The sequence below is a fragment of the Sciurus carolinensis genome, chromosome 5 (assembly GCF_902686445.1).
Source record: "Sciurus carolinensis chromosome 5, mSciCar1.2, whole genome shotgun sequence".
Taxonomy (NCBI): Eukaryota; Metazoa; Chordata; class Mammalia; order Rodentia; family Sciuridae; genus Sciurus; species Sciurus carolinensis.
This window is the reverse complement of record NC_062217.1, coordinates 24,177,296-24,321,474: the sequence shown is the minus strand read 5'-3', so window position 1 is coordinate 24,321,474 and position 144,179 is coordinate 24,177,296. Positions and strand designations below refer to the sequence as shown.

General features: G+C 43.0%; 2 protein-coding genes, 1 long non-coding RNA gene, 1 other non-coding gene and 1 pseudogene across 4 annotated transcripts; 1 reads left to right on the top strand and 4 right to left on the bottom strand.

The window, feature by feature from the left end:
- Nucleotides 1-29,468: 29,468 nt before the first annotated feature.
- Nucleotides 29,469-46,042, bottom strand: LOC124984721 (uncharacterized). The gene is made up of 3 exons (XR_007108743.1): nt 45,559-46,042; nt 36,391-36,522; nt 29,469-33,972 (listed from the first exon to the last, which is right to left on the bottom strand). It is a non-coding gene; the product is annotated as an uncharacterized LOC124984721 (long non-coding RNA).
- Nucleotides 37,717-37,792, bottom strand: Trnav-uac (transfer RNA valine (anticodon UAC)). The gene has a single exon. It is a non-coding gene; the product is annotated as a tRNA-Val (tRNA).
- Nucleotides 46,043-46,379: 337 nt separating the features above from the next.
- Nucleotides 46,380-64,439, top strand: Mtif3 (mitochondrial translational initiation factor 3). The gene is made up of 5 exons (XM_047552691.1): nt 46,380-46,453; nt 55,369-55,829; nt 57,620-57,777; nt 58,650-59,409; nt 62,807-64,439. Exons 2-4 carry the CDS (start codon nt 55,370-55,372, stop codon nt 58,866-58,868), a joined length of 837 nt encoding a protein of 278 aa, XP_047408647.1. The 5' UTR covers nt 46,380-46,453; nt 55,369; the 3' UTR covers nt 58,869-59,409; nt 62,807-64,439.
- On the bottom strand, nt 58,853-89,693 carry Gtf3a (general transcription factor IIIA). Its single transcript, XM_047554277.1, has 10 exons — nt 89,652-89,693; nt 70,734-71,093; nt 68,492-68,592; nt 64,239-64,335; nt 63,747-63,835; nt 62,621-62,694; nt 61,323-61,403; nt 60,332-60,561; nt 59,277-59,336; nt 58,853-59,110 (listed from the first exon to the last, which is right to left on the bottom strand). The coding sequence occupies exons 1-10, from the start codon at nt 89,691-89,693 to the stop codon at nt 58,946-58,948; spliced, it is 1,299 nt and encodes a 432-aa protein (XP_047410233.1). The 3' UTR covers nt 58,853-58,945.
- Nucleotides 89,694-143,279: 53,586 nt separating this feature from the next.
- Nucleotides 143,280-144,179, bottom strand: part of LOC124985534 (ATM interactor-like) — a 1,463-nt pseudogene continuing 563 nt past the window's right edge.

Genomic DNA, 144,179 nt, shown 5'->3' with positions numbered 1-144,179 from the left:
AACACCGTCAGTACCATGATCCCTAAGTCACCCCACATTGGCCTTTGAGTACCAAGATGCCTCCGGGGGACATTCTTCCCCCATAATTTCCCACTTGGCACTAACTTTCAGCCCCAGCCCAAGTTTCCCGGATGGATCTCTAGCCGTGGAAATGGTGGTTTCTAATGGAAATCCTGCAGCCCTTCACTTAGAGCTGCCCTGGTGGGCACCACTCTAATTATTCAATTGCCTAATTCCATTTATCTTTCATGATCCATTATGCACCCCTGACAGGCTGCATCTTCCTTAGCAGATACATAACCTAGCCTAATGGACTCTGGGTGAAGCCAACTACATAGACTAAGGGATTTTGCTGGTACCTAATTCTCCTAAACTATTATTTTATAAATGAACAAGGCAGACAGACACATTTTCTGCTTTAAGATAAATATTTTATGAATTGCCCCTCTGATACATTACCTTATTAGTACATTATCCTTATCCCTCCCTGGGCTTTGAAGAGCCTGGGCATACACTCAGGAGTACATTTGGGTGATTTTATTGAGCCAGCTGCTTTTAAAATCTGTTTGTATGGGGTGGGGGAAGAAATAATTTTGTCTCACGAACAGGAAAAGTTCTTTAAATGTTGATTTACTACTTTAGCATAAAAATCTTTATCCAAGGACTTTTTGTTTAACCAAAACATAGAGGATCTACTTAAAAAAATAGTAATTTTTCCTTCCTGAGCACTCAGGACCATCCAATAGCAAGAAGAGTTTACACAATTCCAGGAGAGAGACTCTTGCTTACTTTGAGAACAAAGCATCATAAGAAAGTCAATCTTTCTTTTTGAATTTCACTTTTTAAAAAATGCAGTTTAATATATAAAAGCTTATTTATTTCACACCACATAGGCCTGATTTCCACTCTTTCCCCCAGGGACATTTTAAGCTGTGGTGGGAGTGGGGCTGGGGCTGGGGCTGGTGGTGACATTCATCTAAGAGTTAGCATCTCCAAACACTGATGTCTCCAAACACGTCACTGTCCAAGTGAAAAGAAACTGGCTTTAACCCGCCATGATCATTCTCTCGTCCAGGATAAATATTGTGCACATTTCCTCATGTGTGTGAACTGAAAAATGTACATTATTAAAATGATTAAAAGCCCTGACCAGTTTTTTATTCTTTAGCAGGCTTCATTCCTGGGACGTGTGCTCAATGCCGGAAGACTGAGGTCACTGATCCTGTGACCCCACCCCACCCTCCGTACAATAAAGACAAAGGTCGGTGACCAAAAGCAAATACGCTAAATTCTAAGGTTTAGAACCCATGAGAAGTAGCTCTCGAGTTTGTTCCAGATATTGTGTCAACATATCTGCTTCCAGAAATGAAATTAATCATGACATTTTTAGGGATTAATTAGAATCAAATTGATAGAGAACATGGAATAATAACCTTTGATAAAATGCTGCATGACATTGAAATGGGAGCTGTTTGAACAGGGAGGGACAACGTTCCTGGCGCATTCGCACATTCTTAGATTCTCCCTTGAGGATGTTTTACCTTTGCCATAAATGAAAACATTTAAATTTCTTTAAAATTACATTTAACTTAATTATACCCAGGCCCTGATACTGGTAAGCCCCCCATTTTGCCTGCTTTTCTGTCAGATAGAAGCAACCGGGCTCATCATTCCATAAAGACTTGTTTTTCTACAGGATGTTCGCTATGTGCAGAATGTTAATAGCTGGCGGAATATGAATAGGCTCTGTGGCTCCACTTGAAATATAGAAAAATGGCCCAGACATTAAAAAAGATAAAAGGGAAAAGGGCAGTAATGAATTTAGAGGAAAATGAACATTAATGGTACTAGCATTACTCATGTTCCACATAACAAATTATTGGAAATCTGTCAAGCACACCAAATTATCTACTCATCGGCTGCAGCGGGGCCCTCTGCAGCCATCCCAAACCAGCAAAAGCAAGACAATTTAAGCTAATTTTACTATTTATAACAATAGAACAGGCCATTAAGATAAATTAATGTCATTATCAAGTTTCTATGAAAATGACAAATACCACTATTTCGAGCGGCTTAGAGGCTGTTGACTATAATGAAATCCGCTGCACAGGTACTAAAGAGAAACACTCCAAGTAATTATTTTCTAGTAGCCTGTTTGTTTCCTGACCATTCATTTGCTTTCACCACAATTAGTTCTGTACACAATATGGTGGTAACTAAACAGTCAACACCACGCAGCATTAGGACTAATTGGGCCATTAGGACGCAGTTTCTAGCCTTTTCCTTCCTAAAGAGAGCTGGGAGTAAACAGAGCAGAGCAACAATGCCAGCACCATGCGGGCGGGGATTGTCTTGATTTAAAGGAGATCCAAACAGGACAATAAACTAGACAGGTGGAAGGCTCTGCATGGAACACCCTCCAGTCAGCTGGATGGTCACAGACTAAACAGTGCCGGAGTGTGTCCCCATGCCTGGGGCCACCACACTCAGGGAGACCCAGAAGCAGCAACCCTGGGCTTGGGGCCATGCCATCCAGAGGGGCCAGGAATTCCTGACTGGTTCCAACCTGGAAACTTCTTTCCCTGCTGGAGGTCATGACAAGTCATTCAAAGCCTGGCCGTGGAAAACCCCATCTCCCTAATGGGGCTGTGCTGTCAATGGCTTCTGTGTCATCATCTTGGGACCAAATTACTCATCAACTGTCCGCAGAGATATCAGCTTTTCCTAAGTCAGACATCAAGGGGAAAGAATGGTCCCTGACACCCCTGTGCATGATGGAAACAAAAAGAAATAGTCACAGGATCATAGTCTCTTGGGGTCCTCACTGCAGGAAGTAGGTTGTAAATCTTGCACCAGGCAGCAACTGCCCCAGAGCTGTTATATGCTCGGTTAATAAGGGCTGGGATTCCTTAGGCCTCTCAGGTGGCTCTCGGTGCTGCCAGGGCCACACTGCCCTCGGTTACGGAGTATGTGAGCAACAGCTCTGCGTTACCATCTGAAGCTGCCTGTTGGCCAGTCTCACCCATCTTTCCCCTCTTCCAGCTGAGCCCAGGGTGTGGATGATGGGTCCTGTGTGGGGGGAACCCAAGAATTCTCAGAAGATATGAAACTCAAGCACCCATGTTAGATCTTCACAGACATGGAGTGCACAGGGAGACCAAACAGCACTGAATACCAAGAAGAGGCAAAAACAAAAATGACAAGAAATCCAAAGGCCCAAAAGGGAACAGGTACCATAGTGTATGGGAGATGCCTTGGCAAGCCGTTAGGCAAGACCTCAGAGTGGCACCCACTTTATAATGTGATGTCAGCCAAGGTGCAGAAAATGCAGTCGGCTGAGCGGGCTTCAAAGATGAATGCTTCAGGAGGATGAGAAAGAACAGAGGATCAAAGAGCAGCCACTGCTGCTTTGACTCGCTCACCTGACTCCCCCCACAGCGTGCGTGCGTGTGTGCGCGTACACCCCCAGCTCTCTCCCCAGGAGGCTCTCTTGCCCTTCACATTCGACACCTGCAGACCAGTGTCCTGCAGAGACCTATGCACAGCTGGGACAGCAAAATCAGGCTCCTCCTGGAAAAGTCATTTTTCCTGCCTCCTAGAGCCACTGAGTCCCTGAAAGAGAGACGAAGTGACCCTCAGTATCCCCTCAAATCCACGCCACAGCCCTGTCCCCAAGTCCCTTCCAATTCCCATCCCCCACCTCACCCGTGACGACAGCCATCATGCACTCTATGGAAGACAGGGGGCAGGTCTACCTTCCTTCTTATGGTCCACAGTACCTAGAACAGAGTTAGGGTTCTATAGACAAATGCTCCTTCGCAGAGCAGGGTGTAGGCTTTCTGACAGTAGTGGGAAGAAGTAAAACACAGGCCGCCTTAATCCAGGGAGGGGACGATGGGCTTCCAGAGAACACTGATCGCCCTGCACTTCTCAGCTTAGGAGGACCTATTTGAGAAGTGATCCATCTTTAATTCTGCAGCCTCTGTCCCTGTGTTATCTGTTGATTCAGAAGCTAAGGATTCTCAAGGAGACATGTTCGTCCCCACTACACTTGGGATACTCAGAGATTCTGGGTGCAGGGTCAACCTGCCTCTATCCCAGGAGCATCCTGGGATGACTTCAGAAGTCTGCTGGCCATGTGCCCACCCAGATGGGCCATCCAATTAGAAAAATTACTACTAATGGTTTTTAAAGACAGGGTTTCTGGGCAAAATATATGGTTCAGTAATTATATCTACCATCTAATGATGATGATCACCATGATAAACCTTAACCCCACAGAGTTCAAAGCACTCTAAATAATTACATTAATTATTCTCAAACTTTCCCCCAGGGGTGGACTATTTCATTATGTCTGCTTCCAGATGAGGAAGCCGAGTGATCCAATGGCCAAAGTCCAGGGAATTGGCCGGAAGTTGCCGCTCACAAGTAACTCAGGAGGATTTCTGCTGAGGACACGTCTGCTCTTTCATGCACCCCTGCCAAAGGGCCTGGTTGAGCCCTGGTGGCCTCCCTGAGCTGAGGATGCAGCAGACTTGCCACCCTTAAGCCTTGCAGTGGCCTGGACTTAGGCTGAGTGGGCAGTGGAGAGAATTGCATGGCACCTGACTTTTTGCGCTCTTATTTAGGCCGAGGTTAAGAGCAGTGGTGCATTTTCTATTCTGAGCTTCCTCACGGTGAAGCAGGCTTCCTTATGTAAAAAAAAAAAAATGAGGTTCACACAATTCAAAAACCATGCCCCAGATCACAGCAGGACTGGTGGATGAAGAGGTGGGTTTGGAATTAGGGTCATCTACTTTCGGGGTTCTGTGCTGTGCTCCCGGGAGTCTTAAGGGTCCTCCTTCAGCAAGTGTAAGTTTATAGCATCCTGGCCCCACCACCTCCCACCTTTTGACCTTGGAGCAGCTTCATAAACCTGCTAGGCCTCAGCTTTCCAATCCATGGAATGGGGTCTAGCATAACCCTATCTGATCATTGCAAATATTAAGATAAATTAGTTCCCATTCCATAACCAGCACAGAGCCTCTTTGACCCGGTCTGGTTGATTTCAAAGCTTCCAGTGCTGCGCTAGCCGATTACTGGCTGTAACAACCTCATTCTGCAAAAATCACACTGGCTTTTACAGGTCTTTACGGGAAGGAAATAGGCTAATGCACTGTTTTCCCATGTATGTCAGTAGCCCAATCTCTCTCTAATGGGCTCAAATTGCAGTTTTAAAACCTAAACCATGAACTTAAACTCTCTCACAGACATGTGCAGAAGAGGCATCCTTACTTCTTATGCTTCCAATGAAAATCAAGGCAGAGAAAAACATGTCTTCCTCTGAACGGCAGACTGAAAAACAGGGGTGGCCTCAATAGAACTTGTCCTGCTGAAAGGTGAGTTGAGAGGGAAATCTGGGAACCTTCTGATGTCAGTGTGTAAGAGCTTTGAAAACTGTCCATCTGCTCTTGACATTCTTTGCAAGCCCCCATTCTACTACAAACCCAATTGTGCTGCCTCAAGAAATTTAGACCAAGGTTCAGGGGTTCCGACTCCGTTGACTGCAGACCATTGACCTGCACTACCTTCCTGTCTGATCCAGGCTCACTTTTAGAACACTGCTACCACATTTCCACAGCAGACTCCCAGGCCCTCTGAGCTGCTTGGATTGGTGTTATTGTTAATGAAGGATATTGCCTTCAATCAACAATTTCAGGAAATTGGTACATCTTTCAGAACAGTACATGGGCATCATTTAATTGGAGATCCATAGCAGTTCTATGAGGAAGACATTATGCCCAATTCTATAAATGAGGAAGTAGACTTTGACATGGTCAGTTACTTGCCCAAAGTCACACAATTGGTGAGTGGCAAGGACAAGACAATAGCCAGGGCATTTTGACTTCAGAAGTCACACTCTTAATCTCTCTACTGTCCACAGCCTTCGTCCTAGCTGGGTTCTGATCCTGCCCTCTGATAGACTGACCTACCCCATTAGCATGCAATGCCCATTATGAAAAAGCACAGGGGTATTGACTAGTCAAGGCAAGAGGAACCCATGTCACCTAATCCACTGTAGAGATTATCATTTTACTTGCTCTCCATAAGACAAAATAAACCTTTCCTCTTAATGTTGATTATCTAAGGTATTTTGTTACAGAAACAGAACCTACTCTCTGCTAATGGACTACATGCCCCATGAGGACAAGAACAGCATCCACTTTCCTTATTATTTTATCCTCAGCACAATTGCCTAGTACAAGATGTGATCAGTTAAAGGTCTGTGGAATGAATGAATGAGTTACTGAAGAGATGAAAAAAACACTGGTTGGGAACACAGGGTTTCCACATTTCCCCTGGTATTTTTGAACATTACGCAGGATCCTGATCAGTACATGGCCTCCCTCCCTCTCAATCTTCAGGTGGCCAGTGGACTTTCCAGAACAAACTACATAGCACATGATAAAAATCATCGGTGGTCCTTGCTTTCTCCTAACAATGAAAAAGGAGGCACACCTGGTTCCTGTTGGAATCTCTAAACGGGGTCCAGCTGAAATGAGAATGGGTGGATATGCCCCCATCTTTTTCATTCTATTTCTTCTAAATCTTTGCAAAAATTTTCTAAGCACTTCAAAAATTTTGTCTGACTTCTGAGTTATCTTTCCAGTGCTGTAACAAAATACCTGAGGTAATCAATTTGTAAAGAGGAAAACTTGATTTTAGCTCACAGTTTTGGAGGCTTCAGTCCATCGTCAGTGTCCCCATTTAGGCCTGTGGTGAAGCAGCATATCATGGTGGGAGGATCTATAGGAACAAAGCCAGGTAGTGAAAAAGAGGGAGAGAGAAGAAGAAGAAGGGGCTGGTATTCCAATTCCCTTGACAGGCATACACCCAATGACTGGAAGACCTCTCACTAGGCTCTACCTCTTAAAGATTCTACCACTTCCCAATCATGCCACCAGCAGAGGACTAAGCCTTTAACATATGGGCTCTTGGGAGACCCTTACCCAAAACATAACAACTCCCAATAGTCAGTTTCAGGGAATGGAATGAGGTATGCATCCTCTCGGTTCATTTCTAAAATGAGATGTGGTTTCTTTCCCAAGACCCACAGATTAGAAGGGAGCCTCCAGCAGACACATCAGTTGCATGTGGTAAAGCTGTCATGTGTTCTGATGTGGTGATCTGAGTCTTTTCTGCCTGTTTATTCCAAAGACTAATGCCATGGTTTAGATGTGATTTGTCCCCACCAAAACTCATGTCGAAGTCTGATACCCAATGCAATGGTGCTGAGAAATGGTGGGGCCTAGTGGCTGGTGTTCAGGTCATGGGGGTGGAGCCCTCATGATTGGCTTCATGCCCTTCTCATGTGAGTTCCTGCTGGATTGGTTACCCAAGAGTACCGTGTTGTCAAGTGAGGTTGCCTCTTGTGTTTCTTCTCTTCTGCAGGCATCTATGTGCCCTTCCATTTTTTTCCATGATGTTGGAAGCAGCACAGGGTTCTCACCAGAAGCTGAGTGGATGATGGTGCCATGCTCTTGGACTTGGAATCCCAGCCTTCAGAATCATGAGGAAAAATAACCTTTTTTCCTTTATAAGTCACCCAGTCTCAAGTGTTCTATTATAGCAATGGAAAGACAGGGTAAGACAACTAGAATCCAACCAAATCTGAAGCAATGATAGCTGGGTATTAATGCCCAGGTCCCAGAAGCAAGGACATTGGGAGACTGGCAAGGAAAAAACAAGCAGAAGAATCAGTACTCCTTCTTGGACCACAGTGATCCTGTGCTTTCTTTTGCAGGTTGAAAACTTCATTCTGCTGTATCTACTGATTTTGAGCAAGTCCCCCAAACCTTCTTGGTCTGGGTTTTCTTATCTGGATGATGAATGCTTGATAATCCCAAATTCCATTCCAGCTCTTAAAAAATAAAAAAAATCTGTGATTTCACAGATTGCTTGTACTGGATTTTTGCACTGGATTCACAATCTATTTATCAAAAGGTAACATTTGATTACCTTAGTTTCTAAGCACTATGGGTTGGGCAGAAAAAATGATTTACCTCCCTCCTGAGCTGTTGCACAAAGACAAGCAGAGTGGGATCTGTTCTGAGGATCATACAGAGCTCATCTCCCACCTCTTTTCCTGAGCAAAGCAATAATCATGGAACACTTTTCCAATCTGATTCTTACAACACAGAGTTATAGGCCAAGGCATTTCCATTTAACTGGATTTTCCAATTAGTTTGGGTCCAGCTAATCGATTTGTTAAATTGAGACTTTATTGTCAAGATACTAATTGCTATGAATTTTGACCTATTGAAATTTTTAAAGCTTATCGATCCAGAGCAGTTGAATTTTATTGCAGTTATGAGTTCCCAGTAGATGGACACAAGAAGGTGCTTCATAAGTGCCAAGGAGAAAACCAGTTTGGAAGGCCTGGGAATGTGTTTTGAAATTGGAGACCAGGTTCTTACTTTGGCCTCTGTTCACCTGTCTAGGAAGTAGGAAGATCAACCTGACCCAGAGAGGAATTCACCTGCTTCCTTAGGTCCCTGCCATTAGAGGTGTTTAAAAGTGTCTGTAACCAACTACCAGCAAATTCTACCTTAAAGAAACGATGAATTTGAGGTATTCCACTTTCTAGGAGACATTTTCTTTAAAATGGTGACCATGTTCTAGCACTTTCTGGCTGCTCAGAGAGATCTGAAATGGAGAAAGTCAGTCCACAAAAGGGGGGAGACCCCCCATCCTGCTGGAGGGAGGGGTCCTCCCATTTCGGGACAATGGAGGAAACAAAGAGCCTCTGGACGCTCTGGAGGCAGAGAAGGAGAGATGAATAATACATTGGAAAGCAAACATAAGCATTATTTCTCTTCTAATCAGGATCATGAGGCATTTTACAAATTAACCACTTTCCTCCAACACTTACCATATTGAGTGGCTCTAGGTACAGCCATCAGGGCGGACTCTGCCATCTGCATTTAGAAAATTGCCTATACATTTATTAAAGTGAAATTCACCCATTAATTAATGCTGTTCTCCCTGAAGACTCTCATTAGCACATTGAGCTAATTACTGAAACCACAGGCCCAAGGGGTTGTTTTTTTTTTTTTTTTTTCCCCCTCTATTGCAGTAAAATTTGCTCCAGCCTTACCTTTATAGGATTTGAAAAGGGAAACAACAGAGGCAGAACAACCTTAGGAAGCAGGAATGGAATAAACTTGCAGACCACTCCTCAGGCTGGTCATCTTCCTTCTCTGTGGGAGGTGTGGGCAGCTGCTCTTTCAGCAAGAGACCTTTCTGGGCTGAGAGCAGCCCTGTCTAGTCAGCGCTGCAATGTGCTGACAGCTCAGCAGCTGGGCCCGGATGCATTAGGAAGCAAATTTGGAAGAAGACACAAGTTGTATGGGTTTAGTGTGTCCTGTCAGACATTTTACTACCTCTTCTCCCCGTGTCTCTGTCCGTGTGGTTTCCACATGTCCTTTTCATCCAGCAGAACCAGGGGATCCCAACCGGTAAAAATGGTTGGATGTTATTTCTAAGGCTTTCATTTCAAACCATCTTAAACTGTCCAGGAGCGAGCCAGCAGGAGAAAGGGGCTCAGGACCTAGGACAGGGGGAAGAATCGTGGGACAGATCCTGCCCCGGAGGCACAACCCAGCCCCATGCACTCCTTAATGGGTCTCTGGTGTTTTAAAGAAGCCTCTTACATGAGAGTCCTTTGCAATAAAGAATAATTTAAAATAAATTCTCAAAGTTATGAATTGTTTAAAATGTGTATGCTGTTACCTGAAAATGGCAGGAAAAAATTGGATTAGTCCTATCACAGCAATTAAATAAAATTATACCTATGTTTAGCTAAGGTAAAAACAGGAAAATCAAAGAGGTGGATTTGGGCTGAAGGTGTTACTTAGTGGTGGAGCGAGCCCTACTGTGGGAGGCACTGGGTGCGATCCCTATCACCATTCAAAAAAAAAAAAAAGGAAGTGGTTGATCCATTCAAGCAGTGTTAGGATGAGTTTTTTCTCTTACACATTCACAAATAATGTGTTTTTGTTGTTGTTTGTTTTGTTTTGCTTTGTTTTGTTTTTTATTCTTTACTTTTTGGGTAATTGGGATTGAACTCAGGGGCACTCAACCACTGAGCCATATCCCCAGACCTGTTTTGTGTTTTATTTAGAGACAGAATCTCAGAGTTGTTTAGCACCTCGTGGTTGCTGAGGCTGGCTTTGATCTCCTGTCTCAGACTCCTGAGCCACTGGGATTACAGGCGTGCACCACCGTGTCCAACACAAACACCATTTTAAAGTTTATATTTCTACATGCTTTGTTGACCTGACATGTTGGCTCTCTGGAAAAGCCCAGCAGATCTTGCAGAGATACTGAGGGTGGTTGGCTGAAAACAGTCCCCCAGGATGTCCACATTCCAATCCCCAGAACTACCAGCGTGCTTCATGTCAGGACTTCACAATGTGACTAAGGATTTGAGATGGGAAGATGTCCTGATTTCTCCAGGTGTGCCCTGATAATCACAGTGTCTTTTACAGAGGAGGCACAGATTAGAGCACAGAAGTGGGTGTAGTGATAGAAGTAAGAGTTTACACAGATGTGAGGCAGGGGTCCCAAGCTGAGGAATTCAGGTGGACTCTGGAAGCTGGAAAAGGTAAAGAAATGGAATTTCCCCTGGAGTCACCAAAAAAAAAAAAAAAAAAAATTCCCAGCCCCCAGACACCTGGATTTTAGCTGAGCAAAACTGATGTTGAACTTCTAGCCTCCTGAACCGTGAGAAAATAAATGTGTGTTGCCTTGGGCCATTCGGTTTGTGTTCGTTTGTTACAGAAACAATACAAAACTAACATGCTGACACCTTGAGTGGATGAGGAGGGAGCCGAGTTGGCCTCAGCACACCTGCCAAATCCGGAGGATGCTCTCAGACTGACTTTCTTGCCAGTGCAGACTGACTGGCTGGAGCATGGAGACTTTTGGCATCCACAGTATTAGTAGCCAAGTAACCGTAGCCAAGATGGGAGATGGGAGTGATTCCAGTTGCCTGAATAGGGCTGACAGCTTTGACCCTGGGGATTAAATGTCTTAAGTTAAAGATTTCTATTAGCTCTGACCAGCAGCATCGCACTCCAGGTCGGTTTCTCCCTGGTTGACATAGTGATTCTTACATAATTCCCATGGGGTGGTCTGTGAGGGTATCCTGAGATAATGTACACCAAGCCTCAAGCACACAGTGCACAGAGACTGTTCAGGATGCAAGCTGTTCTACTTCTGTCTCCTTAACATCCACACAGCCTCCTCCAATGCACTTGCGCGAGATCCAGCCCAGATTCATGCTAGGGTCTAGAAGCCCCTGCAGACTCCACAAGCACACCATGCTCACTTAGCTGCACACCAGCATTCAACAACAGCTGCAGAGTGCTGACCAGGTGCTGGCTAGGTTCTTGGCCAGACAAAACGACATAAAACTCATCCTTGCTAGGTAGGTATTTTACTGGGGAAAATGGGTGTTTTCAAAAGTAATAACAACAGCTGTGTATGAGACATGGACTGCACCCAGGAGTGCCTTAGGGGTGTCTGAGCAACTCCAAATATACAGTGTGGGTTGAAGTTCCCGTGTTAGAAATGCTTGGGACCGATTTCATCTCACCCCAATTAGAATGGTGATTATCAAGAACACAAGCAACAATAGGTGTTGGCGAGGATGTGGGGATAAAGGTACACTCATACATTGCTGGTGGGGTTGCAAATTAGTGCAGCCACTCTGGAAAGCAGTATGGAGATTCCTCAGAAAGCTTGGATTGGAACCACCATTTGACCCAGCTATCCCACTCCTTGGCCTATACCCAAAGGACTTAAAATCTCTATACAGCCACATCAATGTTCATAGCTGCTCAATTCACAATAGCTAGATTGTGGAACCAACCTAGATGCCCTTCAGTTGATGAATGGATAAAGAAACTGTGGCATATATATACAATGGAATATTACTCCGCAATGAAGAATGATAAAATTATGGCATTTGCAGGCAAATGGATGAAACTGGAGAATATCATGCTAAGTGAGATAAGTCAATCTCAAAAAACTAAAGGACGAATGATCTCGCTGATAAGCGGATGAGGACATATAATGGGGGGTGAGAGGGGTTAGCATTAGGGTTAGGGTTAGGTTTAGGGTTAGGGAAAAGGAGGGTGGTAAGAATGGAGGAAAGAAGGGCTGTATAGAGGGAAAAGAGGGGTGGGAGGGGTGGGGGGAAGGGAAAAAATAATGAATCAAACATCATTACCCTATGTAAACGTATGATTACACAAATGGTATGTCTTGACTCCATGTACAAATAGAGAAACAACATGTATCCCATTTGTATACAATAATAAAAAAAAAAAAAAGAAATGCTTGGGACCAGAGAGTTTCAGAGTTTGTATTTTGGAATATTTGCATATATATAATGAGATGTCTTAGAGATAAACCCCAAATCTAAACACAGAATTCATTTATGTTTTATGGACAATTTATACACATAGCCAGAAGATAGTTTTATACAATATTTTTAGTGTGCCTGTCTTTTGACTGTGACCTGTCAAACACTAAGTGACTCATTTCTGACCAAAGGTCCCAGGTGCTATTGGTTGCTTACCCAATAATTAACCCTTTCTACTTTCCTTACTCTTAGAATCCTGATTCAGTCTGGTCAATATTGTGATCAGTTGCGGGAGCTGACATGACTGGTCTTGTCAGTCTCTTCCTAACCGTTGTTTAATTTGATGTTAGGCTGTGGACCAGTCGTGGTAGTGAGACAAATAAGGATATCCAGCGGGGGCTTCTTTTCTAAAAGAGGGAGATGGAGAAAGAGACAGCTTTGAAGCCCATCCCCTTCCTTCATGTGCTGGGCATCTTGATGGGAAGCTGATACTTGTCTATGAAAAGAAAACACATGAGCCATTGAAGATGGCAGACATCTCGTCCTTGATGGTATTTTTGAGCTGTCAAATCAACCTCTAGGCTACCCACTTCCCATACTTCTTGTTAATTAAACATAAATGTCTTAGTTCATTTTCTGTTGCTATAACCAAACACTGGAGACTGGGTGATTTATAAAGAAAAAAGTTTATTTTGACTTCTGGTTCTAGAGGCTGGGAAGTTCAAGAGTATGGTGCTGGCATCAGCTTAGCTTCTAGTAAGGACCTCATGCTACTTCAATTCATGGTGAAAAATAGAAGGCAAACAGGTAAGTGTGAAAGAGAGAGAAGGGATTTGAATTCCTGAGAGAAAGTCATTGATCTGTTCACAAGGGCTCCATCTCCATGACCTAGAAACCTCCCACTCAGCTCCTCCTCCCAACACAGCTGGTTGAGGTATGGAGTTTCCAGCACATGAACTTATGGGAGACACAATCAAACCATTGCATGGCACATAACCTACTTAAGGACCATGTGGCAACAATTTCTGTTCTTTTCAGCCAGAGGCAAATGTGGTGTAAAGAATGGGGGAGCGTGTCTGGAAAAACTTCAGTTATGGCAAAGGCAGTTCTGGGGTCATCTGCTCCTCACACCAAGCTGTGTCTCAACCACAAAGACTAAACCAGCAGACGTAGAGTGTGGGACTTGAGTATTAGAGAATGGGGGAACCCAGCGGGCCCAGGGAAAACCAAGGCTGGGCCTGAGCAAAGATTGCTTTTAAGGTTTGGAGTTATTTTTAAAATATCCACATTGATCCAAAAATATGGAGCTTGGTGGTTTTGGCCAGTGCTGGATGTCTAGTCACCAGTCACAGCTGTTCACAGGATGCAAAAAGAAGCCCTGTTCTTGGTGGAGAAGCTAAAACCTCAAGTGTCAACGCCCACTTCCTGGTAAGCACGAGCATCAGAGTGTAACGCGGTGCTGAAAGACACTTTAAGATCGTCTATTTTCCCCAGCACTGCAAAAAAAAAAAAAAAAAAAAAAAAAAAAAAAAAAGATTGTCTACTGATGACGGCTTTTGCAATGAAAGTTTGAAAGAGGTATTGGGTTAAAACCAGGTCTTCTCTGTGGCTGGGAGTTTTCACTGCACAAGCCCCTGATGTGTGCTGGTGGCAGCCACCTGCTCTGTCCTGCAGCCTTCTTCCCTCTGTGGCCAGGGAACAGGCTTGCCAATCTTTGTTTGCAAATTGGTTCCAGGTGTGACTGAGACACTGAACCCATCTTCCCTTGAGGCACCCAGATGGGACTTAGTCCAGCCGTTGCCTCTGGGCCAGTTGGTCTGATCTTTGGTAGCATCAACCATGTAGCCCTATATGCTACCAAAATGTTAATTATTTTCTTTTTCTTTTTTGGTACCACAGGTTGAAACAGGAGCACTTTACCACACTGACCCCCTTTTTAAAAATTTTGAGATAGGGGCTTGCTAAGTTGCCTTGGGCCTCACGAATTTGCTGAGTCTGGCCTTGAACTTGCCATCGTTCTGCCTCAGCCTCCCAAGTCACTGGGATCACAGGCATGTACCACCACGTCCAGCTATTGTTTGTCATTTTCCACATGTAAGATGGCACTCGAATATTTGGAATGCCTGCTAATTGACGTTCAGTCTTCCAACTGCCTTTGCGGCTTGGGATGGTCATAGGGCACCGCTCTGGCCAAGGAGTCTCAAGGTGATGTCACCCAGCACTGACTCCAGCTTGAATACACAGGGACTGGCAAACTGGCCTGTAGATCACATTCCACTTACCGCCTGTTTTTATACATAGGTTGTTTTGCGACACGGCTATGCCCCTGTGTGTATGTATGTCTGTGGCGGCTTTTGTGCTATAATAGCAGAGTTGAGTAGCTGCAACTAAGAACTGTGGCCTATGTGCCACCGCCTGACCCCTTCAGAAAACATTTGCTGACCGCTGATGTGGAAGATGCAGCTTTTGGTGACGAGCACAGAAGCATGGAGTCCTTCATGACACTACTGTGTCCATCCCGGATTGACCTAATCAAGACTGCCTGGAGCATACAGCAAAAGAATACTTTTTTAAAAAATGGAAAATATCTTTATTTTGCTGAGATATTAAAAATTGTATTTTCCAGAGAGTATGCATTACTTTTATTATTAACAACTCAATAAGTCTTTAGAAGAATTTTTTGGGGGGTCCTGGGGATTTAACCCAGGGGTGCTTAACCACTGAGACACATCCCCAATCCTTTTTATTTTTATTTTGAGACAGGGTCTCACTGAGTTGTTTACAGGCTTACTAAGTTGCCGAGACTGGTCTTGAATTTGTAATCCTCCTGTCTCAGCCTCCCGAGTCACTGGGATTACAGGCATGTGCCCCATACCCATCTATAAGAATCTTAAGAGGAAAAAAAAAAAAAAAACTATTGTTTCAGAAATAATACAGTTCATTTTAGATAATTATTTAGGCTGACTTTGAACTTGAGATCCTCCTGCCTCAGCCTCCCAAGCTGCTGAGATTACAGGCATGCAATGCCACGCTCAGCGATATAAATAATTATTTAAATATGGTAAAATCTGTATTCTTTCTCTTAGTTCTTAGAAGGGTTTTTGTCTTGTTTCTATTTTAATGAATATATTTGAAAATGTAATTTTCATCAAAGTCAAGAATTACATAATATGCATAACTTCCCCAACTTCGAATAAAGGTGTGATATTTAGCATAGTTTTACTTCTTCTCTGCCTCCTTCCCCTGAGTATTTCGACCTCTGTTGAAATCATCTAAATATTTGGACTTGTGTTGCTACTAATTTTTACATTATGACTCTTCTACTTTAAGAATACTTTTAAAATATGCCAAACTTAACCATGCTGTTGATAGTTACTTGAACTTAACTTTAGGATTTATTGTTTATTTCTGTTTCTTGTCTCCTTTTCTGATTTATTTATTTTGGGGCATTTTTAAATTACTCCCTTGAGGTTTTCATCATTCTGTTTTTAGCAGAGGAAAGATGTGGGTGGGAAGTGGTGGACCCTTTCCTTGACCCTCACACGCAGCAAGTCAGTTGAGTAGATATGACAGCCCTCTCCTAAATCCCTGGGGACTGTGTTTCACAATCTTCTAGTTTTTGATGTTGTAAGTCATAAGTGTGATTCTCTTTTCTCTGAAGATATATTTCTTTTCTGCCTTGAAATTTTGTAAATTTTTCTTGGAATTGAGAGTTGTCCTCGCTCTATGCCTAGATAATTTTTTGAAATTCCTACTTGGCATGCTATCGTTCCTTTATCTCCACTCAGAAAACTACTACATATTTGCAATGATTTTTTCCTTCTCTTCCTCTATTCTTTCCTCATCGAGTTCTAATTGTGCATGTGTTGGTTACTCTAGGTTTTTGTTTCATCATTTCTCATGGTTTCCGTCCATTCCTTCCCCCGTCTAATATTTTGATCGAGTTTTCAGCTGAATTCCAAATCCATGTTCATTAGGATGCTTTGTTGTTATTTATAAAAGGGGAGTCAGTTCATGTTGGTCTTTGTATCCTTTTAAAATTACTGTATAATATACAAATTTATGGGGTGCAGTGGCCTTCACCTGTAATCCCAGGTACTCAGGGGGCTGGGGCAGGAGGATCACAAGCTTGAGGTCAGCCTCAGCAATTTAGCAAGATCCAGTCTCAAAATTTTATATAAGGATTGGGGATGTAGTTCAGAGGTGAAGTGAATTTGAGTTCTATCTCTAAAACCAAAAAAAAAAAAAAAAAAAATTCACATATTTCAAACATATAGTTCAATGGGAACAGTGCATACATACAATCACATAAGCCACCTGATTGAGAGAGAAAATATTTCCACCATCTCAGAAAATTCTGACCTTTTCCTGTCAATTCACGATGCTTCCCCAGGAATGACTAATGATTTATGTCACCACAGAATAAGTTTATCTATTTAGAGTTTCATATAAATAAAACCATGAAGCATGTACTCTTTTGTGTCTGGATTCCTTAGCTCAACAGAAGTTTTTTTATTTTTACTTTTATTTTTATATTTTATTTTTGAAGACAGAATTGAATGTAAAGGTACTTAATCACTGAGCCATGTCCCCAGCTTTTTAAAATATTTTATTTAGAGGCAGGGTCTTGCTGAGTTGCTGAGGGCCTTGCTAAATTGCTGAGGCTGGCTTTGAAGTCACAATTCTCCTGCCTTGTCTTTTGGAGCTGCTGGGATTACAGGTGTGTGCCACCAGGCCTCGCTCAACATAATACTTTTAAGATACAACCTTGTTGGGGCATGTGTCGGGAACTTTTTCCTTTCTATTGTTTGGTGGTATTTCATCATTTGCTTCCATTTGAATGTTCTGAATTTCTAAAATTTATATCTAATTACTCTCTTCAAATAAGATAGCTCTTACTTTATTAAAGGAGTATCTGCTTGAATATTTCTGAGACTACTAATTATGATTTTTAGGCTTTCTTTCTTATTTCCTGAATTAGCTCTGTTATATTTAAAGGAGGGGTGCACTTGTCTTGATTGCTTAGAATGCTTCCCTTCTTTGGGGGGGTGCTGATTCGCCACAAACACCAAGCAATGGACTGTTATTTTTATGGTCTGTTTACATCTGTCACAAACCCTGCTATACGAGTATGATCAACTGCGTCTGTTTCCCCAGAGGGCATCTCCCCCCAAACTAGTATCACGAGTGACTGTCGGTGACAGAGATCAGTTTTTGCCCTAATATATTATTTCTCCTTTTCTTTTACACTCCGCTCAGTGCTGGGGATAGAACCAAGGCCTCACCCGTGCTAGGCAAGTGTGGAGGGCGAGACCCGTTTACCATTGGCTGTATGATAATTGGTTCAGCCCCTAACGGGTGGACAGATATATCTTACATGTATGCTTGAGCTCGGGATCGCTTGACCTTTAATAGGATTGGATGGACATATCTGGTTATAATTGCTTATGCATGAGACTGCTTATATATTGAGGGTGTTATCCCAATAAAGCGGAAGCTGCTTCATGAACTGAAGAGTACGTGTCGTTTGTCCCGCTGGTCGGCAGCAAGCGGCAGGCAAGTGCTCTACCACTGAGCTACGCCCCAACCCCTGGTACATAGTCTTGGAAGTTTCCTCTTTGTAAGCCTGAACCCCCTCCACCTATCATCAAAATAATAATCTTCCCTCTGTTTTGCAAAAGAAAATTAAACTAACAAATTATAACTAACAAATATACTCTAGTAAGGCTATGTTCTGTCTTTTTTAAACTCAGATGGCACAAGGGATGCTCACTGAGTTCCTATTCAAAAATGTCACCAACCAGTTGCGTGATGCTGTTACGAAAGAACAGAAAGAGATCTGCCCTTTTAACCCTCCCCAACTGGCCACCAAACCTGTGACTGAACCACTGCCAGTGATTTATGCCCCGGGGTAAGTTATAAAAAGGATAAAACACCTCTTCCACTGTGAGACAGTCACTTGGCTGGAAGCAATTCCTTTGGTCCACCCCCAAAACAGGTGATCAGATCAGGATCTGCTGTTGAAGGACGCTCTCTCAAGCAGCGGGCACCATGGCTGACTGTTGAAAATAGCTTTGGATTGAAAAAAAGAGGCAGGTAAACCTAATCCCTGTTCGTAGAATCGTGAAATGCTCACCTCATGGCTCTTCCAGAAAGGAAAAAGGGCTCAGGTCGGGGAAAAGGAGTTCTTCCTGATTTGGGGAAATAAATTTGTGTGGCATTAGATCCAGGCATCTGCTGGGGGGTGGAACTGGCTGGAGGAGCCCCTCACAAGAGAGGAGGGGCAACACGCTGCCAGGCACTTCCCAACCAGCGCGTTCATAAGCCCCTGGACCTGCTCGTGTCAAGACTGACTAGATGGGGAAGGGGCTGTCTCCTCTTCTCTCCTGTGGAGCCTGGGGAGGATCTGGGGAGGTTAAGCACCCCGGGGCTTCGGATGGGCAGCCACTGCTTCCCACATCTTACCTCTGGGTGCCTCACTTGGAGAGGAGTCCCTGGAAGTGGCCCTTCAGTCCCTCCCCCCACACTCACAATATCCTGTGACCAGCCTAAGCTTGTGTCCACTGGGGAAATGCACCCACCCATCTCCCAGGAGAGTCCTCCGCTTGTTTTCCCCTGTGAAAGAGAAGGCTGAGTGCTATACAGCTACTGTATAGCTTCCACTTCTGCTATGGTTTGGATCTGGCTTGTTCCCCAAGGGTTCATATGTTTGAAAGCTTTGTCCCCTTAAGAGGTAGAGCCTCGTGGAGGCTGTTAGGTCATTGGGAGTGTTGCCTTCAAAAGGGATTAAAGTTGTCCTTATGGGACTCTGCTTAGTTCTCTGAAGGGGATTGCTATTAAAAAAAAGATTGGCCTCTCTCTACTCCCTGTCTTGCTATATGATTTCTCCCTCTTCCTGCACTTCTGTCATGAAGCTATGTATCATGATGTAATATAGGCTAAGGGACCCTCACAAGAGTGGCACCATGATTTTTGGACTTTCCACCCCCAAATTTGTAAGCTAAATAAAACTCTTTTCATTATATATTACCTAGCCTCAGGTACTTTGCTATAGCAACAGAAAACAGACTAATACAACCTACTCATCTCACAGGATTGCCTTGCATATTAAATGACATGATGCATGCCAAGACATTGCTCAATGTGCATAGTAAATCCATGTAGCTATTGTTATTATGTCAGTATGTCTTTTATGTCAGTGGTGTGTTTTCCAAATATCTATCTCTGGCTTAGATTCTCCCCATCTGGTCTCTGCGATACTTGATCCTTCCTCAGTCCCAAGAGAACAGATATCAAGATAATGAAACTGGAGTTTCGGCTCTCTCCTATTGTTGACATACCTTTATTGTTTACTTTAAAATTTTATTTTAGTGGAGATGTTGGGAAGGAGTGGAGATAAACACACAGCAATATGTCAGTTTTAAGCCAGAAGTCAGCATTATTTATTATAGTTTTCAAAACATGAAAACATCATGTAGTCCAGCAACAGGACAATAATTAGGCCATGGGGTACTTGAAAGATGAGATTTTTATTTAGAAAGGAATTTTAGAATAAGTACAGATAATCATAATGAAGTAGATCTTCTTCAGTCTGCAAGGATGACATAAAGCATGTCATTTTTCTAAATAATTTAGCAAAATCTTACACACTTAATTTGTAGGGTTGCTGGCTGGAAATGAAATAGACTGATCTGCCTAAGAAGTCCAGGATTCTCTAAATGAATTAATGGCCCAACCACTGTTTCTTTAAATTTAAATTTAGAAACCTTATCAGGTATAAAGGTGAGGGTGGGGGTGCTTAAATATAGCTGCAGGTAAGGGAATGAGATATTGAAATAAAGTTATTCTAAGAAAAGAGAAGTCTCAAGTCCCAAGTTCATGAGAGGGGGTTTAAGAATTGGGGGTGAAATTGGTTTCAGAGCAGAATAGGGCTGATCTTGGAAGCACCTCAAACCCTGAGCCTTGCCCAGCGACTGTGGCTTAGAGAAAAATAGCTGTGAATGAAACTATAAAGTACAAAGACCAGACCATAAAGAAACCCCTGGGAAGGACATCCCAGGTTGGGTGGTGATTGCTGTTGGGAGGGTACAGGACTACTCTTCAACAGTGACACCATGTGGCAACCAGGAGGAACTGCAGGGATGGAGCTCAGGCAGGGCAGTTTTATTAACTGGTTATAGGGAGTCCTCTTGGGACTGAGGAGAGATCAAATGTTCTCGAACAAACTGGCAGAAGGGTTGGCAGGAAGGGAATCTTGACAGGGAAAAAAATGAACTTTCTGCTCAAAGGGAATGGGCTGTTCCATCAGTTGATTTTTAAAAAAGAACATGGAAGATGTGTGACCGTGTTTTTTACACTGTGCTTGTGAAACAAGCCTAATGATTCATGTCTAGATTTTTAAACAATCATTAGAGGAACTGCTATAAGCCTATTAATATAGTGTTTTAGATCAACGATTAAAGTTTTAAACTATTTAAAATATAACATCAATTTTGAAAAGCAGAATATAAAAACCATATGTATGGATGACATTTTATTATATTTATCTGTCAAAAATAGGACCATGTGAGGAACTGGAAATACATGTAAACAAGAGGCTAGCCAGAGATGATCCCTCAGTGGCAGGCTGTGTGGCTTATGTTCTACACCACTAGCAGCAGTGGCTTTCTTTTCACCCATGACTTCAACTTCAATGCTGAGGCAGCCCCTAAGAACCCAAGTGTGGAGAGGGTGTGGGTCTGGGAGAAGACATCCCTCTTTCTTTTATTTAATTGTTATCTTGATTCATAACAAAGGTCCTTTTACCTACATTTTTATCACATAGGGGAATATCATAAAGAGAACTGCAGATACTGCATCCTCTTTTCATAAGAAAAGAATGGAAATTGGATTGGCAAGGCCATCCAGCTATTGGACCCCAACAGCAGAGGGTAAGGTCTTTGTGTCGCAAATGCAACAGGAGGCCCCAATACAACACCGGGCCTCAGCGTCATCTCTTGCTCCTTAGGTCTGTTTGCCCTCAGGGAAGCATCCCTCCCTCTTGGTCTCCTGACCCCTCACCCTGAGCCCTGAGTTAGAGCATGCCCTTCTTCTGCTCTACCTGCTGCTAAGCAGAAACCTTTCCTTTGGAACCTTAGGAAAGAAAAGGGAAAGCCCCTAACTTGTCCAAGGGTACATTCATTTTGAAACCAGTTTTGTTGCTTTGAAACTGACCGTCTGCTCCTGTCTGACTTGAAGCTATTCTTAGTTGGTAGAACTTGGAAGCCTGGGCCCTGAGTGGCTGGCAACCTGGAAATGCAGTGCCCTCATTTTTAAAAGGCATCTAGGAGGTCCTTTTAAAGTAAAGTCCCATTTTCATCTGTGCACCTTGGCAGCTTGTGTAGATGAGGAAAAAATTACCTGACTTTATCCGAGTACATCCAGCTAACCGGCGGGGACGTGGGAAAGGGAGGGAAGGGGTGAGCTCACAGCACGTAGTCCCTTTGACCCAAGGACAGAGGGCATCCAGCCTGCAGTTCATCTGCCCTCTGAGCCTATGCTCCTCCCCTCTCTGCTCCGCTCAGCGTCACGGTCACTGCAGGCTTCAGGGTTCACTGCTGCCAGCCAGGTTTGGCATGGGAGGCACTGGTGCAGGTGCAGAGGGAGGAAGAGAGAAGCCAGGAGTTCCTTCCGTCCTCCAAGGTCTCTGTCCACAGGAAGGCCTGCGGGGCTTCTGCTTCTTCAGAGTCACAAGCCATCCGCTCCCTTGGTCCCTGCAGCCTAGAGACTGTGGTCTCCTCCTGTTTGCTTATTTCTCAGTGGCTTCATGGTGCCCTGTTGGTCTACCGGCTCTTTCTTCCACTCTGAAGCTGATGTCTTCCATTTATTTCTCCCTTCTTTAAATACATGGAGGCATTTCCATTTTCTTGATTGGACTTTGATTATATCTGCTTTGTTTTGAATGTGTCCCCCAAATTCATATGTTGGAAATTCAGTCTCCAAGGCGACTGTGTTGGAAAGGCAGGATTTGGGGGCAGGTGTTTGGAGAATGGATTTATGCCATTATGAAAGGGCTCCATGGAGGGAGTTTGGCCCTTTCTGCCCTTCATGTGAGGATGTGGTAAGGCCTTCACCAGATGTCAGCACCTTGATGTTAAACTTCCCATCCTCCAGAACAGTGAGGGATAAGCTGGGTTTTTTTTGTTTTGTTTTTTGTGGGGTTTTTGTTTGTTTGTTTGTTTGGTACCAGGGATTGAACTCAGGGGCACTTAACCACTGAGCCACACCCCAGCTCTTTTCTGTATTTTAGAGACAGGGTCTTACTGAGTTGCTTAGGTCCTCACTAAATTGCTGAGGCTGACTTTGAACTCATGTTCCTCCTGTGTCAGCCTCCCAACTGCATCAGCTGATTTTTTACAAATAAGTTTCCCATTCTCAGGTATTCTATTATAGCCACACAAAATGAATTAAGACAGTGCCATTGTCACCTTAAAGCCCAGTGTGGAGGTCCTCCAACTGCAGGATTGAGGGCTGCCGAGAGTTCCTCCTGTCGTAGGATATGTGGAGATGGAGGCTGGGTAGACATGTGAGACCCAGAAAAGCATCACTAAGAAGGTCATGAGGTTGGTGATTTCACCCTGGTGACCATGGCCCCTGTCACTTCCCTGTCACTGCTCTTGTCTCTTCTCCAACCTCAGGTATTAATTGGCATGTTTTATGTCTCCATTACCTTGCACTAAGCTGGTTGTTAATTAAGTCCTCTGAAAATGTTGCCAGATGACTACTTAAGAAGTAACCAGTTTCAAGGGTATTTTTGAAAAGGAAATAAAATGTTTATTTCTTTTTGGATTAAAAGTAATATAGGTTTCTATAGACACTTTGAATAAAATATAAAAAAGAAACTAAAAACCAATTATAATCTCAACCACCTAGAGATAACCTCTTTTAACATAATTAATTTTTAAAAGCGTGTGTGTGTGGGTGCGCGTGCGCACGTGCACATACTAGGCTTGGGGAGTTATTCATAACTGAGCTTATATCTTATATATAGTTCTGTTCTCTCACTTTTATTATTTAAGAATCAAAACTTTATCAAAGCCAGGGGTCATATTAGCACAAAGAAGGGATAAATTTAGAGACAGGCTGACAAGTACTCCACACAGAATATAAAAGAGTGGCCCTCAGTGAGCTTAGTGTGCAAACAAGTCAAGTGGCAAACTGTGACAATGTGGCATTCAAGGTAAGTGGGCAGGAGCAGAATAGGTGTGAAAGTGTTCCCCCTTCATCTCCAGGTACCCCAAGGAGAAATAAAACATGATTTTTATTCCAAAAGAGGAAGTGATGGAAACCTCTCCTCTAGCATTTCCTGCACACATAAATTCTCCACTGCAAGGGGATGTGTCCTCAGTAAGGCGTCTTTGCAATGAGAACATCCTCTGCACAATTGACATGCATGTTCTACCTCGCATCTGGCCCATCTCCTAGATACAAGCATGGCATTGTGCGGGGGTGTGCAAATAGGTCAAATTCCAAACCCCTGTGTGATTCTGGGGCTTCTGAATCCAGGAATAGTTAATCTCAGCTTTATTTTATTCTTCATTAAAAAAAAAAAAATAGAGCATTTTGGATTTGGATGATGCAGCCAATCACATGGACCAGGCAGAGGAGATGGGAATAAAAACCTACCTCCTTAACAAAGATGAGATCTCTCCCCTTCTCCTTGCTGAGCTCTTCTGGTTTGTGCAATGTTCTGACCAGGATGATGACCCAGGAGATATCCTGTTAATGAAAATCAGAATAAATGCTGGAAATGATTTGCATAGGAGGAGCCTGCCCCCGCTGATATTTGAAGAGGAAGTCCCAGGGGAGGTGCCCCACATAATGGGCCTTCTTTTGTCACCGTGGATCTGAAAGAAGCAAACCTAGAAAAACGAGTTGCCAGTTTCTCTTTCAACCAGAGAGCACTGGCAAGACTCCCTACTGTTTCCAGCTGGAAAACCCATTCTGCAAATCATTCCACAACTGCGTGTGAATTTGTACTCCTTTTTGCTCTGGGAATGTCCACTAACACCCCCAGGGCCTGCCCCAGGGGGACCAGGAATGGGGCCTGCTGCCAGATGTGCAGATGCTGGACTCTGAGCTCAGCCGGCCCAGGACAGGGAAGGGGAAATGAAAACACTGTCCTGAGCCACTGGTGATTTTACATGACCATGTTGAGCCCTCCTCCTGGACAAAGGAGATGTTTGGGTCTTGCAAGACGTCTCTAAACTTTTCAAGGTGCCTGGGGTTCCAGAACCTTCCATCATCCTCTCTCTAAGAGAAATTCCACCTTACCTATGAGCCAGTACAATTTGGGAATGATTATAGAACCAAGTGTGTTCTGATTCATATTTTACTTCAGCCTGGATTGGGGGTCAGAAGAAGAAGGACAGTGACATTGCTGGGTACCTACTATGTGTCAGGCACTGTGCTAGTGCTTTGTTCTCTAAATTCTTCCAACAAATTTATGAGATGGGTAGGATTATCCCTAATGCAGATGAAGACACTGGAGCCCAGAAAAGCTAGGAGCCTCACTTAAGACCATCAGAGCCAAAGTCCAAATCTGAGTCAGCCTGGCTCAGCCTGAGAGCTCTCTGACATTCATTCTTCCATTTCTTTCCTCTTGGTTGAGTGCTACTGTCGCTACTGTCTGTTAGGCATTCTGTTCAGCGCAGGACTACGGTGGGGAGTTACACACTGGGCTTGGGGGAAGATCTCACAGAGAGAACCAGATGTATAATCACGGTCTGTGCCACGCTGTGAGGAGACACCAAGGTGCCTGAGACACTTCTGACCAGGATGAGACCTCAGATCTGGGTTGGGCCTGCAGGGTGAGTTAATCAGGTAGAGACAGGTGAGAAAACTGTGGCTCCGAGGGATTCAGAGACACCAGGGAGTTTGGAGGGCAGTGTCCCGGGGATGGAGGGAGAATGATGAGGTCATTCTGCACAGGGGGAACAGATAGCTGAGCAAAGATTTCTGCCACCTGCAGGGGTATAATTGGATTACAACTTAACATTCTAAAACGATCCCAGTGTCCATCAACAGATGGATGGTTAAACAAAATATGGAATGGTATTCAGCCTTAAAAAGGAAGGAAATCCTGTCACATGCTGCAGTTGGATGAGCCCCAAGGACATGTGCTAAATGAATATGACCGTCATATAACAACAAATGCTGTATGATTCCACTTATGGGAGGTAGTCAAACTCACAGGGACACAGAGTAGAATGGCAACTGCCAGGAGGGAGGGGAGAATAGGAATCTGTTGTTTAATGGGGACAGAGTTTTCATCTGTCAAGATGAGGAGTTCTGAAGATGGCTGGTGATGGTGGTTGCACAACTTCGTGCCTATACTTAATATCACCAAACTGTACACCAAGAAATGGGTAAGATGGCAAATCTTCTGTGTATTTTACCACCACAGCAAACAAGCAAGACCCCTCCTAGCTGCCAGGTGGAGAACAAGTTGGAAGGAAGATGAGATAGGGAAAAGTAGAATCAGACAGGATGCTTTTCAGGAGACCAGGTGAGAGGTGGTACTACATTCATCTCCTTAATGGAAATATCTCCACTTAAATTACCCCGGGGGTAGGGGGGTGGATTTCTTTTCTTTTCCAGAATGTCTTGTTGGTGTTCATCCAAATGAAGACTGTATCTTTTAAGAATGAACTCCTATAAAACCGACAGAGGGTTACCTGTGGCATGAAGCCCTGGAGACAGTGCAATTTGATCTTTCAGCTGCAGGCAGCAGGCTGTCTTGACATGACAGGTAGGGTGGGTCTGGGCCTGGCCCTGTCTGTCATCGTAGACCTTTGAGGATGAAAGCTAAAGATTTCAGCTAGCATTCCCAGTGAATCACCTGGCACAAGCATCTCCTACAGTTTCCAGACTTTGCTTATTTAAATATAAAAAGGACTGAGTGATGCCAATTGTGGGCAGGTACCCAACACACAGTGGGGGATTTGGCTTGCCTGAGTCTACTGGACTTCTTGGGTCTCCATTCCAGGATGCAAGGGTGCTCTCCAGGCAACATCCCTTTCCCTCTTTGGGATTTCCTGGCCAAGGCTGCAGGGTGACCTGGTGCTGCCCTCTCCCTGGTGAACTGGCCAAGGTGTCCAAGGCTGACCTCCTATGGTGAGGCAGCGCCCAAGTAGGAAGAAATACTGGTCATAAAATACTATACAATAGTTCCCCCATTTGCAGCATTAATTTCCACAGTTTCAGCTTCAGTTATCCCCAGTCAACTGAGGAATGAAAATATCTAGTGGAAAATTCCGGAAATAATTCATTAATTAAAAAAGAAACTCTGGCACAATTACTCTATTTTGTTATTAATGTTGTTAATTACTCTTACTGTGCCTAACTTACCAAAAAACTTTATCATAGTTAGGCATGCTTGTGAAAAAACACTTTTTTTTTGTGTGTGTGTGTGTGTGTGTGTGTGTGTGTGTGTGTGGGTGGGTGGGTGTGTGTCTTTGATTCCATGCTATCCATGGTTCCAGACACCTACTAGGCATCTTGGAACTTGTCCCCGCTGGTTAAGGTGGGGCCTGGCATCCTAGGCCTGTTCTCATGGACAGATCAAGTTCTGACTCATTGCGTGCGTGCTTCTAGGTCTTGCTAATTCCTTTTAACCCTGCCTTCCTCCCCCATTCCAACAGGCTGTCTGTGTTCAGGGATGGAGGAAGCAGCAGGGAGGCAGAGGCCTAAGGCACCTGTGCCTGCCTCTCCAATCCAGTAGTCAGAGCTTTTGTGCATCAAATGTCCCACTTTGTGAAGAACTCTGGCCTTAGACATCACACTTAGGAGAAAAGGAAGCATTCAGATCCAATTTTCCATGCTCTAGAAGATAAAAGGATTTATTTTGCTGAAAGGAGAAGAGAGGCTGATCATTTGAGTCTACAAACAACTAGTTCTGTGACCATGGGCAAGTCACGTTGTCTTTCTGGTTCAGTTTCTTCATCTGCTCAAAAATCAAGGGGGTTACACGCCATTCCTCCAATTCAGGAGGTCACACGCCACCCTCAAATCCAGAGAATCATGCATCACTCCCCAGATCCAACAGGTCACACACTAGCCACTCAAATGAGCTGACTATCCATGGATCCTGACATTGAAAAACCCTCAATGCAATCATTTCTTCCAGCTGTAACATTCGAGTCCATCTCCAAAATGACTTCACTCCCTGCACATTTTGAGCCAGTTCTTTTCTCTGAACAGATGCTGCTTCTGCCACAGGACAGTGTGGTTTAGGGGATGAATGTGGCCTGGGAGTCAGACAGAGGTGGGTTTAGAAATCTGCACCAAATTCTTGTTAGTTGTGCAACGTCAGGCAAGCTATTAACTTCTCTGAGCCCTGATTCCGCATTTGGAAAACGAGGTTAAAACAACATCTTTCAGGGTCATCATAAGGATGAGAAAAACATGGCCACCACCCATATAGTCAGTGATAGCATAATAGCATAAAGGTCAAAAGCTCAGAGTCTTGGGTTTGGCTTCTGGCTGGGAAGTAATTGGCAAACACTAAATAAGATGCTATTACTATTAGTTATTTTGGGGGGGAGTTTCTAGCAATGTGTATAGGTTAGAAGAACTTCTCGATTCCATGTAGATTTTCAGGACCTCAGCCACAAATCACATGCATGACGGTGCTTTGAGTTGCAAAAACTAGAGCACAGGAAACTTGATCTAAAGAAGAGGTCATCTCCAGTAGTAGCATATTATTCAGACAAGCCTGCTTCCAATAAACTCAAAAGTTCCTTCCAGCCAAATAATCTCAGTGTCTTCTTTATTTTTAATTCTTTAAAATTTTATCTTATTTTTATTTGTTCTTTTCATTTGTATATAACTGTAGGATGTATTTTGACATATCATATATACTTGAAGTATAACTTCCCATTCTTGTGGAGTTACACTGGTGGTGTATTCATTTTATGTCTCAGTGTCTTCTTCAGGGTAGGGATTATTTCAGCTCTTGGGTTCTTGCCCACAAAACCACTTGAGAAGAAGTATATTGTTTTTGATAAGGAAGTCAGTGTTGAAATATGGGACCTTTGCCATCTGTGGTGGGGGTGGGCTGCCACAGGGGCACCCAGTGGTCAGTACCCTTGGTCACTGTGGGCTATGTGGATAGGTGCTCCAGGTACACAGCATGGAGAGACGTGGGCTCCAGCCCTTGCCCACAGGCCTTTGCTTTGCTCCCGAGGACCAACAGTATGTAGGTCTGGCCCAACCTCAGCAGAAGTGGATCATTAGCAAATCTTCCCCTTTAATGCACTTTCTGACTCTGGCTTTGTGGTGGAGCCTTTCCAGCTCCCAGGTAAGGTCGACAGGCCCAGAGGCTGCTCTTCCCTGAGACTGCCTCAGGCAAGACCAAGGCAAACTAGGCAGAGGGGAAGCTGAGGAATTGCCTCTGCTGTTCTCAGAGAGGATGGAGTCTGTCTATCAGCATTGGCACAAGGACCTGCTTTACTGAAAGGTGAAAAAGCAATCCCAATGGAGTTAAGGGAATGGATGGGTTTTGAAGGATAAAACAAAGTTGTTTTATAGGAAGTTCTCTCTGACCCATTCGATTATTTAAAAAGAAAGAAAGGAAGGAAGGAAGGAAGGAAGGCAAGCAAGCAGAATCCCATCCATTTCTGGTCTTTTTTGTTATTTCTCTTGGGAGGAAAAACTGAAAGATAAGAATCCTGGCTTACTTTTCAAGTTCTTCTGTGTCCTTCCATCACGTGGGATGACGATGAACTCTGTATCCAGACTGACCACTGTTCGTTCCTTCTTGGTAGCAGAGGTGGGTGCCTAACTGAGCTCAGATCCAGGTGAGTCCACAGAGCTTGGTTGTTTTCCTTCTAGACCCTCTGTCTTATTTGCTTTTCTTAAATGTTGACTTTTATTGATTAATTATTCTGGGGACTTCCAAATGTAATATATAAGCAAATATAAATAATAAACTCAGAAAACTCCAACCAATTATTAAAATAGATTAAAGAAGTTAATTATAATTGAACTTCACAGTTTTTTTTTTTAATGACTGTCATTATATTTAAGAACAGTTTTAGGTTCACAGCAAAATTGAGCAGAAGGGACAGAGTTCCCATGGATTCCCTTTGTCCCCACACATGACCAGTGTCCCCCATTGTCAAGATCATCAGCAGAGGGGGGCATTTGCCACCATCTGTGAACCTACACAGATACATTGTGATCACCCAGAGTGCACACTTACCATTAGGGTTCACTCTTGCTGCTACACATTTGGTGGGTTTGGACAACATGCGTCCACCCTCAGAGTATCACACAGAATAATTCAACTCTCATAAAAAAAAAATAATCTTCTGTGTTCCACCTACTCATCCTCTTCTCCCCCAAGCCCTGACAACCACTAATCCTTTTGCTACCTCCATAATTTTGCCTTTCCAGAATCATGTGTGGTTAGAATCAACTCTGCTCTATTTGCTAACTCACTCACTAATAAAAGTCAGAAATCAAGATTAAAAGGCAAGTTCAAGCTCACCCTCTCCATGCTTCAGTTTCTTTGTCCACAAAATGAGAGGAGTGCACAGCTAAACCCTGACACCGTCTCAGTGTTCAAGGGTGGTATGAGTCCTCTGAAGGCGGGCTTGTGACATTCTACACTGTGTGCCCAGCTGCTACAACAATGCCTGGTACTCGTGAACTGAGTGCCGAATAAATTTTACTTATATTATTTGGTTTAATGGTCGTCAATTATCCAAACGTTAAAGGAAGTGATATTAAAACATAATAACTTTCCAAGCCAAACTGTGAAATTTCATCCTGACTCTTTTCTTCTCAGCTAATTTAGACTCTACTAATTTCTCTTCTCTATCAAAAAGGGTAAAATGATCAAAAATTTACAAGCGTATCACAAGAATCATTCCCAGGATGAATACTTCACAGGACTGGATGTCAGAAAAGAGTTATAAATTTTGTTTAGAGGCTACTGAATGGTTGCCATTTTACAAATACAGAAGACTGGGAGAAACTCAAGCTGGTCCCTTGGACTGCAGACATAGTTATAAAAAGAAATTTCACAGCACTCATGCTTCATCCAACAAAGATTGACTAAGAAGTACTTTCTACCCCTTCATGTTTTACTTTTATAAGTTTCTAACAGGCTTGCTGGGCAAAGTCTTTCCTTGGTCCTGCCTAAACATCTCTATGTCTTCAACCATGAAGTGAGTTTAACAGAGATGAGGGGTGGACCTTGGGCTTGAACGTGTGTTTGCGTGGCAACAATAACAGTCCTCACTTGGTGGTGATTGGAACTGTTTTTGTTTTGCTTTGTTTTGTACCAGGAATTGAACTCAGGGGTACTTTCCCACTGAGCTACATCCCCAGCCCTTTTTATTTTTTTATTTGAGACAGGGTCTTACTAGGTTACTAAGAGGCCTTGTTAAATTGCTGAGACTGGCCTGGAACTTGAGATCCTCCTGCCTCAGCCTCCTGAGTTGCTGGGATGACAGGTGTGCCCCTCCCAATCCTGCTGGAACTGTTTTTTTGAGATCATCGTCACAGTCTTTGCATCTGGACATTTCATATTCCTTTCTGCCTTCATCACAGTTCTGCATTCAGTGTTTCTTCGTTTAACATTAAAACATGATGCTACTGTATCGTAGTAGTATTCATGTTTAGAACAGAACACCTTTTACTGCCCTCCCCTTGACCACCCATACATGGCACCCACAGGTCTCCTTGGCCTTGACTGAGTGCTCAGCTTGATGACCCAGAGTCAGGGACATTCTGAGTACTGGAGACTGCTCTGGGCACACCTGCACACTTCTGCTCTCACCTATTGGATTGTCCTCTGATTAAAAGTCTGTGTTTTCCCCCAAATTCTGTTCTTGTCAGCATACTCAATATTATAATCACATGATTTAATTATATACAGTCGTGCACTGAAAATAATGTCTCAGGCATTGGCAGACTGCATACATAGGGCTCCTGTAAGAACACAAAGTAGCCTAGGTAGTAGGCCATACCATTGAGGTTTGTGTGAGTGTACCCTAGCATGATTGAACAATGACCAAATTACCTAATGACCCATTTCTCAGAACAGTCTCTCTGTGGTTAAGTGATACATGACAGTATTATATAAATCATTTAATTGTGAGTGTAGAAAGAATCATAAAAACTAAGTTGCAAACTTCAATAGAAATGAGTCGCTAAAAAATAAAGGTTACTGACATAGATGTAGAAAACTAAAAACCTTGGGAGAGGGAGATCTATACCATTTTGCATTCAAATAGCTTCTCAAATGTTTTCAAATTTTATACACAGCAGTGTGTAGATATGATTATGCAAAAGATAGTGTAGAACTCCCAGGCAGCAAAAACAGCTTTGGCTCTGCATCAGAAGGCAGGCATATAAGTGTAATTCTATATTCTTTAAGTAAAAAGGAATATTTAAATAAGGATTCATTTTTTATCATTGGTTTCAGTTGAGTTCACAAGAGGAATTCTATTGTATCATTTTTAAAAAACAGAAATTTACCATCCCTATGCATTGATGTATCACAATTTAGTAAACCTACAATTAATTTTTGCTCCATTAGATTAATTGTAAGTTTTAAAAATAATAATGCCAAAATGAACACTATTCATGTTTCTGTTTCTGTTTGTTTGTTTTGGCTTGTTGAATTAATTTTTAGGATTCTATTAAAAGACTAGCATATAAATACCTTTCTGGAATTTGGTAAGTCCTACCTTTTTGATTTCCCAAAAAGTAATAATGTGCTTAATATTAGTCTAGTGGATTATGTTTTATCTGTTACTAGTAATATGGTGGCTTAGACCAACCACCGTCTCATTATTTCTCATAGTTCTTACAGGTTGCCTTTAGGATCAAACATTTCAATCTACATTTTTTTCCCTTGCCAACCTCCAGCCCCTGCCCCAGTTCTGCGGGAAGGACGGAGGCTTGAACAATACAGTGCAAAAGTCAGAATGTGGCCCTGAGAAGCCAATGTGGATGGATTTCAAGGGCGAATCCTTAATTTATTTCAAGAACTCGTTTTAGCTTGACACGATGAGGATTCCAGATTCCCCCTGAAGCAGTGGGAGTCCAAGGCTTATGGGGAAGCTTTTGTTCCGCGTTCACTCTGATCCCCGCATCTGGGTGTACAGTTCATAATTACTACTTTCTTTTTTAAACACTACTTCAGCAAAGCTGGAGCGCCACCAATATAGGAGGCAACTCTAAAAGCGAGACCAAGATGTATAACAGCCCCTCTCAAAGCACAATAAAAGCTGGGCTGTGACCTTCACAGTGGAATCAATATTTCAAATGAGGCTGTGCACTTCTGGGAACATAATTCCATGTAAACACCCCAGTCCCATCTTCCCTTCTGCACCTCCTCCTCACCAGCATCCTTCCCACTTTCCACCTCCAAACCACAGTGCCAAAAAGGTCAGCTGTCCTTGAATAAGGTCTCCAGGAGCATCGCCAGGACGTGACTCTCAGTGGACAACTCTGGAAGGAGTGCGGATCTTGGCAGAGGGCGGCGGCATCCACCCTACCTGCACTGGTTAGAAGAGTTTGCAAACTGTCAACCCATGGAATAAACGGTCTCCCCCTAATGCTGACCTGAAATCCCCCACTGAGTGTAGAGTGCAGAGAGACACTGGAGGGCTATGGTCAGCGGCAGCGTCCAGATCTGGGAGAGGAAAGAGAGCTCTTTGCGGGGAGATGATTTCAGGGATCATCAGAAATGAACTTCCCCTGCCTCTCGCTCGGCCTTGCTCGTCCGGCTTCAGCTGTGTTCCTACTAAAGCTGTTCTTACTGGTCAGGTGCAGAAATGGTTCTTTTGTAGTGTTCCCAGCTCCAAAACTAGGCTTCCTTCAGGCAGTACTCCAAAGGGCTGTTGTTTACCTCAGTTTCCTCCTTCTGTGGCCAGGATTTTGAATGGCAGTCATCAGAGAAGAGATGTCTATTTCAGTTATTAATTATTACCAATACCAAGCAGAGGTCCTTAACCCTCCCCCTTATTAAAATAAGGAAAGGGACATGATTACATCTGCACTATAGATTGCGAACTTTATACCACTTCCCCTATAGTTTATTGTACCATAAACTACAGTGATAAGAATTGTTATATTCATTGTCATTTCTCTTTGTAAAGTTGAGTTGAAACCCTCTGCTACCTGGACTCAGAGAATGGCCCCTCTTTTGAGTTCCTTTCGCTTTCCTTCTTCATCCAAGTGTGGGGGTCCTGCTTTCCCTGACCCTGCCTATCTGTTGCTGTGGGTTTCTTTGGAGCCTGCCCCTTCTCTGGTGAAGCAGTGGCCACCACTCCCAACACAGGAAGCTGAAGTCGTAGTTGTCTTTCTCTCCGTTGGATTTAGAGTTGCCTAAGGGCAAGGAGGGGGTCTTGTTCACAGCATCTGAGATGCTCTACACAGAGTTGATGGGAAACAAATATTTACTGGGTTTAGCATTTGCAGATCGTTTCTATAGCAAGAATAGTCTCTTTGACCCAAAAGACAAAATTCATCCCGTTTGCAACTCAACAGATGAACAGAGCTGATGCCTGACAAAGGAGAGAGAGAGAGAGAGAGAGAGAGAGAGAAATTTCAGCACATCACCACATTCTAAGAGTTCCTGCCCACCTTGCCTCCCTTGTTCCCATTCACTCTCTCTTTCTTCTTTCTTCTTCATTCTTGTCTTTCATCAGTGCACATTCAGGAGCCCTGACTACCTAAAGTATTGAGCCCTGAAGATACAGAAACCAATAAATAAATAAATAAATAAATAAATAAATAAATAAAATAATAAATTTTACCATCCAACCTGAGAGGTGAGTAACAGAGGCACCAACAAAATGCTGAGAGGTGACCTCCCATGTGGAGGGTGGGGAAGGTCTTCAACTGAGTTGTCTTGAAGGATGCCTAGGGGAGATGGAGGAAGGCTTGCTGGCAGAGAGGTCAACGGGCACAAAAGCATGATGGCCAGAGAGAACGTTTTGGGAGAGTAATTTGGAATGACTGGACACGGCTGGGCTTGAGAGCAGAACTGCAAATGTAGGTAGGCACTAGTGTCCTGCTGCAGGAGTGTGGACCACAGTCTGGTCCACTGTGGCAGTGGTGTGCCTGAGTCGGCATTGGAACAGAATCTTGACGGGTGAGAAGGAGTTCATTAAGAATATACTGTCACTGAGGATAGCAACTGAGTCTTGTCTTCCTAACAGTGACTGGCACTTTGGAGATAGTCCCTAAGTATTTACTGAATGAGTGGATAAACGTTCCACCTTGGCACTTCTCAAATTTTAGCACACATCCAAATCACCCTCCATGCTCATAGTTTTGGAATCAGTATGTCTGAGAAGGGGCCATGAAGTTGCATTTCTAACAAGCTTCCCAATAGTGCTGGTACAGCTATTCTGTAGGTTGCACTTTGAGTAGCACTGGTTTGCACAGTACCTCTCCCCTTTAGTCTACATAGAGAAGTTTAAAAAAACTCAGAATGAGTATTGTAAGAAGCTTTTGTATTTTGCTTTACAGTTTTCAAAGTATTTTCTCTTTTTTGATCCTTGCATTTCTGAGTCACTATTGTCTCATGTTACAGAAGAAGCAGGGCTCCAGACAGTCAAAATTACTTGTGCAAGGACCCACCACAGGTAAAATACGGAGCTTGGTAATAAATCCAGGTTCTCCAATTTGCACTATAAAGTCTTTCTCTCCATACTGAACACAAACAAATTTGAGAATAAAGAAAATACCAATATCATATTCCTTCATAGTAGGCAATTTTCAGTATTACCCACCTAACAGTATTTTTGAGAAGTTAAGGAAGTTCTAGAACTCTAACTTTAAGAGAGACCTAGGTATATATTCGGTTTAATAATAATACTATGTTATTATTATGATTACACAAATAGCATAGACCAGTAGTAGTTGTGCCATCATTGGTCATATAGTAGCAAAGAGTGTGGGCTCTGGAGACAGATTTCTTAGCTTCTAATCCCATCTCTGCCATCTAGTAGTTGAATGAACTTAGACAAGGACAACTTTTCTTGCCTCAGTTTCCTTACCTATGAAAATGAAAACAATAACAGTACTTATTCATAGGGTTTTTAAACGAGAACTAAATAAGTCAATTTATGTGAAGTGCTTGCAAGAGTGCCTGACACATAAATGGCTATGTACATATATGTATGTATGTGAAAATAAAAAAAGTCATATGTGATTATTTTAACATTGTGCCCTGAAGTCATTTTGCCTCCAATTTGGGGCCAGGGATCTCTAGGAGGCCAGAATCTGTAGAGCACCAGGACTCTTGGGTGTTGAGGCTTTTTTCTGATCCAGAGTTTCCTTTCTCAGAAACAAGGTAGAATTTCTCCATCCTAAACGACAGAGGCAGCATCCCTGAAAGGTATTTCTGGGAAGAATGCACACAGCGTGTCTGCCTAGCCCTTGTTGTGGAGGCAGGAAAAGCCCAGAGGCTCCGGGGAGGCAGATCTGGGGCAGCCAGCCGGCACAGGATGGGCAGTGCCAGGCAGTGCTTGCTGGCTGAGGACCACAATCTGCCGCCACTTATTCCTCCCCGCCCCCCATCGCCCGCCTTTATACGTGCACATTGCTGGGTCATCGGAGGTCTGTGGCCAAGTTACAGTATCATTTCCAAAAAGGCACTGAAGCAGAAAATTAGACAGCTGGAGAGGGCAGCACCGTGCATCCTATGCTACCACCTAGAGTGTCCCTGGGGCCAGCCAGGGTGTGCACCAACAGGAGGCTGCTGGGCTTGGAGAGCTGCTCCCTGCGTTTATTTAACTCCTCATGTCCTGTGTGCTGGGGGCTTTTCTAACTGGGCGTGCCTCCCTCACTGACCTCTCTGTTGGCAATCCCTATCCTGCACATATTTCCATTAGTTTTCCTTTGGCTGTGTGTGCTGCCCGCCTCAGGAAACCCATGTGTCATTCGTTTGTTGTGGTATTAGGGACAAAACTCACCAAATGATTTAGTATTTGTCCTCAGAATCCTGATTCTCCTTCAGGACAACATCTGTGGGACATGCAGGAGGAGTCCACAGCAGGACTATGGAAACCCTTCAACTTGTGAGTCTGGACTTTTTTCTAGAAAGCCTGAAGAAAGAACAGAAAACCTAGTGGAATCTATAGGACTCATACCCAAACCAGAGCACTGTAGACACCCAAACCCTTTGCAGAGGAGGCATTTGAATATAGTGTCAGCTCTGGTCCAGCCCCTCTTGTGAGAATATTTTACACAATTATTGGTAAAAACAAGAAATCTGCCTTTTCCGGAGATCACATGCTTTCCCATTTACAAAGAGTTTATATGTTAACCATTTGTATGTGTTAATTTAGAAATGAAATTCCATCTATGCACAGGCTGAATTTATAAAATCTCTCCCATGAAACTGATTTCTATACCACCAAATGCAAAATACAGTTGTGTTTAAATTTTCATTTTATATAACATTTTATCACCATTAATCAAATGAAAGTTATGACATCTTTGAAACAAACATCATGAATATTCTGCTGTAACTTTTTATTTAATTGCTAAGGCCACAGTGTAAAATCTAAGCAGCCTCCACCCCCACGGGGTGTGGACTCACTGGGGAAAGCATGCATCTGTCAAGCCAGTGACACCTGGACCCAAGTCACCCGGGCACCAGGTCTGCAGCCCTGGGCAGTATTGCAGCCAGCAGGCTGACATGCTACTCTTTAGACCTTTCTGTTTTCTGTCCTTAGAATGCTCTGTTTTCCTCAAGTTTGTTACATAACAGCAGCGTGTGTCTCAGCCAGTTTTTGTTCCTTGACCCACAGCATTGTCATTTTGCGTGAAAGCCGAGGAGCAGGCAGTGGCCTTGCCTAACCTGGTGCTGGGTAAGATGGTGCTCCTGTGAGGTCAGGTGAAACCAAGTTTTCCTTCCCATTCAAGGAGCAAGTGAGCTACTGGCCAGGTGTCAACAGAAGACCTTCACATCATTCTAGTTTATTTAAAAACCAAACCGGCAAAATCAGTGGCAACTTCTATGACAGACTATTATTTACATCCATGATTCACATACCCTATTGTGTCAGAGGTGATGACTGAATACGAAAAGGGAATCAATAATCTGCCAATGGTTGATCAATTATAGCCCAACTACAGAACATTAGCATGTGAGGCAAATGTACACTTTTTCAATAGCCCACATAATTCAGTTGAATGCTCTCTTGGTAATAATTTAAAGTTGCACTTATAATTACACATGGATTCATTTTACAATGTCTATTGTTGACTGTGAGCATTAAATTTTTTTTTTTTTTTGGCCGTGCTGGGGATTGAACCCAGGGCCTGTGCTTGTAAGGCAAGCACTCTACCAACTGAGCTACCTCCCCAGCCCTAACTGTGAGCATTAATATCCAAACATTTGTCCAAGCAGTCATAAAATTTGTCAATTATATACAGAAAATGAAAGAGGTGGTTGCACTGGCTTTTAAACCACGTTGTGAACTAGATCTAATCTTCTTGACTTGGGTACAACAAACATCAACCCAATGTTACTTTTATGTGACCATTTAATAATCTGTTTGTCAATTGGAAGTATACTGAATGTAGGTTGCAGATAATAGAATTCATAATGTAGTAGTAATTAATGCAAGGAAATCTAGAGACCTTATTGGTACTCCTTTCTGAGACATGGGCTTTCTCTGTGACTTTTTCATACGTTGTTTAGACTTTCTGTGCTTCTACTTGTGGTCAATGTCTATGACTATAGAGTCATAAATATGAAAGTTTGTTTCGACAAAAGATCCCTATCTTGGCAGAGCTTCCCATAGTAATTGTGTTAGTCAGTTTTTTGTCACTGTGACAAAATATCTAAGAAAATTACCTTAGAGGAGAAAAGATTTATTTTGGTTTATGGTTTCAGAGGTTTCAGTTCAAGGTCAACAGGCTCCATTGTTTTGGGCCTAAGATGAAACAGAACATCATGGTGGTGGGGAGAGTATGGTGGGGCAAAGCTGCTCACCTCATGGTGGCCAGGAAGCAGTGAAAGAGGTAGCAGGGAGGAAAGGATCAGGGGGACTGGATAAAGTGCCTGAAGGCACAGTGCCAAGGACTCACTCCTTTCAGAGGTCCCACCTCCTATGTTTCCACCACCTCCCTTCAGCAATGAACCAGAGCCCTCATGATCCAATCACTGTCCAAAGCTCCACCTCTGAACACTGCTACTTTGGGGACCGAGCTTCCAACATAGGGACCTTTGGGGGACACTCCAGATTTAATCTAGAATAGTGACCTAGAAAGTTTCCTTCTAAAACTGCCATGAAATACCTCATGGTTTCTTATTAAGCACCTACAACTCAAAGCCAGGAAAGGAAGGGGAACCCTCCAACTGACACAAAGGCTTGCAGCAAAGCACATATACGTTACTCAGAGAGAGCCTGCTCTTAGTTCAGGGACCATTTGGAAAGGCTTTGTTGTGTCCACGCTGTTCGTCACATACTTAACTCTACGCTGATGATACATAGACCAATAGGCTGGGTGGTTTAGATGACATGAAATTTATGAAAGTACAATCCTTGCCTTGGAGGAGCTAACAATGCAAAGGGCAGGATGTTAGGACGTTCAACGATGTTAGGAGATGGGGAAAATGTCACAGGATGGGCCTATGCAAAATGACAGGAGTGCAAAGAAGGTAGAAATCCACTCAGTTGGGCTAAGGGAAGGTTTCACGGAGAGGTGATCCTGGGCAGGGCTGAAAGAGTCATGTTCCAGGCAGAGGAGAGAGCACAAACAACACAGAGGCAGGAAAGTGTAAAGCACGGTTAGGGAACAGCAAGTTGTCCCTTGACTGTTGGGTAAAGAGTGAAAGCTCTAACTGTATTTGCTCACAATGAACAGGAAGTCATCTACCTAGAGACAGAGCAGGAAAGACAGAGGAGCCCACTGGGACTGGAATTTGAAAGGTAGAAATAAAGGCCCTTCCTCCTTTTTCTCAAGGAGTCTGAGTCTCAGGTCTCCTGTTTTCATTCTCTCTGTAGAGTAACTCCCCTGCTTGAAGGTCTTCAGCATGCACATGGCATTGACTTGTACAGTGAAAGAAACACTTTTCAAGGTGTCTTAGTTCAAGTACTGCATTGCTTAGAAGTAGGTTTGACAGCAATATAAAAGCATATTTCTCTCTTATATTCAAGAAACCTGAAGGTCCTAACCCTCAGGCTGGCATGATGTGCTCTGGTGTGAGAACCCACTCCTCCTAAATCATTACTCTGTTATGCATGATTTCCATTCTATGATTCCCTCATATCCTAAAGTGACACTGAAGCTCAACAGTTATGTCCACCTTCCAGCCAGCAGGACGGAAGAAAGGGAGAAAGAGGAGGGCTCTCTCCTTTTCAGAGAACTATCTGAAAGCTGCACATTCCATATCTGCTGCCTTAGGCTTATCATATAATATGCTATCTAAACTTGAATCCTTGTGAAAGAGAAATTGATTTGATTAATGATTATACCAGAACAAAAAGGATAGGCTAGGATACCAGGACTTAACGATTATCCCACTTTATATATTCCATTGTCCAGATGTAGGTATATGAACACAACTTTCTGTACAGAATTATTCTGGGCAGCCTGTGCCTGCTAAAGCCTGGGAAAGAGGACAGATATCCAGTTAGTACTTCTATCACAAGTACCCTCTGACACCCAACTAATCTCCCAGTTCAAACTGGCAAGCCTTCACTGTCTATGGACTGCTTTCCTATAGGTCCTGCTCCAGTTGGCTATGACAGGACATTGGGTATCAAGCAGCCCTTTTAGTGGCAGGAGCAAAGACTCTGAGAAAGAGGCCTGGGCAGAGTAGGCAAATGGACTGACTCCTTCACCACAAAAGGCTATAGATACGTTGCAGAGGGTGATAAATGCCAGAGTGGAAAATCATCATTCAGTTAAGCAGGGAGGCATGGAAAACCACCTAAAGTGTTTTGAATTTTGTTTATGTTGGTTTTGTTATTGTTTCATTTTGCAAAGAAATGTTATAAATGAAGCTTTACTATGACAAGCATACTCTGGCAATGGTGCATGGGCTGATTTGGAATAAGATGAGATGAAGAGCTAGAAGATCCCTTAAGTGATGCCTGCATGAGGCCAGATGAGACTGATTTGACATCAGTAGAACTTCAGAAGGGGAGGACTATTAAGGCTAGCTAGGCAAGTACAGCAGCAAGAAGAGGTAACTTCCAGTATAATGGCAAGAGAGGAGTAGGAAAATCTGTAAGAAGTAGAATTACAAACTCAAAACCCATGACAGCTTGGGCCATGCAGTGTATTGGCATGTAACACAAATCTGACTGCATTATATACCACCATATAATAAGGCACAACAGTAATGATATCAGTTCCTTGAAAAGCCCTTCTACCATATTTCAGAAAGTGAGAAAATTCATAATTTATTACATAAAATACTTTTCAAACTGATAAGAATAAAAAAGTTTTGTATTCATTCAAGAAATAAGCTTGGATGCCTAGACATTCTTTTATATAAGAGAGCTAATTTCCCAAGTAATAATTAAATGAGTCTCACCTGACCTGAAACAAAGATGTTTTCAAACACCTATTATAATTTGGCATTTAGATGTGTGTATATATTTACCTTGTTGAACATCAGGTAGACAGTATGTCTTGAAACCCCAAGTTCAGCATGCTAAAACCTAAGCTAAATGAACATATATAACTCATTTTAAAGGTCAAACCTCTTGTTTATGAGAGAAATACATCTAAATGACACACAAGGCCTCAGTGTGAGGAAGAACACTCAACCTGAGTCCTTGGTAAGCACACATTTCCAACTCAAAGGCTCAAGTGTACATGACTCTCTTTTGAGAGACCTATTTCCATAACAGATCAGTCCTTGAACAGAAAATGTTGAGTAGCGGAATTATAGAGGGAGCATATATACAGAAATCTATGGCTATCATTTTTGCTACATAGAAATATAATAAACAAGTTGTTCTGCCCAGAATAATGCTCCAAATTTAGAGACCTACACCCAGGGAAACTAGGGGAAGGCCTCTTTGGTAATTTTGAACAACTGGGAAAACTATGCTAGGACAGCTGAGAGAAAAATACAAAGAATTTTCTAGAACTTTGAGCCTCTCCATCTGATTGCTGAAGTGTTCCTCCATTTCTAATGGGGAATTTTTTCAACATCCCTCACAGATTATTTTTGACTTAGCCAAGCAGGGAGCCTATTTTAAAGCTCCCAATTTGAAAATCATGGAAGCTTTATAAAGCCCTCCACCTGCATCTCTTTTAGGAACACAGTTCTTTATTCTTTAAAGGATGAAAACCTCCAGCATGTAAAAACTTTGTTAAGCTGTCACATCAATAGGGTTAAAAAAAAATAACAGTGGACAAAGAAGAAACAAATTGCATCTTCGAATAAGTTTTCTTGAAGCTCTTGTTAAAAGCTATAACCTCTGATGTTAACTAAATTTAACCCATCATGACCCTAGTGGTGACCTTCACCTCTCCTTTCTTCTGCTTCCTGAGGCTGCTGGAGAAAACTGGCCTTGTCATTGGAAAAGCGTTCTCTGTAGCACACAAAGACCCAGCCTTCCTGCTACCCTGTCAGGAGGCCCTGCATCGACCGAGGGGTCAGCACCTGTGCTGAGAAGCAGGTGACAGTGGCCTGCCTGCATCCTTCTAGAGCAAGTTGTTAGAGTGTCTACCCTTCAAATATCACACTGCAGTTTCAGGCATTCAAGCCACTGAAGTTCAGGTTTCCTTTGTGAATGCAGACTTTACACAAATTAATCCATTGCTGTTCAACTGACTGTAAAATTAGTAGATTTACTGTTGCAAAAGGAAAAAAAAAAGAGAGGACAGAAAGAAAGAAGAAAATCTGAGAGCTTTCACGTCCACTTTGATAAGGTCACGGATGCGTCCTAGCCTGCCTGGCAACAAAGCATCCTTTAAAATCTTTGCAGCAGAACCGAGCAACTTTCAGGGGAAAAGCAGCAAAACAATGACTCCCAAAGACAGTGGAAAGTCTTCCCCGTACAGTAAACATCTAAAACTCCACACTGGAGGAACCGTCCAAAATGGAATTATTTGCCTTTAATTTTGTTTGCCTCCAAGGTGGGAAAGAGTGAGAGCACAAATTTGTTCTATCACCAACAATGTATTTGCTGTCAGTTCTGCCTTCTTTAAGTCACTAGAAACTAGAAGATCTCAGTGGGCCTTTTAAAAATAGTATTCAGTTCTATTTTAAATGTAAAATGCTATTGAATAACTTGATTCTGTTTTGCTTTGATTTCCACAGTAGTTAACACTGAACATCTTGCGAGGTTTCATATACTAGCTCTTCAGTTCTACATGACATCCTACAAAAGTAATGGGAATTATTTTCATTAAATATTTCAAAAATGACCAAAGGTAACAGAATCACCCCAAAACTCTATATCTTTGAAACAGAAATACATGCCTCTGTTGTTTTTCTTCTTCATTCACTTGCACAGAAGATAAATGAAACTTCCACATATAAACATTTCTTTTTACTTAACAGATATGAAAGATTTTTTTAAAAATTCATTATAATGTCACTCATTTTAGACATATTCCTTTTGCTCATTCATAACCGCTACTGTTTTTTTCAATAATTTGTTTCATCATTTTTCACAAGAGAAGTGATTAATCTGGTATGTAATGTTATGGAAAATCTTGCACATGATGAAGAAATTTATCCTGAATCTAATAATAGTTTGGGAGCACATAAAGGGTTATAACACAGATGTGGACACCAGATGCTCGCCAGCTCTACTGGGAAACCAGCCTAAGTAGGAATGAAATGAATTTAGGTTACACACAGGAAAAGATTCCTGAATCTTATAAACATTTGAAACAATAAGCTAAAGTACCCTTGCCTGGAGGTTTTCTGGGATATATTTGTTGTTGTTGCTGCTGCTGCTGTTGTTCTTGTTTTAAGTATACGGACGTTTACATGTCTTAAGTGAATTAACCACAGTTCTGCAGAGGGTAAATGGTAGGGATTCCTTAAGAGGGTTTCCAGGCTTACTATTTTATGATGATAAACACATGGTATCAGGCTGAGAATATCTTCAGGAAATTCTCATTTAGTTTTCTAATATTCAGTTAAAGCCCCTGACCCACTTCTTGCTTTCTATGTCCTGATGAGTTGGTAAACAAAATCTATGGAAGCATGAATCCTCTCAGCTATTAAACTGGCACTGTAATGGCATAGTTGCTACCATTTAAAACAATGAATTTCAGCTACATTTAGTTGACACTGCACAGGATGTCACACAATAGACTTCAATTTCCCTATTCAACAAAACTGCACTGATAAGAGCTTATAACCTTATGGAAGGAGTATATAAAGTAACTGTAGTCCATGAACAACTACTTTTTGATGAACACACTGAATATATAAAACCACGCAAGCTTGGCAGCATCTATATAACTTAAAAAAAAACTCAGGATTTTTGTTAGTATAAGGTTTGCTTTTAAAATTGTTACAGTCATTGTAGCATCATGGATATTTGGCCTAGTGTTAATAACTTTTTAAAGAAGCCACCACAGAATAATTTCTCTGTGGGACAGATATATCTCAAGGACCTTGGGATAACAACTGAGTCTTACACATCGCCTGGTGTCAGTGGAAAGAGAAAGGATTGTGAAAGCTAATAAACCAGGAGAGGGACAGAATATTTTCATAAATCCTTTGCCAGAGCAAAACAGTAATATAACCATTGAGAAAACCCATGGACTTGCCATGGGAATTACTATTGGTAGAAAATGTAGTTTTAGTTGCCAGGATGAGTCTTATTGAGTTACACAGGATTTTGTTTTGTTTGTAAATTAGGGATAGAAATATGACAACTGGGAAAGCTCTGTGCACGTCCCAGTCTTCTTTAATGCACATAATGGATCAGTTTACAGATTTGTGGCATAGTAATTACTTCCCAACCCAGAAAGTGCGCCTTAGCAAGTAGAGATCATAAATGTAGGGAGGGGCTTGGAGAAGCCAGTGATTGGTTTATGCACTCTTTATTCAAAGGTCTTCAAAATGTGCCACCACAAAACTGGAGTTCAAGGCTCTCAACGAGAGTATGTCTGTAACATCCACCTCTTTTCTGCTTGTGTCCTCCCAAGAGCACTAAACCACCATCTTGTAGGTGTTGGATACACCTGATTGTGGCAGACAGAAAATCACCTTCTCTGGACAGATGACCCTTCAAAGAGGGGCTGGCAGGTATCTTCAGTTATCAGCAATTTGTCTTAATTTCTTCAAATCAGAAGCTTATCAAATCATATGTCCTTATTTTGGACAGTAAGTGCTTCAATTTCTTTTTCACATTTGACTTCCTTTAATACTTTCTGGACTTCTAAGTCCACTACTCTAATCACTACTTCAGTGTAGCAACATAAGGAATATTTAGGGTTAAGAGCACCTACCTGCCTGAGTTTTTTCTTTTTTTAACTTTTTTTTTAACCTTTATTTATTTTTATGCAGTGCTGAGGATTCAACCCAGTGCCTCACACATGCTAGGCAAGCGTGCTACCACTGAGCCACAATCAGGGCCCCACTGAGTTTTTTTCTTTTTAAAAAATGTTTGCTTCTACTACTGATTGTGTGAACTTGAGCAAATTAATTTCTTCATGTTTCAGTTGTCTCATCTGTGAAATGGTTCATAATAGTAATTATTTGCTCATGAGGTTGTCCTCAGGATTAAATTAACTTGACATAACATCAAGTGCTTAGAGCAATGTCTGGCTGGTAAGGAAATGTTATCATAAATGTGGGCTCTTACCACTGTTGAGCACCTAGTATTTCCCAATGCACTGCTCTATTCGTTCTATATATACTTTTAAAATAATGCCTTAGTACTAATGATTTTAGTAGAATAAAAATGAATCTCTAATTCGTCGTTTAACTTGGAAATGGCCAACATGCAGACGCTAACCCTCAACTCTGGGTCACACACAAGTTGTCTCAGGGTTTATCATGTCACAAATTATCAGTGTCTAAAGTGCCAAATGCTGTGATTTGATTTGAAAAAAAAAAAAAAAGAGAGACAAGGTCTTTGCTCTCATGTAGCTATTTAAGGCCCACCCATCTTCCTCATTTGCAATACAAAAGGTAATACCTGATTCAAAGAATTATTTCATAAGCATTAAAAGACGAGTTCCAGCAGACAAGTAGCCAGTAAACGTCAGTTCAACTTCATAGGAGGTGTGGGACGATTAGGTTGGCTTCGCCAAGTCCGGCCTGCATTCTCACTCTGCCACTAAGCAATTTCTTACTGAAGATCAGAGGGGCAGGTGATTAACACCAACACAAAAGTGGAGGTGACAGCAGCCAGCACCCTGGTGGTACAAGGGTGGACCCCTACAGACCTTAGGAGAGAAAGCAGGGCTCCGTACAACAGCCGGGTTCTGGGTTGGCTCTTCGCTGACTCTGGCTAAGTCAATTAAACACGCTGGGTTGATGACCGCTTACAACTTTTCGGAATTCGAACAGCACTTTAATATGGCATGCCCCAGATCCATCACCAGTTTCTCCGGGAATCCTCCTTCAGGAACCAAGAAACTGCAAATGATGGTCGGAGGTGGGGTTCCAGCTGCCTGGTGCTACCTTGGAATTAAGAGGAAGCTTTTATTTCCCGAGTCTGTCTGTTCACCTACAAATCAGGGACAGTGTTTCTCCCTAACAAAGACTGTGAGACGTTTATAAAACATTGTATTAAATATTTTACCAAATAATAATATTGGCGTTAACGTAATATAACTAGTGAAAGTGATGCGCTCACTTCTGCAAAACCTCGATGTGAACATGTGGTCTCTGGCGCTGGAGGAGTAGCAATCTCCCTGCAATTAGTTCCTCACGTCTTCAGCATTTTTTGTCGGAGGCGTTTTTCCCATGTCACCTTTCCTTTAAAAGGACACGCGAAGCCCTGCCCACTACGGAAAGCGAAAGGGTCTTGACGCAGAGCTCGTTCACTGGCTCTGTCAGACATTACCAATCGCCGACCTCCGTTACAGGTAATGCTAAAGGTCTGAAGGGGGCCGAGCGGTGAGGGGACCTGGGCTGGAGGGCGTGCGGTAGGGGACTTGCCTGCAAAGCAAGCGGCCTCGCGTTGGCCCGTGAACATGGAAGGTCAGGGCTACCGTCCTGCCGGGCGGAGGGGGCGAGCCCCCCGCATCCCCGAAGAACCGACTGGGAGGCCGGGGGTTCAGCTAGAGTACAAAGCCGGGATTTTCGGCTGCAGGTCACAGCCCGAGCTTCCTAGTAACACCGACCTAGACCTGTGGACCGTCCCACTGGGTTCTCCCGGTATCGCCCTGCCAGTCCGGTCCGCCTACGCACACGCACGCAGCACGTCCCGACGTCCTTTCTCTACGAAGCGCGTAGCGGGCCCTCTTGCCGGGGTGGGCGTGGCAACTCCTGCCGCACGTGACGGAGTTCGCTCTGTCCGGAAGCGCTCGCTGCCGGGGCGAGTTCCTGGCGCCGATCAGGAGATACAGTGGAGGGTACTTTTGCTTAGGAAGGAAGAGCTAGATAAACGCCTTTCCTTGCTGCCTGCTGCCGCGGCGTGGAGGACATAGTGGGGAAGTTCATGAAGTGACTGTGGGGTTCACCCCGCTCATTTATCACTTAGTAGGTGCCATGGCTTAAGACTCCCAAAAGACGTAAAATAAGTTTTCTTACTGAGAAGCCACAGTTCCTAGTACGAGTTATGAAAGTCCTCAGTCCAAGAAAAATACAGAGGGTGGATGGGAGACTGTTGTGCCAGTCTTGTCATTAATGTATAAATCACGTTTGTTTCCTGTTTCACAGAGCTTGTGGTCTAGTGAGGGAGAGCAAAAGTACTAAAATAATCTCAAAGTTATAATTGTAATAAGCGCTATAAGGGAAGAATAAGCCGGACTATGGAAACATTTTATGTTGAGCCCAACAGACAGCTGGGGGGTGGTGGGGATAGGAGGTAGAAGATCTGGCTTATTTGGGGATGTAGTCCAAATAAACGCCCTGAGAAAGAGCAGAGGGGCACACCTTGGGCCTCTGACATAGTTCCCTTAGTTTCCTAAACCGAGGGAAAGAGTTTTTAAAAAACTGAAAGGCCATGTGGTTTAGGCAGAAAGGAGAAGTGGGAAGGACAGTGAATATGGGGGGAAAAAGTGGATAAATCTCAGCAGGACTGAGTTGATGAAACTTGGTGATGGATTGGATTGAAAGGGAGAATGGAAGTGTCATTTGCCTCCAAAGGGTAGTCATGCAGGTCGCTGAGCTAGGGAATTTGGGAAGAGGACATGGCCATTTAGAAGATTAACATACAAGAATAAGTCCAATTTTTAGTGCTGATTCTTCAACTCTGTACAGGCTTCTTAACTATTTTTGGGATGGTTATTAGGTTATTTCAATTTAATAACAAAAAAAAAAATGGTTAAGTAATTGGCCAAAGATATATGTGGATTTTTTCCAGTGTTGTGTAAGTTGGAGTTCTAGCTCTTAAATAGCTCAGTCTCATTATGGAGAGCAATTTATGCTTTTTATGAAGAACAAAGCCAGAACCAAGGGAGAGCAGCATGAAGGCCCAGTAACAATTGTGCAGTCCTCTGGGAATTACAGTTGCAGCACCCAAGCTAGAAGTGGGTACAGGGGATGGTTAGCTGGCTGATGCAAGGACTTCTTGAAATTCTTTTGGGAAGTGGAAGAGAGAATCTTTAGAGTTACAGGAATTGGCAAAGTTAATTTCCCAAGTATTTAGTCCATTAGAATCTACATAACTTTGATCCAGCCTCCCCTGAATGAACAGATATCAATATAAGCTTATGCATATCAATTGTAAGGGAAAGAAAAGTAACAAGTAAACAAATAATACAAATTATTTTCATCTTTTCAGTCTACCTAGTTTAAAACTGCATGCAATTTAACTTTTTAGAGCATGATACTCCCCACCCACTCACCCATTATGATTTGTATCTACTAAACCACATATTTACATTATGTTTTATAAAGTTTCCTTACAAATACATGATTAATACCTCATGAAGAATGAAAAATAATGTATCACAAAGGGAATGCAACCATCATTTGGAGCAGTAATCATTAAAAATCATTTCATTGCTTTTGGGTTTAGCTATAAGAATGTTCATGGCCACTTTATTTGTAAGAGCCAAAAACCACACACCCTAAGTGTGTTCATTAGAAAACTAGATTTTTAAAAATCGCAGTATAATTATATTGGGACCCTTTTCAGAAATAAAAAGGAACAAACTAATGACACATACAGATGACCAGGATGAATCTTGAAAACATGCTGAGGTGCCTTACAACAAAGAATATGTGCTGTTTGATTCCATTTATGTGAAGTCTTCGAGTACACTATGATGGAAAAATGGTCAGAACTATAGTTGCCCTAGGGTAGAGATTAAGATTGATGTGGAAGAGGCATGAGAAACTTTCTGGGATGATGGGGTTGATGTACTTGTTGATGAGAGTTTTGGCTACAAAGGTATATACCTGTCAAAACTAATCAAATGGTATACTTAAGATTTGTACATCTCGAATGATTGTATGTAAATTTTGACTCCAAAGGAAAAAAAGAATTGTAAACAAGTGCCGAACTCTAGTTAGTGATATGCATGCTGAAGAATTTGAGGATGAAGTGTACTGATATCTACAACTCGCCTTCAAATGCACCAAAACATAAAATGAACAGAAAGAATAGAGATGGATAGATGAAGCTAGGATAGGAACATGCTAATTGTAAATTTAAATGATAAGTATTTGAGTTGTTTACTGAAAAAATTTTCAACTTTCCTATATGTTTAAGCATTTTTGTAATGAAATATTGAGGAAAAATAGTCCTACAAAGAATACTACTTGTTAGACAACTGAAGACTAATGGGAAAATATAAACAGCATGACCCTAAGTTCATCTGAAATAACAAGTACACCTGGAGGTAGATGCATATTTATTTCATAATTTCCCACTTTATGACTTAGTATTTAAATCATTTTTTACTGAATGTATGCACCAAACATTAAGTTTACCTCATACCATGTGAATTTGGAGCAAATACAACTACATTTTTTTCCATACCTTGTTCTAGGAGAGTTAATGATGCTAAGAGGCCTCCTTACTCAGTGGACCAATCACAAGTAAATAAAGTACAAATATAAAAAATTATGTATTTCTTCAATGTGGAGTCAGCTACTGAATTGAAAGCAGACTTGGGCAGCACAGCATAATTTTTGGCAAAGTTGATAAGTAATCAAATCAGATTAATATACTATAAAATCATACATTATAAGTAATCAACTTTATGATACTTGGCTCTTGTAGGAGTTAAGAGTGCAGTAAGTGTACTAATGTTATAAGAATATAAGCATCTTTATTTTGATTGACTGCTTTTCTGTTCAGTCTAGTATTATTGATCTGACAAAAGTATCAAGGACAATTCTTAAGAGAACATGGCTTCCTGTTTTACCTCAAACTGGAAAGATTAAGGGTAATTTCACACTTCCCAGCTTAAGCTGTCCTTGAACTCATTAGATTATAATGTTTTATTATTCATTCACTAAAATTTCATCTGTTTTTGTTCCCCCTGTTTTAACCCAGTTTTCATAGGAGAGGGGAAAGGAAATATCTGTTGCTTTGAAGCATCTCCAAATGATGATGACAATCCTCTGGTTAGTTTGTTTGTGCCTTCCTTCCTTTCTTTTCTGCTATTGGGAGTAAACACAGAGGGGCTTTACCACTGAGCTACATCCCCAGCTCTTTTTATTTTTTATTATGACAGTACTGTGGTTGAGCTCAAACTCCTGAGAGACTGGGATTATAGGCATGTCTGGCTTCAGGCTTCTGGTTTCTTAGAAATACTGCCCTGTTGTAAACATGTTGATCTTCAAATTAGCAAAACATGTACAAGTTCAATTTCAAACTGAAAATATCACCATTTAAACATTTTAAGTTTGTAAAGTCCTCATTTATTGGACACTTAGACATAAGCTTAAGACTAATGAAGGGGATGCATTTTTTTAAGATGCACAAAACTAGAATGCCAGTTTATTAGATTACAGTGAAATATAGAACTTGCAGACTATAGTTGTATATTGACATGACTGGTGTACTTTGTCCTTCCCTTTTTTTTTTAAATTTTTAAACAACAAAAAAAGTTGAAAAACTAACTGAACACCCATACAAACAGATTTATAGCAAATGTTGCCATAATTGCTGACTATATTTCCTACTGAACCCTTTTAAAGCAAGTGACAGATGTAATGACACTAAGGACTTAAGCATTCATTTCCTAGGAATTATAAGAAAATCAGCAGTACTTCTTTGATAGTATCTAATACCTAATTTATATTCACATTCCCCGCTACATCCCAAACATACCTTTCAGCTGCTTTTCTTCAAGTGCATTGCATTTTATAATTCTACCTTTTTGAACTTTTTATTTAAGAACAGTCTGCTTCCTTCCCTTTTCATTTGCATGACTTTCACTCTTTTCAAGACACCAAGCCAGTTGTCTTCTCTCACAATCTGGATTTATGAGATGGTTTCCTTGTGGTGTTTAATTTGTTCCATTCTGAGTCTGGCCCTGGTATCTGTTGGAAACTGGAAGCTAGGTATAGACACTGCATCAGGTGTCAGTAAAGCCCTTTTGGCGAGGCTGTTCATGGAAGGTGCTGTATCCTTGGAGAAGCTGCACATCAGGAGGTATGCACTAGGATGACAGGTTATCCCACCATTTGTGATGCCAAGTCACACCTTTGGTCACGATGGTGACAGCCAGCTGTCTCCTCCACACAATGTGTTGTTACCTGTTCGTTCTGGGGAGACCTGTTGGCCTCAGGTTTCTTCTGAATGATTTTTTGCAGCTATGTTACCTGAATCACTGGTTTCATTGGTGATGCCAAAATGGTGATTCTTCTAATTACTTTTCTTCCTCCATTTATTAGCTATCATTCTTCTCTAAAGAGCTTTTCATCAACAGGGGATGAGTACAGTTCTTCCTAACAAGGTAGGATAAATGCTTAGTTCTTTTATTTAGTTACCAATTTACTGATTTCCAGAGGAGCCAAAGTATAATTGTCACAGGGAGTTGTACAAATTGTTGTTCCCATAGATTTTTTGCATATTTAGTCTCTCAAAATGTATTAGTCATTTTTCCTTATGGTTTAAATTATACCACATTTGACCAGTGGGAGTCCCTTCAGGAAGCTAAACTGTAAGTCAAGTATCAGCAAACAAAATTATAATACTTTTAAAAAATCCGAAAACTAGGTGTCTGATAATAAAAAAGGATTATTAAGTGAGATAATGTTCTTATAATTACTTAAAAGATAAAATAGTACCTCTTATAGAAACACATTGAGGTATTTGCTGGTGCCCTAGGATTTACTTTGGGATAGCTCTTTAATGGTTGTGGGGGTGGAGATGAAAAAAGTTTGGCCACAGGCTATTCATTTTAGTAGTCTTTGTGTACAGATTGACTTTTTTTCCTAATAAAATTCTAAAGTTCTCAGTTTATTTAATTTATTATTCAAATTTAACATTACAGTTTTTTTCTTAGTTTCATATTTATATTTTTATGTATAAGGGTCTATTTTGAAGAAACATGTATTTTCAATTTTGCTGATCTAAAGCCAGAATTAACTAGCATTAAAGCTTAATTGTAGTGAATTCCTTTATTTCCTCTTTGTGTCAAGAAAAGTTTAAGCTTTTTTAAATTTGAAATTAAATTTGAAAAATGATAAGGTAAAGGACTTTAAAAAAAATAGTCCCAGTAGTTCTCTACTCTTTTGCTTTCCTTTTTCTCATCTTGGAAAATGTTTTTAAAACTTTTTAAATATTCTATATTACTTTTCTGAAGTAGTGTTTATTAAAAGTATTAAAATAGCACTTCTTCCTCTTTAAAAAATTGAGAAATAATGATAATTAAGAAGAATAGGAAAAGAAAATTACCTTTGGTTTACTCCACCATACACTCACTCCCACCATGATGTGCTGCCTTGCCACAGGCCCAAAAGGAGGGTCCAGCTGATCAAGGACTGAAACCTCCAAAATTGTGAGCCAAATCAAACCTTTCCTTTTCATAAGTTGATTATCTCAGGTATTTGTTATAGTGACAGTAAGATGACTAACATCGGGGCTTCCTCTACCAATAAAGATCTACTTTTTATTAAATGAGAAATGTCTGAGCTCTTTAAGATCCGGTTCACTCTTACCTTATAGCCTTTATAACACCTGCAGCTGGAGTCACCAGCGAGGTTATCACTATGAATTAGCTCATCCCATTCACAGTGATGAAGCCTCTGGCCCTGGATCTTCAGGCTGGTGGATGTTGAATGCCAGCTAATGTGTGTGTGCTGGAGGGGAGTGGCACAGCTGAGGGCACAGAGGTCAAGTGCTGTGGGTACCACCACTCCTCTGTGGCTGTTTCCTTTGCCCATACGTCCATTCAACAAGGACATGTTGAGGGAGGCAAGGGAGTTTTTCAAAAGGTCATATGATGGGTTTGAAAGTGATGGGCTGTAAGAGTCAGGGAAACCCTCACCAAGTGGGTGGCATTTGAACAGAGACGTGAAGTAAACGAAGCAGGCAGCTATCTGAAGGAAGAGGGTTGCAGGGAAAGGAACTTCTGTGTGCAAGGACCCAGAGGAGGGTTGTGTTCAGTGTTTCCAAGGAGCAGCAAGGAGGAAGCAAGTTTGGAGCAGATTGAATGGAGAGAGCGGCGATCAGCATGGGCCAGGTTGGGGGGCATGTTAGGTCATTACAAGGGCTTGGATTTTACCTGGAGTAGAAATGGAGCCAGTGGAGTGTTGTGAGCAGAGGAGGGATGTGATCTGACATATTCATTCATTCATCCATTCATTCACTCATTCATTCATTCATTTTTGTGGTCCTGGGGATGGAATCCAGGACCTCAAGCATACTAGGCAAGTGCTGTAACATTAAGCTACAACCCTGTCCCTGACATATATTTTAAAAGGGTCACGACCATCATGGCCATCAATTCTCAGGGGCAAGGGCAGGCAGTGGCTCATTGTGTGATCCAGGTGAGACATGGTGGTTTTTGAGCAGAGTTATAGCAATGGAGGAGATGAGAAGGATAGGGTTCTGGATATATTTTATGAGATGAACAATAGGATTTTCTGATGAATTACTGAAAGAAAACTAAAGTGCAAGATAAATTTGGTGTCTTTGGCCTGAGCAAGCAGAATATATGTTGCCATTCTATGAGACAGGGAAGACAAAAGGGAGCAGGTGAGGTGAAAGACCAACAGTGAATTTTGGAAATGTTGGCTTGAGAATGATTATTGCTTATCTAAGAGGAGATATTGGGTAGGCTGTTTCAGGTTTGGAACTCAGGGTAGAGATGGCAATCACAGGTATAAATTTGAGGGTTGGGTGTTATCCACCTTGGTAAAGAGGGAAGTGAGAATATGCATACCCATCACTTTCTATTCAGTTTACCTTTTCTTTTTCCATATGACTCACCAACATGAGGAGTGAGGGATTGGGATGAGATGGGACAGTGGGTTGTACAGCCAGGTGGGATCACAGCCAGGGATAGAGGGAGTTTCCAGTTTTTTACACCACCAGTGATTCTCATGCAGGCCATGCAGTGACCATTCTTTGGGAAAAAAGCACCTCCTCCTGTCCTCTTTTATCTTTCATAAGACACACCTCTCTGAATTCTGGTTTCTTTATGGTTTCTCAGTATATCCTAAATGAGATGAATGGGTTCTCTTGTCACTCCTTCAGCCTGTGTGTCCAAGACGTACCAAACCTGTGAATGAGAGAGACACAATGAGGTAGAGAAACAGTTAGAAAAATCAATGTGTCATTTTAAAGTGTTTCAAATTCAGTCTTACACCATACAGTAAATCCAATATCATATATGCCTAATGCTTAATTAACACTTTTTAGTAATGCTGACCTTACCTCGTTAGTGATCTTTATAGGTTATGAGGCCAACTCTTTGATTTATGTCAGGGTATTTCTTTTCTGACAGTTTGTTCTTCCAGTGGGTCAACATCCTTCTTGGAGGGTTCCCCTTCCCATAATACTATTCTTAACTGTTCTATGCCATCAGATACACTCATAAATTGTTAGCAGTTTCTGAATTGGTATTTATAAGTCAACAGGCATTTTATATCCTGTATCCTCATAAATCAACCCTCAGGATGATCTTTGCTCTTGGAGTTGACACTCTAAGTTCCTTGACAAAATTAGTCAAGTGAGCTGGGTGTGTTGGCACACACCTATAATCCCAGGGCTTGGGGATGCGGCAGGAGGATCATGAGTTCAAAGCCAACAAGGTGCTAAGCAACTCAGTGAGACCCTGTCTCTAAATAAAATACAAAATAAGGCTGAGGATGTGGCTAAGTGATGCCTCTGAGTTTAATCCCCAGTACCCCCCCAAAAAAAAGAAAGAAAAAAAAGTCAAGTGAAATGAATGTAAGAGAAAAAAACATGCAGTGCTGGTTTGTTCTGATAACCACTTGTACTAGGAACAATACCACCATGAATTAATCTGGCCAGGGTTACCCAATAGTCCATCTTACTGATGCAAACTTCCGTGGATGGATCTGATATTCCTGAGAACAGCATTCCATAACATTCACAGATGGCAGCCTATAACCTCACACATGCCTGGATGTGTTCCACAATAGCAACTATGGGAATGATTAATTTTATTTTTTGGTGGTATTGAAATTTGAACACAGAGCCTTGTGCATGCTAGGCAAGCATTCTACCACTGAACTAGATCCCCAGCCTTTTTTTTTTTTTTTTTCCTTTTGGGTCTCACAGTGTTGCCAAGGCTGGCCTTGAACTTGTGTTCCTCCTTGCCTCAGTCTTCTAGTAGCTGGGATTATAGGTGTGCATTATCACTCCCGGAAAATGATTGAATCTTAATGAATTTTTCTTATGTCTTAGGATGGCTGCTCTCCTGAAGAGGCTACTGCTGCAAACCATAAGGACTGAAAATAGTTGCATTGGAAGGTGTTTTGATAAACACATTATACAAAAGACAGTCCCAGTGCAGTTGTTCCTGGTTGCTTATGCCCCAAGACTGTCCTACCTAATGCATACAAAAAGTTTTAGTACTGTTGAGAACACCCAGGATGAGAGGAAAAAGAAAAAAAAGAGTGACACAACTTTTAGTAATGTTGGAAGGAAAATTGGTGAGCGAATTATTCGTGTCCTTGATGAGAAGGGCAATGATTTGGGAAACATGCACCGAGCAGATGCAATTAGACTCATGGAAGAGCGAGACCTGAGGCTGGTGCGGAGGAACTCCAGCACAGAGCCCCCGGAATACCAACTCATGACAGGAACACAGATTCACCAGGAACGGCTGCGGCTCAGAGACACAGAAAAGGCCAAACTAAAACCTGGTAGGTATTTAACTGTTTGTTCCTTAAATCTGTTAGGACCAAAAATCAGCAGTTTAGACTTTGGCATCTACCACGGTGCCTGTGACAGTAGGAAATGAAAAACAGGAAAATTCAAAATATTCATGGCTCTACCAGCATTCCCAGTATCTTTGTCGCCTCCTCCATCCCTTAGTTCCATTCTTCTCTTCATTTTTACTTGACACCCTGTATGCATTGTCTCTTCCTTTGAACCTTTATCAAATGGAGGGTTAAACAAGGCACACCAACCAGAGTGATGGAAATACCCTGCCTTGTCCTATAGCCTTGTCTCTGAGTGATGAAATGAAATTCAGAAGAGGTGGAATCACTTAACTCCTAGGCAGTTCACTTAACTCCTTCCTTTTGTTGTGCTTTTCTCATCTCTTAACCAGAGGTGTTTGGTTAATTATTTGGAAGAACCTTTAAAATTTTGAAGGGGTTCAAATTCCACCTCACACCAAAGTATTTTATTAGAGTGTCAGTTGCAATGCTCATTTGCATACTTGACCAGTTACCTTACCAGGTACTTATCAGTGAAGCCTCATAGAAGCCATGAGCTGGATATTAAGTGAAGATATGCTTGTTTTTCGTGGTTCCTAAGAAGTGCTGATTGTTGTGGAAGATTGCTCACTGGGAAGCACTCTGGGACAGTTGTCAGAAGACTGGTACCTGGGCAGCCATCCTGAGGTTTTGTGCTATGAGAAAGATACATGTTGTCTGTGGCTCAGTTTTATAACATCACAGTTAACAAGGATATTGATTGGAAAATAGATATTCAGAAGAGACCAACCAGGGGAAAAAGGACATCAAACATATGTCATTAAGAATAGTTGAACAACAACATAAAAAAGCTGAACAGACTGGAGACGTTGAAGGGCTAATGTATGAAAGGCATTACTAATGGAGACCCAGGACCAACTGGTAGGAACTGCCAGAAAGTAAGGAGATGTTAAAAATTCTTTTTAAAAAGATTTAACATAAAAGCTTACAGCAAAAACATAATCAACACTTACTACCCATCATCTAAAATGAACAAGTGTTAACATGATTATAGTTCAGAAATTTAGTACAGTTAACTATAGAAAAGCTGAAGCCCCTTCCCCAGAGTTGTCCTTGCTCACCTTTAGTGTGTAGATACAGTTGTTAAACTCATTACACATAAACACCAGATTTTAGTAAGTATAAATGACACTATTGTTTCCAGCATCTGTCCATATTTACATAATAGCTGTAGCTAATTTATTATAATTACCATATTTCAAGATTGTATCAAATTTGTTAATCCATTTTTATATTGGGCTTATTCCCAGTTTTTCATTATCAATGCTTGCGCACACTGTAAATTCAGTGAATTCACTTGGGTGCAGTTTCTCTCATCAGCAGTGTATGAAAATTTTCTACATGCTCACCTACACTTAGTACTGTCGTGTGGTCATTTTTGTTTGCTAATAGGTGAGAAACCATTACTTACTGTTCTGTTTCCTTCCACTGTTTGAGCTTTTTTGCCTATTCATGTTCATTTTCTTAATTTATAGTCTTCTGTTGTATATAATGCAAAAACCTTATGAGATTTGACCTGGCAGGTAAAATATTCGTACTTTTATGTCCATCTCCCCAATTTAAAAGAACGGTTGCTGGTCTGTGAAGCAACGAGTCAGACGAGGACCACTGGGGCCCCTGTGGCAATCCAAGATCTTCAAGGTGTGCGGGCAAGTTCAGGTTTCAGAGACCTGTGAGTAGTTCTAGCATCAAATCTCACTGTTTCAAACCAGGACCAACTGTGACAAAGGAACTAACTTTTTCTTCAAATATTAAACAACATGATTTGGACACAAAGAGTAAACAGATTCAGCAGTGGATTGAGAAAAAATACCAAGTTCAAATTACCATAAAGAAGGGGAAAAATGTAAATGAACCAGAAAATAAGATGGTAAGTAAAAGTTGGAATGAGTAACTGCTTGTGTTTTTTGTTGTCCAATATAAAAATATATGTGTAGAAAATCTGGGAAAATTAAAGGCAAAGAAAAGGGAGTATAATTCTGTTTCCCAGTAATGACAGTAGCTTTCCAGTTTGTTTCTTCTCAAAATGCAAGCATACTGTATTTTCCAGTATAGCATACTTTGTCATATGAAAATAATGTAAAATTATATACTGTTCTATTTTACAGATTGTACAATGAGTAGCCTTTAAAATAACTAGAAACTTCATAATTCTTTTGTCGTGTTTATGAGATGCATTGTATAGTTGCACTGTCTTCTAGAGGTGGTGTTGATTTACAATGCCAGGATGTTTATGGGCTGTCTGTTCCACTTTTAAAGTTGGGTAACTGTATCACCCACTAAGGGAGGCACTGGTACAGTGGCTTCAACCCTAATTCCATGTTAGAACCATTTAGGCCTAGATTATAGCCCAACTGATTCAGAATTTCTGGAGTCTAGAGTCTCTATGTTTTTATTTATTTTTTAACAAGTCATTCTGTGATAGCATCAGTGTTAGGAACTACACTGAACTAACAGTTTGGGGCATAGAGAGAGAGGTTGCCAGGGTCCAAATCTAGTGTTTTTAGTCTGGGGCCAAATATGACCCCTTAGTGCTGTGACAGAGGGGAAACTCAAGACTGTCAAGCCTTCAGTGTGTTATTTAGTCACATGGAGTCCCTGTGCAGATTTTAGTCACTTAACCAGATATGTGAGCTAATCAGCCTAGTCACTTAAATAAGTGACTAGAACACTGATTTTTGTATGTGTTCATCACACATTTTTATGATTTTAAATTATTTGTAAACTATTTTCCTTTTTTAGGAGGAAATATTTAATCAAATAGTTCAGACTATGCCTGGAATGGCTACCTTCTTATCCAGGCCACAACCTGTTAAAGGAGGAAAAGCCTTAATGTGTGTTATTCGGCATTTGACGAAGAAAGAAGAGAAGGCATACGGAGACTTGCAAGAGACCCAGAAAAGAGACATTTTGAACAAAGAAAATGGAAATGACAAGGAATCAAATGTTCTGCATCAGTGATTTTAATAAAGACAAACAGACTTCTGAGCAAGAAAAAAACTCAGTGGTCTAGTCCTTCAACAAGGCTCGTTAGGTGCCTAGTGGAGGGCGAGCACCGCGACCGTCGAGAGCACCTTGTCTTCCACACGGGTCCCCAACCCTCTGTTTTTAGGCAAAGATGAGTCTTGCTCTTGTTTCCTTTTGGGAGGGATATAGCCACTGAGGTGAGAGGCCAAACTCCGTTTTTCCCGAGATGGTTTTACCTTTGGGAATAAGGAAGACAGACAACTAGAACTCAAAGTCAGAATTATCTGGGTTGGTTGTGTGCTCCGACAGGGAACACTCCTTTAGAGAGAAGCCGGGGGATGTGCCAGGCTTCAGGCAGGGTAGGTTTAGACCCAAGAGCTCCCCTAAGTGGCTTCAACTTACTTTAAGCTTCATTTTCTTCTTGTCAGGATCATGCACAACAGCATGCCTCATGAGGCTTTGCTACAGTGAAGAAAAAAAGAGAAACCTGTATTTTAAAAACCGTAACACTGGAGAATCCATGAACATGAAAGCTGTAAGAGTTATTTACCCTGTCAGTCTTCTTTCTGTTCAGGGGTATGATTTAAACCCAGACCCCTGCCCCCCACCCCGTAAGGGAAGAATTCTTCAACTCCAGGACTGGTGATTTTCATTGCCTTTCCAAGGACCACTTTAGGAATCTATACAACCCCAACCACTTTGCTTAATTCTTCCTGAGGAGGGGGAAAGCTGTTGTAAACAAGTCATTCAGTTGTTGCAAACTGAATCTGCCTAAACCATATTCCTGACCACTAGAAGGAATCCCCAGTGTCCTACTGACACTGGTGACAGTGCTGGCCACCTTCAGCCTCCTGGGGGTTTTCTACCAGTGTTGACTGTGCTGAGTGAACCTCAGTTCTCTTGTCTGCCTCTATTATAACTGCAGTTAAGAACCTATAAGAAATCAACCAGAGCGAGTCTACAAACTCCCAAGTATCACGTTCTCCCTGACCCCATGCATGTTGCTGAGACCTAGATGACATCTCCAAAGTTCTGTGGTCCCTCATCCCTTTTTGCTCATTTCCCTTCCCAGTCCTTAGGTAATGGTCCAAAAGAACCCAAAGCACCAGCATGCTCTGAATACGCACAGATACCAAGGTCACTGGCTTCTCCACTTAGTACAGGATTCCTGGCCCCACCCACTGGGCTTCTGACTCAGCAGGGTTAAAGTGGGGCCTAGAACCTGCATTTCTAATGAGTTCCCTGTGGATGCAGTCCTTCCAGTCCACTGGACACTGAGATTAGTTGAAGCCAGTGGATTCATCAGAGTTGAGTGAACCACCACCACAGCTGAAGCAAAAGTGGGAGACATGTTGTGCCTGCTCAGCAGGCCTTCCCACTGCAGACCCCAGGACGCCAACCCAGAGCCCACGTGTAAGCACAGACAGCCGGGGCTGCACGTGGAGGGGAGCACTTACTTTCATTGCAAATGTCTTGCCACAGCCAGTGTGTTCACACACAAACGGGCGCAGTTCCTCATGGAAAGAGAGAATATGGCTGTGGAGATTGAACACTGTGGTGTAGGTTCTTCCACAGCCTTCTCTTGGGCACTGACACACAAGCTGTTCTGGGGCATGAGTTTTCATGTGTTGCTTCAGGTAATCTTTGCGTTTAAATGTTTTCTGGCATACTTCACATGATATTTCCTCTGCGAAGTAGACAAATTCAACCAACTTTCTTAGATTTTGCCATACAGGAAAAATTAATGCTGAATGCATAAATAACATACTCAATGTCCAAAACCTTATAACTATACAGAAGTCAGAAATTTCCAAGGAAACGCTAACCCCAGGTTTTTTTTTTTTTGGTACCAGGGTTTGAACTGAGGGACACTTAACCACCAATCCACATCCCCAGCCCCAAGCTGCTTAGGGTCTCACTAAGTTGCTGAGGCTTGCTTTGAACTTGGGATCCTCTTGCCTCATCCTCCCAAGTTGCTGGGATTACAGGCAAGCACCACCATGCTTGGCCTAACCCCAGCTTTTACTGCTTGGAGGTTTATCTCAAGTCTTTTAATTTCTTCTATCACTCCCAAGCCCCTTGGCTGTACAGGAAGCAGAGGTTCTCAGCATGGTAACTGGACAGGAGGAGAAAATGAAATATTTGTCTACACAGTGCCCATAAATATGAAGCACTGTTTTCCCAAGCGTCTCACAGAGCACTGGTGCCTTCCAAGATTGTTTTTAGAGACTTCCAGAACCTTTGAGCATGTTAAGTCATGGTGTGCTAGTTCCAAGAGACCTGGCCCCACTCTGCTCACCTAGCAAACAGCCGAGGGAGCCAGCATTTCACCAAAACATAGAAAAACTTTTTACTTTATGGTATATATCTAATATTCTGCTCTTTAAAAGCACTATATCAGTTCTGCAGTGGCAAATATTTATACCATTCCTTTTATGTCTGCCTTACCTTTGTGGGTTTCTCTCATGTGTTTTAGAAGTTCTGTCCATGTTTTTGCCACAAAGGAACATCCCTTTTGACATACATAGCCTGTTTAAAAAAAAAAATAGACTGGTGCTCTGCCTGGTAAGAATACTCAGTGTAAACACTGACCATAATTAGGAAACTTATATGCCTAAAAATCTTTCTCCTCTCTCCCAATACCATTCAATTCTGTTGGACTCAAGGGGTGAGATAAAAACTTAAGAAAGTGTAACATTATAGTGAAACGAATCAATTGTATACAAGGTCCTTCGTGTTAGGACTTTACACTAGCAGACGCCACCGGAAGGGTGCCTCTCTCTGTCTCGTTAGGCGAGCCATGTGTGTATTTCACCTGCTAATTTATGCCCTCCCCCCCCACACACACAGGTCCATGTTCCCTTTTCCTGCCTCTCTAAGCTTGCCTCTTTTTCCATCAGCCCTTTGTCAAGGACAAAGTGTTACCCAGCCTTTGTCCTTGGCAGACCATCAGCACCAAACCTCAGGAGTTACAGTGCCCATTCCCCAGCTACCTCTAGTCTTGCATCTTGTAAGTTTCATACTGCAAAAACAAGGTATAGCTATGGGAGAAAATAAACCAGGAAAACCGTGACCAGAAATGGACATTGTGCAAAGCACAGTAACTGGATTAATCAGCCATATAAAACAGGCTGAGTTTCACCAACTTCAAACCAAAAAAGAATGTGGCTGTCTTGCACTCTTGCTCACTAATCCATTTAAAAACAAAATTCAGGGGCCGGGGTTGTGGCTCAGTGGTAGAGTGCTTGCCTAGCACGTCTGAGGTACTGGGTCCGATCCTCAGCACCACATAAAAATAAATAAATGAAGGTATGTGTCCATATACAACTAAAAAAACAAACAAACAAAAAAAACCTACTTGATTCTAATTTAACTGCTTGTATTTGCTGTCTTGTATCTATACTTTAATTTCCCAGGCCCTAGAATTTATGAATTTTAAGTTACGGTCTCACTGCTCTGAAAACTTCACACTATTACCCAAGCCTTCTGAATAGCCAAGCAGGAGGAGAATGGCGCAGGGCAGAAACCGAAGGGTTCAGATGGATGTAAGGAAGCGAGACCCTGGCTGGAAACCAACGGCTCCCAGTGCTGAGCAGGAGCAGGCACTGGGCAAGGACCAGACCTGAATAAGCAGAAGGGTGTCCCTTGCTCCTCATCATGAGCACGGAGTAGACTAGAAAGCAAAAAGTAGTCAATTAAACACACCCAAGTGCAGGGTGAGCACACACAGGACCGTCCGTACATACCCTCGTGGACCTTTCCGTGTCGTTTCAGCTTACTGGGCGAGGTAAAGTGCTTCCCGCACCCCTCCTGGGGACACCTGGGTTAGCAACACATCAAGTATTAGCCAATCCACTTCCACAGGGAACTCCACTTAGAGTAAATGGTACTTTATCCCATTTCTTCCACCAATGCCTTGCCTCTTCCTACAGAGATGCAGATCTAATCACAGACGAGATTCCAGTTACTTAACCAGTCTTGGAGCAAAAATTAACTACTTGAGAGAAAAACAGCCACATTACTTCCTTTGTTTATGTGACCACATAAACAGTCTTCGCCATACCTCTGAAAAGACACTCTGCTTTCAAGGCTACAAAGATACCTCAAGAGGTTGTCGGGCTGGGCTGAGATAAACACCTGAACCATCTGAGCTGTTTATGTCTGAGGAAGTGGGTTGTGTGATAAGAACACACAGCGGCACACGCAGGAGCCCCAGGTCGCAACGAGAAGCACACGCTCGATCCCCAGCACCACCAAAAAACAGAACAAAACACAACAGACTACTTTGGTGTTGCAGGAACTGGCAGCACAGGGATAAGCTGCAGACCTGCAAGCAACGACAGCACTGTCACTGCAGCAACCCTGGGGCGCCGGGCAGCCTGCGTGAGCCAGGAGGAAGACAAGGGCCAGCTCCACTACACAGGCAGCACCAGCACCACGCAGCCCACATCTCTCAGCGACCTCGTGGCTCTACTCCGACGCGTCCAGCCACCCTTTGGTGTTCCGCAGGAAACCCTCTAACTGCAGGTTGGGCCCACTTCTGTCCTGTTTACAGGAAGGTCACTCATGCCTTCATAATGACCTTTCATGGACTTGCACGGGCTCTACATGAACTGACAAGCCATTCCTGAGCCTTCCCCTCAAGCTTAACTACAACTGTAATCATCTCAGCTTACTCTGAAACACACTATGTATTTTAAAGAAGCGAAAATGAAAATTAACTTTTAAAATGCCCCAATATATAAACAGGTATACATGATACATAGGAACAGAAAAATGGTTATTAGGAAGCTGTTCTAGAACACGGGCTCCCAACCTTTGCATTTCAATCTCAAGCACACCTAGAATTTCAAAGACCCATGCAACACACACCTGAATGGGGGCTCGTTGGTATGTTCGCACTGATGGACTTTCAGCTGCTGATGTTTCTTAAAGGCCTTCTTGCAACCTTCGAAATTACACTGTTAAGTAAATGTGTGTTAATCTTCAGAAAAAAAAAAACAAAAAATCAACAGTTCAGAACAATCCTCTAAAGGTAAAACTATTTTAGAGACTACATTTGCTACTTTCACCTATTTAGTTACCTTAAATTTCTACTTTATGTCAATAAGCTTTAAAGATCAGTGACATTTGAAAAAGCAAAAATATTTTGGTTGGTATAGTAACCCAATTATGTACTTTAATGTGCACAATGTTTGCTTACAAAATAAAACTTTATGATTAGCACAGTCAGTACCAGACTAAAATTAGACATTTGAGAGACAAAATTTGGTTGATGGAAACTTTATAGAATATCAACAATAAGTGTAAAAATTTAAACATATAAAAATCGTACTACACATAAGCACATATGACCATACTTACTACATACTGTTTTTGCTGATTTTCATGTTTGCGTTCAAAATGTTTCTTCAAGTTTGATTTTGTGTTGAATTTCTGATCACAACCATTAGCTGTACAACTGTAAGAAATTTTATAAACCAAAATATTAGGGCTGGGGATATAGCTCAGTTGGTAGAGTGCTTACCTTGTAAGCACAAGGCCCTGAGTTCAATCCCCAGCACTTCAAAAAAAAAAAAAAAAGATACTGCCCAAAATATTAACAAACCAAAGAAGAGAAAGTTTAAGATGTATATCTTCCTATTTTTAAATTTTTTCCTTTTTATTTTTTGGTGCTGAAGATGGAACCTACAGGCACTTTACCACTGAGCTATATCCCAGCCCTTTTTTAAAAATTTGAGACAGGGTCTCACTAAGTTCCGGAGACTGGCCTCAAAACTGTGATCCTCCTGCCTCAGCCTCCCAGGTTGCTGAGATTACAGGGGTATACCGCCATGTCCAGCATATTAATGATTCCAAAGGAAAGTATAAAATAGTAAATTCCAAAGTGGGGCTGGGGGTATATGCACAAAGCCCTGGGTTCTACCCCTAGCACCATCAAAAAAAAAAAAAAAGAAGGAAAAAATTCCAAAGTGTTAAGCCATTTAATGCAGCCCTCTCAACTTTGATGTGACCACCATATAACAAGATGCTTTTTCATGTTTGACTTTTGAAATAAAAGTCAATAATAATGTCATAAGACATTCTCTATACACTAGAAAATGAGAAGATGAAAAACACTAGTCCCTCCCAAAGGCATAAATCCTGCTCAGGCTCAAATCAGGCTTAAATTAGTCTCAGGTTAGAATCTGATAACCTTAATTTTGCATGAAGTGTCACTATAAACTGCATTTCCAGAAAGGCCTCAAAAAAAAAAAAAAAAACAACAAAAAAAAACAACAAAAAAAAAAACACCTAGTTTCAGCTTCTAACTAAAGGTAAAACAGAGACCTGGAGCAGAATCACAAACCATTATGCTCTCTGGCGTATCACCAAGCCATTCTAGTTTCCCCGAGTTGGCATCCTGGCCCTGAATGATCTAAATCCTTTGTGCAGTTTAAAAAAAAAAAAAAGAAACAGTGCTTCCTGTGAGAAGCGTTCATAAGGCTGGCTGATGAGGCAGGACTTCTTTCCAAGTCCCAGCCTCAGCTACCACTCAACTGGTGATGCTGAGCAATTACTCCTAGCAGGCACTGGGGGTCCCCAGGGCCAGGTGAGGAAAGACAGTGACGGGCAGTTGCTGTGACAGTTGGAAGTCCCGAGCCAAGGCCCACAGAAGCCACGGGAGGAGTGCCATGCCAGACAGCACCAAAGCCCTCGGCCTCGGCTGCAGGGCCAGGATGCAGAGGGTCGGCTGAGCCAGTGGCCAGCAGAAAGCTCTGTCCAGCCTCCCCTGCAATCAGAGGTGGCCATGTGGCAGAGTTCCACCAAGTTGCTCAACTCTCCAGGTGATTCAAAGGAGGGGGAGACACCTTTGCTCCTTCCTCCTCCTCGCCTGCTGGGATGCTGACGCAGCAGCTAGGGCTACAGCAGGCATCTTGGAACAAGGCTGCAGCCCCAAGAAGAAGACCGCAGGGAGAGCAGGCCCAAGCAGCTCTGGAACGTCTGTCTGTACGGCCATACTTCTGTCAGGCCAGGCCAGAGCCCGTGTTTCCAAGCCCTTGTGCTGGTTTCCCATCATACCTGCCTCTCAGTCTGACACTCGCTTCTAACTCAACGTTGTGGGACGGGAGGATGGGGGCAGGAAATCCTGAGGGGACCCAAACAGCAGGGGCAGAGACAGGAAGGGCCCGGCACACCAGGGGTGAAGGGTGTTGGTTAGTTAAGCACAGCTGGACCACAGTTCCATGTCCGAGAATCAAGCCAACGGGACAAGAAAAGCAGCAAAGGGCTAAGTCGCCCTGGCCATTTGCATGACACACTAGGAACCTGGACTTCATCATGTAAGCAGAGCTCAAAACCCTTCAGTGTTAGGAAGGGAAGCCCCCCTGAGGTGACAGGGAGAGGGCCAGGTGAGGCAGGAAGACACTCAGCACAGAGGAGTGAGGGCCTGCAGCAGGACAGCTGAACAGCAACAGGGGAAGGCCCGCTATAGTTAAGGACCTGAGGACCTCGGCTGCAGGGGATGGGGCAGAAGGATCGGGGAGCTGCCTTATCTTTACATAGGTGACCGAACAGTGCTGCTCGCTACCCAGGTAAGAAAGAGCAGGAGACCAAGGAGAGGTGAGCAAATTTAGACTGTGAGCACATTCAGCCATGAAGAATTAACCCGAGACAGCCAAGCAGCACTGTCCAGTGAGCCAGCGACATGGAGCTAAAGAGAAGGAGGGCTGGATGGAGCCAGCTGGAAGACCAGCGCCAAGTGTTCCACTGAGTGGCACCGACCCTGCCCTTTCCATGTGCAGGGGGACCAAACCCAACTTCCCCTTTAAGGTTTAAAAGGCCATACAGTTACTTCCTACAGAAATCATGATGCATAAAAGGAGCGTGGCTGCAGTGTTCCCTCCCCTGCCTGTGCCTACCCAACCAGCACTCCCCTACCACTCCCAAGATGGATGACATTCTTAGTACTGTTATGTGACTTTTAGGGTTTCTCAATATAAACAAAGGTAAACACAAATGATTTCTTCCTGTCCCAGATGCTTTTTTACACACGAAAAGATAGCTCTCTATATAGGATTTGTGTACATTAGTTTTTTGATTAATTTGCCCTGGTGATTTTTTTTCCTATGGTTTCACAGAAAATGTCTTCATTCATTTTTCTAGCTGTATAGTATTCCATTGGGTTGATGTACTTTGACCATCCTTACTGATGAGCATATGGATTGAGTCAACATTTTGTTACTAACAACAGTGTGTGTGCAACCTTGTATGTACCTTTACTAAAGGTGTGGCATATTTGTAAATTCCCAAGGTGAAACTTCCAGGTCAAAGACCAGCCCTGCAGTAGTACTTCACAGACCTTTTCAGTTATTCTGTGCTGGTCCAGGTGGACTACATTTTAAAATAAACTAACTGTTCTTAGGTTCACTGATTTTGACAACACCCTGTGCACTTGAACAGGGACTGAAACGAAAGCCATCCTCAGTACTTTGCCCCACTCCTGCAGGCTAGCATGCTGTTAGGACAGAGCCTGGGCTGGCTCATCTGTCCCATGTCATGAATTCACCTCTCTCAGATCATTTAAGGAAGACAGACAAGAGACAATTCACATTCACTTCATCTTAAAACTCAAAGAAATTCAACTGAGGCCATCAGAAAACCTTCATGCCCCAAGAATTGTATCATAGAACAAAACTATGATATTAAATTCTAGTATCTGAAAAAATTGCTATACAGCTAATTCCTGTCATAGTCTCTGCATATAGCAGACAGCAATTATGGTTATTCTGTTTTTCTTTCTTCTTTGAAAACTATTTTGTTTCATGGTAAACAATCTGGTCAGTGGTTCTCAAAGTGTGGGAGTCAGACCAGCAGATCAGCATCTTCCAGGAACTTGCTAGAAATGCCAATTCTCCGGCCCCATCCTGCACCTACTGAATCAAACTTGAGGGGATCCTGAAGTCTGTGGCTTTCTTGGTCTTTGTGGTGGTGGTGGTGCCTGGAATCGAGCTCAGGGCCTCACAAATGCTAAGCACACACACTACCACTGAGCCACACCCCAGCCCTCTATAATCTGTTTTAATAAGCTCTTTGGGTGATTCTGATGTGCCCTAAATTTGAGTTCCACTGCTTTGAAGTAGCAGATAGGAAGGCAGTATCTCCACCCTCCCAGAAACAGCGACTTCTAGAATTAAGACTTAAATGGTAGTGGTGGCAAAAGCTTGGTTCTAAGAAATACCAGATCAACTATTAAGAGCCCTATTTCATCATTGCTTTCTTACTTATCCAGGCAGCTTACAAAGACCCTGACAATGCTGAGCCAAGAATTTTCCAGGTAACTGTTTTCCATCTAGTGGTTTCCAAACTCTTTTTCAAGCTTGATTTCCCATTCATTATATGTTTTAAAGGGAAATAAGAGGATGCAAACTCGAGAACTTCAGATTAACTCATTCCTAAATTTATTACACAAACAACCTGCAAAACCCCTTCTCTCTTCCACACATTCAAAACCTATTCTCCTCTCATATAAGATGAAAGCCGCTTTGCAGTCCATGATCTTGAGAGTTAACAATCAATCATCTTACCAGGTGTATATGCCAAACACTTCACACTCCTAAAACCAGTTCTCTACTTACACAAATGGTTTTTCTCCAGTATGAATCAGGAGGTGGCGACTCAGATGGTAGTCCCTGACGAAGGCCTTGCCACAGCCTTCATAGTCACAAGCAAACGGTCTCTAGCAGGAAGAAAAGAAAACATGTCAATCCTGCCCTAGAGATTAACTCAGGTATTTATTTAAAAGCATAAAATGTTTAGTAGGAAAAGTCAGATTCCCTCTCCAGAGATGATGTCGCTCAGAAAGCAAGCTGAACACCTGCTATTCTCAGGCAAGACCAGGTTTTCCTGCATGAACTTGCACAGCGCAAATGCCACGACTTCTCACGACATCACTGTAGAATTTTGTTCTATGGCTATCACCTGGAATAAGCAGGCAGCCTTTCCAGTCATGGCACAGCACTGCTGACCTGCTTCTAACTGGAGTCAGGCTTCCCCAGCAACTCCTTCTTAAAGATCACTTTGGCATTAGGACAGCCTGTCTGCACAAATCACCGCAGCCTGATTTCGTCGCCCAAAGCTAGGGCAGAGGAAGGAGTGGGTTCTGTCCCATCCTGGACGAGCCCAGTGTCTGTGCAAAGAGAATGCCAAGCACAGCTACAGGAAAATGTTTCACACCTCAAAGAGCTCCTAGGTGCTGGGGCAAAGCAAACAGCCTGATTGCAACCATTATTTGGGACCCAGGAGGTGAGAAGGGCCTCAAGTGAGACTCAGGGAGGCCAAGGAATTGGCCCACTTTCCCAGGTTTTGGCAGAGCCAAGCTAGGCAATGCCTCAGCAGAAGGCCCTTAATTTCTTAAGCTGAGGCCTGCATCCCTGCCTTTGCTCCTTGTATCTATCCTAATTTACAGGTCACCCTCTCCATGTGTGCTCATGGTCCCAATTCTCTTCCTCTCCAGTTTTTGAAGGCTGACTGCCTCTAGTTCTTGCTTTTGCTCACCCAAAATTCCATTCTGAATCTATAGGGAAAACCAAAACACATCCCCAGTTTCATGTGTCCAATTATGGAAAGCACACACCACCATGACATCCAAGAGGGAGGTCCTAAGACCTCAGTGAGAGGGTTGAGAGCAAAGTCAGTGCACAGGGAGGCACAAGTAGTGAGCAGCATTACCTCCCAAGGGCACAGCCACAGAACCTTGCTCAGCTTACCAAGGAGCAAACTCAGTAAGTATGTGTCAGTTAATCAGTGTGTGAGATGTGGGACAATGCAGATGACTTCAAGTTTTCCAACCTGTGTAACAAAGCTGGCAACACCAATATCCAAAATACAACAGAGGTCTAAAAGGAAAGGCAAGCTCTAACTTGGACGCACTAGCTAAATGGATCCCCAAATTTGGGACAAGGATGGCCATCAGTCTTCAAAGGCAGCAGAGGATGAGAATGCTTGACTGCATTTCATGATGGGGGTGGCCTGGAAGTTAGGGTAGGTGTAACAAGCAAAGGCAGGGATGCAGCCCTGGCCAATGGCATTCCTCTGAGGCACTGCCAATCCTGGCTCTGCCCGAACTGGCAAAGGGGGCCGATTCCTTACTCTGTGAGTCTTGTTTTCCTCACCTGCAACCCAAAATGTCACATCACACAACTTTATCCAACATCCTCCAAAAGCTTCCACTGCCCTCAAAATAAACTCCTACTCTGAACTACAAGCGACCCCACTGGCCTCTCAGACCTCACCTGTTAAAGATCCCCTCACCTAATCACAGCGACCCGCTTTCCACCCCAGGTCTCCTCGGCCATTCTTTCTGCCTGACTCAAACGTCTGACCGGCTGGATCCTTCTCATTCAGCTCCCAGTGAGGCCTTGCCTTTACTTTTTTCCTGCCTAGTTCTCGTCCGTGGCAGCAAAGCCCGGCCTGTTCTGTTCAGACCTCTCTCCACGAGTCATGAACGAATGAGCACGTGCTGCTTGCACACGCCGGGCTCTCGGAAGTTACCCTCCGTCACCCTATAGGAGTGGGTGCCGAGGGCGGCCGTCTGCAGTGTGGTGGGCTGTCTAACCGTGCAGTATCCACACACTGCCGGAAGGTGCTTGATGGGCAGGCTCAAGATACACGGAGAAAGGCCTGAGCAGGAAGCCGCGAGCCGTGGCAAAGATCTCGCGGCCCTAGAACTTCTTGTCACTTCTTCAGCTCCTTTCCTAACCTAAGACCAGGCTGCCCGGGCGGAACACGCCAGCAAAGTTGTGGCACCCGGCGAGACAGGGCGGCTGCGCGGCGGGGCTGGAGCGCCCCGGGGAGCCCGGCGCGCCGTCGTTCCGTTACCTCCCCCGTGTGCTTGCACAGGTGCGCGTCTAGCTTCCAGGCCTTGTTGTAACTGGCGCTGCAGTCGGGGAAGGAGCAGATGAACCGCCTAAGGAGCGCGCGGGGCGGCGCCGGCGGCGCGGGGCTCCCGCCCGCGGCCACGAACGCGTCGGCGATGGTCAAGGACGACACCGCCTCGGCAACCGAGGCCGGCTGCTCCAGGGCGCCCGGGTCCCCGCCCACGGGGCCAGGCGCGCGGCCAGGTGCCGCGAACCCGAGGGCGCGGTGCAACGCTCCCGAGACACCCGCTGCCCCGAGCACTTCCTGGAGCGCGGCCCCGCGGGCATCAGGCTCCGCCTCTGCGCCGCGGCCGCGCACGTTCTGAAAGGCCCGGCGGAGGGTGCGGGCTGCGCATGCGCCGGAGTCCTATCAGCGCACGGGAGCCCTGGGTACCCAGGTGAGAGGCCGAGGGCTTCCCAATCTGCAGTACAGGGCTCCCAGGCAGCACAAATGCGAAGTACTGCTTAACTGTAACTAGTTTCCCATCCGCCACTTCCCTCTAGAAACTGCTAACCTTGCATCCATTAGCCTGTTGGTTGACATCATGGGATTGCACTCTGTGGATTCCATTCCTTGCCTACTGTCCAGGTTCTTCTGCTGCAAACCCAGAATAGTGGATCCCAAGCTTGTCTGCTGGTTGAAACCTCGTAGAGATTTTCAAAGCCCAGAGTGTAAATGAACCATTTAAGCCATAGTCTTGTGAATCAGGGAGGGTAGAAAGAGGCATCAGTATTTTTTAATACCCAAACGATTACAAAGTGAAGGCAAGCGTGCAAACCACAACTCTATGGCCTCCCTGCTTATACTGGTCTCTGAACTGTCAGCATCTCTAAAGACAGGAATCTTAAACGCAGTTGAATCAGGGAGATCTCCCAGTGATTTGATGTACATGCAATTTGGGGGAGCATTGTTGAAAGGTTTGAATATGGGTAGCATGGTTTATGAGAATCACATATTTAAAGGATAAATCTGAATGGCAAGGACGCTGTGGATTGTCTGATGTCCCATCAGGTTCATCTTTTCATATCCTGCACCTTTCCAAATCATTAAGTTAGCCTCTGTATGAATATGATGAGCAGGTCTCTGCACAGTTTGGCAAACAAGCCAGGCCTTTGATAATCTGAACTGGAATCCTCACGTAGTACTTCTGAGAATCATCCTTATCTTGAAAATGGGGGAAATGGGAATAAAACCTGAGAGGGAACTTGTGTGAACAAGACTGAGGGTGTCTGTGATGTAGGCCTATTTGTTGGCTTTCCTGGTTTACTGCTCCAGCTCCTTCCAAGGGAGAAGTCTACACGTATCCTTCCCACAACTCTGGAAGTGTGACATGGTTTCCCTTGTGCTGTTCTTAGCTTCCTCCTTCTGTTGCTTCGTGAACATGGCCAGAGTGCATGGTGCACCTCTGAGATCCTCCTTTCTCTGTTGGCCACTTGACCCCATACAGCACACCATTGCTCTTTTCCTGTCTCCTAGGCTAATTGTTCTTCCACCTTCTTACCTTGGCTCTCATGTATTCATAGTCAGCAACAGCAAAACATGGGCTTTCAGCCTCAGTTACCTGGTTTTGAATTCTCACTAAATGTATTAACTGTAGCACTTTGAGTATGGGTCTTTGAATTTCTTTTACCTTAAAACTGGAATTGTTATTACCTACTTGTTAAGGTGTTTTAGTCAGCTCTTTTGCTGCTAGAACAACTGTAGGGGAGGAAAGGTTTATTTGGGGGTTCATGGTTTCAGAGATCACAATCCACAGATAGGAGCCTCCATTCCTTGGGGCTCAAGGTGAGGTAGAACATCATGGAGGAAGAGTGTGGCAGAGGGAAGCAGCTCAAATGGTGATCAGAAAGCAGAAAGCGACTCCACACACCAAATACGAAAACATACTCCATAGCCACGCCCCCAGTGAATCACTTCCTGCAGTCACAATCCACCTGTCTCCATTTACCACTCAGTCAATCCCATCAGGGATTAATCTACTGATTAGGTTAAGGCCATAACCCAGCCATCTCTCCTCCAAACCTTGCATTGTCTTACATGTGAGCTTTTGGGGGACATCACATCTAAACCATAACATAAGGCCATTTTTAGAATTAAATGAGATCATTACCAAACCCAGGTCCAAAGTGCATCCCATGGGGAAATCAGTATCAGAGAGAGGAGTGTAGGGGAGAAAGAAAGGCTTTCTTCAGGGGTCGAAGAATGAAGAGGTGGGAGCTCTGTTTTCACACCAACTTCTCAACTCTAGGGTTTGAGGGTTTACAGATATAGAATAGAAATAATGGTGCAGGGGAGTCAAGAAAAGGGAAGATATTTATGTATCTTCTGAATACATAAGATCTTCCAGGAAGTCCGGTGTCACCTCTTCACTCCTTTCATGGTCTGGTGTTTCCTATCATGGTGGCTGGTGTGCCTTGAAGTGAGAGGTGAGTGGCTGGGCAAGCCTAGGTCAAGTTAACCCTGGATTGTAATTTAAGAGCAAACATTTCTCAAATGATCAACAACAGGATTGAGTAGAATCTAACTCAAGAGTTAAGGCAACAAAGGAGATGCATGCAATATGGAGACAAAGATGTCAAGCATTTTCACCCATTGGACATCTGCAGGCCCAATAGAGAGTTAGTGTTTTCAGCAAAAGGGACCTTCAAGTCCCTGAAAAGTAACCTAGGCAATCTTAATCACCATAATTCACTTGGCAGAAGTATTATCTACAACAAAACTAGTCGGAGATTAATAATGTATTGCCCAGCTCTGTGACCTCCAGAATTAGTGATTTTTAAGTTAACCAAGAACAAGTAGATTTTTCTTCAGTAATGACATATGCTAGACCACATGTACCACCAACCTCCAGGTCTCCCAACAACTCACCATGTAAATTAAGCAGCTAACAGAATCTGGGCCATGCTATCCACTCAGTCAATGTTGGTGTGTTCTCTTCCTTCTCTTTCTTTCCCTGAATTGATCCATGGCTTTACAGTCTTCCTCTCTGCAGTTTACTCCCCTATGTGTTTTTCCAATGTACCACATTTCTAAAGTGAATTTTTTCCTGAATATTAAGTAGTCATCTCAAACTCAATATAATTTGTAAGTCAAGCAATATCACCATCTGTCTACTCACATCATCTTCTGCCTGTTTTTCTCCCTGTCAACAATGTGAGAATTCTCCCAGTTATAAAAACTTAGAACAGTGCTTCTCAACCCTGACTGCACATCAGAGTCACTGGGAGCTTTTGAAAAGGATGATTCTTGGGCGCCTAACCCCACCAGTGAAATGAGTCTATGATTCCGAAGTGAAAACCATGGAAAGCACCACCTGCTCCTTCCTCTGCCCTTCCCTCCCTGGTTTCTACATACGTCCTGTCCATTCTCCCTCTCAACAGGGTTTCCTGTCTTTACATTCTCCTGCCTCTAATCTCTCCTACATGCGCTGCCAGCTTCTTCTCCTTAAAACATCTGAGATTTTATAGGTTTAAGTTTGAAAGACTAATATTTTCAAAGCATTTTTATTTCTCAAAGTATTATTCCTATAATTCTGGTGACGATGCTTAGGTGGGAAATGGAGAGACCAGTGTTCAGACTCCTCCAGGCCAGGATCCAGTCCATCATCCTCTAGACAAGCGTCACCTGAGCACTGCAGCCCCCAGCTGCCTTGACTGACATTGAATTTTTGTGACTCTTCTTTCTGTGGTATTAATTATATGGTCCTCAAATGTGTTGGGCTATTTTTAACTCTCTGGGCTTAGAATTTCCTCTTTCCCTGGCCTTGGTTTAATCACTGAAAGGTCAGGGATTGGAAGATGCTCTTCTTGAATCCTCAGTAGCAAGGTGAGATGCATACATGAAGGACTGACTTCATTTTTTTGTTAGTTGAATGAATATAACCATGAATACTTGGTGTGAAATCTTAAGGGTTTTACATGAATGTCTTCATTGAGGATATCTGGTGTGCAAGGAACACTAGTACACTCACTAATCCATGTGAAAGGAATTTAGTGGAAGGATACCAGGCTATAAGGATACCTTTGCCTATTCACACTTTCTTCATCATCATAGAAATTTTAAGGATTCACAAAAATAGAGCTAATAGTAGAAAGAACGCCTTTGGACCCATCACAACCACCATCAATTTTTTGCCATTTTGGTTTCATTTCCCTGCCTCCACCCCCAACCTGGGACCCACAGTCCTATAAACTCAGCATGCCTAACCCCACTCTCCTTCTGCCCTTCCCTTCCTACAGGATCTCCTTGCCTCCGCAAGAGGTGCCACCATCCACCCAGCTGGCTCACGTGGCTACTTCCCTCTTGCCCTCTTCATTTACTACATAATCCATCACTGTTGATTTTACTTCTTCATGATTACCCAAGAAAGACTCTGATCCTCTAGTTCCCATGATGAGTTGTGATTCTATCAGAAAAGGAGTTCTCAGGTTGATAGAATCAGCCTACCCTCCAACCATGTGCAGAGATTTCTGCTGTGCAGGGGCTGTTCTTCCCCCAAACTGCTCCAGATGTTTCCAGATATGTTATTCTACCAAGACTTAGCACTTCTAACACCATCTCAGCTGCTGTGATTTTACTATGAAAGTAGCATATTGAAAACCTGGTTCACCTCCTCCCTTACTATCCCCATCTAGTAATTAAGGAAGGATTAATCTCAGAAGTAGCATAAAATGGGAAAACAAGATCCCTTCCAGCTCTAACCTTCTATGATTCTTTGGTAGGAAACAGAGAGATGGCAAGGTTTTTTTATTTTTTATTTCTTGAGTTAAAGTTTGGCAAGATAAATGTGATAATTGCTGTTCTGTGATTCTGTTATAAGAAAGGAAGAGAGTGATAATATTTTGAGGCAGCACTTCACAGGATAAATATGGTACCAAAGAAGAAGAGGGGGTCTAGTAGGATTGGAAGGGAGAGTCCTGGAGTAGGGAGATATACTAAGAAACCCTCGTCGCCAGGGCTTGGTAGTACACACCTGTAATCCCAGTGGCTCCGGAGGCTGAGGAAGGAGGATCACTAGTTCAAAGTCAGTCTCAGTAATGGTGAGGCCCTAAGCAACTCAGTGAGACCCTGTCTCTAAATAAAATACAAAATAGGCCTGAGGATGACTCAGTGGTTGAGTGCCCTGAGTTCAATCCCAGTACCTACCTCCCCCCAAAAAGAAGCATTGTCATCAGTAGTGTAGGAGCTCTGGACTTAAGGAGGTGATCGTGGAAGTATAGAACATCTGAGTGGTCAGGTAAGAGGCCAGCTCAGTCATGGTGGTGATTACAAGCACGAACTTTAGAGTTTGCAGACCTAACTTTGAATTCTGGCTCTACTGTGTATTGTTTGACCTTGAGGCAGTAATTTAATGCCACCAAAGTTCATGTTTTTCATATAATGAAGATAATGACATATGCCACAAAGTATACTGAGAATTATATAAGACAATTAATTCAAACAAGGTGCTTAACCCAGGACCCAGAACATAGTAAATAAACAAAAAATCGTAGCCTATTTGTGTATGTGTGTGAGATCACAGAAGATTGGGACTTCCATCTTACTGGTAAATTCTCCTTCTTGCCTTCCTTGTTTATTGATTTTCACACTTTAATGAAAACAAACTACTGTGCTGAAGAAGTCTACGTAGCAAGGAATTGAGAGTGGTCTCTGCCCAGCAGCCAACTAGGAACTGAGGTGCTCAGTCAGCAATCCTGAGAATGGAATCCTGCCAACAATCCTGTGAGTTTGGAGTGGATACTGCCCCAGTCAGACCTGCAGATGAGACCTGAACCCTTACTGACTGCATCCTGAGAGAGACCCTGAAGCAGAGAAACCTGAAACAGAAGCTCAGCTAAGCTGTGACCAGATTCACAACCTACAGCAACTATGAGATAAGAAGTGTGTGTTGGCTTAAGCCCCGAAGTTTGGGGCAGATTTGTTATGTGGCATACCTTATATACAGAGTCAAAGATCTTTCTCCACACAATAAGTCTAGACCTGGTGGTTCTGAACCCACATGAAGAAGAGATCCATGTGGGTACAAAACCATCTACAAATGGGGTCAGGGGCATTCTGAACAAGAGGGTTCTGGTGGGAAGGGGGAGGGGCTCTGACATCAAACTCATCCATTTTACAAGTTTCTTCCTAACCAAAAATCATACACATAATGTAAAAAAGAAAGAGTGCATTCCTAGTGATAACTGGACAAAATCTCATGAATGTGGACCATCTGTAAAACCTTTAATATGAAATCCCTTTATCTTTATTTTATTTTATTTTACAGTATTGGGAATTGACCCAGGACCACTCTGCCACTGAGTGACATCCCTAGCCCTTTTTATTTTGAAATTGCTCAAACTTGCAAGCCTCCTTCCTCAATACCCTTCTCCAGTCATTGGGACCATAGGTGTACCAACAGACCCAGCTCCAGTTTTACCCTTATTTTCCCACATTAACTTCTCTTGGATTGGTCCAGGATCACTGAAGTAGTTATCTATGGCTATTGTCCCGGTGGGTCAGGCAAGGAATCAGGACATCATCCCTAAAAATGCCTTTACTTTAAAGAATCAGAACTACATGCTCTGCTGCTTCTTTTATGAACCACATAGTATGGTAGAAAGACCTTTGGATTGGGCTCCAATGGCCACTAATTACTTGAGTCTGATTTGGGGTGATTCTTCCGAACTTAGATTACCTCATCTACAAAATGGAGGCGATCCTGTCCTAAATCCTTCACTGAATTGTTATGAGCATCACCTGATATCTTGGCAAGCTACTTAACCTCTTTCTACCTCAGTTTCCTCATCAGTCAATTGAGGACCAGAGTACCTCACGGTCTGGAAGGATTAATCAACAAAACACATGGAAAACACAGAGCAAAATACACCAGTAAGGGGAACAGCTCAGGAGACCTTAACTCTTGCCACCATCATGACAGCGATCTACGTGAACACCTTCGCCAGATGGAAGGTTATATGTCTATAAACTGTTGTTGGCAATGGGTTCTCAAATATTGGGTCAGATAAAAGGTGCCTGAATAAAAAAACCCTGTTCCATTGCCCAAGGTCAGCCCCAAGTGAGCTTCACTTTGCCTCTGGATTGGGCAGGAGAGATTCTCACGGCTCAGTCACATTCTTACCATGCTCCAGTGTCTCAGAAACCTTGAGGTTTCACTGCCTGTCTGGTCACTGGGTTAGGACCTGACCCCCAAGCTTGTGTCTTTGTCCTCATTCCCAACTGTATGGTATCAGCAGATTCCTCACCCTTTCTTAGCGTCTGTTCTTTGAATGTTCCCTTTGACTTCCATTGGACGTTTGCTTATCTGGAATCATCTAGTGGACAGTGTTTAGACAGACACAGGTCCATTTTGCCTTCTTGATTATTAGCTCATCACACAATTCCCGCCTGGCTTCTGTAATTAGCCCCCTTCTCACTTGGTCAGATCATCACATTTTCCTGCAGCTATAATTGCCCCATCAGGGTACTGCCACAAGCCTGTGCTTAATCACTCCCATCCACTTCAAATCCATTTTGGTCTGCAGTCGCCAGATTCCATCTAGTGAGTGAGGCTTAATTGCTCTCTGATTACCCAGAGGGTCAGGTGCTTGAATGCACAGTTTCCATCCACAGAACATGCAAGATTTTTGTGTTTGCTAATTTCCTCTGACAGCTTTTTCCACTGAGCCATCAGAAATGCTCCTGGCAGAGGTGGGCAGACACTTTAGAGAGTCCTTCTGGATGTCTTCTGGGTTTACTTTTGGGGTAGAATCCACCCATCTCCTTTCACCTCTACTGCTGCCATTTTGATCCGTTCTATCAGGGTCTCATCTGGCTTCCAAGTGCAGTCAGCATCTGACCCCAAGTGCAACCCTGTCCAAGCCTTTCTTCACACTGCTGCTAAGAGATCCCTCTCAGATGCCAGGGATTTCAGTGACACCCCAACCCCAGTCCTTAGGATAAAGTCTCAGTTCCTTTCTAGGACACTTGCAAGGACTCAGAGGACCTGGCATCATTTCCTGGCTTCATTTCTCACCACTTCCATGATGGCCATGCACAGGGAGCTGAGCTTTCTTCATTACTCAACTCGCCTCTCTCTCGCTTCCCTTTGGACCATCCCTTATACAGTCAGCCCTCTGTATTGGAGGGTTCTCATTTACTAATCCCACCAACCCTGTTTTGAAAAGAAGTTAAAAAAAAAAAAAGATGTATCTTCATTGAAAATGTACGGACATTTTTTTCTTATCCTCATTTCCTCAGCTATCTGGGATAGCAACTATTTACACAGCACACGTGTTATGCTAGGTATTATGAATAACACAGCGATGATAAAAGCAGATGGCAGGGTTGCACAGGTCCTATGCAAACACAGTGCCATTTTGTACAAGGGACTTGAGCATCCTTGGATTTTGGTATCTCTGGGGATCCTGGAACCATTCCTGGAATCCATAGATGTCCAAGGACCACTTCACTGTCTTTCGGTGTGTGTACCCTCTCCTTGCCTGCTGTTGTCCCTCAGAATCTGCAAATGCCTACTCATCCATCAGGTGGCAACTGGGCACAGCTCCTCCAGTTGGCCAGCTATTCCTGCTCATGCCCCCCGACACTTGCACAGCTTAAGGGCATTTTACTGCAGTTATATGTTGAGTTAATCTTCCCTGGCAGCATACAGAATCTGTAGAGCCCCCTCTCTGTATCTTATTCACCGTCGTATCCCCCACACCTAGCACGGCCTGGCACTTGGTAGGTGCCAACAAATGTTTCTTAACTGAATCAGTAAATTTCCCACTGCTGTTGTGAAGCAGCAGAGATAACAGTGGAAGTTTTTATGGCAAATAGGTATTGGTCCAGGCAACATTTCATATGAAACGTTAATGCTTGATTTTAGTAGAAGATTTAATCATCGTTTTCTAACATGCTAATAATGCTTTATTTATTTATTTTATTTCTCTCACATACTTCACAAGTTCTCAGTATCTTATGAACTAGCTTTGAAATAACCTTCCCCTCACTTTTTCCTTTCAATCATATTAGGTCAATTTTTGACCAGTTTCTATATTTTAAGCACTATCTCATTTAATCTCCACACACCACCAAGGTTTGTGAGGCAGATGTTAGTATTTGTACTCATGGGTGAGGAAGACTCTTAGATTCTTAGATAGTGACCCCATGTAATGGGCCACAGGCCTGCTCATTTGTCCCTAAGATTCTCCTCAATGTCCCCACATGTGCTTGTCCCCACATCTACAGGTCCTATAGAGTCCTGTTGAGTACACCCCAAACTAATGTAAATGGAGGTGTTTATTTAACAACTACATCATCACATTTTTACCCTGCTTGAGGCTAGGGGATCATTTGTACTGCTTACCTGACTGCACAGAGCAAAAGCACATCAATTTTTAAAAATCTTCTTTGAGAAATTTATTTCACTCCAAAAAAACTTTTTATTAATCCTCCTTAGCAATCAAGGGCCCAGAGGCTGGAGGCTCCCCATTATACAGAAGGGGGAACAGCTGTCCCTGCTGTGGGGTAGTGCTTTGTTAGCAAAGTGCCTCAGGCTCTCTCATGTTTCTGAACTTAGTGTTTTATGCTTTTATTTCCTCTACTCTGTGGTCATGACTCTGGCCTTCTTTGGATTTCACTGGGGTACCTAAACAGTGGGCACAAGCCTGTCCAGTCTTTCGCAGGTACTACCATATCTTTACCCCGGACAATGAGTTGCTCTTCTCTCTTCCTGTGGTCAACACCAAATCCTTCCTGTTAAAAAATTGACAGAGTGCTGGGCACAGTGGTGCACACCTGTAATCCCAACTACTCAGGGGACTGAGTCAGGAGGATCACAAGTTTGAGGACAGTCTCAGCAACTTAGCAAGATCCTGTCTCAAAATAAAAAAATAAAAGGGCCAGAGATATGGCTCAGTGGTAGAGCACCCCTGAGCTCAATCCATAATCATAAAGCCCTAAATTCTGTAGACACAAGACATCTCCAGGATTTCCTCAAAAGCTGAAAGATGATTGGGCAAGAATGGTTTCTCAAATCACCCCTCCTGAAGAGGATGGGAGAAGCAGAGCCCCTAGCCCAGACTGTTGGAGACTTGGTGGCCTCCAGCTCCTATGGGGGCAGGTTTGCAACTTGAAGCAGGTTCTCTCCCTCTTGGAATTTTCAAGCTATTGGGTTTGTCCTACTCCAAAGTCCATTCTGAGGGGATTCCCAACCTTCCTAGGCTATGCAATCAGTACTGTGAGACAAAAGAGATGATGAGAGCACAGGGTGCTTTCGGTCCAGTCCCTTCTTGCTGGTCTCTGAATCAGCTTCAGAGACTGGAGAGGGGCCAGGAGAGGGTCTCGGTGCTCCTTGGGACATCAGGGAAACCCTGTTCGGAACGTGCAGGACTTCCGGAGAACCTCTGTTCTCACTTAGGTGATGATAGGAACTTGCTCCAGCATCTCAGAGGACCTCTACTACTATTCCTTTACCTATGGAGAAGAGAAAATAGCTGGTCTCAAATGTTCATCTTCTCAAAATAGGAATTTGAGCATATGTAGGAACAGTTGCTGGGTCTGCTGTCTGTGCCCTGCCCCTCCCCTTCCAGTGGGAAAAGGAACCTAAAAAGATAAAAATAACTTCATTTATTTGCCGCTAGAACAGAATGGAGTGGAATGGAATGATTCCATATGGCTTTTTCCCTTTTCTAGGTCTTCTGTGATTCTTTTCTCTAATGAAGATAGGGTTAAAGAAATAGACTCATTTGGGTATTTGCTCTAGCAAAAAATAGAAAGGCAAGCACTCCAGCACACACCAAAAGCTCTTTCTTTGCTACTCTAATGCACCTTCGCAGGACCCTCATGAACAACAAGACCCCTTAATCCGGATGTATGAACACCTCTCAGGGAAATAGGACAGTAGAGCTAGCTGTCAGTCTCGTGGGGTTAACAGCCAGACCAGAAATTGGAGTTAAAGGTGGCCCAGTCTTCAAGGCTGTGCGAGTGAGATCACACACCAGGAGACAAGAAGCTGGCAAAGTCTGCTCAGCCCCCTGGGATGATGTGCTCAGCAGAAATGCCAACCAGAGCCAGACAAAGCGGGGTCTCCCGATTCTGAAAGTAATACCAGAGAAATCCAGAAGACAAGGGCAAATTCCAGGTGATGAAGGGCAAGTGTACTCATAGTCACCGAAGTGACCCACAGTTATCTTTACCTTATTAGCATAGTAACATGGCACGCCCTAGATGGAGACTTCGGATGGTAATGCACAAGGAACTCGTGGAGAACGCCATGAAGAAGAGAAAAGTGCACCTGAAAGCCACCTCCACGAGTTCCTGCCTGCCCCCAGATGCCAGCAGAGCTACTCCCCAGGTTCTTTGTTTGAACCAGCCTGACAGGCTTTCTGTCTATGCCAGTCATCCCTTTTGGCTCTAGTAGAAACCCCTGAATAAACTCTTGTCTGTGCCTAAATTCTTTCTGGGTCCCTTGTTTATTTTTTACAATTCTGGATTCAAGGACCCAAGTTCAGTCACACTTAGACTTAGGAGCCCATTCCCAGAGTCCCCTCCCTGAAAAATACTCACACACATCAGCAGAAAATATTGCACTCAGTTTCACAGACTCCTGACCCACGTCTGCTCCAGAGGTGAGTAGGAATGTATTTTTCAAAAGTAACCCTCAGAGCAACTGAGACTAGGTGAAGCCAGCAATTTGGGTTGAGATTTTAGATATTTCTGTTGTTTTTGTTGTCACAGTTTGAAATCCTGGAGTTGGTGACTGTCCAACCAGGCTTGTATCCAGCTCAAAGGCCTTCTCCAGAATCCCAGAGGGAGAAGTCATCAGGAGAGGCACACTGTCATCCAGAAGGGAGACTTTCTCTGTCAGATAGTTCTTGACAATAAATTTTGTGCACACACAGATGGCTTACTTACTAGTTGCTTCACCTCCCAGAGAGACTTAGCATTTATTACGCATTCAGTGGCTGCTACAGAGAGAGATATGCTTATGATATCAGTGATAATGGGGGTGAACCTGCATATACAATTGTCCCTCCGTATCCAAGGCAGATTGTTTTCAAGTCAGCCATGAACATCAAAATCCACAAGTGTCCAAGTCTTTTATATAAAATGGTGTAGTATTTGCATAGAACCTATGCACTTCCTCTCGAATACTTTAACTCTAGATTTCTTATAAAACCTAATAGGATGTAAAGGCTATGTAAGTAGTTGTGATACTGTCTTGTTTAGGAAATATTGACGAGAAGAAAAAAGGCTGTTTGCATTCAGAACAGATGCAACATCATCAACCTAACCACATAGTACACAAACAAGACTGGAGGCAAGCAATGCTCCAATAAGTACCACGGAGAGATTGAGAAGATGTGGGGAGCTCTAGCGGGTGCGCTAGAAGTCATTTGCACAGATTCGACATGGTGCTTGATGGTCCACAAATTTCAAGTTTTGCTTTTTGGAAATTTCTAGATTTTTTTTTTTTTTTTTGGTACTGGGGATTGACCACAGAGGTGCTTAACCACATCCCCAGCCCTTTTTATTTTTATTTTGAGACAGGGTCTCACTAAATTACCTAGGGCCTTGCTAAGTTGCTGAGACTGGCTTTTACCTTGCAATCCTCCTGCCTTAGCCCTTCAAGTTGCTGTGATTACAGGCGTGTGCCACCATATAGGACTTGGAATTTTTTTTAAAGCATGTTTGATCATTGGTTGGTTGAGTCCGTGGATGCTAAACCCATGGACATGAAGGGCCACCTGTAAGGCTAAAGTTGGTCCTATTGAATGTTTACTGGGAATCTGTGTGAGATGCCATGTCATTCCCAAGGCGATGGCCAGGGGATGTACCATGGAGTCTTCCAGCTGCTCCCTGTTTAATAAAAGGCACTCAGGCAACTGTGGCCAGGGACACGTTAGTAGTAAAAAGTGTTGAAAGCATGGGAGTGTTCTCACTCCTCATTTACACCCGGGCGGTGAAGAAAGGTTTCCTGTGAGGTCTACTCACATCCTCCCAAATGAACTTTCTACTAAGCTTCTGCTAGCTTATTTTGCTTAATAAATGAAAATATGTAAATCTAAGAGAAATTTGGGGCAGTATCCAATGGGGAAAGTGAAAGGACAGGCTTTACTTTTTCAAAATTGTTTTGAGCAACAAAGTGTTGTTTGTTGCTGATTACATTTGCAAAAAAAGAGTACTCTTTGGACATTATAATGGTACTAAAATTGTCTTTACTTAAGCACTAATGCTTTTACAAAAAAAAAAAATGCTGTATGAAGGGTAGCAATAAATGATGAGGATAAACTTCTTGGGTGTAGCCCACTCATAACAATAAGAGCCACCCGGAAGGAGAGGCTGTCTCTGCAGAATAGATTTCAGAGGTTCAAGAAAGGACTCCACCCCAGAGTGGTCCCTCTACTTCAAGCCTGAAGGTACACAAAGTAATTGGGTAACTGGGAAGATATACTCAGGGCCCTCCATATGTCAGCACCCTACAGCCACAGGCTTTTGGGGAGGTTGAACAATTCATCACCCATCCCACTGTGTGTACAAATATGGAAAGAATCTGACCTGAGATGCAAACTGGAGAGTATTGAATATATTTTTAGAACCTCTAGGTATTTTGAGGTCATCTCCCAGATCGTCTCAGGATATTTTCCTTTCTGAGGCCTGATACCAGTCTTCCCACCATGCTGTCCCCCATGGTGCAGGCTGCAGGAACCTGTCCACCTGTACATGGGTATGGCAGGCTCTGAAGGGTAAAGCTCAGTAACCTTGCCCACAGCAAGTCTGGGCTGTGTTTTCCAATCTCTTACCAGTTCCCCTGGGAATATTTTACAAATCACTTGGACCCAAATTCCCATCTCAGGGTCTGCTTCTGGGAAATCTGGAGTCAAATCATTTCATGAGACTTGATATGACTCCAAACAACAGGGTCCCTCTGTGTCCCCCTGGACTTCCTCTAATTTCTTCTTCTCCAGAAGGAATAATTGACTTAATAACATCTAAGCATCTCTTACTATGTTCTTTATATCTTGAAATAACATTCCTTATAGTGCTGCTTCTTGATTTTCCAGTTTTACGCATTTCCTATTAGTTTTCCTCTATGGAATATAAAGATTAAACCTCCACCCCAACTCCCTTCTCTCCCTTCATTTTCCTAATATGATTATTAAATAACAACAATAAGTTTTGTTATGAGTTCCAGTTTACAGATAAGGAAATTGAGTTGCAGGGTGCTTAAGGACATAACCTGGTCACAGGAAGTAGAGGGTACAGAATGGAACATAAACAATCTAACTTTAGAGGGTCTGCTCTTGACTTATGCTTCTGAGAGTATGCCCTATTTTTATTTATTTATTTATTTTTTACCAATTTTATTTATTATTTTTAAAAATTATTTATATTTTTATTTTTTTACAGACTGCATTTTGATTCATTGTACACAAATGGGGTACATCATTTTGTTTCTATGGTTGTGCATGATGTAGATTCATACCATTCGTGTAGTCATACATGTACATAGGTAATGATGTCTATCTCACTCCACCATTTTTCATACCCCCCTCTCATTTCCTTCTACATAATCTAAAGTTCTCCATTCTTCTCTCACTCCCTACCCCCACCCCCATTATGTATCATCATCCACTTATCAGGGAAAAAATTCAGCCTTTGGTTTTTTAATGCCCTAATTTTAGTTAGATTCGTTTTCAGTATTTGTATTTATTCGATAACATTAAAGCTAACAAAGCTGACTCATGGGGTAAACTGTGATTTCATTCCTTCTTGTAAAATATTTTGGTTCTTGATCTTTTGTTTATTGTCATTGTTCTTCCTTGAGCGCTCTGGAAACTTCTAGAGTCTTCTCCTTCTTTTAGTCTTCTGAAATTTTACAATGATATATAACGTCATATCTTGGTGTTGCAAAATTTCTTCCATTGTGCTGGGCACAAAGTGGGTTCTCACAATCTGGAAACCCATATCCTGTAGACCTAGAAGTTTTTCTTGAACTCTTTCTTGAATGGTTCCCTCTAATCCTCTAATGTTCTCATCTTTGCATTCCTATTCTTCATTTATTTTTCTTTTTGTTCTATTTTTGGAAAGATTTCCCCAAGTTTGTCTCTTACCTTTTCTACTGAATTTTAAAAAATTCTATAATATTTTTATATTTTCAATTTTCTTCTATTGTTTTAAATTTTAAATTTTTAAATTGATTTTCTGGGTGTTACTTTTTGATAACATCTTGTTCTTGTTCCATGTAGTGGTATCTTCTCTTATCTTTTTGAGGATATTAATGATAGTAGTTTTTCTGCCTCCAGCAAAGTCTGCATCCTCCACTTTGCTCTTTTCATTTGTTGGTCACTTGTTAGAGTTTCTTTAATTATCTAGAGATCTTTGACTGCTTTCTCACGTTTAATTGAAAATCAAATGAAGCCCAGTACTTGTGTGTTGTGACTAAGAACTGGGGCATTTCACTGAGAACTCCAGTGTTTTTAGTGCTTTCCTCTTGGGCTGATCACATTCCCCAGGTTTTGGCAGATGGTGTGCTTCTGGCTGACAGAATCCCAGAAGCTTTGTCAGGGAAGAGAGTGAGAGTTGCCTGTTCATGAGATAAACCAGTGGAATGCCATCATGATGAGTGAATGGCACCACCTGCCAGGACTCACTGTGGGCGTCTTATTACAGTTGGTGGATTGAACATAACATTCACTTCTGCTTTCTTCTGAAGTTCCAACCAAATGACAGTAAGGACCTTTTCAAAAAAGAAAAAAATCTCATTATCCAAGAGGATAAAAGCATAAGAGACAGATACATAGCAACAAAATTGTGGATGCTGGAAAAATTATGTAACTGATTCAGCAGAGTCAAGAAGCCAAGAGGAAAATTAATTAAGATTAAATATATTAAGTACTCAGAGTAGTTAGAGGAGAGTAGTAGAAAAAGAAAACACTCTGGAGAGAATGAGATAAATCCACAGACTTCCTGAAAAAATTGTTATTCGGCCATTAAAAAAGAAATAAAATCCAGCAACATGGATGGAACTGGGGGACATTATTTTAAGTGAAATAAGCCAGGCACTGAAAACAAACGCTGCATCTCACTCATTTGTAGGAGAAGAAAGTTGACCTCACAGGAGAGAGGAGAATAGTGGTCACTAGAGGCTGGGAAGGATGGGAGGAGGTGGGCATTGAGAAAGTTTGGATAATGAATACCAACACAGGTAGACAGAAGGTGTAAGTTCTAGTGTTCTACAGAATAGTAGGGTAACTGTAGTCTACAACAATTAATTATGCATTTCAAAATAACTAGAGAAGAGTCAGAAGGTTCCAACACAAGAAATGACAATGTTTAAGGAGATGGAAATGTTAATTAACCCAATTTGATCATTCCACATTGCATACATGTATCAAACTGTCATACTGTACTCCATAAGTATGTACAGATACAATGGGTCAATTAAAAAATGCTACAACTGCAGGGGATTGAGAAAGGAATTATCTTAACATAATTAGTCAAAGATAATAAATTCTATATTAAAATGACCATCGTTCCATGCAGGGGAATGTCAAGCAATGCACCCCTAAATGGAGACTGATACAGTCTGGGACAGACCCTGGTTCAGCCTGCAGTTTTCTGCTGATACCCATGGCCGCAGCAGCCTCCACTACCTGGTGATGAAGCCCACCCCAAATTTCCAAATACACTTGTAAGTATGACTTTAAGTACTGGAAAGACAAAGACAAGCACAACAGGTCAGGTCCCTGCCAAAGCTGTAGGATCCAGACCCTGCTCTAACCTTGGATGGATGGAAGGCAAGGGCTCCCAGTGCTGCTGGGTGGAGGGGTGGGAGAGGGTTTTGCTCAGCAAGGGAGGAAGGCTGTTTCAAGCCCACTGTCCAGTTTTGTTGCTCCCATTGCCTAGGGTTTGTGCTGTTTCACAGACATGAATTTGCCCTGGGGCCCATGTCACGTCTCAGAAGAAACCATACAGAGCCATCTTGTGGTGGGAAAAAGATGTGCAGGTTCCAACCTGAATCCTCAATCGGATTTTATATGACATTAGCAGGTGTAAATAGATCTACATGCTATTATACCCTTAATTCCTCCCATATGGTCGGGCAGCATTTTAAAGTGATCAGCAAATGTTAACGGCAATCTATACTTGTCCCACTAACACATTTACCACAGGTAATTAACTTAACTACCTGATAAAAATGTAATTGGCATGTTGTAATGCTAGTTATTGTCTGAAAAGGCTTTGACTGACAGTTACTTATGTTGATTTCTTGGTTATCTTTATAACCAAGAATCAAATCCAAATTCGGTCATTATTTTGTGATTTGATTAAAGTAAACAGCCAAACTGGGTAATCAGGATCTGGGAAGATTTATTATTTGTTTCAATGATGATGTTTGGGTTTTTATATTGCTAGAACATAATAAGAAATTAGTCTGAGTGGTCTCCGATACTGCCAAATGTGATGTCACCATACCTCCGTGTCAAGAATAAATCTAATTCATCAGACATGTTTCTACGAGTTCATGCAATATCAGTCTGAATGCTGCAAGGATTTGTGCAGCCTCTCCTGGAAGCATCCGTCACTACATGGAAGCCTTTTATCACTCTGCAAACAGGAATGACACCTGCTGAGTGTCATGAGACCAGGAGAGTATGTCTACCCGGGTCTGGGGACAGACTTGCCTGAGCATGAATTGTTGCTTCTCTGAGTACTTATGTCATCTGCAGTTCCAGGCCAGTTATTAACAGGGTGAGTGAAAAGCTTCATCCGGTTGCTCCAGCTGGAACTGGGGACATGTGTGTGTCTTTTCTACATACACAGGTCAGCCCTCCATTAAGCAAGCAGCCTCCTGCATAAGCTTGGCAGGCCCTTCCATCTTGAATACTCATTACAAAAGACACTTATTATGTGTCTAAATGTGACAGCTTATTATTCCCACACTACCTACAGCGTGGTAAGGACCCAACAGGCCTTTCCACTGATTTGGGTAACTTCTTAGCAGCCTGCCCTGTGTTAGGCAGAGTCTGAGCTGGGTTGTGCTTATGAAGGCCAAGTCTCAAACCCCAGGTGGAACCACAGGGGCCTCAAATCCATGACCGTGGACATGCATTTGAAGTTGGACAAAACAGGATTCTGTCCAATTCTTCAGTCTTTCCCATGTCCTGAAGGCAGACTAAAATGTATTTCCTGTTCCTCTGCAACTGTCTGGCACCTGCAAAGCCCCACAGCAATCTGATCTTTGTTCAGCAGATATGGAAGCACCTGCCCAGCCTCAACCCTGAGCCCATGAGGGCCTCTGAGATGCTGCCTTCCTGTAGCATGCTGATGTACCTGTGATTAGCTCCTGGTCTGCTGGTCTGATCCTGGTTTCACATGTATCACAGAATACATGTCTCTCTAGTGACATGTGTCTCCCTGGTGAGATAGTAAGTGCCACAGAGGCTGCAGGCAAGCACAGGGCAGGTTGTGGGACCCATTTGTTAGCTCAGCTGATGCTCCCTGTGCATCTGCCCCATGCCAGAAGACTGATATTAGACAAATAAATATACCACATTCTAGATGTGGACTCTGTCCATGGTTCCAGGTCACCCAGAAATCTGGAGGTCGGAGTCAAGAGTAAAATTAGAGTCTTCAACCATGTAAGTCAATCAGACTCACAGCTTTCCAAACTTCTACAGTACATGGCTGTGAAGGGGTGTGTGTGTCTTAGATGGTACTTTTGCTTGTGGTTCCAGGTTCTGGGAAGTCCATGTGGCTCCTTACATCTTAGTAATCCAGTGATTCTCACAAAATATGCAGCATTTTTCCCAGTGGGGGGACTCAACTACAGTGGGCCTTGGGCTTGACAAGGCTATTTGCAGCTGCCTGACGTACCTGCTTTGTGACACTCACCTCAGACACAGGGCCCAGCAGCATGAGGAAGTCAAGGGGCATTTGTACTGCCAGTTTCAAATTACCCTTAGCAAATACAGTTCCCTTTATAGAGCAAACAGGATCACCCAGTTCTCTCATGGAGCATGAGAGAGAGAACTTTACCCATCATTAATGTTTTACTACCTTTCTCAAAAAGCGTAACCTTTAACCCCCAAATCAACTCTAAACCGAGGCTAAGGAGGGGCAGCTCCTGGGTCAGTTCCGGGTGCTGGCGCTCTCCCTGTGCCAATGCTGTTTCTATCTGGAGAAACAAATAAACAGAAAGATAAGCTCTTTAAAGCACGTGATGGAGCAGACCCAGAATTTCTAAAGCAGAGATAGCCAGCCACTTGGCCCTCATTTGGAATGATGTATGGCTGTCTGCCCAAGCGCCGCCCTGCCTGGGACTGAGCTGAGCCTCTGCAGTAGCTCGTGGAAAGGGAAGTCATTCCTTCGGCTTGGAGAGTGGGAGAGCAGCAGGCAGACCCACGTAAAGCTAACTGCAGAAATTCTGTGATTGACTTGGTCCCAGCAGCAACTAAGTGACACTGGAGGATTTGACACTTGCACAAACAGGCCAAATTTATTGCCAGTAACTGCCAGCCAGGATCTTACTAAACATAAGGACTGCATTGACTCCAAAGTCTAAATTAAATGTGGGATGTTTACAAATGATCTTCATGAAGCTGAAGGGCCAGGAAGACAGTGGGAGATATCAGCCATGCAACATAATTCCCTAAAGTCTGTGCTGCCTACCCTGACACCCAGTGGCCTCCAGCTAATCAGGGAACTGGTGCAAAGACTCAGGTCCTTTCCTGAGTGTCCCATGTGTAAATGACAGGAAGGTCTAGCACTTTTTATAGATGACTAATGCCTAATTATTTCTAACCTAAGAAGCGAGTTGTTAGGAGTTGACAATTTATTATTCATGCACTAAATTAGCACAGGACCAGAACTTACTGAGGATTGGACTCTGGTTCTTCCCCAGAGGCCTGGCTGCCTGTGTGACCAAAACATGTGGTGTGGTTGGAATTCCGTAATTTGGAGGAGGAATGCTCTGTTATCAGTGCAGTCTTGAGTGGGTTGTGCTTTACAATCACTGCTTTTCTTGTTTTTAAGTTTAACTCACTGTTGGTTTCATGTCTTCACTGTCAACAGAGTCTGTTGCAGGTATATGGTACCATATTTGGCATCTGCCTATACTGTTCTAGTTACTGTGCCTTAACACATAAAGGTGTGGGGTTTTTGAAGGAACCATCTATGCCACATTACTAAATAAAATATGGACATAATTCTGCTAGATGTATGTGAGAAGCTCTTTTTCTATACCATATGGAAACTGACCAAAGTAGTTAGGCCATGAGGTTTGGGGCTTGTCAAAGTAGGATGCCATCTAAAAAGTTTTGCAAGTCACTGTTCTTTAAAGTCTGGAAATTCATTGCACTGGTGTATGTAGTATACCAGTGGGGGGAAATATTTAGCAACTGCTTTCAAGGTTAAACGTTGTGTGTATGTGTGTGTGTGTGTGTGTGTTTTTCAAATTATACTAATATAGAAAATATGGGACACCCAACTTACAAATAAATATACAACACTCTGAATCATAAATCCCACATAGCCAATTAATCTCACATAACACTTTCAACTGATTTTTGTTGAATCCTTGTCCCCATAGCCAAACTATAATAGCAATTAATGAACATGTAGAGTTCCAACAGAAACAGTAGCAGATATCTTTGTTTAAGAGTCAAACAAAAGTGAAACAATAAAGAAAAAAAACTTTAGTCATTTGTCAAATAAAGTGATTTCCTTTTTTGAGAAATCAGATAACAATTTCAAAAGCTAAAAGAATATATTTCCAGTTTTTAAGCCATTAACTATTTTTGACAGTTATACATATGACACACTTTTAAGTTTAATCTGCATTATTAACATTCTCTCTATCATTTTCATAAGTCTAAACAATTAGTGAAACAATCAGTCAGGTCCTGACTGGGGGTGTTTGCCAATTTCTCTGGTGTAAACATTATCATTTCCATCATGGTCAGTTTTAATCTCCTGACATAACATGGTGAATGTGCAGTTGGGAAAAGACGTGCAATAATACACTGTTGAATAGCATTGCCACTACATAGCTGTGATAGCCTAAATAACCACAAGAACATAGATCATAAGAAAATGTAGTAAAAACAAACAAACAAACTAGGTGTTTCTTTTTCAGAATTATTTTCTTTGGTTTTTATGTAACTTAATCATGACTGTATATAATTTAATTATTAATAATGGCTATGTTTAACAACTGACACAGAAGATTCCTGAAGATTTTTGCCAGGCTGTATCAAAAGACCCGGGTACACCACTGAGTGTGGCTTTCCTTGTCAGCTCCCACCCTTTGTCCCAGTCACCACTCTGTTCCCCTCTCTGGAGCAGAGTTTTGTGTAGTCTGTCCGCAGCTGAGGTGGGTCAGGCCAGGTCTGCATTTCTGCCAGTGCCGGAAGCTCAGCCCCACCATAAAGAGGAAGTGCTAGAAGCAGTTTGAGAATTAGGAAGAGTGTGCCAGCCAGTGACTAAAGACTAGTGCTGCCATAAAAAATCTGCCCCAGGTTACATCCTGAGAAACAAGGTGTTGGCTTTAAAAGTGCTTCATTTTCTCTCCTGAAAAACTTAAACTTTAATTATAGGGCGATCATAAAACTCAAATTCCAAAACCAAAGGACATTTCCAAGGGCATGGATCTATGATTTTATACATTTTGTAACTCTTTATGCAACCACTGAAGAATTCTTTTTTTTTTTTTCTGCCTGTGTGAGTAATTGCATTAGTTCTTTTATTGGTCAAGTGTGGTATCAGTTTCTTAATGACAACAGGGTTTCATGTCTTTCAAAAAGGATTCATTTGTTTAAAAATAAGACACAAAAACATTTCCTCCACCTCCTACAAATACTCTTCTGTTGCTGGGAACTGGGGTCCAGGAGGTGAAGGGACACTGTCCCCTCCTCCTTCTTCCACAGGGAATTGTTCCAGAACTGTACTCCACTCCTACAACATGCAATTCCAGCAAGGAAACGTCACAGACTGAAACTCTTCCCAGTAGAACTCTCATCAGAAGTGTCCTTGGGAGAAAAAGTTTTTTAAAAAATTATTAATTTGGAAGCCATCCTGGAGTTTTGAACACTAACGTCAGCTCCTTGTATGACAACTACAGGAAAAACGTATTTAAATATGCACCTTCAACTCATGGTCGATATTAAATAGTAGGTTGAACAACAAGAAACAAATGGCCAATTCTTCCTGACCTGAGAAAATGGAAGAAAGTAGGCAGACTCATGATTCCCTTCTGTAAATCAAGGGAAGGGGCACCTTGAGATTCAGTGATCTGGTCCACAAGAGGGGCCTGAAGAAGTGAGAAGGCGGACACATCAGCAGAAACAGAACTGTCACCTACAGCTCGAATCTTTCCAATACTAATAGCATTTATATGCATGCAAAGAAACATTTTGTGTGTGTGTGTGTGAGAGCAGACAGTGTATTGAAATAACCCTTCAAGGAAAATATCTTTTAACAGGAAATGCGTTTTGGCGTTTGAAGGATAAAGTATTTCTTTCTCGTTCAAGGCTGGGCTTTGTGGATGAATTTCAAATGTGCCCTCCTTTCTGGTAAACCCAGTTCTCAACTTGGCTGATGGGGGAATGACTGGGATGCAGAGAGTGATGGACTGGTGGTCCCTGGTTTTGCCATTTGCCTACATCTTCCAGCAGCTGAGGGAATCATCCTGTCTGGGGTCTGCCCCCTCTCGGCCTTCATCTCCCTTTTCTCCTGTTTCTGAGGAGGATAGAAGCCCGGTAAGACAAGGCGTTTGAACCTGCTTTATCTGGCCCTTGCTATTGCTTCAGTTCCTGCTCCAATTCTCCCAGCCCCAACCCAAGTGGAGAGAGTTCTACAATCAGCCAAGAATATAAAACTGGTTGTTGGAACCAAAGTCTCCTCTATGAGCTCATGCAGGTGTCTAGTGTTGGACCACAGTCAGTAGGTTTGTCTTAAACACTAGAAGTTCAAGTTCCCACTGAGGAACTTAATGACTCAGTTCCCAACTGAGGCCCGCAAATGAGAATAATAAGAGGGGACCCCCTCCCTGGACACGCTTCCTGGAATGATCTTGAATAAAATGATGGCTCCATCAGCAGAATTTTGGGGAGACTAGCTATGAATCTAGCATATCCTTCATTCCATAACAAAAGGTATTGACTAGATAATGCTTAACCTAAAGAAGGAAGCAATTCTTGGAATGTCTGCCCAAAATACTTACAATGAAAGTAGTTGAAATAAAATACTTATTTAAATAGTATCATCTATATTTTGGCCAGATTTCATCTCTGATTATAGACTTACATAGTATAGCAACATAACCTAAATTAATGAAAGTTCAGGAAAAATACAATAGAAACTGGAAATTTCCATTCAAAATTTTGGAGATGAAGATGAAATATCACTTACTAGATCTGAAACAGTAAGCATTTCTGAGGGTATTAGTAATGAGTTTAGCCAAATAGGATTTGATTTCTCTTTACAAGTTCCTAATTATTTCCTTTTTTTCATATATTTTATTGGTGCATTATATTTGTACATAATTATGGGATTTGTTGCTACATATTTGTACATCCACACAATATAACAACATAATTTTGGTCCATGTCATTCCCCAGTATTTCCCCTTTCCCTCTCCTTCTCCTTCCCCTTGGTCCCTTTTCCTCTACTCTACAATTTTCATACAATCCCCCTCATCTTTCTTTTTCTTTTTCCTTTATAACTTCCGCATATGAAAGAAAACATACCACCCTTGACCTTCTGAGTTTGGCTTTTTTCACTTATCCTAATAGTCTCAAGTTCCATCCATTTTCCTGCAAATGACATAATTTTATTTTTCTTTATGGCCAAATAAAACTCCATTGTGTATATATAACCACATTTTCTGTATCCACTCCTTGGTTGACCTAGGTTAGTTTCATAATTTATTATTCTGAATTTTGCTGCTATTAACATCCTCATTATTTTCAAAGACAATTTCCATGACTAGAGAACCCAGAACACAACAAACATGGATATTTAATATTTAACAAACATTTTGACACTAGCAATGAATATTTATGTACTTGGAGCCACATAGCAAAATAGCCATAGGTTTATATCAGCCATGAGATGGCAGGTCTCAAATCTAAAGAAAAACAATACTTCATTTCAATGTGTTTACAGTATCTACTGTAAATCACCTAAAATTTCCTAACTATGTGGTCGAGCTGGAATGTTAACTGTAGGCTCCTGATGCACCACGCTGTCCTCTCTGCCACTGAAAGAAACTTGGTGCCTCCCAAGTGGTCTCCTGAGAAGCTTCACAGGCTGGCAGGGATCTGAAAGAAATGTGACCCAGTCAACCGCCCCTTCTGTCTCCTCCTATGCCCAGCATCCTGGGAATCAGTCCAGGAGGGTTTTGAGATTTGCTTTGAGAAGATGTTTGGGTTCCCCTAACTTTTTTTTTTTTTTTTTTTTTCCTTGGCGGTGCTGGGGATCGATCCCAGGGCCTTGTACTTGCAAGGCAAGCACTCTACCGACTGAGCTGTCTCCCCAGCCCACCCCTAACTTCTTGATAAGGAAATACCGTGCTGTTTTTTTCAGGGAAGAGACACTGATGATTGCAGGTGAGATAAAGAAGAATTTTACTACTCTCATGATTGAGGATCATTTGCAAATATTTGCATATATGCATAATAAGGAGTGGAGAGGGGAATGGCGTGGGAAGAGGAGAAGAAACAGAGAGGAAGAAGGGCTCTGGGCATGGGGAGGACAACAGGGGATGGGGTGAGAAATAAAGAAATAGTCTTTACTGCTTTTTAGACAAGTCCAATTGGGCACCAACTCTTTTATTCTTTCAACACATACATTAATTCTCTCTAAAATGTTCTTACATTCATCATCACCAAATGAGACAACTCTAGCAAAACTCTCGTAAGAGTATATTTTAATTAAATTAACAATAACAACCACAATAATAAAAATGGTAGCAATGATTTGATGGATGACCATTTATGGGGGACTTTTTATTGTGGGATCCTGTGCCTGGCACTATAAATGATGCAAGGGCTTTAAGTCACTCTCTGCCTGTCTCATGCTTACAGTTTCCCTGAAGAGACAAGCGTGTGGACATCTAGCTCATAAGTAAACCAAAAGAGGTGGAAGCACAAGCAGAGGTATGTGGAGCTGGCCTGTGGTGGGCAAGAGCCCGGTGGGTGCATCTCTTCCCCACTCCAGGTACAGTGACATAGCGGTGGTGGCGTAAAGTCAGCCCAGTGACAGTGTTTACACCATAGGAATGGCCAATGCTACAAATCAGGGCTTATTTTTTTTTTCCCAAAGAGCTGCTTGTTAAACATTGACCTTTACTGTTCAGAGGTGAGAAGATATTTGAACTGGTCCTTGAAAGTGGAGATGGTAGGTAGTCTGCCCTCTTGGTATTTTTCTATCATGCTTCGATTTGCTTCTCAGTGCCTGTTCTGAATAAGAGAAATAAGAGGGGGGGCAAGTCTTTGGAGCACCCACTATTCCCCTCCCCACCTCTCCCAAGTCCAGGCTGAATTGCAGGTTGCTGACCCTGCATGCTGACGTCAATCAAGCCAGTTAAAGTATTAACAAACCATCTTTGAAGTGAGAATAGCAGAGCCAAAGGCTGGCAAAAATCCAGGGTTGCAGACAGGAAAACACTCCCTATCCTGGGCATTTTCCTGTTCAACTTAACCTAAAATATAAAAATCACTAAAAGCAAATATGTCCCCCAGAGATAACTGGATATGTTGATTTGCACTAAAGGAAAAGAAGTAGGGATCCACATTCTCCATTCATTTCATTTTCTTCTTGTTGTAATTATATAAATTGCCTTTAAAACAATTATTGAATCATTAAGGGTTTATGGAAAGGTGTTTGTTGTCCAAATAAGAAACTGTCCCTTTTGGTAGGAACATGGACATTCTTATATGTAAACACGAGGAAACCAGCTATATCCATGAAATCGGAAAGGGATGTTTGCTTATTACATATCCTCTGATCCAGGATTTTGAGCCAGCTGGAGTGTCCGGTGAGATTACTAAAATGTTCTTGGTAACCACCTATATTTGACTTTGGCACCTTTTTAAAAGTCAAAAGAGGCATTTGCAAGGAGCCATAAAAAGTCATTACATAAGCAGAACAATTGAGGCTCCTCAGCATCTGGGGAAGGCAACACATCTGTCTTCTGTCTATTTCTTCCCTAAATGTCTCCCTGAATCAACTTTTATGGGGGTGGGGGAGGTAGGAGGGTGTCGTAAATATCCCATTCTATTTGAATCCCAGAGTTAACAATACCCCCTGTGACTATAAACACAAGATGTGGCGTTCAGGGGAGAGGTGCACTCAAGGAAGCGGAGATCTTTGTGACAGTGGTCTCGGTGTGGGCCACAGGCCAGCTAATCACATTACCATGAGAGCCAAGAGGTGGCCTGCAGACAGTGAAATAAAGAGGAGGGGAAAAGCAAGACTAATCTCGTTAAAAGGAAAGCTCTGATAGACGCTGCTTTTACACAGCTGCTTTCCCAGGACTTTTCGAGGATCGCATCACCTGGGCAGCCTCGGGCTCTCGGCTTGTTCGGTCTCTCCAAATGCTGGAGCCTCCTGAGCCCAGACAGAGTCTACATTTTAAGAAAAATCAGAAATCAGCCTCTCCCCACAAAAGCTTTCCGGAGACGCTGTTTTCCTCCATTATGCTACTTTCATTTGATTATTCCCTAGATTTTTCCAAAATGACCCATTCTTCAAAGACTTGAACAAAATGTCCAGCTTTCAGTGCTGTCTACAACTTTGAGGAAAGAAGAACTTAAATCTAAATCTGAGGACATTCACTTGATCAGCAGTTCTCAAAGCATGGTTCACGGATCCTCGGAGGGCTAGAGACACTTTAAGGGCATCCCCAAATTTCTTGATTTTCCAACTGCAAAACTGTGTGATGCTGGGTTTTCTTTCATATATATGTAAACATATAAATATACGCACACATATGTATGAAATATGCATATATATACACACACATATATATGTATATATATATATATATATATATATGTAAGCACACATACATATATTGCAACCCAACAACCAAGTCCTGTGGATTGAAGCAGGCATGAGAACCCAGCTATTAAACAGATCTGCAAACTAGAAAGCAAGACATTGAAAACATTCGCAAAAATTAAAAGCAATGCTATTTTTTTCACTATTTTGTCATTTTGTAAAATAAAATTATTTTTGATAAAAATATGCTATGTGTTTTTAACACACGAAGGATTTATCATTGTTATTTTTAGGTGAATTAATAAATGTATATGTTCAAGCTCCTCCTAATACATTAAATATATGTAGATGTAACCTATGTAAATCAAAGCTCTTTAGGGTCCTCAACAACTTTTAGGATATAAAGATGTCCTAAGACCAGAAAATTTCAGAATACCTACGTAAGAAAACATTCCACTGAAAATATCATTCTAGACCTTAATTTTGAAGACCCAGAGCCGTCTTGAACCTTTAGACAATAACAGGGATTTTCCTCAAACTGTGCATTAGGTCTTATGGGCCAAATCTTTAAGTCAGCTTTTGATCAAGGACATGTGACATTGAAAGAACCAACTGTAGAAATCCAGCAAGGACAGGAGAGAGAAAGGCCCCTTATAGTTACAGCCATTTCCACCAGCCCCATCCCACTTAAACCACTGGCAACCACTAATCTGTCCTTTGTAACTAGAATTTGGTCATTTCAAGAACATCATATGTACAGAATCCTGTAGTACTCAGTCTTAGATTCACTTATTTCACTCAGCATAATTCTCAGGAGACTTATCCATGTTGTCGCATGTATGGGTAGTTTTCCTTTTTATTGCTGAGTAGTATTCCATGGTCCACCTTGTGGCCCAGATTGTACCCACTTTAGGACATCTACATTGGTTATGCTTCTTTGCTGTTATGCATAAAGCTGCTGTACACATTCATGTTCTGGTTTTTGCATGAACATAAATCTTTATTACTCTGGAATAAATGTCTAGGAGTTCAACTGCTGGTCAGGTGGTAGTCTAGATTTAGTTTCTTAAGAAACTGTCTGATGTTTTCCAGAGTGGGGTTACGTTTTCCATTCCCACTAGCAATGTGTGAGTGTCCTCACCAGCATCCGGTGTTGTCACTGTTTTTAATTTAAGCTTTTCTAAAAGTTTCATAGTCTTACATTTTACATTTAAGTACATGATACATTTGAAGGAAATTTTAGTATGTGGTATGAGAAGCAAGTCAAGTTTTTTTTTTGGTTTGTTTGTTCATTTTCTCTTATGTCCAGTAGCAATTTTTTTTAATTGCTGTGTTGGAGATGGAACCCAGGAACTTAGCATGTGCCAGGCAAGTGCTAGACTTCCCCAGCCCTAGAACTTTTTTTTTTTCTGGAATGGGAATCCTTATTCCACTGAGTTGCCTTTGTACCTTTTTCAAAATCCAACTAAACTTATTTGCGTAGATCTGTTTCTGGGTTATTTTGTTCCACTAATCTAGGCATCCGTTCCTCCACCAATACAGTCGCCCCCTTATCCACAAGTGACATGTTCCAAGACCCCCAGGGGTTGCTTCACACTGGAAGTAGTAGTAAGCTCTATGTACTGTGTTTTTTCCCCATACATACCTATGACAAAGGTGAGTTTATAAATTAGACATAGTAAGAGATTAATAAAATAATAATAAGATAGAGAGTAACTAACAATAAAACAAAGCTATTTAATTAAAAAAATTCTTTTAGTTGTAGATGGACACAATACCTTTATTTTATTTTATTCATTTTATGTGGTGCTGAGGATCAAACCCCGTGCCTCACTCGTAGGAGGCAAGTGCTCTACCACTGAGCCACGATCCCAGCCCTGCTATTTAAAATTTAACAAGTGTTTATTTCTGCAATTTTTCATTTAATGCTTTCAGACCCTTGTTGGCTACAAAGTAACTGACACTGCAAAAAAGTGAAACTGAGGAAAAGGAGGACTACTGTACCACACGCCCTTGATGATTATAACCAAGTAACATAAAAATCAGGTGGACTGTAGCAATTTATATTTTGGATATTTATTTACTTAGAGGCTTAGTCTTAATTTATAATTAGGCTATTAATCCAAGTAACTAGATTTTCTTTACATCTCGTCTATTATCACAATTTCCAATTTTCATTTTCTGTTGCAATCCTCACTCTGCCCTGGTTGTGCCCCTACTTTGTGCAAGTTCTTTCTCCCCTCTGCAGCCTGGTTTCCTCACCCATCAGATGGAACCACTGTCCATCCTTGGGAGTTTGCACGTACTTTCACAGGAGCTACTGCTGGTAAGATCGTGGTGATTACGTGTAAAGCAACTCACAGAACCAGGCATGCAATGAAGTTCAGCTCCTTCCCTCCTTCTTTCCCTTCCCTCAGAGCCATTCCATATGCGGAGCTGTCCATTCTATTTAACTTATTCTCATTTCTCAAACCCAATGCCATGTACGTGACACATAACTCTTTTATAATGATTCATCACACAGAGGCTAGATACTAGTTAATAAATGTAACCACATCCTAAATGAGTGTTCAAAGGTTGGTAGCTGGATAATCTGATTCTTGAAAGAGTTCCCTTGGCTCCCTGGAGCAGGGCAAAGCCTTAAGGTCTTCTCAAGGTTGAACTTGCAATAATGGTAATTTCACATTATTATTCAAAAAAGTCCCCTTGCCTTGCCTACATACACACACACCCAAGTACAAAGGGAATTTTATTCTAAGTATAAATTCTCTTTTATACTATTTTTTAAAAAATCCATCTCAATCTCTGAGCTATTATTTTTCTCCCTTTAAGTTTTCCCTTTACAAATGTTTACATAACCTAGAAACACATTTGGGCACGTTCAAACTGGTAATTCAGCAGAAAGTACTGCTGTGAGAACATTAGATGCTTCACTTCCCCGATCTCTCCTTTCTTCAACATCCTTTATGTAAGCATGAGCTACGTGATTCAGCAGTTCAGTGTCTTTACAAAGTTCCACAGAGGCTGTTTGACAAGTGATGTGTTTTCATTTATAGGCAATTCAAGAGAAAACATTTCCCATAAATTTTTAAAAGACTTTCACTAACTTTAAAATTTCTAACCCTTAATGGAGAAATGTAAAACATATCCAGAAAAGTACACATTAACAAATGTTCAGGTTAATAAATAATTTTCATTTGTCCCTGTGCATTCATCAACCAGGCCGATAAATGGCATTTCCAGACCCCAGATGCTTCTGTGTCCCTTCCCATTCAGTTCCCCTCTCCACCCTGACAGCCACCATCCTGCCCTCTGTGGTGATCATGTTGTTGATAGCTGAGTGTGGGGTTTAAACTTTCCTATTTTTCCCTATATCAGTTGTAGTTTTATTTAACATCTGCGTATAATCCTTTAGCAATATAGTTTCTAAATAATATGTATGTTTTGTTGTTTGCTTAGACTTTTTCTACCAGCATTACTTTTGTGACATTCACCCACATTATTGCCATGGTTTGTTCATCTTTATAGCTGTGTGATTATCCAAGTCATCAATATTCAACAATGGACAGATCGATTCAGCTGTCGATGGTCATCTGTGCTGTTTCCAGTATTTGGCTATTGTGAACGATCTTGTGAACACACAATTTTGTACTTGTGTTCAGACGTACCTGGCACATTTCCCTGAAGTCTGCTTCAAGAGCTGAATTTCTGTGTCATGGCACCTTTATCTGCGTCTTGCTCAATGCACAGCTGTTTTTTCAAAATAGTTGTATTTATTAATATTTAACAGGAAATACTGATACCCGGTATTGAATTTAAAAGGAATTGAAGGCTACATAATTGTTTCCCTTCTTCCCTAACCCTAACTACCCAGTTCCATTTGCATTTCCCACCTCACACAATCTCTTACATTTTAAAGGACTGGGAACGTGCTATCTCCTGATGAACAAAGGCTCACCCTCCTAGTCCCCAATCTAAGAAATCCAGGGTATCAAACTGCAGGGTTGAGTTCCAATTTAAAGCACTGAACGAAATTCACCTTACCAAGTGCTGAGGTGTGGAGAAAGCACATTAAGAGATTTATTATATGCAGTCTATGCCATTTCTTTCTATAAATCACATTGCTTCAATAGAAAAGAAACTCCATAAAAACGACATTCACAATAGTGTATTGATTTCATCCTTTTGAAAAACACTTGAGAAATTTCAAGGACCACCAGAAAATATACACTGAGCAGGTAAAATATACACTGAGTAGGTTAACAATTACAAAATGTGAAATTTAAACCCAGTTTTTCGGGAACTCGTCTGGCTTATAAATCTGGGCACACCTATATTGGACCTTTAAATTCCAATAAAGGATATAGTTCAGTGCCAGGTAAATGTTTAATGGAGAAAAGGATCAGCAAATTCCCCTGGCCCCGAGCCGAGCTGGTGCTCAGTCACCACTGCAAGTGTTTCTTTCCGTCGTACCCTCTTCTGAGGACAATTTTCCTTATGTGAAATATCCCCACTTAGGTAAGTATGATAAGGAAAGTCTTATATTGCTCCATATTTCAAACCCTTTAGAACTTGAATCTTGTTTCCCTTTTTTTTTAAAGCTTTTTATTAGGGGAAATTTTAAACATACATAAAATAAATAGATGGTGAAATGAGTTCCAGAGACCCATCACTGAGCCTTGACAAGGATCAACTATGGCTCATTTGTTTCCTCTACATCTCTACCACACCCCACCCGCCACCTCCTGCCATGATTACTTGGAAGCAAATGTAAATCATGATGTAATTTGTGGCCACTTTATTATGTCTTATCAAACACAAAAATGGTAAGTAAGGGCATGTCTTTGGCTGTCATATAAACCTTTTTAAAAATATTATTTTGCTTATTTGAATGAGGGTTCAAACAAGATGCAAGATACACTGATTGAAATAGGGTAACTCCTAAAAATTTTAGAAAGTTTTGTGTACAGACATGAATAACTAGGACAACCATGGGAAAGAAAAATGAGAAGAAGCGATACTCCTTCTTGGCAGTAGAGCGCATTATAAAGCTTCTATCATTAAAACAGCTTCATGTCCCAAGAATTAAGAGAAAAACCAAAGGAGCAGAACAGAAGATCCAGGAATGGATAAAATTTCATATGAGAATTTAGTACACTGTAAAGGAGACATGTCAAATCTCTAACCTAGAAATATGGGAAGTCTGTCAAACTAGTTTTCAAAAGTGGAAGTAATGAGAGACTGATAAATTTGCTTATATGAAACAATAAAAAGATCCTTTTTACCTTCTAATAGGCCTAACGAAGTAAAAAAAAAAAAAGATAATTTAGGGAAAATGTTTACACTCATATCACAGAGGGTTTTACAACCTATGGGGAACATGAATGAGAAATTCTCAAGGAAACAACCCTAAGTGGTTCTCAACCACATGATAATGTTCCCAACTTCATGCATCCGCAGAGACACCCAAAGTAAAACTACACTGAGACAGTTGCTCAGTTAGCTGCAGAGCAAAATTGTAATAGCTTGAGAACATACAGTGCTGGCCAGGCTGTGAGGAAACAGGTCTCTCAGACATTTTTGGTGGGAGGGGAGTTGGGCAATGTCTGGAAAATTGTACGTGCATTTACCTTTGACTCAGCGATTTCCTTTCTACAGATCTATCCCAAAGGTAAACTGGCCAAAATCAGAAAAAAATATATGCATCTTTTGTAAGAGCAAAAATCTGAAAATGATCCAAATGTCCATCAGTCGGGGAATAATGGAATAAATGATGATACTTTCATGCGATGTAGCTGTACTAATAAGTGAGGATGGTCTCTAGATACTAGCAAGGAAGGCTCTCTAGGTCTTGCAACTAGTGCAAAAAGTAGAGAAAGTGCTTGTTATAGGCCACTGTTTATCTAAGAAAACAGGGCATGCATACATTTTAAAAAGTTGAATTTGGGCTGGGGATATAGCTCAGTGGGTAGAGTGCTTGCCTTGCAAGCATAAGGCCCTGGGTTCAATCCCCAGCACCGCAAAAAAAAAAAAAAAAAAGTTGAATTTGATGGTATACGAATTATATCTCAATCAAGCTTTCCTAAATATATATTTATGGGTGTGTGTGTGTGTGTGTACATTTAAAAGTGGAAGAATAAGTTGCAAGTTTTTAAAAATTCTTAGCACTAGAAGGAAGAAGAGAATAAGCTTTGATCCAGAGATAAAAGGTAGAATTTTTTCAAATGCCGAGGTTTGGAGTCTGTGTGTGAGTGTGTGTATGTGTGTGTGTGACTGCGGGTGAAACCCAGAACCTCAAGCATTAGACAAATGCTGCACCATTGAATACACCCCCTGCCCTACAACAAGTTTATTTATAGAGTTTATTTTGAAACCAGTAAATATTTTACATAATTATGAGAAAAAAATTAACTCCAAAAGCAATTCCTTAAAACTGGAAGGAGAAGGAAAGTGCCCAAGTACACACCCCACCCCAAGAGCAATTGCAAGTGACTGGAAAGCACTGTGAGGAGACTGGACCTTCTCAGTGGGATCGGCCCTAAGGACAGAGAGAACTGCAAACCACAGGGGCAGTGGTCTGCCCTGTCGTCCAGGCTACTCCACTCGGGAGGCTGAGACAGGGATCCCTCCAGCCAGGCATTCAGGGGCTGTAATCGTGTTGCTAATGGTCACCTTGGTGGTGGGGTTCTGAAACTGTGGTCTGGGTGTTGTGGGACAATTCTGATGAGTGACTGTGCTGGTGTCTGAGAACTTTTCACTGTGGTCCAAAGGAGATGTGGTGTAAGATCCATGAAGTTCAGGACCATCCCTGTAATCCCAGGCTTGGATGGAAGTATCAGAGGAACATCTGCTGATGAGCTTCATCTTTAATTTAAAAAATGCATATTCTCTAGCTCTGTCCACAGAAAAGACTAGAGCGATGACCCACCTGGGGTAATTAACTCCCAATGTTCAGATTGTCATCTATACACAGCATCTTTCACAAAAGCAACCAGGAATCCTTGAAGAAATGGTTCAGTGTGGGTCAGAAAATATGCCGTAATCCTCATACCAGGAAGAGAGGGAGCTATCAAAGTCTACACGGTGGCACCCAAAGAGTTGGAGCCAAGCCCGTGAAGGTTCTCACTGGCCAAAGATGGAACAAGTTAAACATCTGTAATAAGAATGAAAACTGCAGCCAGAAGTGGTGCCGTATGCCTGTCATCCCAGCGTCTCGGGAGGCTGAGTTAGGAGGATCGTTCAAAGCCAGCCTCAGCAAAAGTGAGGCACTAAGCAACTCGGTGAGACTCTGTCTCTAAATAAAAAATAAAAAATAGGACTGGGGATGTGGCTCAGTGGTTGAGTGTCCCTGAATTCAATCTCTGGTACCCACCATTCCAAAAAAGAATGTAAACTGCAGTGGATTGAAACTGATCAAGTATGCTTAAGTCCCCAAGTTCACCATGTTCCAAGCCCTCCATGGCATTTAACAGCTTCTTTAGTACCTTTGGAAGGTGTTTAAGGAGCCAGATCTTTATTCATTTCTGAACTGAGAAATCAAGGGAAAGATCAAGCATGTGCCCCTTATTTTCTACATAATCTGGACCTCGGAGCAACCAGAGTGGCTAAGGGAAGAGTATTCCAGTTAAAAGATGAAAAATGAATGAAAGAATTAGAATATCACCATCTTTACAATTCCCCCTGCAAATGCATGGGCCATAGGAAATGACCACCAATGGCTAGTAACAACACACAAAGAGAGAAACACGGGTCATGTGCGCTTCCCGATGAAAATACACAACACCTATGAAGCAGATCTGCGTGTGTTCATGAGTACACACACACACACACACACACACACACACACACACACACACCTTGCCAGCAAACAGCTCTGCAAATACAAGAGACAGAAGAACTGTTAAAGAACATCACAAGAATTTCATCAGCAAAACTCAGCCTGTAGGAAACTAAAAGAAATAACTCAGTTTCAGAGAGAGAGAGAAATAGACAGATTAAAAAATACTCAAGTCATATCCCAATGGACAGGCCCTATGTAGCACCCAATTCAAACAAACAAAATGTAGAGAAAAAAAATTAAGATGTAATCAGAAAAATGTGAACAAAGATTAAATATTCAAATATTCAAAGGAATTATTGTCCATTTTAGATGAGATATACTTTGGCTCTATATTTTTAGAATCTTTATCATTTAGAAATACTCCCCAAGGTACTTTATAAATGATGAGCTATCTGGGATTTGCCTCAGGATACTCTGGGGGTGCAGGTTGAGTCGGGGGTACAAGAGAAGATAAAACAAATTTTGTTCTGAGCTGAAAACTGGGAGCTGGGGTTGGGTCCATGGGGGTGATGATGCTATTTTCTCTGCTTAAGAATATTCTAGTCTCTCAATAACTCAAGCAGGGCAGAAGTAGTAATAATCCTGTGGGAGCGGAGGTTAGGTGGAACATCAGGATGGTCCCGGTACTTCCCCTGGGGGTCAGAAACCAGAGGCTGCCTGGCTCCCAGCGCCATACCTGGGGCCTAGCATGGTGCTGGCCATCCACAGGTAAATGCAGGTTGAAGAGGAGAAGCCAAGCACTGTTAGATGGGGTGAGTGTAAAGGACGTCAGAGACAACGGGCCTTTAAATAATCCCATAACCATCTCAACTCGGTTGCTGAAGAGTTTGGTTCAGAGAGCAAAGCAGATTACAGGTCAGGCAGAGTAGGTCAAGCCTACCTGAGGAATAAGGAGCTACCCCAAAAGCTCAGAGCTTTGTTTTTATCTGCTACAAACTGCATTTCTCTGCCTCCCACCCCTCCCACCTCTGGCTGGTCTTTTCTCCCCTTCCCACCCCCCTCCTCTGACTCTCCCTCCCCCCTGCTCTCCCTTTCTCTCATCTTCCCTCTCTGTCCTCCTCCCTTCCTCCCTCCTCCCCTTTTCTCTCTGTCTCTCTCCTCGTCCCCTTTTCTTTACTCTCCCCCAACCCCAGCTTCAAGGCACGCACCCTCAGTCCATACATGTCTCTCCTGCAACCTGGGACCCTTGAGGAGGGTCCTGGGCAAACACCCCAGCAGATCAAGTGCTCAAATCCAGGGCCTGTGTGGTCTCACTCTGTTCCTCGCAGTGAATCTGTTTCTCCCAGAGATCCTAGAACGAAAAGACACAATCCTGCACACCAGTGGCGTCATGAAGGCCCCTGCACGGCTCCCATGTTGTAAATTTAACTCAGGAGACTGTAGCTCTATTTCCAAGGAACCCAATATACACACACCTCCTTTTCTTTTTTTCTTTCATTCCTTTTTCTTTCTTTTCTTTCTTTTTTTTTTTTTTTTTTTTAGGTTGTAGCAAGAGTGTACATATTGCAAATTTTCAGAAAAGCAGACTCGAAAATTGCTCTGATGTGCTTCACAGACTTGAGCACCAGACTGCGGGTTCTGGGTGCCCCAGATCCTGCCTCTCTGTGGCCTCCTACTTCGCCCCTGTGGCCACATGCTGGTTGGACCAGTGGGGAGCAAGCCACCCCAGAGAGAGCACAAAATAGCTGGGAAATAATGCACAGCACTTTTCTCTGTCCTCCCCAGTTGGTACAACCAGCACAGTGGAGAGTGAACCAATTACGCAGGACAGGATGTAGAAGCTAATGTGAAGCAAGTAAACGGCTTGGCATAGAACTTAAGTGAAATAAAAGGAGAAGTCTCTAAGCACGTCCAGTCTCCTTCCTCCCTGGGGCTTCTTCCCTAGGCTACTGGCGCTCGAGCCGCTTCAAGAACTAGGAGGGAGTGCTGAGCTCTCTGTCACAAACATACAGCAAAACTGCAGGCTTAGGTGCCAACGCTGGTATTAGGAAACTGAAGCACAGGGAAGTCATGTGACATCCCAGGGCCATGCAGATAGAAAGTGACCATGCCAAGATTCAACCCTGCTGTGTATTCCAGAGTTCATGCTCCCAACCTTGTGCTCCTCCTACCACCCATCATGCCTCTCGCTGCCTCATCATGAAATCCAAGCCTCATGTCGTATCTCCTTGTCTGGCCCTCAGTGGTCCACCTCCCCTCCCAGTAGGCCTTTCCTCAGGCTGTGCCTGTTACCCGCCTCCAGGGCACAGAGTGCCTACCCCGCTTCCACACCCATTCACGGCTTGCACAAAGCACTTCTGTGACCACCCAAGCCTCCAGATAGTTCCCTCTCCAAATCCTCACTGTATTTCTAATGCTTATCATAGCATTCAGCTCCAGGTGCGATGGCACTGGCCTGTGATCCCAGCAACTCGGGAGGCTGAAGCAGGAGGATTGCAAGTTCAAGCCCAGCCTCAGCAACTAAGCAAGAACCTGTCTCAAAATAAATAAATGAAATAAAACAGAAAAGGCTGAGGATGTAGCTCAATGGTAAAGCATCCTTGGGTTCAATCCCCAGCACCTAAATAATTTGCTTTAATGTAATTTAATAAGACATACAACATTCGGCACTTAATTAAGCACTGTTCCACGTCTGATCACTGCTGACGTGTGCCTGTCGTGTGATATCTAGGGCATGCTGACCTGATGGGGCTGCTGGCTGTGACTCAGAGTTCACAGACAGCTGGGAGGATGCAGGACTTTGGGCACGGGGAGCGGCACAGCCTGAGATGGGCCCAAGCCAACTTGCCCTGTCTTTGAAGATCATGTTTTAGACTTAACATCCGTAAACACTTGCATTCTGCTCCTCGGTCACGTTCGTGTTCCACTGAGTATAAAACTGGTCTTACATCATGTGCCATCACAAAGAGAGAAGGACTGAAGCTTGCCCCTTGTTTGCCAGCTGGCACAGCATGCCACCAGGCACATCCTGGAAGGAGAGCGAACCGCCCTGGCTTAGGAACAGGTGTGCAGAATACAGAGCATGTCCCTGGAACTTGGCCTTGACTCCTGGGTTCGTTGGGTTAATTTCAAAGTTCCTGCCCTTTCCTTGCACTGTGTTTTCTTCTCTCACAAAACACTGATTTTTCAGGTCAAGGGGCATGATCTCCATGTACTCCTTAAGATCTCCTGAGCCCAACCAGCTACCTGCAGTTCTTTTGGTGACTGTGTCCTCCTCTGGGAACTGTCTGAAAGCCACCTGGCACAATGGCTCAGCATGGTGGTTGAAGGGCAAGCCCTCCTGCCTCACAGCAGCAGTGGGGAGACCTGCAGGAACCATGCCAGCGAAGGCGGCAAGATACCAGCCCTCCTGGGAGAAGCTGCTGCCACCCTTTGGATGTAAAAATGCACAAGATGTCCATCTCTGGGGCATCTCCCCAGGGAGCTGAGCTTTGGGAGAGGATTGCTATTTGCTTCAAGCTCTAAGAGAGATGAAAGGCCTCTTACATCAAGGCCCCACAAATGCAGTATGTTGCCAAAGGCTCCGAGTACGGGAAATACTTCCAAAAATGGGATAGAATGTCATTCCTACGATGCACGCAACCAGGTTACTTCGCGTTACATAGAATTTAAATTTTTTTGCTTATTAATCAGGAGCCTAGAGTGCATAAATTAATTTTACAAATAAAAATATAGTTCTAGGGGAGATCACTTGAGTGACCAAACTAGAACCAAAACGCTTTTGAAATCAAATTATGAAAAATAGAATTTTAAAGATAGAACAGGCATCTTTGCTTGTTTTCTGACCTGGTCTCCTGCTAAAGAAACACTGAATGTTATGGAAAAGAGCCTGCTGTTTCAACTGGCAAGGCACATCCAAGAATCAAGTGCATGCATGTTAGAAGAGAGGGCTCCCAGGGGACTTATCTTTAGAAGTCCCCACTTAGTCACACCACTTTGACAATTGTTTCAAATTAAACGTCTACACAGATGTCTTAAGGGCAAAAGGGACCTGGTAGATTTTTCCCCCGTGCCTCTGGTTACTCACTCTCCTTGTTAGTATGGATGCAACCTTAGTGTGACTTTTTTTTCTTTCAAATTACACTATGACTTCAGCACAGCATACATCCAAACATCATTAGCTTTATTTGGTGCTGTCAATCCCCAAAGGCATCAAGTTACATGGGCACATATATTCTTGGGGAGAATTAACGGTATTTAAAACACGAACATATATGCATATACATGTTCTGAAAATACCATCGCTACTTTTAAGACAGGAACTGTGTCCTGTGTCTCTGTAGACGCCACCTTGTTTGCCTGGCCTAATATAGGTGCAGGTTAAATTCTGAGTGGGTGAAGGAGCATGGGATGCTTGTTATCAGCACCATTAATGCCTCAGAGGAAGCACATGGGGGAGGGTGCACAGTCAGGCCTTCTGGATATTTCCAGTACAACCACCTTCAGCTTTATTTTCACAAACATCGTTCCCCACGGCACCCACAGCCTGCCTGTAGCTCCCTGAGGAATGTGTTCCCTTAGGTAAAACCTCCCTCCTTACACCTTCCCACCTGATAAGTAGGATCCTGCGGGCACTTTTTTCTTTTTAGAGGAACAACTGTCTTCAAACCTCTAATTACTGCACCTCCTTCAAGTCCATTATAAAGGAATTTGAGGAGTAGAGAAGGACGGTAGGACCTCCTGGGCCCCAGCATGACTCCCCCAGGTCCCAAGCCCCACTGGCACCCTGCCCTCTGTCTCCCCTCCCCCAGTTGGAATGTGGATGGTTCCTGGATGCCTGAAGTGGTGGGGGAGGAGCACCTCCCCCTCCCCCATCTATGTTTGATGCTCTGATGTTGGGAGCCAGCCCAGCACTGAGAGGAAGCCCATTCTCGGCCTCGGTGCAGGCCAGGCCTGCTCCCCACCACTGCCCCATTGATCCTGGCCAAACGAATCCCCACAGCACCTGGTCTCTTTGCTGTAAACACTTTTATTTTCCTTGGGTTTATGGCCCCCCTTCCAAAGGATCCCAACTTGTTTAAACCCGCTCTAAACAAAGGGCTCTGGTGATTACAGACATGCTGCTGGTTTTATGGTGGTCTTCCTTTGTCTAATTTTCTCCCACTCTCTTCCTTCCTCCCCACCCCCAGCAGCCAGGTACCCAGGCCTCTTAAGAGAGGCCTTCCAGCCAGCTGCTGGGCAGGAGGGTGCTGGCTCGTAACATCTGGTTCCCCTCAGCTGCAGGTTGGCTGTTTAGACAGGAGGTCGGGGAATGAGACATAGGAATCTGAGTGTCCCTGGGGTTGGGTTCCAGCATGTCCTGTCCCCAGGAGTGAGAAGGGGAGTTTTGGGGATGTCCCTAGGGGGTTCAGCTCAGCATCTCTGTGCTCCCTCAAAAAGGCCAGCCCCTCTGTGTTGGGATAGAGAAAGATGCCCTGGTCCTATTCTGTCCCTCCAGCCACCCTGCAAGCCCACATTCCACTTAGCTATTGCCCACGGGATGGTCACTCAGGGAACCGTGAAGACAGGCAACTTCCTTACCCGCCATCTTGTTCCTGCCCACCAGGGGCCCTGCCTGCTGTGGCGACACCCAGACTCTGCTGCAGACGCTTAGATCTGCTCTCCAGGTGCCCATCCAAGCAGGCTCTGCGCTGGCTTCCTTGTTGGAATTCACTGGCCTTCCACTTCTCTCAGGCCAGTGCTGATTCCTGTTGCTCTTTTGCTCTTGGCATGTGGGAATGGGGAGAAGCACTGAGGCAGCCCTGGAGAACACGAGAGTTCTCTAAGGTTTGTTGAGGTTGGCTCAGCCCTTTGGAAAGGGAACCACAAATTCTTTAAGATTTTTCCTTCTTTTTTACTATGGGTAACAAATTGCCCTAATGTCAATAATGGAGACTATCCTTTTCATCTTCTCTGCACCAGAGCTTGTCATAGATCCAGTGTCTGTTTTGTCTAGGCTTATTTCTGGACCCTTTTCTCAGTTCCATTGGCTATTTTTCTATTCTTGCATCAATATGACAGCCTCTTAATTACTATCTACTTTTGATAAATCTTGATATCTGATAGTTATCAATTCTGTTCTCTGCAAATGTCTCATCTTTTCTTGGTCCTGTATTGTACTTCCATAAAACTTTGAGAAGCAAATTTATTTCTAAAAGAAAAAAAAAATTGCTGGCATTTTGACTCAGATTATCTTGAATCAATAGTTCAGTTTAGAAAGCAAATCATTTCGGTTTTCTAGGTTGGAGGGCTCTGGACTTGCTAGAGGGCGCCTTTTCTCTCCAAGTCTGGTGGTAGGACTGGTTAGAAGTGGGACTGGCTTCTCACTCTAGGGGCTGTGAGGTTTTCGGCACCAACGTTCCTATCACAAAAGGACATAAGGATCACTGTGTTTCCTAGACAGGGAACCGAAAAAAAGAGTCACGTTCTGATTACTTTTTAAATATGCCCACTGAGTGACAGGCTCCTTTCTAAGGCAGGTCTGCCCTCCTGTTTGTTCTGTAGGGAGCGGCCACCTGGAGAGGAGACAGCCAGACACCACCAATACAGAAAGGGTGTCCAGACAGTCCCTGCGTCTCTCTGTCCCCGCTCCCACCTTCCCTGTTCTGTTCTCTGAAGAAGTTTCTAAATTGAGCTCACCCCACCTGTGGGCAGTTGTGTAAGCAAGGCTGGTGTGGGAGACAGTCTTCACCCTCTTCAAGTAGCCTGTCTAGAAGACGCCAGGATCTGACACCTCCTCTCTCCACACTCACCAGGGTAGCCTCACCCCTTCTTTCCAAGGTTTTTGCTGGAATCCCATGAACAAATACTTTTTAACAAGGAAGAGGCCCCGGTTGGCACAGAGAACTAAAAACCAGTTTCCCTTTTCATGGGTCATTCTCTTTCCTTCAGCTAGTCTTCAGGGAGCTGTGGGCGGACACCCCAGGGAGAGGCCATCCCCACAGTGGCCAGTGTCTGGTAGATCTGGTGATGTTATCCAGTCACTCCAATCTTGTGATAACCCACTGTAGGCATATTTTGTCCCAGTCCTTGTGCGCATTCTTTCTAATCTTATCAAAACAACTCAGCATTTCTATAGTGGGTTTTTTTCCCTGTTTACAAATTGCATTGTCTCATATAATGTTGGGACAAATGATTGGGACTGTTTTGGTCTTATTTTGTTCAGAAAGGAACATTGGACTTAGAAAAATGAAGTGATTTACTTTCTAAACTCTTAAGGGCACCTGGGTTGATTCCATATCTTAGCTTTAGTGCTACAATAGTCAAGGACATGCAGGTATCTCTTATATATATGGACTTCACTCCTTCAGATATGCACCCAGGAGTGGGATACCTGGGTATATAGTGGTTTGGTTTCTAGTGTTTTGGAGGAACTTCCACACTGTTTTACATAGCAGCTGTACTAATTTGAATTCCTACCAACAGTGTATAAGTGTTCCTTTTGCTCCACTTCATCACCAGCATTTGTTTTTTTAATTTTTATTTTTGGTAATAACCTTTCTGACTTGGGTGAGATGGAATCTCAATATAGTTTTAGTTTGCATTTCCCTGATGGCTAAAGATGTTGAGTATATTTTAATATATTTATTGACCATTTGTACTTCTTCTGATAACTATCCAGATCATTTGCCCATTTTTTTATTGGCTTACTTATTCTTCTGTTGTTAAGTTTTTTGAGTTCTTTATATTTTATGGATATTAATCCTGTCAGAGGAATAGCTGGTGAAGACTTTTCTCCCATTCTGTAAGCTGTCTCTTCACTCTGCTGATTGTTTTCCTTATTGTGCACAAGCTTTTTAATTTGATATAATCCCTTGTGTCAATCCTTGCTTTTGTTTCCTGGGCTATTGGAGTCCTATTCAGGAAATCATTGCCTGGGCCCATATCTTGGAGTGTTTTCCTTAGGTTTTCTTCTAGTATTTTCAAGTTTCAGGTGTTACATTAAAGCCTTTATTCAGTTTTGAGTTCATTTTTGTAAAGTGAGAGGTAGGGATCTAGTTTCAGTCTTCTCAGGTAAACATCTGGTTCTCCTAGCACCATTTAAGAGGCTATCTTTCCCCCAGTGTATGTTTTTGGCACTTTTGTCACGAATCAGTTGGCTGTGGAGTCCTCTGTCCTGTTCTATGTGTCTGTTTTTATGCCAGCGCCTTGCTGTTTTTGTTACCATAGCTCTGTAACATATTCTGGAATCAGGCATTGTGATGCTTCTAGCATTGCTCTCTTTGCTCAGCATTGCTTTGACTATTCAGGATCTCTGGTGCTTCCATATGAATTTTAGGATATTTTTTCTAGTTCTGTGAAGAATGTCACTGGAATTTTGATGGAAATTATATCATATCTGTAGATCGCTTTGGGTAGTATGGCTATTTTAACAATATTAATTCTCCAATCCCATGAAAAGACATTTCCTCTCATGAAAAGACATGGGAGGTATTTTCAAAGGATAGAAATTATTAAAAAAAAAAAAAAACAGGAGAAAAATTGTTGGCAAAGACATGGAAATATTAGAACACATGTTTCTTACATAAAATATAAAATGGTGCTGCCATTGTGGAAAACAACATGGAAATTCTTCAAAGAATTAAACTTAAAATTCCTAGATGATCCAGCAATTTAACTTGTGGGTAGGTAACCAAAAAATGTGAGAGCAGCTATTGATATACCCGTGTTTGCTACAGCATTGTGCACAATCGCCCAAAGGTGGAAGCAACTCAAGTGTCCATCAATGAATAGGTGGTAAACCATCACACAATGAAACATCACTCAGACATGCAAAAGGAAGAAAGTCCTGGCACATGCTACAACATGGATGAACCTTGAAGAAATTACATTTAATGAAATAATCCAGTCACAGAGCAATAATGCTATGTGGTCCACTGCACAAATAAAAATGCTGTGCGGCTCAGTTTATATGGGGGTACATAGAGTGGTTCTCTGTGTAGAAAAAATAGAGTGATACTTACTAGAATTGGAGTGGGGTGTTTAGTTGGGTACAGAGTTTCAGTTGTAAATGATAAAAATCTTCTGGAGACGAATGGTGATGGTTGTACACCATTGTAAAAGTATTTAATGCCACAGATCTATACATTTAAGAGGGGTTAAAATGACTTTATTTATTTATTTATTTATTTTTCAGTATTGGGAATTGAACCAGGGCCTTGCATGCTAAGCAAGTGCTTGCCACTGAGCTACATCCACAGCCCATTTTTAAAATTTTTAATTTGAAACAGGGTCTCACTAAGTTGCCCAGGCTGACCTTAAACCTGAGGTCCTCTTGTCTCAGCCTCCCGAGAAGCTGTGATTACAGGTGTGTGCTACTGAGCCCTGCTTATGTGACATATTTTATGTTATACATATTTTATCACAATTTTTTAATGTAGAAAAAAATTTATTTATTTATTTTTGGTACAGGGGATTGAATTCAGGGGTACTCCACCACTGAATCACATCCCCAACCCTATTTTGTATTTTTTATTTAGAGACAGGGTCTCACTGAGTTGTTTAGTGCCTCACAACATGCTGAGACTGACTTTGAACTCACAATCCTCCTGCCTCAGTCTCCTATGATACCGAGATTATAGGCATGCATCACTGCACCCAGCTAATGTAGAAGATCTTATGGAGGGATTTTAGATAGTTAATAAATTTAAATGTTATTTTCAAGAGTTTTGTAAAGTTTGTAAATTTAAAAATTTTTTTCTTATTTTATATAAATTTCTACTTTCAGACCTCATGGTTTTCAATGTCATTTATTATTTATATGAAACAGTTTTCTTATCTGAAAATGAGGTCAACATATATAATATAGAAAGAACATCGAATAAATTAATACATATAATAAATATAATATATATTATGTAAAATACATAATAAAATACATGCAATAGATTTGAAAAAATTTTGAGATATGATTTATTGCCAAGTGCTCCTTTATGTCAAGATAGAGAACTATAAAATAAAACAAATGCAAAAAAAAAAGTGGTATCAAATCTGATAGCTGAGCCCCTCTTATGTGATTTTTAAATCATCCAAATCCACCAGCAATGAAGTCTCTATGAATTGTTTCATGAAATTTTTTAGCATTTTGGATTTTGGATTTTTGGATTAGGGATATTTAACCCCTACCTGGGAGCCTACAGAGACCTGCCTTTTCAGGATTGTCCTTCATCTTAGAAAGTGCTTTAACCAGAGCTCTCTCTCCTCACCCCATGACGGTAATTTATAATCTGCAAAACTCTTTCCCAAATATTATCAACTTTTCTTTTTCTCTTTATTTTATTTATTTATTTACACAGGGCACATCAGTTACCTTTTGCTTGTACAGTTTTTTTTTTTTTTTTTTACTTTTTTGTTTTGTCCTTGGCACCAAATTTTTATTGTTATTGACACCAAAATTTCTCCTATTCAATGGTAAGTAAATGTAAAAATCATAAACAAAGCATATGCAAAAAATTCTTCCAAACCCAAGACCCAAAACAACATTTATAAGTATTGTTTTCAAACGTTTTTCTTCAATTAATCTAGATTTTAAAAAGTAGACTCAGGAGAGACATTGTTATTGACACCATTCTTTTCTCTAGACCTAAACATACACATGTGCAATTAAAACTTTATGCTCTAAACTTTGAAACAACCTACATACCCTTCGACAGATGAATGGATAAAGAAAATGTGATATATATATATATATATATATATGATGAAATATTACTCACTTTTAAAGAAGAATGAAATTGTGGCATTACTGGTAAATGGATGGAGTTAGAGAACATCATGCTAAGCAAAATAAGCCAAATCCAAAAAACCAAAGGCCAAATGTTTTCTCCAATATGTGGATGTTAATTCACAATAAGGGGTGGGGGACTAAGGAAGAATAGAGTTACTTTATATTAGGTTGAGGGGAGTGAAGGGAGGAGAAGGGGTGTAGGGGTAGGAATGATAGTAGAGTGAAATAGACATTACTACCTCATGTATTTGTATGACTGCATGACTGATGTATTCCTGCAATATGTATATAATCAGAAAAGTGAGAAATTACACTCCATTTATGTATGATCTATCAAAATGTAAAATGCATTCTACTGCCATGTACAACTAATTAGAACAAATAAAATTTAGAATTAAAAAAACTTTTTTAAAAAGTAAAAATAAAAACATTTATGCTCTTAAAAAAAAAAAAAAAACTAAACTAAATAAAAGGGGTTGGAGATAAAGCTCAGTTGGTAAAGTGCTTGCCTTCTGTGCACAAGGCCCTGGGTTCAATCCCCAGCACCACACACACAAAAAAAAACAATTTTCAAACTAATTGAGGAAATGCAGGAGTATAAAGATTTGGTAACAATATTGTTTAGTGATTCAACCCAAATCAGTGTATTCACCATCATTTCAACACCAAAGATAGAGCATTGATCATTTCGAACACAAAGGCTATTGTTAGAGTATTCCCCTGACTTTGTGAGGATGGTATTGTTACACTGAGGTTTCATCCACGAGCTCTGGTTTCAGGTAGGTCCAGGTAGATTTCTGGAGTTAAAACAGCCTAGCACCAACTCTCTACCAGTGGAGTAAGCTGCTAGGTGGCAGAGGACCCTGGATATCAGTGCAGATGGCTCTCTATCTCTGTGGGCTCTGAATCTGAGGATTCAACCAAACTTGGAGAGAAAAATGCATGTGTACCAAACATGTACAGATGTTCCATTTCCCCCTAAACAATAGGCATAACAATTATTTACATAGTATTTACATTTTATCAGGAATTACACATAATCTAGAGATGTTTTAATGTATGTGAGAGGATATGCAAAGGTTCTATAGGTTTATAGAAGGGGTTCGAGTGTGAGGCTGTGTCCTGAAACCAAACCCCCACAGATGCCTAGGCCCTACAAGACCAGGACCATGGTGAAGGTGCTTTGTGGTTACACAGCGCCACCTACTGCTCATTCCTGGAGTAAAGAAAGCTGGAGTGAATCAGAAGAAAGTGACTCCTGAACCTAAGAGCACTAGAGAAGTAGGTGGGGCTGTACTATTTTTTCCTGCATTTTATGAGCATAATGATACCCCAGGGGATTAGCTGCATGTATAAATACCTACCAAATGGAAGCCATCAAATAAAATGGGAGGTTCATGGCAGATGCTGACTCCATCAGAACTGGTCTGGGCCAGTCTAAGTCAAGGATAATACTCTGACTGGTGCAAAGTTGGGCATGTGTTTGCTCTATGGGTCAAGAGCTGACTGAATAAAGAATGACAGGTAGAAACTGACCCTTTCTTCACCTTTGCCGGGAAATGACACTTGTAGGCACCAGAATGTCTGGGGCTGGGCTTGGGGGCTGGGGTGTGACAAGTCGATTACTCACTGACAGTTCCTTCCTCTAACCTCCTTTCCAGAGAAGAATCACTGGGAAAGTTTCAAAGTCCCCTCGCTTGCCCAGCCCCTGTTTGCAAGTCAGAATTCTGCAGGGCACTGCTCAGAGGAGGCGTGGCAACTTGGTGACCAAGATGGCTGCTCGGTCTGACAAAGGTGGAGTCTGCAGGATGCAGCTTGCCACCCTGCAGGTAATGCAAACCTAAGAAGGAGCACGTCCACCCTGCCAGCATTATTTAATGAATTCCGCTGCATTTTGCTGCTGATTATACCCACGTGGCTTGGCCCGATGTACGGAGGGCAGGGCCACAGAGGGCCCAAGGATGCCGGCTTCAGCTAAGTGTCTATCTGGTACTTGTAAGAACAAGCCAAACAACATAGGAGGGAATCTTCCGAGTTGCACAAAACAATGGAATATACAGACAAATACTCCCTTACAGGATCAGGAGAGTTTCTGGGCGGTGGTGAAGGGGAAGGGGGAGGAGCGAGGGGGCTCATCAACAGGGGTAATGCAACAGCACTAAGAGCAGAACCTGAGCCCGGGGAGCCAGGGGCATCACTAAGCCTCTCTGGATCAGGAACGGTGTCTAATTGTACCCGCCAAACTCTCTGCCATGTCTAAGGAGAGGTACTGACAAGCATTTTACACTGCCAATTCCCCATCTGGAAGGATCCCTAACAAGGCACCAGCACCAACTCAACTTCCTGACTTGGTGCCTTTAGCCCACCAGGACAAAGTCAGAAGGTTCCTGACTTACAATGGTTCGGTTTAGGATGGTTTGACTTCATGACGGTGTGAAAGTGAAACACATTCAGTAGACTCTGTACTTGGAAGTTTGAACTTGGATCTTTCCCTGGGTTAGTGATATGCCTTCTGATCTTCTCCCACGAGGCCAGGAAGCAGCAGACACTGCAGCTGCGGGCCAGTTCCCGTGATCACCAGGGGAAACGGTGACACTGCAGCGGGCTGTGCTGCCGAGCCACAAGGTTCAGTTGGTTAGGCAGATTCAATACCTTTCAATTTGTGATGATTTCAGTTTATGGACCCATCGTAAGTCGAGAAGCATTCATAAATGCTATTATGTAGTGAGAGTTGGTTGCATTCTGGACTTTGTTCTAGGTGTCTTGAATTTATTAGCTCGTTTAATTCTCCCAATAGGATTCTTTTCCCTATTTTACAGGTGAGGACACTGAACTGCAGAAAGGTTAAGCTACTTGCAGGGAAAACCAGGCTATCGCTCCAAGTGATCTTGCTGCCTAAACTGTCTTCATAGCCTCTCTGCTGGGCTTCTTCCTAACGAGAACGAGAGGAGTTCTGGCCGAGGAAGGGCCAAGTGACTCCTCCTGCTTGCTGGGTGTACTATAGTTCTTTCTGCTCTGTGCAGGCAATTTTGTACACTTTGGAATGCTTTATGCCTGGATGTGTTTTTCATGTTTCTAAAGGATGAATCAAGGTGGCAGTCTGTTAGGAAAGAGCCAGGCTGTCTTCCGAGTGCCTGCTGCTTCCATCCCGGCAGCGAAACACTGTCAATGGCTTGTTCAAGGCGGTCTGTTTGCTGACCACATACAGTGCAAACAAGAGCCCTGCTGGGGACGTCAGGGGAGCAGCTGCTCAGTGTCTAGGAAAGCTTGAGTGTGGTTTGCAAAGTAAACGGACTCTAATTTGGACAAATACTGCTGTGGCCTGGGACCTGTGACAGATAAAGCTGCAAGGAAGTATTGACATGGGCATCTCCAGGGGCTGAGGTAAGAAAACAGGGAGTGGCCCAGGAATGCGGGGGCTGCTCTCTCCTCGACCCCAGGTCCACCACTGTCAAGGACTCTCGTCTGCTGGTCCTGAAGATGAAATCTGCCGGCAGCCATTTGACACCTTTGGTACAAAGGAGAGACTTGCTAAAGGGAAGGTGAAGGCTACCTGAGTGGAGGTGGCATTTGATCAAGGTGTTGATTAAAAGTTTTTACCAGTTCAACAACCTTGCAGGTTAGCAAAGGCTCCAACTGCACAACAGTAAGCTGAGGAAAGCACCCGCCAAAATTGTATCAAGAGAGGGAAGGAGGAAGGGAGGTCTCCATGCACCCTGTCTAACCCAGAGCTTCTCTGGCTTTACCACCTCCCACATCACCTGGGATAAAGGCCACCAGATCTGTTTTTTTTTTTTTTTTTAAGGTAAATATGTATATTTATTTTTTAATTAATTTTAATTTGTTCTAATTAGTTGCACATGCAGTAGAATGCATTTAAACATTTTGATAAATCATACAAAAATGAAGTATAATTTCTTATTTTTCTGATTGTGCCTATTGCCACCCCAGCTGTGCATCCTGGGCGAGCACTTAACTTTGCTGGGTCTCAATTTCTTCATTCCCACGATCAGCACCTACCTTATAGGTTGCTGTAGAGACTGAATGAAACTCTGAAATTTAGAGAGAGAGCACAGTGCCTAGCCCAGAGGCACGTTCACTAAGTGGCAACTGATTTTGTTTTCATCATTACTGGGGACAAGTATTCATTCAGCAAACACACACAGTGCGGTATTGCTCCTGCTCCCACACATGCCCCGGTGCCTGAGCGCCAGCCCAGCCACCGCCTTCTCTGCTGAGCAGCTCCGCATCACCTGGAAATGCCTGGAAGGTTATGCGCAATGACTGACTCGTCCAGGTGCGTAACTGGACCCTGCCCAAGGGTGGGACAAGGTTGTGGTGCCTTCGTGTTCCGTTGCTGTCCGAGGGGTGTTCAACTGAGGCCCCAGTCTGCTTTGTTTCCTGCTGCCTCGCTGCCCTCACCTTGTAGGTGCCTCCTGAGCAGGCTGCCATCAGTCCCTCGTCCCAAGGATCCAGGCTCAGACTCTGCCTCGAGGTGGACTCAACTGAGACAGGTGTCTCCCAACGCCAGGCATTGGGATGAACAGTGGAAGAACAGAGGTTCTTGTCCATCAGTGGAGCTGAAGTCCTGCAAGGGGAGGTTGACCAGTAAAGGGACAATTAATCATCATGAGGAATTCTGTACCAGTAATCAGGACCACACTAAACCTCACGGGATGAGTCCCTACTGCGTAGGCAATACTGAACCAGGACTTACTGGGAAAGGAGGCATCAGCTAGGCACATGGGGATGAAGATGTGCAGGGTCCCCTATGATGCTCTGAACACAGGACAGATCTGTGCACTGACAGGGGTCCTCTGGATGTCCCAAGACATGTCCCAAGGCATTTGCTGGCTCTAAAGTTACCCACAAATCTTTCCCTGTGTGGAGCACAAAGGTGACCTCTGGGCAGGACCACCACAGGACACAGCCCGCACTTCCCTTTCGGGCAGGATGATGCAGGTGTGGGGGCCTCCACAAGGAATTAGTCCTTCTGCATGGATAGCCTTGTCTCCTGACTGTGAAGTCGCCCTAGTGGTTGGGGCTAAGAGCCATCCCAGGCTCAACCTGTGGGAAGCTGCCCTGGGTTTGCCCAGCCCTCTTCCCACCCACAACAAAGAGGATAAGGCGCCTGACCTTGCGTGGCAAATTCTGTGCACTTCCTCTCATGTGAGGCGCCTGAGCACTGGCCGGGGCAGGGGGACGTGGGCAGGGAGTTACTGTCCAATGGGTGCAGAGTTTCATCAGAAAGAAGAAAAAGTTCTGAGCTGGAAGGTGGAGATGGCTGACAACAAGGTGAATGTCCTCAGTCCACCTCAGAAGGGTCACGCTGGGGAGTTTTGGGTTGTGTATTTTACCACAACAAAAGAATAAGACTAAAGTCTAAATTCAGTCTCAAGTGGCCGTCTGTGCGCTGTGTCCCTCAGTAGAAAACTAAGAAGTCATCTGAGACAAAATGTTGACAACATCATTTAGCACCAGAAAGTTGGACAGCAGGATCACCATCGTGTGACCACATGTCAGTCGGAGGGACTGTCTCTCCCAGCAAAGTGGCCTGTGCCAACAGCTCTTCGCTTGTCGGGGTAGGAATACTTACTAAGGCATTTGTTTCCGAATTCCTAATACATGGAAAACACTCCTCTCCCTCTGAGGAACCTTGTGGCATCTCTCTTCTGGTCCTTGGCTGAAATCAGTAGGACAAACTCTGCTGGTGGTTCCTGCTTAACACTCAGGAGCTAAAGCTGGAAGAGAAACCATGGCTCCTGTTTCCACATCTGTCTTCCCTAGCGCCCCCCGATCAGCTCTGTCACAGCTCAGTTGTTCCTCATTGTCCCAGTTTCCCCAGTCCCGCATAGGGTCCAACACAGAAGAGCTACTCAGGGAATATTCTAGAAGGAGGAAAAGGAGGGTGGCTCCTCAACCCTCAGAGCTAACCCCTCCTTGTTCAGACAAAGGGAAGTTTGCCCAAGTCCAGGAGCTTAAGCCCAAAGCCATGTGCTTTCCTGAGCAAGTGGGAACCCTGGCTGGGGTCAGCACCAGAGCTCCTGATTCCCAGTCCTGGACTGCACCCACCCACTTACCCTAAACTTGACAATCGAGAAGCCCGGCTGATGACTTTAGTTAAGTCTAATTAATTCCCACCTGAAAGAGCTGAACTTTTGTGTTTCTCTTATTTGTTTCTTTGATACCTCATGTTTGCCCAGGTAAAGTAAACTTTTCACAGATATGAAGCATGGCTGGAGGCCTTGCTTTTACACGCTGATAAGTACAGAAGGGTGCCTCTGTCCCCAGCGGGCTCATTCGACTAACAAATTGAGGTTTCATGAGTCTACGTTATTCTCCAAAACTGCCTCCCTTGTCTTGGGACCAAAAGAAGACACACAAAAAATATTGATCACTGCCAAGTGCTGACCCTGTTACATTATCCACTTAGTCTTCATGGAAACCCACAGACGACATTGTCCACCTTGTCACAGTTGAAGTAGCCATGGCTCCAGGGCTTAAGATACTAGTCCATGGCTTCATTTGGGTGAGTGACACAGTTCAATGACATTTAGAAGGCTCTCAATGAAGTTTGGTTGAATGAATAAATGAACTCATATCCCTCTGTCTATAAGATCTACGCCCTCATCCCTTTATCCTGTCTACTGTCCTTGTTTGTAGCCTGCTTTTGCTTCTTTTGCAGTGTTGGAATCAAAACCAGGGTTTTCCACATGCCATGCAAGCACTCTTCCACTGCGCTAGACCCCTAACCCGTATCATCATTATTCATTGAGTTTTATTAATCATTCAAGCATATGCAGGTGAGGAGGTGGGGGGGGCAGCACAATTAACCAATTAGTTTCAAATTTTGAAGCAAGGAGGAGAGAGAGGGAAATCCGTGTCTGCGTGCCACCAGGCACTCACTGTTTCTCTCACAACAGGTAAGAACCAAAAATGTGTTGTTTTCAGGGTGTAGACTGAAAAGATGGTCCCTCTGAGCAGCTCCCTGGCTCTCCCTGCCTTTTCCCACAAACAGGACAGAGTCTAAACCAAAAAGGAGCCTAACAAAGCCTCGGAAGCCTCTGCACTCAGGGGTCTGTCCCCGGGGGAGTGTTGTCTAGTTAGCGCCCTAGGAGGCTGGCCCCTCCTCCCGAGCTTACAGCAGCCCCTCTCAGGGAGCCACCAAGAGATCCATCAGGAGCACCTGGGCACAAGCAGATGTCCCTTTCACAGCTGCCCTTCCCCAAGATTCAGCTGCTGATATCCCCGACCTTGAGAAATCTTGAAAATGTATTTCCACAGAAGGAGGCAATGCACTATTCCAGCAAAACACCGCCAGGTCCTGGTGACGTGGGAACTGGGCAGTGATCAGCTACCCTGGTGTCAGACTCTGTGTTTCGAGAGGGAGGCACGTGGTGGCAGGGAGGTCAATACTTCAGTTTGTCCTGGTCAGACGGGGTGTGTGTGCTTTCTTTTCCACCCTAGATGTTGGGGAAACTGTTTATCAAAAGGTTGGGCAAATATGATTAGTCAGCTCCAGGACCATTAATAATGTGCTAGATAGAGTCGGCTCCGTGGCAATTGATTTTTTGAATTTTTGAAAATGTCAGTGGGGCTGCAGAGGTAGAGCATTTGCCTAGCATGCGTGAGACCTGGGTTACATCCCCAGCACTGCAAAAAAGGAAAGATGAGAGGAAAGAAGGGAAAGAGGGAGGCAGAGAGGAAAAGAAAATGTTAAATACAAGGAAGCACAGATGAAAGTCCCACAGCGTTGCACCCAAGTGTCAGATCTCTGCCTCTACGGAGCTGACTGCACCATTCAGGGGACGGAGTGTCGATCCATGGTCGCTTGCTTGCCCATACAAGTGAATCAGGGCTCCTGCAGTAGCTCTGAAGAGGAAGGACGCATCACAATCAAACACTCATGTGGCTTTTGCAAAGATTTTGCAGCAGGTCAAGGGGACACTCTCTGTCTGCAGCTCGAAGGGGACCCAGATGAAATGAGGCCCTGGGGATAGCCAAGGTGTGCATCAGAGCAAACCTCGCACACCTAAAATCTCCCCACTATCCTTTCCTTCACAAAATGACCAGCTTAACCTACAGAGTGAGAGAAAATCTTTTCCACATGCACTTCAGATAGAACACTTATCTCCAAAATTTAAAGAACTTACAAAACCTTACACCAAAAATACAAAGAACCCAATCAATAAATGGGCCAAGGAACTGGACAGATGCTTTATAGAAGAAGACATACAGGCGATTAATAAATATATGAAAAAGTGTTCAACATCTCTAGTAATTAGAGAAATGCAAATTAAAACAACTCTTCTAAGATTTCATCTTACTCCAATTAGAATGGTTATTATCAAGAACACAAACAATAATAGATGTTGGCATGGATGTGGGGAAAAAGGCACACTGACCCATTGCTGGTGGGGTTGCAAATTGGTGCAGCCACTCTGGGAACAGTGTAGAGAATCCTCAGAAAACTTGGACTGGACCCACCTTTTGACCCAGCTATCCCACTCCTTGGTTTATACCCAAAGGACTTAAAAGTAGCATACTACAGTAACGCAGCCACATCAATGTTTATAGTAGCTCAATTCACAACAGCTAGATGGTGGAACCAACCTAGGTGCCCTTCAACAGATGAATGGATAAAGAAAGTGTGGTATATATACACAATGGAATACTATTCAGCCATAAAGAAGAATAATGGCATTTGCAGATAAATGGATGGAATTGGGGAATATCATGCTAAGTGAAATAAGCCAATCCCAAAAAACCAAAGACTGAATGTTTTCCCTGATAATTGGATGATGATATATAAAGGTGGGGGGAGCTGGGGGTGAGAGAAGAATGGAGAAACTTTACATAGAGGGAAATGAGAGGGAGGGGGGTATGAAAAATGGTGGAATGAGACAGACATCATTATCCTAAGTACATGTATGATTACAGGAATGGTATAAATCTACATCGTGCACAACCATAGAAATGAAATGTTGTATCCTGTTTGTGTACAATGAATCAAAATGCAACCTGTAAAAACTAAAATAATAATAATAATAAGTAAATAAATAGAGTGCTAGGGAATGAACCCAGGGCCTTTGGGCATGCTAAGCAGCAACCCACCACAGAACTTATCCCCAGCCTCCTGCCTTGCTTTTGATGCTACCTCCTGGTAATTTTCTATACACCAGCCTCATTCTATACCTTGGCTATAGGTTCCACTTGTCCAGGCCGTATTTGAAATTGAGCCTAATCTCACCTTTACAGCAAAATCCCCTTGCAGTGGTCCCATGCCTATTGCAATGACACTGAATAAAGTCTTCCTTACCACACTTTAAAAAAAATGACTAAATAGCCTGAGACACGTCACACAAGGTAAGCCGTAGGGGCACATGAAAGAGGTGGCTTGTGCTAATAGCTCAAAAGTTGGGACCAGAAGAGATGGATTTATGTTCCAGCCTCCTGGGATACAACTTTGAGCAAATTCATCTCTCTGATGTCCTATTAGAGTAACTATGCATTGAGGATTCATCAAAACACAATTCTTATTTCAGAAAAAGTATTTTCTTGGGACCTTGTTCGTTTAAGAACTCAAATTCTAAACATGGGGACCACCAGAGCCACGGTCCCTATGACAGTCCAGTCCCCACAACTCCACAGGCAGACCTGCCATTGAAATTCTCACGACGCCCTCAAAAGAACACCCACCTCATCCAAGGACAAGCCCAGCTTCCTCACCATCAGGTCAAGTCCCAGTGCTCTCAGCCTACTGGTCCATTCAGTCACGAGGGTCACTGTCCACAGCTCCATGGAGGGTGAACACCGAGGACCCTTGTCTGCAGGTGGCCCTGCCCCTGGGTCCTCCTTCACTCGGGACACCCACCACTCAGGGCCACTGGAATTGAAGGTCTCTGCTGCTCAGCTCCACTTTTGAGGTTTTCTGGGTAAACTCCCCCTCTCCACCAGCAATTCCCTATTACATTCTCATTTTCACACAGAAATATAATGTGGCCCCTACTTTCAGGTGTGCTAAGATGGAATTCAAAATTTACAAGGATCCTGCAGAATGAGAAAGATCAGGAAGAGATGGGCTAGAATAAGAGATATCTGAGATTACTAAGAACTGTACTACCTCTTCTAATGGATTCATGGGGCATTTTTCACTTGGAATTGAAAAGTTCTCAGTTGCCTCCAGAATCAGCCAGCATGAGAGAGAGAGAGAGAGAGAGAGTGTGTGTGTGTGTGTGTATAATTAATTGATAGGACTTTAACCAACTCCTTAGGGCAATAAATATATTATTTATATATAAAGTTTTTGTAGTGTGCTTTTTAACATCTTTATTTAGAAAGAAAGTCACTTGCAAATGAACTATTCCTATATAGACTGATGTGGGGGACCTGACCTTGTCAAAGGAAGACTTCATGTAGGGTCCAAATGAAGAAAAATTCTTTGTTAATGGAAGCAACTTATACAGAAATAAAATGTGAATTTAAAGCTAGGTAATTTAAAAGTATACTGTGGGGCTGGGATGTAGCTCAGAGCTAGAACACCTGCCCAGCATGCACCAGGCCCTGGATTCAAACCCCAGCACCAAACACACACACACACACACACACACACACACACACACACACACAAAGATAGTGAGATGTGACAACCCTGGATTTTGAAAATGCACATTTTAATGCATTAAAGTTTAAAATATATATTTGCTTGTATTAACTTACACATACTCTGTGCTCTCATCTGTAGAATCTAAAAATGTTGATCCTGTAGGACTTGAGAGTGGAATGGTGGTTACCAGAGTCCGGGGAGAGAGGAGGGTGGGGTGGATGGGGAGAGGTTGATCAATGAATCCTAAGGTACAGCAGCAGGAAATTCTGGGGTGCTATTGCACAGGAGGGTGACTGAAGATAACAATAAAGTAATGCACATTTCAAAAAGCTAGAGAAAGGGAGTTTGAATGTTGTCACCATAAAGAAATGATAAATCAGGGCTGGGGATGTGGTTTAGTGGTAGAGTGCTTTCCTAGTATGTGCAAGGCCCTGGGTTCAATTCCCCGCACTGAAGAAAAAAAGAAAAGAAAAGGAGAAGGAGAAGAAGAAGAGGAGGAGGAGGAGGAGAAGGAGAAAAAGAAGAAGAAAAGAAAGGAAAAATGGCTGTGTGTGGTGGCACATACCTATAATCCCAGCAACTTGGGAGGCTGACACAGGAGGATTGTAAGTTGGAGGCCAACCTTAGCACTTCAGTGAGGCCCTAAGCAACTTAGTGATACCCTGTCTGTAAATAAAAAAAATAAAAAGATCTAGGGATATAGATCAGTGGAAAAGTGTCCCTGGAGTCAAACCTCAATACCAAAAAAAAAAAAAAAAAAAAAGAGAGGAGTTGGATATATGGATATATTTAGTCTAATTTAAACATGACACAATATCTACATGTATCAAAATATCACATGGAATTCTGCATATATAATTCTTATATAAACAGTTAAAATAAATTTAATTAATAACAAAAAATATGCTGTGATATAGCAACTCTGAACTTTCTAAAAAGTACATGCTTTAATATATTAAAAACCAAACAAAACGTATCTTGTTTTTAAAGTCATCTTTGTTATTTGACTTAGTATTTAATTTTAAAAACAAATTTTGCTTTTCATGAGTTTCTGAACCCAAGATATTGGGGGTGGGGGAACACCAGGAAACTCAGAACAGTCTGGAGAAATCCACGCACAGCAGTCATTTTGACTCTTTCTGCTGTGTGCTTTGAGTGGCTTCCCTGGGGAATAGCAAGTTCTCTCCAGGGTTTCACAAAAGCAGATTCTCTTTTAAAAACGATGCTGCTAATGTTGCACAGAGAGAGCCATTTGGACTTTTCTCCTCTCTAATAACTTTGTTTCTATACCCATTAATTTGAAATTTCTATTAGGAAAAAAAAAATCAGGGCCCACAGGGGAGAAGGGAAGCTGAGACCTGTGTTTGTGAGGAAGGGAAGGAAGGAAGGAAAGAAAAGAAACTGTCAAATATGCTGGGGAGGAGATGTTGGCACCAAAGTGTGTGATCTTTGCCTCCGTCACTGATCCCCGGGTAGGGTTTATCTGTCCCTTTAGCTAAACCCTCCCCCAAGTTTGTTTCAGCTGAGCCCAGATTCACTGATGGTTGCCCTAAGGAGTTGATTAAAGTCCTATCAATTAACCAAAACCAGCCTGGAGTTAATGCATCTTGTCATTTTATCCTGCAAAAAATTATAAGGGAATTCCTAGAGAATATTTTTAAGCTTCATTCATAATAAAAATAAAGATTTGTGGGAAACTGGAAAAGATTAATGAATTCCAGAGAGAAGGCAGAAAGTTGTCTTGCTGTTCAACTATTTCACTTCTTTTTTCTCTTCAAGGAGAAGATAAAATCAGTGAGCATCGATAGAGCAAACATGATGCAGAAGGACTTGAAATTGGGGCAGGGGCAGGAAAAAATGTGCTTCTCTCAATCTCGCCCACATGTACCCAGCCCACCCTGAAAATAATGGAAATGGGGCATCTGTTGGGGCCTGAAAGAGGTCACTGCTGGCAATTCTCTGCCTGGTATGGTTACTGTCGATCTTTGACAAACCCTGGGATGGATGACAAGCTCAGTCACAGTGGTAATCAGGAGACCAAGCCATGCACGCTTATCTGGGGTCCTTTTCTGAAAGGAAATCAGCAGGACATACAGATAAAATAAATCCGTGAAAAACGCACCTTAGATTCATGCATGGAGGGGAAACCAAGACTCACAGGAACAAGGGCAATTGCTCCTGGCACAGATGGTTACCCGCAGAACTTGAACTTGAACCATGGATCCTACTCCCTTTGCCCAGGGCTAAGGAGGAGTGGTCCTTTGCTGAGGGGTTTCAGTGTGCATTTTCTCAACAAATCCTCGCTGCAGAACCATTACCTCCACATTCCAGATAAGAGACCCCAGACTCAAAAAGGATAGAAAACTCCCCCAGTGTCCCCAAAGGAAGTGGGAAGACAAATTACAAATGCCATATCTTTATTATGCCCTCCTCCCTTTTAAGCCTCAGCATTTTCAGTAGAGTTCAGGATTTCAGATTTATCTTCTGGGCTGTCAGCAACAGCAATTGTCCAGAAAATAAGTCAGCGATGTACTGCCCCTTTCTGCAAGCCAACTGGACCCCCTCACCGTTTCTACTCCTCAGAGGCCACTGTAAAGCAAACTAAGTCTGGAAAGATAATTTACCTACAGGCTCAGAGTTATCTTGCTCTACCAAGATGCATAAGAAATCTACTCCTTTCTTAAATAAGGATAATGCTATGAACTTGAGCAGACCTGATGGTGTACGAAACATTCATTATCTTGCCTTCAAGAGTTGTGGACAATCACAGTATATAATAAAAACTGTTTTGTAGTTAACCCCAGAAGCATTCTGAGCCAGAAACAGGCACATAAGGGGAGCCAGGATCTAGGAAAGATCTTCAGACTCCCAGACAATGCTTCTCCCCATGCATTTATTACTGGGGTGAGGGGTCCATTTTACTAGCACCAGTGTCACAGACAGCAGGGACCTGTCTGGGCTGATCCTTAGAAAACTAGCCTAGCAACCTGGCAGCCTGACTTGGCCTAAACTGGGGAAGGCCACACTGTGGTCACTGGCTCCAAGGGACAATGTCATCAAATGGCACCACAACCTACCCATCTGCAGTTTGTGCAGAAATGGCTCTCTGACCTCCCAGGACCAGGCAAAATCTAGGGGATGGGAAACCCAGAGTGCTGCCTGCCCAACTCCTCCTGTCTGCCTTGCCCAGGGCTCCACCCCAGGCACAGGTGAATACGGACTCACCTGCAGGTGGAAATGGAACCAGGTGTCAGCAGCATGGCTTGGGGCTCAGGAGGGAAGCCCCAAGGTGGCGGGAATCTCACGAGTTAATAAATAGGACAGCATCAAATTAAGAAGCTTCTGCACAGCAAAGGAAACAATTAGGAATATGAAGAGAGAACCCACAGAACGGGAGAAAGTCTTTGCTGGCTACTCTTCTGTCAGAGGATTCATATCTAGAATATATAGAGTTAAAAAAAAACTTGATACCCAAAAGTCAAATAACCCAATTAACAAATGGGCCAATGAACTAAACAGACACTTCTCAAAAGAAAAAATACATATGGCCAAAAAATACATGAGAAAAATGTTCAACATCATTAGCAATGAAGGAAACACAAATCAAAACTGCACTGAGATTTCATCTCACACCTGTCAGAATGGCAGTCATTAGGAATACAAACAATAATAAATGCTGGAGAGGATGTGGAGGAAAAGGAACACCTCTACACTGTTGGCGGGACTGTAGATTAGTACAACCACTGTGGAAATCAGTGTGGAGGTTCCTCAAAAGACTAGGCATAGAAGCACCATATGACCCAGCTGTAACACTACCTGGTATTTCTCCTGAAGAATTCAAGTCATCCTACTATACATGTATACCCGTGTTTATAGCAGCACAATTCACAATAGCCAAAACATGAAACCAGTCTAGGTGTTCATTGATGGAGGAACTGATAAAGAAAATGTGGTATATATACACAGTGGAGTTTTATTCAGCCATAAAGAAAAATAAAATTATGCAGGAAAATGGATGGAACTAAAGACCATCATGTTAAGCGAAATAAGTCAAACTCAGAAAGTCAAGGGTTGAATGTTTTCTCTCATATGTGGAAGCTAGAGAAGAGAGAGGAAAAGAAAAGTGGGGGAGGGCCTCATGAAAAAGCAAAGGGAGATCAGTAGAGGAAAGGGACCAAGAGGAGGAGGCTGGGAGGGGTGGGGGAAATGCTGGGGAGTGAGACTGGCCAAATTATATCGTTGCATCGTGTGCATGTATGAATATGTAACAACAAGTCCCATCAATACGCACAACTATAATGCACTAATAAAAATGTGGGGAAAAAAGTGGCAGGGAGTTGAGATGGTCTAGGACACGGTTGTGGTTTAGGGGGCGGCCTACCTTCCCTCTGCTGGTCTGGGAAGAAGCTCAGAATGCCCACCAGCACCCACACCTTCCTGGGGTATATGTTCAGGGAGTGACCTGTATGTGCTATAAATTATTAAAGGCAGGGCAGAGCTGGCCACCATGAGTCCTCGATGCCTGCCAGGTCAGGAACCAAGCCTCACTCTTGACAATCAGTTTTTGCATAACTCCAATGAACTATGCAGAATAAAGGGTGGCTTCTAAGTAAAGCAGGAGCCATTCTTCAAGGAAGACGTCACTGAGACACGCAGCATGGCCACTTGCCTCTTCAAGGGTTTTCCAAGCCCCCGAACAGCAGTGGTGAGAGGGAGGGCAGGAGGAGTCTAACCTAAGAGGTTGTGACACCCCCTACTCAGTTCTGGGCACTGTTTGACACAAAGCCTGCCCAGCTTGGCTGAGAAGTTCTGGAGATACTCCAATCCCAGCACCCCCAACTCAACAACTAGCACCCTCTAGATCCTGATCCCCAAGAGAGAAAGGGTGACAAAGACACACACATTCCCTAAAATGAAACAGGCTAATGAAGCTAGCTGAAAGGTGAGTCCTTTAAGCCAAAGAAGCGAGCTGACTAGACAAGCACCATTTCCTTCAGTAAGTGCCAGGATATGAACGAGCCCAAAGAGATGGCTCGTTCACTCACCTTTTTGTACCTTTTGTCCCTTCACTCTCTCTCCCCTCCTTCAAGCTCACCTGCTCTGCTGGCACTTCATGCCTTGGGAGCTGGCGACATCTGTTGGCAGTCGCCATTACTAAGGAAACAACCTCTCATTTAAAAGTTCTGAGAACAGCAGAAACATAATAGTGAGGTTTTTATTTGCCGCTCCCCCTGCCTTGGAGCACTTTAAGTCTCCAAAAATAGCAAAAAATAACCTAAGAAGTGTCCATATCAAAATACCCTTCCTCCTGTCACCCTGCACAGGGACACAGGTAGGACAGGGCTTGTATCCATCCCCCTGCCCCTTTACACTAGAGGCCAGAAAGGACCAGCAATGACTGATGATCTTGGAAAAGTTTATTGGACAAGAATGTGGATCTCTGCCCAGCAGAGACCAGCCTCACTGCAGATCTGCTCAGTGAGCTTAAATGCTAGTCAATGAGCTCTTTGGAGACATGCCAATCCTTGTCCTCAGTGGTCAAACTTCCTCCTGAAAAATAACTGTTTAAAGAAGGACACATACATCTGTACAATTACTCTCTTTCCCTGGTTCATGGCGCAGCACAATCAGGGTCAGGTACTCAGTGGGCAGAGGATCCCAGTGTTTAAAGAAGAAATTACTTGATTCATTCAACAAATAGACACTGAGTGCCTCCAGAGTCCGCGCAGTAAATTCTGTCAATAAAGCAGAGAACAAGACAGAAGATGTAAATGTGGAATGTAAGTGATGCTCACACTGTAGTTGGGAGATGCACTCCTGTAATCCCAGAGACTAGGAAGGTTGAGGCAGGGGGATCTCAAGTTCCAGGCCAAGCTCAGCAACTTAGTGAGACTGTGTCCAAATTTTTTTTTTCTAATAAGAATAAATAAAAAGGGTTGGAAATGTAACTCAGTGATAGAGCATCCCTGGGTTTAATCCCCAGTACCATAAAAAATAAGAAGAGGAGCTAGCAGGTGAATTGAGCAGGCTACCTGTGCAAATGACATCCTGAAATGTAACTTTTGGGAGTTTCCTTATAATTTGGAGGAGTACCAGATATGTCACATTTATGTTTCTGAAATGGAATTTCAAAACATGTCTTCCCATCAGAAAAGAATGCTTTTTGTCCAACATGAAAATCTCATTAGTTCCAAAATGGACATAACTTTTCAGACGTCACTGTTTACTATAGAGGAAGTAAATTAGATATTGTATTTCGTTTTGAAATTATGGACTCGTTTCTTAAAATAAGAGGACAGTGATAGCCAGGGTCACAAGAAGATTGGCGACCTGCAGTTGAAGCCACCAGGTGGCGCTGTAGTCTCAAAAAAATGGGGCTTCGTCCAGAACCTTGCAGAAATGATGCCTAGAATCCTTGACCTCTTTCCCTACGTTGAAGGATAGGTTCTTAAGTATCTCCATCTTAAATATTTAAAAAGAATTGCTTTTTCCCTTTAATCACAAGGAACACGAGTTATCTATTATCCCCCTTTCACACCACCTTGTGTCCTGTGATCTTCTCCAGCCCCAAAGCCCCCATCAATTAGTCTCTCCCAAGAGCTTGAGACAGAGGAAGGAATGGAAAGTTTGATGAGCTCAGCCCTTTTAGTTCCCACTAAAAGGCTTTCAGCAATGTGCTTGCTGGAAATAGGAATTAAAGAGAAGAGATGATTGGTTGCAAACTCTGGGATGGAGGAAGAGTGCTCTTAATCACTTAGGAGTTGGAGGAAGAGAAAAAGCAGCCAACATTTGAGTGCTTAACAACTTGCCCAGTCTGGTGCCAAATACTTTGCCTACATTGCCTATTTTAATTTTAACTCCCCAACCCCACGAAGAAGGTGTGTTACCGTCCCCATTGTAAGGAAATCTGAGGCTCAAAGAGGATAAGTCAACCACCCAATGTCGTGTTTGAAGAGACCAGGAAATTAGCTGCCATGTGGGAAAACAACCACAAAATGAACTTTCTAGATGGCCACATTGGGTTATTAAATCAGCTAATGCACTCCTTGGGCAGGGAAGGTTCTGGAAAAGGCGCATTTTCACACACTGCAGTGTTAATCCCACCCTCTGCTGAGCTGCTGTGATAGTCTGGCTGCCTCTGGGTTCATTTTTTAATGTGACATTGAAACTATTAGTTTGCTTGTATATCTATCTCCCTTACTTTACCCAGTGTTCGGTAATGCTGGGAACCTCTTGTTTTTTTATGCCCTGCTGTTATCATAGCCAGTATTATACAGGTATATTCCACCTAATTAATATTACATTAGGATTTTTAATTTTATTATAGACTATTTCAAACATTTATCGAGCAAAAAGAAAGTTTAATAAACCCACATACACACATCATTCAGCTTCAATAATTATCCTCCTTTTATATCACCTATTTTTTAAGCAAAGAGAGAGAGAGCAAGTATCTATTGAATTTTTGGGAGGGTGTTATATTAGTCTCAGTACCTTCACATTCACTAAAGCATTGGGAACTCAAAACCCAACAGGGTAAGTGCTTCTTCATCCATGACCTTGAATGAGAAAACCTAAGGCCAGTTTTGTACAGCCAGAAAGCAGTGGAGGCGGGATGTGAACTCATGCAGTTTCCCTCCTGAATTCCTGCTTGCAATTACCTGGACATACTGTTTTTCTCATAGTGGACCCAGGGAATATTTTTTGAGCAGAATTTTACTGAAGTCTGTTGACACTTTAGGAAGGACTAATGACAAGTTAAAGGAGGTAATCATAGGATCCTCACCTAAACATACAAAAGGGATGGTTAAGCAGCGGAAGCGGAAGGAAGCAGTGCAAACGCACTTAGAAGAGGGCTGAGATCCCTCCCATGTGGCCAATGAGGGGAGGCCCAGGAGGAACTGAAAGGACAATTTTCATTCAATGTAAAGATTTTTTTAAAGTAATTAGAGAAGATTGAAAATCAATCTGGAATATCATTGATCTGAGCTGTTATTAAGGAGATTCCTGGGACTGTGGGCCAGTGGACGAGAAATGTCCAGAGTTCCTTCCAAGTCTACGCTTTGTGCTTCTAGGGCTTGTGGGTCGTGGCAAGGCAGGAGGAATAGGTATTTTTCCACCTCAGTGACTGGAAGGACAGTAGGGCCATGTGCAGAGACAGGAACACCATGAGGATAACTGCTTTGGATGAATCTGATTTTGGACAGTGTGTTTGGATACAGCTGGAGAGCACTTTTGTTTTCTGAAGTGTGGGAAGACTTTATGGGATCAAAGATGGATAGAACAGAGGAGATGTCCGTGGTCCACACTGGAGAAGGACCTAAAAGGAGGACTAGGCCTAGGGCAGGCCTGGGACCAGCTCTGCAAGGCCCTCACAGGGGGATCAGGTGAGCACGGTGCGGTCATAGGCGTCTACTATGTCTGTCCCACTCGGCCACCCGCCTTCATGATCCTGTGGTTCAGGAGGTTTTGAATTTCTGAATCCCCTCTTGGGGTTCTGAGAGCCTGCCCTGGCCAAAGCCGCGATTTCCTGAAGGGGAGTGGCAGGGCGCTGCCTGACAATTAGTGGGAGCACTTCGGTCACCAGTCAAGACATTGGGGTTTTTATCCTAAGCCACAAAAAGGGCTGGAACAGGAGAGGGACATTGAGGAAACCAGGTTTTAGGAAGAATACCCCCATTTTACACTTAGGTTTGATCCACAGAGGGGTGAGACTGGAGCCAGGGGCTCGCTGAGGATCTCTGAACTAGCCAACGGCCTGTGGTTTCCTATCTGCAGTTTGCGCTGGTTGCTCCCTCCGCCTGAAGCACCTCCTTCCTGCCCCTCCACCTCCACCTTCTACCTCCACCACTTCACCCTTTGGCTCCCTGCAAAGGCTCATGGGGGCCCTTCCAGCCCAGCCCAGCTCCCAGGCTCAGCAGCTCCACAGCCCATGGACCTGCTCTTATTTATTTATTTTTAAGAGGCCTGTCCCTTTTGAGAACAGAGGTGTCTTATTCCTTTTTATTCCCCTAGGACTCAGTGTGGCATCTGACGCAGTAAACACTGCGTGAAAGATGAGCAGGGAACAGAGGAGGGCTGGGTGAGGGGACAAATGAGCGAATGCATTCCGTGGCGACAACTGAGTGACGCGGAGGCGCAGGGAGAGGAGGAGGAGCCTTAGAGATGCTCCTCTCCCATCCGCCCATAGTCAGGGATGCATCGGAACCCACCTTGGTGCTGGAGCTTTCTGGATGCCAGGGAGACGGCTGCGCGAGCGAGCTGAATGCTGACCCCGCCCATTGTTTGAAGCTGATGCTGGAGGCGGCTCCTCTCGGCAAGGAAGAGCTGCCAGGGCACCCTGATTAAACCAGCTCACTTTAATGAAGTGTATGTTACCTACCAGGTCCATGGGGCATGCGAGTTTTCTGCCTCTGGATTAGTGATGTATTTATTTGTTTATTTTTAGGAGACAAATATAAATCACTATTTCTATGTCATGTCATCTGTTTTTATATAAATCATGTAGCCCTTTTATTTTTTTACTTCAAGACAGGGCTTCACTAAGTTGCTGAGGCTGGCCTTGAGCTTGCCATCCTCCTGCCTCGGCCTCCTGAGTCGCTGTGATTACAGGTGTGCACCACTGCACCTGGCTCACCCAGCTGCTCCTACATTTGTGTTACTGGCCTGGACATCTGTCTGTAAGCTGATCTGCATTTACATTTGTTGAGTCCAGTGGACACTACTCGAGCCCTGGCAATTGTGGCCAACATTTGTATCATTTCCTTCTCTAGGAAAAAGCAGAAAACAAAAGAGAAGGAACTGCCAGAATTCTAAGTGGCCTTCACTAGCACAAACCCATAACTATTTCCCTGAATTCTTTGTTCTCCATTACCTAGTTTTGAAGCCTTACTGCTGGGAGAAGCCATAGCGTGAAGGGGACAGGCACTTATATCCTAGCTCTGCTAACCATTAGCTCTGTGACTTGGGCAAGTTACTTAACCTCTCAGAGCCACACGATCTCATTGGTCAGACTCTTAGTACCTACACAGAGACAGCGCGCATCACGTGCTTAGCAGGGGGCTTCACAAAAAGCGCCCTCTGCACCGGAGCTGTTCCCTTCTCTGTCTCAGTTCCGAATCACCCTGTCTATTCCCTCCCTCTGAACATGTGGTCTCTGCCCCTAGCTGAGATGAGGCTGTCCTGGTGGTGCAGACTGGTGATAGAAAAGAACTGTGAATTATAAAATCTGTTAACCCAGAGCATAACCTCTTAAGGGAAATGCGAGGAGGCTTTAAAGTTGGTCTATGAAGTGGTTTCTTCCTCATTACTGTCAGCTGTGAGCCACAAATTTTGGGATTCTCTTGCTGCATTTCCAACTTTCCTCCATCTAGTCCAGGTTTCCTGTGAGGGCATAAAAGACCTCTCTGGGACATTGTCCCTAAAGACCTAGCTCTTGCCTTCCAAATCTATATCTTCCATGAGAAACACCTTGCTCACTGTCCTTCTGAAACTCTACTGATGTGTTTTGAGGCCAGGGTCTAAGGTGCATGCACAGCACACCCTGGCTCAGAGCATCGAAGAAACACAAATCCAAAGAACTCTCAGTCAGCAACTGTAATCCCAGCAACAAGGGAGACTAAAGAAGGAGGATTGCAAGTTTGAGACCAGCCTCAGCAATTTAGCAAGACCTTGTCTCAAAAGAAAAAAAACTTAAATGGGAGGTACTGGGGTACAGGAGATGTAGCTCCTGGATTCAATCCCCAGTACAAAACAAAAACCTTTCAGTCACAGTTGCTGTTTGCATTGCAGTGAAAAGCACACTCCTTGACTCTAGCCCTCTTTGGGAAAATAATCATTATTACCCCAAACAGCAAGTCATCTGATGTTTATCCTCTGTGTAATTTTTAAAACGAAGTTATGTGATACTTTCCCATTATGGTGCTTAATGCTCAGCAATCTACTTTGGATTTTTTCCACTTGGCACAATCTCTTAAATTGGATTTTTGCCTCTTCGCCTCCTGACGACTCACCCAAGCTTTTATTTTATTGCCTCTGTTTGTCACACCTGAAACTTTGCACTTATTACTCAAATCACTCCTTTGTCTCCCTATTAGCATGCATAGGGGGCATAAATTTTCCTTGGCATGTCCATAGATGCTGGATCTTGCTTCCCTGACTACAAAGTTCTTTCCTGTAACCAAGACTTGGCCCAAAAGATATGATGCTGGGGTGCACAGCAGCCTCTGCTGTGGCAAAACCAACTCCGCAGGCTCAGTGATGTTGTGCTTCCTTTCCAGGTGCATCCTCTGGCTGGTGTAGCTGCTCCCGTCACCAAGAGGCATTCAGGCAGATGATAGATCCCTGTAATTCTCAGAATACCCTCCTCCTGCCGTAGCCCAGTCCATTTATTCACTAATCCAAACTATGAATATCCAACATCTACTGTAGGCAGTAGGAGATTGGTTCCAGGACCCCGCTGCAAATACCCAAGTCTGCAGATGCTCTGGTCCCTTGTGTAAAACGGCATGGTATTTACATAGAACCTGCGTGCATCCTCCTGTACACTTTAAATCATCCCTAGATTACTTGTAATATTTAATACAACATAAATGCTGTGTGATAGTTGCTACGCTCTTTCACTGGGGAGTCAAGACAAGACAAATGAGTACAGAGCAGTCACTGCAGGCCTGACTGCGCAGTGGTGCCTGCATCCCTGGGACTCTCTTCTAACCCTTCCTATCTGCTGTTGTTGAAATTGTAGATGTGGAACCAGTGGAAGAGGAGGACCAGCTGTATGGAGTAGGCACTGTGCTCCATACTGGGGCCCCAAGGGTGAGCTGGAAAAGGGTAGATCCAGCTAGGGAAACACAGGGTGCTCTCTCTGAGGGTGCTAGGTGCTCCTTCGGTTGGGGGTGGCGTCCCAGAGGCTCCCTGCCCCAGCAGCAAATATGAGCAGCAGCTCTCTTAGCTCTAGGAAACTCTTTCTCCAAGACCCCTACACGCACACCCCCTGAACGGTAGACCAGCCCGGGTAGACTCCCAGACTTGAGTCCAGCGTCCCTGAAACACAGGAAAGGTGACCGGCACAGTGGCTGGCCCAGCGGGCAGTAAAATGGAACTCTTTTGCTTATGAGCTTTTAGCTGAAGGTAAGAGGTATAGTTTGAAGGTAAGAGCTTGTATAGTTAGACAGCTGCCAAAACATCCTGCACTCTGTTTGGGAGAGGGACACAAAAATAAGCCCAGAGGGAGAGAAGCCACATGTCGGGGGTCCCAGGAGACTGCCTCGCCCCAAAGCACAAGGAAGGCGCACTTCCCTGTGGCACTCGGGTTCCCAAAAAGAATTATGAGTCTTCCTTTGCCCATTCCTCAGAAGTGACAAGATGTTGATCACGGTGCTTTCTTACTATTCTGTTCTTAGGATAGAATCACAGGAGTTCTCCTTTTCCACAGAAAGAAGCTTTTCTCTCTTTTCCTCTTATCTCTCTTGTTTGCCACTTTGTCTTCCTGTCCTCCAACATCTTCTCCTTCCTTTACTCACTCAGAAGTAAAGAAAATTAAATGGAATAGAAATTCTCTAGATGAAGAGGCGTCTTGTGACACCAGCTTGGAACAAAGAGAAATTTGCATCTCTTCAATTCCCCCTAATTATTCATTTCCTTTTCCCCTTCCTCCTCTTGAAAATAATTACTGCATGAGTAGTCTTCCCCTAGATAAGAACTCGAAGTGGCGAGGCTGTCGCTATGACTCAGCTTTATTCTTCAGAATTTGCAGTGTCAATGAGTTTCAGCCACACAACCCTAGGAGGTGCTTCTCCATGGCCCTGCTTCCTGGAGAAGGACTACAGGACAAAGTCAAAAAATGCTCTGAGTCATGCTCCTTCATTAGAAGGTCTTATGTTTCATATTTATTATCCACTTATGTATAGAATGTCAAGTGGAACTCTGAAAGTGGAACTCTGAGTGTCCAATGTCAATAATACTAATAACAATAATAGTGATAACCCCTTGAATGTGCAGTTCACAGTTTACAATTTGTTTTCCCACACATTTTGCAAATTATAGAGTGAAGTGACTTGATCAGTGACCAAGTCAAGATTAGAACGCGATTCCTTCAGAAGGCAGCTCCCAACTTGCCATCAGATGGAGGTTCAGACTTGCCTTACCCCTCCCGCAGTCCTTCACACTGGAGCCCAGTGTGTTGTCATGGTAACGTTATGGTCCACTTCTTCCTTTTGAAAAACTAGCACCTCAATTCTGGGGATTCCCAGGCACTGTCTCTGATTCAAACCTGTCCCAAGCTGCCAACTTGTCAATACTATTGCGCCAGGGTATTTCTCCATGATGCTTCTTAGCCACCTCAAATGCAATCTGCCCAAAGAAACCAGAATCTTCCCCACTAAAACTTACTCCTCTACCACTCTCTGGACTACAGACCTGGGAATTATCTTTAGCTGCCGTCTCTTCCTCATTACTGTAGGAATGAAGGTTCTGGACCATAAATTGTGCCCGAAGACCACACTCCAAACCACTGTGATCTAAAATTAAAGACATTTCAAAATACTGATCCACAGGACTCCTGTCTCATTTACATCCCTCGGAGTAGTCATTCCCCAAAAGGAGACTGGGGTAAATAGATTATTTTATATGTGGTACACAACTATGAAGTATAATGAAGTTAGAAGATACAGTGCCTGCTCATGCTCTTGGAAAAAAAAAAAAAAGACATGAAGTAATTCAGTGAAAAAGTAAAGCATAATTATAAGGCAACTGATAAGGGGCAGTCAGCAAGGGTTAGCTGTGTTGTGCATGCTTAAAATGTCTGCTCTGGCACCGGCATGAAAGCAAAGAGATTCAAAGGAAATGTGGTGTTCCTTATCAAAGAGTGTCCATGGAAATGGTCAGTCCTGTTGGCTGTGCACAATTAGCTGCCAATCGCTGGTGACAGACAGCATTGTGATCATTCCCACTGGCGTGTAGGCCCAACATGATCAGGGACGTGCAGGACTGGGGAAAGATGGAGGGGAAATGGAGGAGGAAGAAGAGAAGCTGGTCTGGAGAATTCCAGACCAGGACAGCTAATCCCTGAACAATCTGTTAGCAATGACCTTAGTGCTCCCTCTCTGTCTGATCTGTTGATTCCTGAGGTGTCTGTGTTGATGGTGTGAATTGTGGCAGATGCAATGTGATTTGGGAAACAGTTATGGCCTCTTTTTAAAAATTGATTTTAAAATTTGAATTGACAAAATAATTTGTACATTTTAGGGGGTACAGTGTGATATTTCAATACATGTATACAATGTGTAATAATTAGATCTGGGAAATTAGCATCTCCAAAACCTTCAACAATTTTTGGTCTTTTGGACTGGGAACATTCAAAATCCTCTCTATCAGCTATTTTGAAATATACAATTAAATGTTGTCAACCGTAGTTATCCTACTGTCTGCAGAATATGAGGAGTTATTCCTCCTTTCCAAATGCATCCCCAGACCCATCAGCCACCTTCACTCCACCTTGCCACCCTTGCTCACCTCTGGTAACGCTTCTACTCTATTTCCCTGAGATCAACTTTTTGACATTCACATACAGGTAAGAACTTGTGATATTTGTCTTTCTGTGCCTGAGTTACTTCACCTAGTATAAGGTCCTCTGGTTCCATCTGGTTCCAACTGCTTAGTCAGGGTTAGACATAAGATTCTGAAGCTGGATGATGTCAGTTCTTAGAGGACAAGCCTAAGGGTATGACTCACGAACCATTTCTTCAGTTGTTGCAATGATTCCATAAACAAGTTAATACCATTTACTAAATCCCTTTCTGCTGAAACTCATTACAGTTTAGCCACCCAAATGGAGACACTGCCTTTTCTATCATACCCTAGACGAAACTCTTCTGTGTGGGAACTGGCTCATTTTGTAGCATGCTACCACCCACTCACTCTTGGGCTAATTGGTTTTGGTGGGGCAGTGCATTGCATTGTTAAAAACATGGCAGCCTCCATGGATGGATGGATGGAGTAATCCCTAAAAAGGGTCACTAGGAAGACCACTTGCTATGGTTTGTCATGCTGCAGTTTAATTCACAAAGTTATTTGTCAGTGGTTTTAAGAGGGTGGAAACTTAATCTGCCTATCGTGTCTAAACACCATATGGAGCATTTGGGAGATGATTAAGATTAGATAAGGTCATTAGGACGGAGCCCCCGTGATTGACTCCTGATGACTTTATGAGAAGAGGGAGAGAGATATGCACACATGTGCTCCCTGACTCTTGTCCTGTGCTGCCTTGGGACTCAGTAAGAAGGCTGCCACCAGATGAGGCGCTATATCTTGCACTTCCAGAGCCATGAGCCAAAATAAATCTCTTTTTAAAAATAAAGTAGGCATGACTCTGGTATTTTGTTAGAGTAACAAAAAACTGACTAATATATCACCCAACAGAATGCAGTCTGACTGGGGTCTGCCAAGAATGGCTTGCTCGTGGAAAAGCTGCAGAATCAGCAGACTTAGTCATCTTTTCTGCTTAAGGTTTGCTTCTCTGAACTTTGTTTTTAGTTGTGGGGTTGGAACCCAGGGCCTTAAGCATGGTAGGCAAGCACTGTACCACCAAGTTATATCCCCAGGCCTGTTTGAGGTACTTGGATAAAAACTGAGACTGGTTATCACTGGGTATGTGATTAATAAAGATCTGATTAAAGATCAAAGCCTCTAAACTCAACCAAGACAGTCTGTGAAGCACAGGACAAGATAAGGTGCTATCTTCTCTCTGGAATTTCATTTCTCAACATCCCTGCTCTCGAAGGTAAGTAAACACTTTGAAGAATGAAGCTTCTCCATGGCTTCCTTGCTCAGTGTCTGCAGCTCACAGTTGCCTGGGGCACTCCTGGAAGGGAGGGGACAGGGAGCGTCTCCTCCCTGTGATGGGAGAGGCAAGTAGTGGTGAGTCTGCTGGGCAGAACAGGAGTTAGGGCGCAGAGCTGTGCCAAATGGCCCAGGGTAGACTCAGGACAGTCACTTCACCCGATAGAGCTAAGTCCTGAGGAGGTTCCAGCTCTGGAGAGTAGTGAGAGATCTGCATGTTGGCCCAGAGAGAAAAGAGCGGGGAGAGAGGAAGTCAGGTGACCTGCCCCCAGGTGAGGTTTGTCCAGCACACACTGTCCCCAGGTCGCTTCTGCATTCTCTCTCTCTCTCTCTATTTTAGATCAACATCTTATACTTTTTAATACACTCACATTTATACACACATTTGTGTTTATAGGTACAAAAGGCAAAGAACCGCAAAGAATCTAAGCAACTGCACCATCAGCTACATTCAGCAAAGTTAATACTGTTGTCCCTGCTCCCCATTTTCTAAATCTGGAAGGAAATAATAATCCAAGGTGGACTTCGCCGTTAGAGGTTGGAGACCCCATGCAGCTCAGCACACACCTGAGTTTCGTTGCTGATGAAGAACAAACTCCCCAGGGTTTCAAAAACCTAAACTCATGGTCTGTGTCTCTGTACTGTTCAACCGAACTTTGCTCTCAGGAGCAGATAGGTTTGTAGCAGTGGAGAGTCCTTCAGTTTGGGTCTCTGATGAATCAATGCTCATGGAAAAGCTGGAGTGTTTCAGGATGTTGCCGAGGGGCAGAGGAGGACTACTGTCTGAAAGAAGTTTAAGTCTGTCTGCGTTTGAGTGTCAAACATCTCAAGGCCTAGGAAGTGAGAATTTCCCCTGTACCCGGAGGGCTGGACAGATGTGTGTGCAAATAAGACGTCGGTTTGGGTCTCTATGCCCAGTGAGTCCAAGAATGGCTCAGTGTTCATGGTGCTAAGTTTACTCCCTTCAGTATGAGTCTGGATATTGGAAGCTGAGAAGAACTCTTCAATATCAAAATCTATTCCAGGATTCTTGGTTGGGCCAGATAGCAGCTGGGTGTCAGGCCCAGGGTTTGTGTCAGAAAAAAGGCTACAATTATCCAATGTCTGATTAGGCAGATTACTTGACAAGATGTTTTCTAAATCACTTAATAAGTCTATGGCTTGGGTCTTATTATCTGCCATGCTCTGTGAATTAGGCATACTATTCTCTGCACTAAAGCTCAAAATGGGCGCAGATTTCTCAATATCTTGATTTAAAGTCTTAGGGTAATTCTGAGGTAATAAACTACGAGTTACTGTCTCTACTACTAAGCTGCTATTTACAATATTGTCTGCAGGAACACTGTCTGACGAATGGACACTCAAAAATGTCTCCGCACATTCCACCTTGGTCCATATGTAGTCAGCCATCTGTGGAACTTTGCATCCACC

What these genes read in the sequence shown, in the direction of transcription:
- Mtif3 (XM_047552691.1), top strand. Translation starts at nt 55,370, where the DNA reads ATGGCTGCTCTCCTGAAGAGGCTACTGCTGCAAACCATAAGGACTGAA. An exon ending in AAAGGCCAAACTAAAACCTG is followed by an intron (nt 55,830 to 57,619) that starts GTAGGTATTTAA and finishes GTTTCAAACCAG; the next exon opens with GACCAACTGTGACAAAGGAA. An exon ending in ATGAACCAGAAAATAAGATG is followed by an intron (nt 57,778 to 58,649) that starts GTAAGTAAAAGT and finishes TTCCTTTTTTAG; the next exon opens with GAGGAAATATTTAATCAAAT.
- Gtf3a (XM_047554277.1), bottom strand. Translation starts at nt 89,693, where the DNA reads ATGCCCCTTGACTTCCTCATGCTGCTGGGCCCTGTGTCTGAG. An exon ending in CATGAGAGAAACCCACAAAG is followed by an intron (nt 60,562 to 61,322) that starts GTAAGGCAGACA and finishes TCTACTTCGCAG; the next exon opens with AGGAAATATCATGTGAAGTA. An exon ending in AGAAGAAAATGAAGCTTAAA is followed by an intron (nt 59,111 to 59,276) that starts GTAAGTTGAAGC and finishes TTATTCCCAAAG; the next exon opens with GTAAAACCATCTCGGGAAAA.